At 36.4% G+C, this 144,179-nt stretch overlaps 10 protein-coding genes and 2 long non-coding RNA genes across 15 annotated transcripts; 8 read left to right on the top strand and 4 right to left on the bottom strand.

Moving 5' to 3' along the window:
- The first annotated feature begins 32,707 nt into the window (after positions 1–32,707).
- Positions 32,708–36,755, top strand: LOC132628271 (mitotic spindle checkpoint protein BUBR1). Its single transcript, XM_060344055.1, has 11 exons — positions 32,708–32,980; positions 33,054–33,113; positions 33,190–33,334; positions 33,406–33,563; positions 34,971–35,052; positions 35,138–35,204; positions 35,276–35,330; positions 35,684–35,852; positions 35,950–36,035; positions 36,224–36,301; positions 36,382–36,755. Exons 1-11 carry the CDS (start codon positions 32,796–32,798, stop codon positions 36,443–36,445), a joined length of 1,149 nt encoding a protein of 382 aa, XP_060200038.1. The 5' UTR covers positions 32,708–32,795; the 3' UTR covers positions 36,446–36,755.
- A 1,123-nt stretch (positions 36,756–37,878) lies between these two features.
- LOC132628270 (bZIP transcription factor 50) lies at positions 37,879–40,329 on the top strand. Its single transcript, XM_060344054.1, has 3 exons — positions 37,879–38,309; positions 39,233–39,456; positions 39,932–40,329. Exons 1-3 carry the CDS (start codon positions 38,005–38,007, stop codon positions 40,174–40,176), a joined length of 774 nt encoding a protein of 257 aa, XP_060200037.1. The 5' UTR covers positions 37,879–38,004; the 3' UTR covers positions 40,177–40,329.
- A 1,374-nt stretch (positions 40,330–41,703) lies between these two features.
- Positions 41,704–48,415, top strand: LOC132628269 (pyrophosphate--fructose 6-phosphate 1-phosphotransferase subunit alpha). The gene is made up of 19 exons (XM_060344053.1): positions 41,704–41,901; positions 42,811–42,983; positions 43,369–43,481; positions 43,814–43,888; positions 43,972–44,085; positions 44,180–44,247; positions 44,403–44,486; positions 45,203–45,256; positions 45,469–45,549; positions 45,643–45,736; positions 45,823–45,896; positions 46,079–46,189; positions 46,288–46,332; positions 46,425–46,481; positions 46,972–47,076; positions 47,159–47,275; positions 47,392–47,495; positions 47,703–47,868; positions 47,987–48,415. The coding sequence occupies exons 1-19, from the start codon at positions 41,812–41,814 to the stop codon at positions 48,110–48,112; spliced, it is 1,851 nt and encodes a 616-aa protein (XP_060200036.1). The 5' UTR covers positions 41,704–41,811; the 3' UTR covers positions 48,113–48,415.
- Positions 48,416–49,220: 805 nt separating this feature from the next.
- Positions 49,221–59,921, top strand: LOC132628268 (pentatricopeptide repeat-containing protein At1g25360). Of its 3 annotated transcripts, XR_009578092.1 has the most exons (4): positions 52,464–52,674; positions 53,085–53,971; positions 57,020–58,940; positions 59,501–59,921. XR_009578092.1 is itself a non-coding variant. In XM_060344051.1 (2 exons), exon 1 carries the CDS (start codon positions 49,780–49,782, stop codon positions 52,195–52,197), a length of 2,418 nt encoding a protein of 805 aa, XP_060200034.1. In that variant the 5' UTR covers positions 49,221–49,779; the 3' UTR covers positions 52,198–52,313; positions 53,085–53,809. The 3 variants fall into 3 exon arrangements, 2 of the variants coding, with proteins under 2 accessions (XP_060200034.1, XP_060200035.1); XM_060344051.1 differs by lacking the exons at positions 52,464–52,674; positions 57,020–58,940; positions 59,501–59,921 and adding an exon at positions 49,221–52,313 and having other exon boundaries at positions 53,085–53,809; XM_060344052.1 differs by lacking the exons at positions 52,464–52,674; positions 57,020–58,940; positions 59,501–59,921 and adding an exon at positions 49,221–52,457 and having other exon boundaries at positions 53,085–53,809.
- Positions 59,922–64,135: 4,214 nt separating this feature from the next.
- Positions 64,136–66,406, top strand: LOC132624084 (mogroside IE synthase-like). Its single transcript, XM_060338918.1, has 2 exons — positions 64,136–65,048; positions 65,396–66,406. The coding sequence occupies exons 1-2, from the start codon at positions 64,389–64,391 to the stop codon at positions 66,134–66,136; spliced, it is 1,401 nt and encodes a 466-aa protein (XP_060194901.1). The 5' UTR covers positions 64,136–64,388; the 3' UTR covers positions 66,137–66,406.
- An 8,548-nt stretch (positions 66,407–74,954) lies between these two features.
- On the top strand, positions 74,955–79,990 carry LOC132628265 (protein FAR1-RELATED SEQUENCE 5-like). Its single transcript, XM_060344047.1, has 2 exons — positions 74,955–77,232; positions 79,418–79,990. Exons 1-2 carry the CDS (start codon positions 75,163–75,165, stop codon positions 79,586–79,588), a joined length of 2,241 nt encoding a protein of 746 aa, XP_060200030.1. The 5' UTR covers positions 74,955–75,162; the 3' UTR covers positions 79,589–79,990.
- Positions 79,991–80,835: 845 nt separating this feature from the next.
- Positions 80,836–82,932, top strand: LOC132628267 (cell division control protein 2 homolog D). Its single transcript, XM_060344050.1, has 8 exons — positions 80,836–81,207; positions 81,425–81,566; positions 81,640–81,701; positions 81,809–81,920; positions 81,999–82,092; positions 82,216–82,285; positions 82,367–82,505; positions 82,598–82,932. The coding sequence occupies exons 1-8, from the start codon at positions 80,981–80,983 to the stop codon at positions 82,688–82,690; spliced, it is 939 nt and encodes a 312-aa protein (XP_060200033.1). The 5' UTR covers positions 80,836–80,980; the 3' UTR covers positions 82,691–82,932.
- Positions 82,933–83,187: 255 nt separating this feature from the next.
- On the bottom strand, positions 83,188–89,824 carry LOC132628266 (protein PIN-LIKES 3-like). The gene is made up of 9 exons (XM_060344048.1): positions 89,128–89,824; positions 87,681–87,760; positions 87,473–87,597; positions 86,065–86,186; positions 85,673–85,906; positions 84,927–85,019; positions 84,214–84,314; positions 83,686–83,924; positions 83,188–83,370 (listed from the first exon to the last, which is right to left on the bottom strand). The coding sequence occupies exons 1-9, from the start codon at positions 89,260–89,262 to the stop codon at positions 83,246–83,248; spliced, it is 1,254 nt and encodes a 417-aa protein (XP_060200031.1). The 5' UTR covers positions 89,263–89,824; the 3' UTR covers positions 83,188–83,245.
- An 18,505-nt stretch (positions 89,825–108,329) lies between these two features.
- Positions 108,330–110,949, bottom strand: LOC132624078 (uncharacterized). Its single transcript, XR_009576522.1, has 2 exons — positions 109,461–110,949; positions 108,330–108,543 (listed from the first exon to the last, which is right to left on the bottom strand). It is a non-coding gene; the product is annotated as an uncharacterized LOC132624078 (long non-coding RNA).
- A 2,096-nt stretch (positions 110,950–113,045) lies between these two features.
- On the bottom strand, positions 113,046–115,353 carry LOC132624073 (uncharacterized). The gene is made up of 2 exons (XR_009576521.1): positions 114,177–115,353; positions 113,046–113,259 (listed from the first exon to the last, which is right to left on the bottom strand). It is a non-coding gene; the product is annotated as an uncharacterized LOC132624073 (long non-coding RNA).
- A 5,983-nt stretch (positions 115,354–121,336) lies between these two features.
- Positions 121,337–134,858, top strand: LOC132628264 (AT-rich interactive domain-containing protein 5-like). 2 transcript variants are annotated; one of them, XM_060344045.1, is made up of 14 exons: positions 121,337–121,729; positions 122,103–122,985; positions 123,086–123,240; positions 123,326–123,365; positions 124,653–124,705; positions 126,312–126,357; positions 127,092–127,181; positions 128,951–129,073; positions 129,177–129,228; positions 129,454–129,526; positions 131,226–131,292; positions 131,374–131,424; positions 133,583–133,675; positions 134,415–134,858. In XM_060344045.1, the coding sequence occupies exons 2-14, from the start codon at positions 122,104–122,106 to the stop codon at positions 134,505–134,507; spliced, it is 1,818 nt and encodes a 605-aa protein (XP_060200028.1). In that variant the 5' UTR covers positions 121,337–121,729; position 122,103; the 3' UTR covers positions 134,508–134,858. The 2 variants fall into 2 exon arrangements, with proteins under 2 accessions (XP_060200028.1, XP_060200029.1); XM_060344046.1 differs by having other exon boundaries at positions 121,338–121,729; positions 128,951–129,052.
- A 1,704-nt stretch (positions 134,859–136,562) lies between these two features.
- On the bottom strand, positions 136,563–140,789 carry LOC132628263 (AT-hook motif nuclear-localized protein 27). Its single transcript, XM_060344044.1, has 2 exons — positions 139,290–140,789; positions 136,563–137,357 (listed from the first exon to the last, which is right to left on the bottom strand). Exons 1-2 carry the CDS (start codon positions 139,899–139,901, stop codon positions 137,172–137,174), a joined length of 798 nt encoding a protein of 265 aa, XP_060200027.1. The 5' UTR covers positions 139,902–140,789; the 3' UTR covers positions 136,563–137,171.
- Between the last annotated feature and the right edge of the window lie 3,390 nt (positions 140,790–144,179).

Raw genomic sequence — 144,179 nt, 5'->3', positions numbered from 1 at the left:
TCTTTGGTCATTTTGCAAGTTTTGGAGGCTAGGATTTTCACCTACACCATTGGAGGAGAAGATTGGAGCACTTTAATGAGATAATTCTTAAACCTTTCTTCAATTCCTTGTTTTGTATTGAATATTTTAGTGTGTAGTATTTCATTTCTAGACTTGAATCTTGTTTATGAAAATATTCTTGATTAAAGTTTTGATTGAAACTCTTGTTTTGCTTATGTATTGAATGATTCTTATTGCTATTGAAGTGGGTCTTTGTTGATTTAATTAATCTCGCTCTTGAATGTTTCCAAAGGGATTAGCTAACCCTAGGACTCACCCATTTACTTAGATTGAGCTTGGAAAAGGAAATCTAGGTTGGGAAAGATTAATTAACAAGAATTTGGGTCATTAAACTCATCTAATAACTTGAGCTCGGAAGAGGATAGTTACTTGAGGTTAAATTGATTGTGCCTAATATCACACTCTAAGTCTTGGAAAAGCTTAGAGTGAAATTCATTGATTTGGTTGGAAGACTTTCAATGAGATTTTAGAAATCATTATCTATTGACATAAACCCGCTCTTAGTTGTAAAATTGTAAAATACATTGGATCGTTACTAGAGAGTAATTTCCCTTGTATCCATGCTTGTGGCCATTGATCATTTTACTTGCTTTCTAGGTTAGTTTATATTTCCGCATTAGTCATAAATTTCTCAAAAAAACCAAAATACCATTTATCGTTTGGCTTTAGCTTAGTTGGTGAAAGTTCCTTACTTTCTTAATCGCCTAGCATATTGTTCCCTGTGGGATCGACCCCGACTCATAGTTGGGTAAATATATTGCATACGACCGTGTACACTTTCTCTTTGAGGAGTGTATTTTGGACGTTACCAATGTCCACCTTGGCCACCACATATATTACAAATACTCTCATCATAGGATTGAGACGGTGCACACATCTCTCTCCCGGGAGCATATTCACAATCTTGCCAAAAGTGGGGTCCTTCACAATATGGACATGGGTCATCAAAATATGGATTGAAACCATCAAACCCATTTTCATTCCAAGATGCCATTTTTTTTTAATTTATTTTAGCAAAAGCAAAAACTGGACAGTTTAGCAGTTTTGCAAAAACTGATCAGTTTTTTTTTTTTAAGATAAAATAAAGCAATGAAAATTTGAACCAAAGCAAGTTAGCTTAAATCCCAAACTAACTCAAATACGCCAAATTGTTCCCCGGCAGCGGCGCCATTTTTGATAGCGTTCAAATACACTCCTCAAAGAGAAAGTGTACACGGTCGTATGCAATATATTTACCCAACTATGAGTCGGGGTCGATTCCATAGGGAACAATATGCTAGGCGATTAAGAAAGTAAGGAACTTTCACCAACTAAGCTAAAGCCAAACGATAGATAATATTTTGGGTTTTTGAGAAAATTATAACTAATGCGGAAATATAAACTAACCTAGAAAGCGAGTAAAATGATCAATGGCCACAAGCATGGATAATAGGAGATTACACTCAAGTAACGATCCAACGTATTTTACGATTTTACAACTAAGAGCGGGTTTGTGTTGATAGATAATGATATCTAAAATCTCATTGAAAGTCTTCCAACTAAATCAATGAATTTCACTCTAAGCTTTTCCAAGCCTTAGAGTGTGATATTAGGCACAATCAATTTAACCTCAAGTAACTATCCTCTTCCGAGCTCAAGTTATTAGATGAGTTTAATGACCCAAATTCTTGTTAATTAATCTTTCCCAACCTAGATTTCCTCTTCCGAGCTCAATCTAAGTAAATGGGTGAGTCCAAGGGTTAGCTAATCCCTTTGGAAACATTCAAGAACGAGATTAATTAAATCAACAAAGACCCACTTCAATAGCAATAAGAATCATTCAATACATAAGCATAACAAGAGTTTCAAACCAAACTTTAATCAAGAATACTTTCATAAATGAGATTCAAGTTATGGAAATAAATACTACACACTTAGATATACGATACAAAGCAAGGGATTGAAGAAATGAATTAAAGGTTTAAGAAATACTCAACCAAATCTTCAAATCTTTAACCCCAAAGTGTGGTGTAAGAACTAGTCTCCAAACTTGATGAAAAACTGCCAAAGATCATCTATTACAAACCCTAAAAGAGTATTTATATTATTCCAAAAACGGGAACAAAATCTGGACCAAAATACCCTCTTGCACAACATGCTATTAGCATGTTCAACATGCTATTCGCATGTTGTGCCAAAACCGTAGCATGTGGTGACAATTTCTCGGTCACCACATGCTGCACCACATGCTGTTCGCATGTTGCACATGCTGCACCATATGCTACTCGCATATGGTGCCATTTTCACTGACAGCAGATGCTGTTGACACCTAATTTTGTCCCGCCTCTCCTCCGAAATACCTATTTGCGCTTCTAATATTTTTGGAAAATAAGGAAAATATATATTATGTTTTATTATAATTATTAGCCTTTTATCAATACCGGCATTGCATTATTCTATTACAGTTACTAACTATCCTCATCATCATTTACCATTTATCACTTATTATTATTATTATTATTATTATTATTATTTATTACTATTATTATAATTCACAATTTTCTATCATTTCGACATTTTACCAGCTTACGCACACGCATCGCATTTATCTTTGCATAATTAAATAATAGTGTTTATTTACTGTGGATTTTCGAAATATTATTGCACGGCTATTACAACGCCATTTTTTATCTTAGCACTAATAATTGCATATTTTATATTAAATAATATTTTAACACAAGTTATTTAAATAGGTCTTTTATTTAAATGTAATAGCCCAATCAACTCACACTATTTTTGGACCAATTCACAAAACCAGTCCACACTTTAATTCACCTGGCATCATTTTAATTTACCAGCCTATACCCGTTTAATTTTGACCCGGATCCGACCCATTTTCATGAAAAATAAGGGAAACCCTAAAAGGTTTCCCCTCATTTCCCTTCATTCTCCTTCACGCCGCACACCCTATTCCCTTTCCTCCTTCTTCGCTCCTCTTCTCTGTCGCCCTCTCTTCAGTCCCCATCGCCACCCCATCACTCTCTCTCCCACGCATCCACTACACCCCTGACACCCCACTTCCCTCTGCTCCCTTCGTCTCCCATCTCCCCCACGTTACCTTCTGTCACTCCACTTCACCACGTTACTCCCACGCTTTCCTGTTCCCCACACCACTGTTGCCCCCACTTCGACGCTGTCCCCGTTTCCTCTTTCTTTCTTTAATACAAAGGTCAAAAGACCTATAAATGGTGGGAGGGTTGAATCGAAAAGGGGGGATTTTTTTGGGATCGTTAAGAACCCCCAAGAACGAAATCTTTGATTCATAAAATTTCCCCAAACACAATTCGTTTTTAACCGCAGAAACCCCCAAGAAATATTACTCATCGCCGTTTCGAAATCTGTGAAAAATAAGAGTTATTTCAATCCCTTTGGAATACCCGAAAATACAGTCTTTAATCGTTCAAATTCTCTTTTGATAACAGTTTCAATTTCCTCCATATTACCTCAAAAAAAAATACTAAATCCATTCTATTTTGCTCGTTCGAGTATAAGTACCGAGATTTCGGAGTTTGTGTTATTTCGAGTGTAGATCGGAGATTCGAGGCCTCACTTCGCTGCACTCGAAGAAGGTAAAAAAGCTTCCTTAGTTGAATTTATAGTGTCTTGGTATGCTTATGTATGTTGGCGATTGTTAATGTTGGATTAACTGTTAGTGTGGCATATTAGTGAGTTTAGTATTAGAAGTTTGTTTAATTTCATATAAGATTCTTAAGTGTCTGCATGTTGGTTGGTGATTATTATGGTCTAAATTAAGTTAGTTTAGCATTTGTTTATATTAGTAAGTCTGATTAATTACTAGCTTTTTATTAGATTTATGTTTGGTTGCTAAGTAGCAATATTTGTATTTGGTCATGTTTAATGGTCATTCATACCGACAAGACAGTTGAGTAGCGGCAGCTTGAGTCATTGGCATCTCTATGAAACCCCTTTACCGTTAGCTATTCCCCATATGGATATGATTCCCCGTTAGTTCAACTAATCATGAGCCTGTCTAGCGGAATATTAATACAAGTCATAGTTAAATGATTTCATGTTAATATAAGTCATATATGGTTAGCTTGTTGGTTTTAGAATGATGTTTGCTTTAGTCTAAGGTCAGTAAACTTCATATTTTTATCTTCCAGTTCTAGTATGTAGCTTGTTTCTATGCTTAATTTGTTGTTTAGCTCAACATATCGTTAGGATGTGTTCAAATGCTTATATGACGTAGTTTGTTATCTCATTTGTTTGTTTGTTGGCAGTTTACTTTCGTTCTGTTTTAATTTAGTTTAAGATATATTTGGTATGCCCTCGATTAAGGTTTAATTTGCTTTATACTTATAGCAGGCCTGCTAGGTTTAAATCTTGCTCTTGCTTAATCTTAATAGTTTTTCTTTTTAACCAGTTTTGGCTTCCTGTTTGGACATCCGAATGAATAATTTGAAGTGCGATTGATTGGACATTGCTGTTGCTTATAAGCTCATTTTTTCTAATTTAGATTAGGCAGTTGCTATTTGGTTAAGTGTATGTTAGTTAAACATTGGTCTGGTTTCTTTGCCACTTAGCTTGATCTTTGATTAGTCGTATTTACACCCTTATAATTAAGCAAGCATGTATGTATATGTGTGTGTATATGCTACTTGAGTATATGGAGGCGTTGTTTTCCTTTGTTTAAAATGGTTCCTCTGGAAATTGAAGCATTTTGGTGCCCTGTTACTCTGCTCGATATATATATCTTTGCCATCAGATAAGTTTCTGGCCGTATGTGTTCATCTTTAGTGTGGTTTAACTTCCAATTGGATAGTTGGTTATGTGTTAGTTCATTTGACTTGAGAAACTGTGCCAACGTAAGGATTAATTGATGACTAATATGTGGTATCATGTTAATGGATCAGCTTGAGTACAATAGTTGAAGTCAAATGTTTAAATCCCAGCATGATTTGTTAAAGTTTGTCAGCATGAATTAATTCAGCTTCGTGGTTGTTCTAGCTGTACTATTGGCAGTCGCAAAGCATGCCTTGTTTATGGCTTATACATCTATATTGAGCTCAGTTTAAGCCTTTGTGCTGTTAAGATTGTGTTCCGCATGTCGAATGTGTTATTTTCCTTTATGACTACACTGCCTACAAAGGTAGGTGTTTAGGGTCAGAATGATGTTTGTTCTCAAGTGTTGCATACATCGAGTATTTTAATCATCTTCCCTCTGCTGTTTTCCATCTGTTTAAATTTAGTATGAGTTAGTAGTTTAATTCTATTTTGTATAAGTTTCAATCTTACTCAAATTAATGGGTTAGTTTCTTTAGTTCTTCATCCTTTTAACAAAGAGTCATGTTTGGCATCTGTTGCTATTGATATTTGCTATATATATATATATATATATATATATATACGTTCAAATGATTGTCAAGTATTTAAATATCTTGCCTATGAGTTTAACTTAATATGAGTATGAGGAGGAGTTTATTATTTATGGATAATGATATGTTAAAATTTTGTGCTAAGCTTTCTCTATTCTTTTCTCAAGTCGTTTTCCCTTCTAGTTTTATATTTAAGCATTAGCGTTTTTGAAGTTTTATGTGGCAGTGATCCCTTTCTCCATTTTTTGCTTGAATATATGCTTTTGAGTCGAGGTGTCGAAAGTGGCTTAGAGATTTAATTTTCCTTGTCAAAGGCGGTCTATTTTCCCAGAATGATTCCGAAGGGCTAGCATACTATTTAGTTATTAATGCTATTCGTAGACTCGCTTTTATACAATGGCATTTTTCTAAGTTGGCCTCTTCGAAAAAATGTATGTGACTGATGTGTGTTCAAAGGGTTGATTTCAAATTGAATACTAAATTATCTAGACTAGGCCTACTTTATTTTCCTTTTGTTGTTTTGATACGTTTTGGGGCTGCTCTCACCCCTGTGACTGTTGTCGTTTTAATTGAGCTTGCACCTATTTGACTGCTTTGCTTGGTATTTGGGATTTACGGCCCATTTCTTCATATGTCATTTAGTTTTCGGTTGCCAGTTCTCTGTTTTTCGGGTCGAATGTTTCGTTTGCACATGAATATTTTGTCTTTAAATTTTCTACATATGATGATTGCGTACTAATTCTTATCTTTCTTTTATGCATGAACCTCGCATATGAGTCCGAGGGACTTGTCTTCCTCCGCAGTCGATGTTGGGCTAAAAGCCCAACGTAATCAGCCCCATCAGCCTTTTATCCGCAGCAAAACAAAAGGGAACGGAAATTCAGGGCCAAGGCCCAATAGCGTGAACAGTTTCTCAACAGTCCAAAAATGGGCTGCGCCACTGTTCACAGCAGCCCAAAAATGGGCTAAGCCCATCTCACTACATTCTTTACACATTCTGTTTTATGTTGTTGCATTTAACTTGTATTATGTGACTAACTTTTTATTTTGTTTTATTTTCTTAATTTAAGTGCACCTTAGCGAATTTAGTGGGTTAGCTTTAGTAGAATAGGTAGTAAATTTAAAGAGAGGAACCAATAATTAATTCCGTAAGTTTTATTTTCTTCTCTCCACATTAAATTATTCATAGAATAGATGATATTTGCTTCTAGAATAATTGATGGCATAAATTCATATTTTTGATTCTCAAAACACCGCTATTACATAAATGTAAACTCAAGCATATTTTCGCAAATAACTCTTCAAATTTGGAATCAATCACACATCATTTTAGCTAAGTGTAATTAATAAAACTAATGAAAAGAAGGGAAATTTATGTCCCTTTTTAAAAAAAAAAAAAAAAAAAAAATTAAGTCTAAGCATTTCTATATCACCATATTGATACAATATAAGTTTATTTAAATTCACATTAGCTATTTTGTATTTTTCGTTTATATTCTTAAATCGCGAAAAAAGAATTATTAATATCTCGCCATTTAGTTATTTCAAATATTTATTAAAACATTGCACAAAATTCGTGTTTTCTTCTATTCATATATTCAGTGCCAAATCTTATTTTTCAAAAGCATTATTGCTTAGAGATTTAGCGATTTTTATAAGTTTTATTCGAAAATGGCATTTAAAATCTTCTTTCATACAAATCACTATCTTTTCTCTAAAGCATATTTTAATATATTCTTTAAGACTTTAGCAGTATCTATAAGCTATTTTCGTTAATTTTAAATATTATATTTGCATCTTTAGCCCTAATTAATTAACCTAAGTTTGGTCGGATAACCGTAAGTTAACGGATTCTAAAGGATGCCTAACCCCTTCCCTTTAGGATAATATAGAGCCCTTACCTAGAATCACATTGGTTAAGCAGACTATTAATTGAGGTTTAGTTTTTAACTTTGCCTTAGTTAACCTCTAGGTGTCCTAATTCACCATTAAACTAATTAGGTGGCGACTCCTTAAAACAAAAATAAACAGGAATCACCAATACGTCATACTCCTAAATCGAACCCGGTTAAAATGGGGTGTGACAGCTTGGCGACTCTGCTGGGGACTTTAGGCTCTAACCATAACAACTTAGGTTAATAAATAATTTGTGGGACATTTTGTTTGTTTTGCTTTATTTTCCCTATATTGTTGCTTTATATGCTTTTAAATGTTTATATTCCATTTCTCATGTGCATTTTTTGTATGTAATATGTATATTACTGCTTTTCTTAAACTGGCATTCCGTTCATATTTCTTCCACTTCTGGAAACTCACACTATCACACGTACACGCGAGGTGTGTTTTGCGCACCCGCAAATTTCTTTCGTAGAATCCAAATTTTAGGAGAGTTGGCGTATGCGCGGGGTGCCCGAGTAACGGGGACCGCGTAGCCTTCTCACTCGAGCAGTCCGCTTGGGAACTTTGCGTCTAGTAAACCCATTCTTAGTCTACTTAGGGTAGAGCGAAGCCAAAACCTTGTAAGGACATGCATCATTTTAAACCTAGGAGGCTTAATACCCTTGGTGTATTAAGTTCATTAGTCAACCTTACCAAATGTCCAAAAGAGTCAATGACTCTAAGTGACACTACTCACTATCTATGTACATTATTTGAAGGATAAATATGTGGATTATGTGGACCTAGTACTCTATAGATAAATATTTCAAGAAAAACTGACCTTTTGTTGCAGGTTGATGTGGAGCATCTAAAATTAATGCCGGAGGTTGAAGACAATTAAAAGAAATTAGTGGAGATAAAGCGTTAGATATCCTAGATCAACTTTAAATTGTATTATTAAACTGGCATGTAATAAATTTTATTTTCTTGTAAATTAGTGTAAGAAGAGTTATGGAATGATACATAAAAGACACGTTTGTCCTTCAATGTTCGTTAGGCCTACCTCTGGCATAAAGAGGTCCCTTGCATTATAAAACGCGATGTATTATGTGCAATAATGTGTTTATATGCAATAATACTCTCCTTACCGTATACTGACTCATTTTCCTTTTCTTTTTCTTGTTTTTATCTTTTTTCTTTTTAAACTTATTTTCAAAACAAAAAAGGTTGACTTGTGCTAAAGGGGAACTGGCGGAGCATCCATATTTCACACGGTCTAGAGCCAAGAAATCAGATTCTGACTCATCGCTAATCACCTGGTTAACTAAAAGGACTCGTTCTAAAATGGAGCAAAGTTTGATCAATGCAACCACTTCATCTGAGCCATCTCTTAGTTTACCAATCACAAGTGATCCCACATCCTCCAAAGAATCAGAAACACATTTGGAGACTATTGCTCGTCTGGAGCGACGAGTTGCCGAACTAAGTCATATGGTACTGCATAACCGGTCATTTTCTCAAACACCGCCACATATGACTCCGTCCCAGGGAGTTCGTCAGACTTTGCCTGTGCCACCCCCATTCCCAAATTTGGACGAATTTAACCAAGCAAATTATTTCACCACTTCTCAGCCAGTTCGTGCCGAACCCCTCACTCAAAATGCTCCCCTTTTATTTACAGCCACCTCTTCAAAAACTCAGTTCATACCGCCGGCACATGATGTTACCAATACACATCAAGTTCCGCCAGTATATACTTATACCACAGCTCCACCCATGACACAAATCCAGGGACAATGTCGCACAGATGTTGATCATTATGTCGAAGTTGAAAATGAGGCACGGTCAATTAATGATGAAATGATAAATAAAAAGCTCAAAAGTTTGGAGGATGCCATGAGAAGTTTGCGTGGACTTGGTAGTAACCAAAGCGTGAGATATGAAGAATTATGTGCATTTCCTGAGGTAGAATTGCCACCAGGTTACAAGATTCCAAAATTTGAGAAGTTTGATGGGTCGGGGAACCCTTTCTTCCATTTGAAGGTCTATTGTGAAAAGTTGATTGGTGTGGGGAAGAATGAAGGGATAAGAGTCAAACTATTCAACCAGAGTTTGAGTGGAAAAGCCTTGGAGTGGTATTCTAAGCAAGATACAACCAAATGGCGTACTTGGGATGATTTGGCAAATGCTTTTGTGGATCACTACAAGTTTCATGTTGAGATCGCTCCTGACAGAATCTCAATTACAAAGTTGAAGAAGAAGTTCACCGAATCATTTCGAGAATATGCTATACGGTGGAGGGAAGAAGCATCTAGAGTACACCCACCCATGGAGGAGACAGAAATGGTTACTTTCTTCATTCAAGCACTAGAATCGGAATACTATGAACGTTTGGTGACAATGGGCGGAAAAACTTTTGCAGAGGTGATCAAAGCCGGGGACATGATCGAAGATGGCATTAAGACAGGGAGAATAACAAGTCTTGCGGCTTTACAGTCTACTAGTAGGGCCATACAAACTGGTACTCTCGGAAACGGAAAGAAAAAATAAAAAGAAGCAGCATCGGTAATGGCTTTGGGAAACACATCATACCACCATCAACGACCCCCGCGATACCAGCCTAACGCTCACCACTCACAATATTTCCAATATTCTCCACATCCCTACGACCAAGCTTTGTCATCTTACCAACCTCAATCACCACAAATATCCTACCCTGTTTACAACACACAACCAGCATATCGAGCTCCACGACCACCAACATATCCAGCTCCCCCATCACAAACTCATCATCCAAACAATGCATCCGCACCTCGCCCAAATAAACCGTTTCGCAATTTCACACCATTAGGAGAGCCACTGAGCGTTGTTTTTGAAAGGCTGCAAGCTTCAGGCTTAGTATATCCTGTGGAAGGTAGAATTCCAGATCCATTACCCAGAAGCTTTGATCCCACTAAAACATGTGCATATCATTCGGGGGTAAAAGGCCATTCCACTTATCGTTGTTACGCATTGAAGCATAAGGTTGAGGATCTTATTGAAGCAAAACAGATCACGGTCAAACCACCAACACCAAATGTGGTTAACAATCCACTCCCGACCCATGATGGGGCCACGATAAATATGATTGGAATAGATGAAAATGTTGACGACCCAGCCGAATTTATAGTGCCTGTGGATCGTGTGGAGGATCATGATTTTGTAGCCGTTGCTTCTCCGGCTGTAGTGATAAGGGGTTGTGTGCCTGTCGAGATATTATGAGCTTCATCAACGCCTGTGGAAGTAGCTCAAGCACCAAATCAGTTACCAGTGCTCGATACAAAAGCCGTACCATGGAATTATCAACAAACTGTGATGGAATGTCGAGGAAAGGACACGATCACTGACAAGGTTAAGACATCAGGAATGACAAGGTCTGGAAGATGCTATTCTCCAGAAGAGCTAGTTAGATTGGGGCAAGTTAAGGAAACCAATGTACCTCCCAAAAGGGTCGTGGCTGAATTCGAAGCAGAAGAATTTCTGAGGAAGATTAAGGCTAGTGAGTATTCAGTTGTGGATCAGTTGAAAAAGACCAATGCTCAAATTCCTATTCTCTCTTTGCTTTTGAGTTCGGATATGCACAGAAATGCACTGTTGAAGATCTTGAATGAAGCATATGTCCCAAGCGAAACGACTAGTGAGGCGTTAGCTGGGATGATTGAGCGCGTACTTGACAGCCATCGAATCAGCTTCGATAATGAAGAACTGCCGCCAGAAGGATGTATGCATAACAAAGCGCTCTATATAACTGTCAAGTGTCGTAACATGTTTGTGGCTAAAGTATTGATTGATGGGGGTTCTGGACTCAACATCTGTCCATTAGCAAGACCAGTGATATGAATATTCGAGCATTGATGGGGCTCAAAGGCGCCCTATTGGGGAAATAGAGTTGAAAGTGTTGATTGGCCCTGTTGAATTCATTATGGATTTTCAAGTACTTGATATTTCCACGACATACAACATGTTGTTAGGTAGACCGTGGATCCATTTGGCTGGGGCCGTACCATCTACTTTGCACCAAACTGTCAAATTCGAGTGGGATCAGCAACAAATATGTATACATGGAGAAGGGGACACGTCTTTCTATCTAGAGCAATCCACCCCATTCATCGAGGCAGAAGGAGGGTTCGACGGAGCAGCTTACCACGCTTGGGAGGTTGTGAATGTCACTAAAGAGAGTGAAGTGTGTCAAACTCAAGAGTTCAAAAGATCATGCGCCGCAATTATGGTTGCAAAAGAAATGCTGAGAAATGGGTACCAACCTGGATTTGGGCTAGGGAAAACACTAAATGGGCGAGTTGAGCCAGTCGTTCTCTCTACGCAACAATTTACATTCGGTTTGGGATATGAGCCAACTGAGGAAGAAGTGAAGAAAGCACGAAAGAATAAAAGGAAGGAGATTGCATTGCCAAAACCCATTCCTACCATTGATCAAACTTTCTTAAAACCTTCAGATCTTATTGTTGAAGTTGCCTATGATGATATCGTGGAAGGAGTCAAGAACCTGTTCGTGGAAGATGAAGATGATCATGCTATGATAATCAAAGACTTTGCTGAAATATTGACTTTATAGGCTGGTGAGCCGGGACCTGAGTTGCAAAATTGGACTTCTATCTTAGCCCCGGTTCGCCGGGAGTTTCAGTATTTTAAGTTTAAATTTCCTTTTTGTAGTAGGCCGGAGGCATCAACTAGAACATTTAGTTCCTTTTGTCATGTTGCCTCTATGTTTTGTTACGGCCTTTTTAAATTAAGATTCTGTCATTTTGTTTGGAACGAACTACGTTTGGCCTGACTTCCTGTTGGATACGTAGGCAGCCCACATCGGGTTCGGCCACTTTTTCAAAATATTTCAGTGTTTTTGTTGTATGAGTGGAACTACGCATGGCCTGATTTCCTTTTGGATACGTAGGCAACCCACATAGGGTTCGGCCCCTTTATTAAAAAACAAAACAAACTCAAAAATCTTTATGTTCATCACGAACTACGTCTGGCCTGATTCCTTTGGGATACGTAGGCAACCCGAGGCGGGTTCGGCCCTTCTATTTTGAAATTTTTATCTTCGGTTTGGCCAAACATTTTTGGTTCGTATAAAATACATAAGGATTTTTAACAAGATTTTGGTCTTCCCACCATTTAAATTCATGTGTCTTAGTATCTTGAAACTGGGACAAAGTTTTGAAATCGGTCAAATCGCTTTCAAAAAATTTTCATTACAACTTTCTCACTTTTCGATTGTTTAGAACTAAGTGTTTCCAGGACTTGAAACTGGGACAAATTTTGAAGTCGGTCAAATCACTTTCAAAACTTTCATTATAAGTTTTTACTTTTCAATTGTACAGAATCAAGCATCTCTAGGACTGAAACTGGGACAAATTTTCAGAAGTAGCATAAAAGTGGTCTTAAATAAAAGTCTATTCATATTTCTAAAAATGTGAGTAAATTCAAAAATCGAGTCTTCTTAATCATGTTACATATTAGAGCCACTAAGTATTTCCTTTCAAAGTCATCTAAATCTCATTACTTTTATTTTCAAAATACATTTTTTTTATAACTGAAACTCCCCGGCGAAGCAAGATATGTGGTGAGACATCGAAGAACGTGGACACAACCGAGACAAAAGTCAATTCAAGGGCCAAGTTCCCCGACATGCACAAGTCAACCAATTTTCTTTTAAACTCACAATTTTTCTTTGTTGAGACAGGTCCAATTAACATGAACACGGTGCATGTATTAAATTATGGGCGTGATCAAAAGTTAACTTTCTTCAAAATGCAAATACTCTTCAGCGTGGATGCAAAGGTAGCTTATGCCGAACGGTGGGCGTCGTTCCACTCATCACGAAATTTCAATTGCAACAGTGGACACAAGTTCATCTTCTCAACCAAGGGCTGTAAGTATAATTCTTTTAGACCCAGCTATTGATTCTTATCACTAACAGTTGTTTTAGCTCGTGACATTCATCGATGGATCGAATACATATAATCATGGACACTGACCTTGATCACCTGTTATTGGTTAGAATTCCTCAATTTCGTCATCACTTCATACATGTTCAAATCATTATCAAATTCTTTTAGAATGAAGTATGTTAATAAGATAACAAGATCGAAATATTGCATCGTCTATCAAATTGTGGGGGTTAATTATATATTTAACTTCCGTCACAACGGGACATGGATTAAGATGTGGATATCTTTTTACAATACTATTTCTAAAGTGGACGTGGATTTACATTTACATTGTGGATGCGAGCATGGAAGTGGAAATAGAATTATATTACAAAAAAAAAAATATACATATAATTGTAGAAAGTGGATACAGATTTATGTTTTTGAAAGTAAAAGTGAATTTATTTTTGCGCCGTATAATGCAGACGTGAAAGTAGATGTAAATTTACTGTTGTACCGTATAATACGGACGTCAAAGTCGACGTGGATTTATATTTTGTACCGTGAAATGCGGACGTAGATTTATATTTTGAACTGTGAAAGTGAACTTGGATTTATTTTTCTGCACCCTGAAAGTGGATGTGGATTTACATTTTTTGCACCATGGGAAGTGGACATGATATAGGCACCCACCTTAAAATGCGGGTATTTCAAAGTTCAAATTAGGCACCCACCTTAGAATGTGGGTATTTCAATGTTCAAATTAGGCACCCACCTTAGAATGCGGGTATTTCAAAATTTAATTTAGGCACCCACCTTAGAATGCGGGTATGTCAATTTCAATCCAGGCACCCACCTTAGAATGCGGGTATTTCAATGTTCAATTTAGGCACCCACCTTAGAATGCGGGTATTTCAATGTTCAAATTAGGCACCCACCTTAGAATGCGGGTATTTCAAAATTTAATTTAGGCACCCACCTTAGAATGCGGGTATGTCAATTTCAATCCAGGCACCCACCTTAGAATGCGGGTATTTCAATGTTCAATTCAGGCACCCACCTTAGAATGCGGGTATTTCAATGTTCAAATTAGGCACCCACCTTAGAATGCGGGTATGCCAATTTTCAATTTAGGCGCCCACCTTAGAATGCGGGTATTTCAATGTTCAGTTCAGGCACCCACCTCCGAATGCGGGTATCTTATATTTCAAGTTCAGGCACCCACCTCCGAATGCGGGTATCTTATATTTCAAGTTCAGGCACCCACCTCCGAATGCGGGTATCTTATATTTCAAGTTCAGGCACCCACCTCCGAATGCGGGTATCTTATATTTCAAGTTCAGGCACCCACCTCCGAATGCGGGTATCTTATATTTCAGTTCAGGAACCCACCTCCGAATGCGGGTATCTTATATTTCAAGTTCAGGCACCCACCTCCGAATGCGGGTATCTTATATTTCAGTTCAGGCGCCCACCTCCGAATGCGGGTATCTTATATTTCAAGTTCAGGCACCCACCTCCGAATGCGGGTATCTTATATTTTATTTCAGGCACCCACCTCCGAATGCGGGTATCTTATATTTTATGTCAGGCACCCACCTCCGAATGCGGGTATCTTATATTTTATTTCAGGCACCCACCTCCGAATGCGGGTATTTTATATTCAAGTTCAGGCACCCACCTCCGAATGCGGGAATCTTATATTTCAGTTCGGGCATCCAACTCCGAATGCAGGTATTTTATATTCAAGTTCAGGCACCCACCTCCGAATGCGGGAATCTTATATTTCAGTTCGGGCATCCAACTCCGAATGTGGATTCAACTTTCGAAACAAGGGTTGCAAGTGTAACTTCTCCAACCCTGTGTTATTTACACATATATTTCTTTATTGCTAACAATTGTTTTTAGCTTGTGGATTTTGACAATATTAAAGTGGCATCACACATCAATTCGTGGAACTATTTCTTCGGCAGCGAACTGGGGCAATTTGTCAGGAAGGATAATCAGACTTCCCGACACGGGTCAAAGATCTACCTCGAACACTCGTCTCTAATCACGAGTATTCTTTTGCATTCCAGCAATTCCATTCAAGAATTCTCAAATTTCTATCATAATACCCAGTGTTATCACAATTCAACACTGGGACAATATTTTTCAAGTTTCGCGCCAATCGGGGTTCAAGTGCCGTAAGTATCCCAGAACTACACTCGACCTGATTCTCGTGCAACCCGAGATATGTAGGCAACTCAGAGGCCGGAGTTCGGTCATAATTTTCTCAAGTTTCCTTTAGCCGGGACAAAATAGGCTATTGAGTCAACGTCTTTGCCCGCCAACTCTTTTCATCATTACCGGGCAAAGAGGGACAAGTTGTTGACACCTAATTTTGTCCCGCCTCTCCTCCGAAATACCTATTTGCGCTTCTAATATTTTTGGAAAATAAGGAAAATATATATTATGTTTTATTATAATTATTAGCCTTTTATCAATACCGGCATTGCATTATTCTATTACAGTTACTAACTATCCTCATCATCATTTACCATTTATCACTTATTATTATTATTATTATTATTATTATTATTTATTACTATTATTATAATTCACAATTTTCTATCATTTCGACATTTTACCAGCTTACGCACACGCATCGCATTTATCTTTGCATAATTAAATAATAGTGTTTATTTACTGTGGATTTTCGAAATATTATTGCACGGCTATTACAACGCCATTTTTTATCTTAGCACTAATAATTGCATATTTTATATTAAATAATATTTTAACACAAGTTATTTAAATAGGTCTTTTATTTAAATGTAATAGCCCAATCAACTCACACTATTTTTGGACCAATTCACAAAACCAGTCCACACTTTAATTCACCTGGCATCATTTTAATTTACCAGCCTATACCCGTTTAATTTTGACCCGGATCCGACCCATTTTCATGAAAAATAAGGGAAACCCTAAAAGGTTTCCCCTCATTCTCCTTCACGCCGCACACCCTATTCCCTTTCCTCCTTCTTCGCTCCTCTTCTCTGTCGCCCTCTCTTCAGTCCCCATCGCCACCCCATCACTCTCTCTCCCACGCATCCACTACACCCCTGACACCCCACTTCCCTCTGCTCCCTTCGTCTCCCATCTCCCCCACGTTACCTTCTGTCACTCCACTTCACCACGTTACTCCCACGCCTTCCTGTTCCCCACGCCACTGTTGCCCCCACTTCGACGTTGTCCCCGTTTCCTCTTTCTTTCTTCAATACAAAGGTCAAAAGACCTATAAATGGTGGGAGGGTTGAATCGAAAAGCGGGATTTTTTTGGGATCGTTAAGAACCCCCAAGAACGAAATCTTTGATTCATAAAATTTCCCCAAACACAATTCGTTTTTAACCGCAGAAACCCCCAAGAAATATTACTCATCGCCGTTTCGAAATCTGTGAAAAATAAGAGTTATTTCAATCCCTTTGGAATACCCGAAAATACAGTCTTTAATCGTTCAAATTCTCTTTTGATAACAGTTTCAATTTCCTCCATATTACCTCAAAAAAAAATACTAAATCCATTCTATTTTGCTCGTTCGAGTATAAGTACCGAGATTTCGGAGTTTGTGTTATTTCGAGTGTAGATCGGAGATTCGAGGCCTCACTTCGCTGCACTCGAAGAAGGTAAAAAAGCTTCCTTAGTTGAATTTATAGTGTCTTGGTATGCTTATGTATGTTGGCGATTGTTAATGTTGGATTAACTGTTAGTGTGGCATATTAGTGAGTTTAGTATTAGAAGTTTGTTTAATTTCATATAAGATTCTTAAGTGTCTGCATGTTGGTTGGTGATTATTATGGTCTAAATTAAGTTAGTTTAGCATTTGTTTATATTAGTAAGTCTGATTAATTACTAGCTTTTTATTAGATTTATGTTTGGTTGCTAAGTAGCAATATTTGTATTTGGTCATGTTTAATGGTCATTCATACCGACAAGACAGTTGAGTAGCGGCAGCTTGAGTCATTGGCATCTCTATGAAACCCCTTTACCGTTAGCTATTCCCCATATGGATATGATTCCCCGTTAGTTCAACTAATCATGAGCCTGTCTAGCGGAATATTAATACAAGTCCATAGTTAAATGATTTCATGTTAATATAAGTCATATATGGTTAGCTTGTTGGTTTTAGAATGATGTTTGCTTTAGTCTAAGGTCAGTAAACTTCATATTTTTATCTTCCAGTTCTAGTATGTAGCTTGTTTCTATGCTTAATTTGTTGTTTAGCTCAACATATCGTTAGGATGTGTTCAAATGCTTATATGACGTAGTTTGTTATCTCATTTGTTTGTTTGTTGGCAGTTTACTTTCGTTCTGTTTTAATTTAGTTTAAGATATATTTGGTATGCCCTCGATTAAGGTTTAATTTGCTTTATACTTATAGCAGGCCTGCTAGGTTTAAATCTTGCTCTTGCTTAATCTTAATAGTTTTTCTTTTTAACCAGTTTTGGCTTCCTGTTTGGACATCCGAATGAATAATTTGAAGTGCGATTGATTGGACATTGTTGTTGCTTATAAGCTCATTTTTTCTAATTTAGATTAGGCAGTTGCTATTTGGTTAGGTGTATGTTAGTTAAACATTGGTCTGGTTTCTTTGCCACTTAGCTTGATCTTTGATTAGTCGTATTTACACCCTTATAATTAAGCAAGCATGTATGTATATGTGTGTGTATATGCTACTTGAGTATATGGAGGCGTTGTTTTCCTTTGTTTAAAATGGTTCCTCTGGAAATTGAAGCATTTTGGTGCCCTGTTACTCTGCTCGATATATATCTTTGCCATCAGATAAGTTTCTGGCCGTATGTGTTCATCTTTAGTGTGGTTTAACTTCCAATTGGATAGTTGGTTATGTGTTAGTTCATTTGACTTGAGAAACTGTGCCAACGTAAGGATTAATTGATGACTAATATGTGGTATCATGTTAATGGATCAGCTTGAGTACAATAGTTGAAGTCAAATGTTTAAATCCCAGCATGATTTGTTAAAGTTTGTCAGCATGAATTAATTCAGCTTCGTGGTTGTTCTAGCTGTACTATTGGCAGTCGCAAAGCATGCCTTGTTTATGGCTTATACATCTATATTGAGCTCAGTTTAAGCCTTTGTGCTGTTAAGATTGTGTTCCGCATGTCGAATGTGTTATTTTCCTTTATGACTACACTGCCTACAAAGGTAGGTGTTTAGGGTCAGAATGATGTTTGTTCTCAAGTGTTGCATACATCGAGTATTTTAATCATCTTCCCTCTGCTGTTTTCCATCTGTTTAAATTTAGTATGAGTTAGTAGTTTAATTCTATTTTGTATAAGTTTCAATCTTACTCAAATTAATGGGTTAGTTTCTTTAGTTCTTCATCCTTTTAACAAAGAGTCATGTTTGGCATCTGTTGCTATTGATATTTGCTATATATATATATATATATATATATATATATATATATATATATATATACGTTCAAATGATTGTCAAGTATTTAAATATCTTGCCTATGAGTTTAACTTAATATGAGTATGAGGAGGAGTTTATTATTTATGGATAATGATATGTTAAACTTTTGTGCTAAGCTTTCTCTATTCTTTTCTCAAGTCGTTTTCCCTTCTAGTTTTATATTTAAGCATTAGCGTTTTTGAAGTTTTATGTGGCAGTGATCCCTTTCTCCATTTTTTGCTTGAATATATGCTTTTGAGTCGAGGTGTCGAAAGTGGCTTAGAGATTTAATTTTCCTTGTCAAAGACGGTCTATTTTCCCAGAATGATTCCGAAGGGCTAGCATACTATTTAGTTATTAATGCTATTCGTAGACTCGCTTTTATACAATGGCATTTTTCTAAGTTGGCCTCTTCGAAAAAATGTATGTGACTGATGTGTGTTCAAAGGGTTGATTTCAAATTGAATACTAAATTATCTAGACTAGGCCTACTTTATTTTCCTTTTGTTGTTTTGATACGTTTTGGGGCTGCTCTCACCCCTGTGACTGTTGTCGTTTTAATTGAGCTTGCACCTATTTGACTGCTTTGCTTGGTATTTGGGCTTTACTGCCCATTTCTTCATATGTCATTTAGTTTTCGGTTGCCAGTTCTCTGTTTTTCGGGTCGAATGTTTCGTTTGCACATGAATATTTTGTCTTTAAATTTTCTACATATGATGATTGTGTACTAATTCTTATCTTTCTTTTATGCATGAACCTCGCATATGAGTCCGAGGGACTTGTCTTCCTCCGCAGTCGATGTTGGGCTAAAAGCCCAACGTAATCAGCCCCATCAGCCTTTTATCCGCAGCAAAACAAAAGGGAACGGAAATTCAGGGCCAAGGCCCAATAGCGTGAACAGTTTCTCAACAGTCCAAAAATGGGCTGCGCCACTGTTCACAGCAGCCCAAAAATGGGCTAAGCCCATCTCACTACATTCTTTACACATTCTGTTTTATGTTGTTGCATTTAACTTGTATTATGTGACTAACTTTTTATTTTGTTTTATTTTCTTAATTTAAGTGCACCTTAGCGAATTTAGTGGGTTAGCTTTAGTAGAATAGGTAGTAAATTTAAAGAGAGGAACCAATAATTAATTCCGTAAGTTTTATTTTCTTCTCTCCACATTAAATTATTCATAGAATAGATGATATTTGCTTCTAGAATAATTGATGGCATAAATTCATATTTTTGATTCTCAAAACACCGCTATTACATAAATGTAAACTCAAGCATATTTTCGCAAATAACTCTTCAAATTTGGAATCAATCACACATCATTTTAGCTAAGTGTAATTAATAAAACTAATGAAAAGAACGGAAATTTATGTCCCTTTTTTAAAAAAAAAAAAAAAAAAAAAATAAGTCTAAGCATTTCTATATCACCATATTGATACAATATAAGTTTATTTAAATTCACATTAGCTATTTTGTATTTTTCGTTTATATTCTTAAATCGCGAAAAAAGAATTATTAATATCTCGCCATTTAGTTATTTCAAATATTTATTAAAACATTGCACAAAATTCGTGTTTTCTTCTATTCATATATTCAGTGCCAAATCTTATTTTTCAAAAGCATTATTGCTTAGAGATTTAGCGATTTTTATAAGTTTTATTCGAAAATGGCATTTAAAATCTTCTTTCATACAAATCACTATCTTTTCTCTAAAGCATATTTTAATATATTCTTTAAGACTTTAGCAGTATCTATAAGCTATTTTCGTTAATTTTAAATATTATATTTGCATCTTTAGCCCTAATTAATTAACCTAAGTTTGGTCGGATAACCGTAAGTTAACGGATTCTAAAGGATGCCTAACCCCTTCCCTTTAGGATAATATAGAGCCCTTACCTAGAATCACATTGGTTAAGCAGACTATTAATTGAGGTTTAGTTTTTAACTTTGCCTTAGTTAACCTCTAGGTGTCCTAATTCACCATTAAACTAATTAGGTGGCGACTCCTTAAAACAAAAATAAACAGGAATCACCAATACGTCATACTCCTAAATCGAACCCGGTTAAAATGGGGTGTGACAGATGCTGCACCACATGCTATTAGCATGTGGTGCCAGAAACGTCGATTTGTTCTATTTTTGCTCTATTTTGCTCCGTTATGCTCTCCGGGCATCTTTTCCTACAAAACAACATAAAAACATAAAAAGTAACAACAAAAGTGCTTAAACAGTCACAAAAACTTAAGGAATTAACATCGAATATCGCGTAATTTCACGACTCATCACCACAAAGGATTTTCTTGCCCTTAAATAAAATAGTGAGACCGAACATGGACAACGATCTTGCCTCTATAAACCGGCTCTTCTATGTAGTAGTAAAGTAATATATATATATATATATATATATATATATATATATATATATATATTATATTCAAAACACGATTACTATAACATTGTAGTTTGTGCTCTGTATCCAAAACTTTATTATATTAGTGTTTGCTACGAATACAAAGTTGGCAAAAATTTATTAATACTTTTTAAAATAGAAGACTTATTTAAAAGGAAACTATTTTTCTCTCTTTGAGATAAAATAATAGCAATATTTAAGCATCAGTTGATACTTTGAATTTTGATTCGATTAATTTAAAGGTGTAAAATATTCTATTGTTAATGTATGTAGATTGGGCCTAAACAATACCTATTATTTTTTTATCAAATTTTGATTTGGATAATTCTAATTCAAATTATTATATTAATTTTACATGTTTAAAATGAAACAAAGTAGAAATTTGATATTCTATTTAAATGAAGAACTTCTATTTTTTAATTTTTCGTAAATATTTTTTGTTTAACTCATTTTACTTGTCATGTTATCTTTTGCACGGTTTTTTAAGGAAACGTCAATTAGAATTATAATTTCACTAATTTACCTTATTAATTATTTGATCTCCATTTAATATTATTTTTTCTTTTATGACATTAATCTCTTTTCACATTTATTAGAGTAAGGAAAAAATGAAAAAGTAATTAAATTCTATCTTATTTTAATATATAAGTATTTTAAGTATGTTGTTGTACAATACTTTTATTTGCTCCCACTAATGGGTTGAACCCATCATTATTGATTTAATGAGATACTTTGAAAATTACATGAAAATTGTTTGATTTTTTAATATGGATGCACTTTTTTTTTTACATTGTTTGTTTTTTTTAATATGGGATTCACTTTTTTTTAATATTGCTTGATTTTGTTAATATGGGGTCCACTTTTTTTTCCCGTGAATTTGGAGATAGTGGGTTTCACTTCTTTTTTTTTTAAATATTGGTTGGTGTTTAATATAGGGCCCACACTTTTTTTTTAATGGAACAGACGACGAAAAAGTTGAGCCAACCGGCTCTTCTATATAGTTAAAACTAGAAGGTGTATGCTCGTGCTGCACACGGGCCCAACATTTTAGATTATAGTGTATCTATGTGTATGTAGTTGTGTTTAGGTAGTGATATTTATATATATATATATATATATATACTATGTTCAAAACACGATTAATATAACATTGTAGTTTGTACTCCGTATTCAAAACTTTATTATATTAGTGTTTGTTACAAATACAAAGTTGACAGAAATTTATTAATACTTTTTAAAGGAGAAGACTTGTTTAAAAGGAAACTATTTTCCTCTCTTTGAGATAAAACAATAACAATATTTAAGCACCAGTTGATACTTTGAATTTTAGTTCGATTAATTTAAAGGTGTAAAATATTCTATTGTTAATGTATGTAGATTGGACCTAAACAATACTTATTATTTTTTATCAAATTTTGATTTGGATAATTCCAATTCAAATTATTAAATTAATTTTACATGTTTAAAACGAAACAAAGCAGAAATTTAATTTTTTATTTAAACGAAGAACTACTATTTTTTAATTTTTGGTAAATATTCTTGGTTTAGCTCATTTTACTTGTCATGTTATCTTTTGCACGCCTTTTTAAGGAAACGTTAATTAGAATTAGAATTAGAATTTGACTAATTTACCTTATTAATTATTTGATCTCCATTTAATATTATTTTTTCTTTTACGACATTAATCTCTTTTCACATTTATTAGAGTAAGGAAAAAAATGAAAAAATAATTAAATTCGATCTTATTTTAAAATATAAATATTTTAAGTATATTTATTTTAGTAAACATAACAAATAAATGACATGGCGGAATAGTAAATACAACAGTTAAATATCTAGATTAGATCTCAGGCTAATATAAGAAAAGAAAGGAAATTGTATGGTTTGGCTACTTAACCTTTTGAAGAAAAGTAATAATATGGGGTTCATGTTTTTTGTTGTATAATAATTTCATTTGCTCCCACTAATGGGTTGATACACATGTGGCAACGAATCCACCATTATTGACTTAATGGGGATACTTTGGAAATTACATGAATATTTTTGATTTTTTAATATGGGGTGCACGTTTTTTTTTTTTGATATTGTTTGTTTTTTTAATATGGGGTCCATTTTTTTTTTAAAATATTACTTGATTTTTTTTAATATGGGATACGTTGTTTTTTTTTTACATGAATTTGGAGATGGTGGGGTTCACTTTTATTTTTTTTTAATATTCTTGGTGTTTTTAGTATGGAGCCCACCTATTTTGTTTTAATATTTTTGGTGTTTTTAGTATGAGGCTCACCTTTTTTTTTTCAAATGATGACTGACGACGAAGCATGGGTTAAACCCATGCTTCTATATAGTACTAGATGGCCTATGCAGCACGGGCCCAACACTTCGGATTATAGTGTATCTATGTATATGTAGTTGTGTTTAGATAATGATAATATATATATATATATATATATATATATATATATATATATATATATATATACTATCTTCAAAATACGATTAATATAACATTGTAGTTTGTGCTCCGTATCTAGAACTTTATTTTATTCGTGTTTGCTACGAAAATTTATTAATACTTTTTAAAAGAGAAGACTTGTTTAAAAGAAACTATTTTCCTCTCTTTGAGATAAAATAATAGCAATATTTAAGCATCAGTTGATACTTTCAATTTTAATTCGATTAATTTAACGATGTAAAATACTTATTATTTTTTTATCAAATTTTCATTTAGATAATTCTAATTCAAATGTTGGGTCAAATGAGTTAGTAATAGTTTAATGTGATAATATTAAGGCTTAAACATGACTTGGCTCTGCTTGGTTAAACATGATAGTGCAATCAGCCAGCTTTTTATCTGGTTGCTTATCTGAGTTAAAATGGATGAGTCATGATTCGGTCCTTTATTAAATTAATTTTACATGTTTAAAACGAAACAAAGTAGAAATTGATTTTTTCCTTATTCTAAAGAATCCATCATTATTGATTTAATTGTTTGATTTTCTAAGCATTTGTTTTTTAACATTGTTTGTTTTATTAATATGAGATTCACATTTTTTTTAATATTGCTTGATTCTGTTAATATGGGGTCCACTTTTTTTTCCCGTGAGTTTGGATGTGGTCAGTTCCACTTTTTTTTCTTCCTTTTTTTTTTAAAGGGACAACGGACGATGAAGCATGGGTCTAAACCCATGCTTTATATAGTTTCTTCTTTTTTTATTTTTATTTTTTATATTGCTTGGTGTCGTTTAGTATGGGGCCCACCCTTTTGGACATTATTAGTTTGCATTATTGTTATGTATATAATATATATATATATATGTTCAAAACACGATTGATATAACATTGTAATTTGTGCTCCGTATCTAAAACTTTATTATATTAGTGTTTGCTAAGAATACAAAGTCTGCACTTTTTTTTTTGACATTGTTTATTTTTTTAAATATGGGATTCACTTTTTTTTTTATATATATTGCTTGATTTTATCAATATGGGATACTATGTTCAAAACACGATTAATATAACATTGTAATTTGTGCTCCGTATTTAAAATTTTATTATATTAGTGTTTGCTACAAATACGCATGTTGTTTAATATGGGGCCCACAATTATTTTCACATTTATTAGAGTAAGGAAAAAATGAAAAAGTAATTAAATTCTATCTTATTTTAATATATAAGTATTTTAAGTATGTTACTGTACAATAATTTCATTTGCTCCCACTAATAGATTGATACGCACACGGTAATGAATCCATCATTATTGACTTAATGAGATACTTTGGAAATTACATGAATATTGTTTGATTTTTTAATATGGGGTGCACTTTTTTTTTTGGACATTATTAATTTGCATTATTTTTATGCATATATATATAGATATACTATGTTCAAAACACGATTAATATAACATTGTAGTTTGTACTCCGTATCTAAAACTTTATTATATTAGTGTTTACTACGAATACAAAGTCTTTTTTGACATTATTTTTTTTTAATATGGGGTTCAATTTTTTTTTTTTGATATTGCTTGATTTTGTTAATATGGGGTATACTTTTTTTACCGTGAGTTTGGAGATGGTGGGTTCCACTTTTTTTTTATATATTGCTTGATGTTGTTTAGTATGGGGTCAATATATATGGGGCCCACAATTTTTTTTTTTATAATTTTGTTTTTTTTATGGGCCTGTTTAATATGAGGCCCAATTTCTTTTTTATTTGTTTTATATATACTATGTTCAAAACATGATTGATATAACATTGTAATTTGTGCTCCGTATCTAAAACTTTATTATATTAGTGTTTGCTAAGAATACAAAGTCTGCACTTTTTTTTTTTGACATTGTTTATTTTTTTAATATGGGATTCATTTTTTTTTATATATTGCTTGATTTTGTCAATATGTGATACTATGTGCAAAACACGATTAATATAACATTGTAGTTTGTGCTCCGTATTTAAAACTTTATTATATTAGTGTTTGATATGAATACGTATCGTGTTTAATATGGGGCCCACATTTTTTTTAACATTATTTATTTTTTAAATATGGGATCCACTTTTTTTTTAATACTGGATGTTGTTTAATATGGGGCCCATAATTTTTTTTTACAATTTTTTTTAATACTGGATGTTGTTGAATATGGGGCCCACAATTTTATTTTATTTTACAATTTTTTTTAGGGCCTGTTAATATGGGGCCCGATTTTTTATTTTTTTTTTATGTTGGTGGGGTGGGGGGGGGGGTGTTCCACACACGGATGACGAAAGAAGCACCAACCGGTGCTTCTAATATAGTAGAAATAGAAAAGTAACTAGACGGCGTATGCTCGTGCTGTGCACGGGCCCAACACTTTGGATTATAGTGTATCTATGCGTATGTAGTTGTGTTTGGATAGTGATAATATATATATATATATATATATATATATATATATATATATATATATATATATATATATATATATATATATATATATATATATATATGTATATAAGTATTTTAAGTATGTTGCTGTACAATAATTTCATTTGCTCCCACTAATGAGTTGATACGCATGTGACAATGAATCCATCATTATTGATTTAATGAGATACTTTGGAAATTACATGAATATTATTTGATTTTTTAATATGGGATGCACTTTTTTTTGACATTGTTTATTTTTTTTAATATGGGATTTACTTTTTTTTTATATTGCTTGATTTTGTTAATATGGGGTCCACTTTTTTTCGTGAGTTTAGAGATGGTGGATTCCACTTTTTTTTTTTTTTTTTTTAATATTGATTGGTGTTTAGTATGGAGCCCACACTTTTTTTTTAATGGAACGGATGACGAAGCATGGATCCAAGCCCATGCTTCTATATAGTTAAAATTAATACGTTTGCTTCAGTCATACATCGTGAAAGGTTAATGTTTTTGGAAGAAATGCTTTTGGTTTTCTCTTTTTTGTTTTCCTTTTTGCCCTATTAATGCATTATTACTTCAATGATCTATCTCCCCCTTCCCCTGTAATAATATTTATTACATTTAATGTTGATAATATCAATATATATTTGTTCCATTTTGCATCTCAGTTTTACATCCCCTCCCTCAATCTGCATATTACCATTTTGTTCTCTTTTTTATTAAGTTTGGTTATCTAATATTTTATTATTCAACTTCATATATGCCGGTAACAACTCATATTTATTTGATTGAAATATTTCTTTTTCTATCAAAGGATTTTCTATAAGACATGAAAGAATCATGAAGAGATAGTGGAATCATGAAATTATATTCAATTAGCAAAGAGTGATTTCTTTATAAAAATTATCATGTTTATATTATTTAGTATATTTGTGTTTTTTTTTATAACCGTGCGAACCGCAGACAAATACACTAATAGATACATACCTTGTACTCATTTGCACAATTGCACTACATCGTCAGTGTCTCCTACAGAAATTAAAGCTAACATATTTTGATTACCATTTTCACGAATGGTCAGATATAGTCCCAACAGTTGTTTGTGCAATACATTTCATTCAATACATATTCTAGTCCATCTACTTTTCCTGGGCAAGTGCACATATAGCCAAATTGAGGAGCGCTATTTAAGTATAACCGAAGTATATATATTTTTGTAAGTTTAACCGCTTCATAAATAATTTTACACTTACGTAATTGGAGTAAAACGTATTCGCATTTGAAGTCTGACATATTCACGTCAGAAATTGGGTTTGACAGTCTCAAACTTCAAAAAAATTCGTTTAAAATTAGGTTTAACGTTCCAAAAAATCAAACTCATATTTGAACTTTGATAATTAATTCATTTCATTTCACTCACGGAATCACGGTACCTCATTCATTTATCACCCGAAATTAATTTATTTATCTATTTCATAAAAATATATTTCTTTTTATGTAATTTTTTCCCGTCTTTTTTATGTGAGAAAACACATAAAATCTCCCTGAAACTTGTCACAAAACTCACTTTAGCACTGTAATTTTATTGGCATTTATGTACCCCTTATTTTGGTTTGAGTTAAATTTAATTACCCCTTAAAGATGACATGGCAATTTCCTATAAGCGCGTGAAAAGAAAGAAAAAAAAAGCACAAAACTAAATCAAACGAAGAGTATGGAGGAGAAGAAGAGGATGAGGAATCATGGAGAGATATAAATGAGAAAAGAAAGGAAGCGTTTGGGGAGATACACATTGTTGTCATGTACTTTTTGAAAACAAAAACGGATACGGATACCGATACGGATAGCTCGTTAGATGGAAGTTCACTGATCATTCGAAATTGGGACTCGCCAAACATGTGTGTTTCCGGGGGGACAAGAAAACCTTTGAATTTTGAAAAAAACAATTGAATTAAAATCAGTAGATTTCTGACGTGGCACTGACGTGGGCGCGCGCATGAAAACACCATCTACAACAAGATTGACTCTTTTTTTAAGGGGTATTAAATTCAACTCAAACAAAAATAGTAGTACATAAATGCCCCTAGTGGTAAGTGAGTTTTGTGGACAAGTTTGAGGAGGATTTTATGTATTTTTTCTTTTTATGTAATTTGATTTGATGAGGTAAAATGTACTAAGTTATATGTACACGGTAAAATTCCCATAACCTAGATGTGTAAATTCTAACGGACTAAATCTAAAGGCTTAATGCATATGCAACCCCCTAAACTTGTCATTTTGTTTTTCCCATTTTGACACCTTAACTAAGTGTCGTTCCTATTGAACCCTTGAACTTGACCTCAACTGTGTCTATCAAACACAATCCAACTTACATAGTAACATATATAGTGAGTTTCATTTTCTTTAGCCGTGCTCATGGATGTCAACCGCATTCTACGTGAAAAATTCAACCAATTAAAACAACACACCCATTTTAATTATACACATTAGATAGGAAGAAGTGTCCTACTGTGTTATACAAGTGAAGAAGCAACACTTAAACTAATTAAATAATAAAACTAGAAAATAAGAAATCGAAATTGGAAACTAAAATTGAAAACTGAAAAATAAGAAATTAAAACTGGAAAATAAGAAGTCAAAAATATTAAGCAACACCATATCCTATTATGTTATTTCAATTCCTGTTTGGCCGAATTGCTTGGTTCTTGAAAAAAGGTCGTTATACACATATTTTAATGATGTGTATAATTAAAATGCGGCGGGGGGGGGGGGGGGGGGGGGTTAATTGCTTGAATTTTTCACATAGGATGCGATTGACGTTTATGCTAAAGAAAATGAAACTCACCACGTAAGTTGAATTGTGTTTGATAAAAGAAAAGTAAATTGTGTACTGGCCCCACGCTGTTGTAGCTAAGCCCGTTAACCGGGTCAAACCGGACCGGACCGGTAACCGCTTCCGGTTTACCGGTTACAAAACCAAAACCGGAACCGGTCCGGTTCAAACAGTCCAAAACCCCTTTTTTTCGTATAGTATATATATATATATATTATAGTATTTATTAGTATATTGTATGTATATTTACATATGTTATATAAGTTTATAAGTAAAGTTTAAATATTTACTGACTAACAGGCTAACAGCAAGTCAGCAATACAGCATATACGTGTATATACTTGAAAAATAACTAAAATATATTAAGAATATACTTATAATATATAGTATATGCTTAAGTATACATATACTATACTTAAACATATAGTATATATATATATGTTTAAGTTATACTTATATGCTATATATTATAAGTATATTCCAAATATATTTTATGTATACTATATATTCTTAATATATATTATATGTATACTATACTTATATGTATAATATATGTATACTATATATTATAAGTATTCTTAATATATTTTAGTTATTTTTCAAGTATATAACTTTCTAGTTTTTAATTTAAGTTGATGTATATTATAAGTATATTCTTAGTATATTTTAGGTATATTCCTAACTTAATAAAAGTAAAAATATGAACACAAGTAAATAGAAGAAAGCTCAATGAGCCATATATTTTATTCATTCTTGGATAACATTTATTTGCAAGTTGTAGTTTTTTTTAACTTGCAAATAATACATGAGTTGTAATGAAATAGTAGAATAATAAAATCACCAATTCTGAATCATTTCGTTAATTTCCCCCATATCGTATTCGGCCATGGAAATATCTTCAAAGTCTTCCACTTGGTCCGGTCCACTTACTATCAAATCTTCAATTTCTTCCTCTTCGCCTTCCTCTGCTTCTGAGTTTTGGTTGCGTCGCTCCGATCTAATCCAATCGTGAATGCACACTAGTACTTGCAAGCTAAAGCCGGATAATGAATGTCTATGGTCTCCAATTTGCTGTCTTCCTTGGCTAAATGCGCTCTCCGAAGCCACGGTTGATACTTGAACCGTAAGGATATCTCGAGCCATTCTTGAAAGTATCGAATGACTTGCCTTGTACTTCTTCCACCATGCTAAGACGTCCAATTCATCCAGTTCCTTGATATCCACATTTGGCTGCATCAAATAAAAGTTATATTCATCAAAGTTTGCATTACAAGAAGAAGTTGGCTGTGAATGTAAAACTTTTAAATGCGACAAACCGGACAAGCCCTTTTTGCTACTTTGAGAAGTAGTAGGGCTTGGAGCAACGGGTGTAGCACGTTCTTCCAAATTAGAATAATGAGTAAAAACTTTTCTAACTCGTCATCAATAGCGAGTTCGGCTTCAGCTAAAGATGGTTGAACTCCCGGTTCAATTTCTAAAAATGTATAAATTTGACCAACCAATGATTTAGTATAAGACACTTTTAAACAAGGATTTAAAAGAGAACCCAAAATAAATAAAGTTGGGATGGGAAAAAAATACTTTTTAAATTTGATTATCATTTCAAAAATAGCCGCTTGATAACCGGGTTTATATTTATACTCTTGTAAAACTCTAGCTATTTTCGCTAAGTAGGCTAAATTTCCGGTTACCGTGAGATAGAATTGTCTAGAAAAAACAAGAGTTGCATTATAAAAATTTTCTAAGAGTTCAACACATTCTTTAATATCTTCCCAATGTGAAAAATTTAACCAATCATCACTATCAGTATTATATTTGTTGTGAACTTGTTGTATGGGAATCCTATACTCATATGCTTGTTGTAGCATAATGTAAGTGTAGTTCCACCTAGTCTGAATTTCTACTTGAATTTTCCTAGGTCTAAGGTTATTTTCCACACAAGCATTCTTAAAATCTCTAAGTCTTGCCCTATTAGCATTGCAAAAAAGAAATGCAACCGCATCTCTATCTTTTTGAATAGAATCGTCAAAACACACAAGACCATCTTTAACAATTAAATTTAAAATGTGACAACTACATCTTACAAGAAAAATATTTCTTAGCGGAGGGTTTATTTCTCTTTTTAAAAGACCAATTGCCTTTGTATTATTAGAAGCATTATCTAAAGCAATACAAAGTGTTTTTCTATAAATATTAAAAAATCTCATTATAGTAGACATTGAATCCGCTAAAAATTTTCCATCGTGACGACCTTTTCCTTCATCATATAAAAAAGCTATAATTCTTTTTTGCATAACCCAATTGTCATCAACCCAATGACATGTAATAACAAAAAAATCTAACTTGTTAAGACTAAGACCCAAATCAGCGGTAAGAGAAATATTACAATTTAAAGAATTAAATACATGGCGCAAATAAAATCTATATTTTTTTATACAAATCTATAACATCCGCTCTACAAGTACTTCTAGGAATACCCTCAAATAACGGATTATAACAACGTTGAATGTAAGTAACAAACCCCAAACCCGAGGGAAAGGAAAATGGTAAACAATCATAAGCTACCATTTTAGCTATTTCTACACACTCTTTTTTCTTGTCATACTTAAAATTTCTACTAGTTCGTGCGTCTATCGTCATTTGAATACCCCCCACATTTGAACCCGTTTGCTCTCCCCAAACATCTATATGTTTGCTTCTCATATGACCATTTAGTGTACCCGTTCCACCATCCTTACTAGTTCCTTGCTTAAAACTAAATACTTGTCCACATAGGGTACATGTAGCTGATTGGTTTTCTCTATTCTTAGTCATAAATTTTCAAATTTTAGCGGTTGGCTTACGAGTTCTAGGCGGTTTGTCTTGTGTATGTGATTGTGCAGGACATGTATCTCCTATGGGATTTTCAGGGGGTTGTGTTTCATCATCATCATCATCATCAATTTCATTAAAAGTGTCGGTAAAATGTTGTTGCATTGCCTCATGACCTAAAAGTGGATTATTTCCACCAACATCAATACCTAAATTAGGTGTTTCTTCCACAAATGTTTCCTCATTAAGCCCACCCCTAACAATACCACTACTACTACCGGCACCACGTCTAAATCTCTTTGCCATTATTAAATAGAATTAATTTAAATCACAATCAAATAAATCACAAGAAAATAAATTGCAACAAATTAAATTGCGAAAAATAAAGATAGAGTTGGAACGAAGGTACCAAATTGCCGGATTAATTTCTAACAAAGTGAAGGCAGCTAGAATTGCAAATCCACCAAAGCTACTTCGGATTGTTGCAAAATCACCAACTCCACCAACAATATTATAATTGCAAAATTAATAATTGAAACTAGAATAAGACTATTATATTTATTTGAGAGAAATTTAAAGTGGCTAATTATTGCAAAGTAACTATAATTGAGAGATTGAGATTTGAGAGAATGAGAAGAGTGAATTGGTGTGGATTAAAATGAAAATGAAGAAGGGTTTATATAGGGTTGAGGAATGGGTTAAAGTGTTAAAAAAAAAGTTTGGGGGGTTGGGGGGGGGGGGGGGGCAAAAAATGAATTTATGGCCGTTTGGCAACGACCATTTTTGCAAATGGACCGTTGCCAACGGTCCAATAACGGTCCATAAGCCCAGCAACGGCGGTTCCGGTTTCAAAAAAATCAGAACCGAACCGGTAAGAAATAAACGGTTAACCGGAACTAGTAGATCCGGTTCCGATTTTACCGGTCTGGTTACCGGTTTGAACCGGTTAAACCGGACCAGTTGACACGTTTAGTTGTAGCGCACTTGTCAAACATATTATAGTGAAAATGCGGCATTTAAGCGGTGGGCCCTAAACTCCAACGGCTATGAAAAGGGGTTTGGAGATTCACTAAACACAAATTTGAAATTTGAAATAAAGGGTCTTTGTTGCGCAAGGAAGCAGGAAGAAGAAGAAGAAGGAATGGAGAAGGTATTGGATCCAGAAACGGAGTTCCTAGCGTCGAAACAAGAGACAGGTCACGAGTGGGAACTCTTCAAGGAAAATGTCAGACCTTTGAAGAGAGGCCGCAACGTTAATCTCCTCAATAACGCTCTTAAGTCTAGTACTGATTATCAACTCAAGAAATCTCTTCTTGACAACCGAAGGTTCCTTCTTTTTCAATGAGATTTACAAGTTGCTGCATTTTCAAAATCCCTAATTAATTTCTTTCTGATTTAGGGCATTGATCCAAGCAATTGACCACTACAAAGGTGAAGATCCTCTTCAGCCATGGCTCCAGTGAGTCCAAAACACTTAAGCTATCCTTTTCTTTACCCTACCCTCTCACTATTTAATTTTCATTAAAATTGTGAAGGTGCATCAAGTGGGTGCAAGAGGCTTTCCCTCCCGGTGGGGACAGTTCTGGACTTGTAGTTATTTATGAACAATGTGTCCGCACCTTTTGGCATGATGACCGATATAAGGATGACCTCCGTTACTTGAAAGTGTGGCTGGAATATGTGCGTTTGCTTTCTTCACACCCATTCTCTTGCCCCTATCATGCACTTTGCTTAATGATGGCTCCTTGCAGGCTGAAAATTGCATGGATGCTCAAGTCATTTATGGCTTTTTGGAGGCTAACAAAATTGGGGTGACACATTCTCCCTTCTACATAGCCTATGCTTTGCACATGGAATCTCAAAATAAAATTAAAACAGCAAATGAGATCTTCAATCGGGGCCTATCTATGTAAGTACTGTTCCCATTGGGCCCTTGGTTTAATTTTAGCCGTAAAGTTATGTTCTTGCATAATTAATGTTGTGTCCACTTGGCGCTAGGCAGGTGAACATGGCTTGGTTACGGAGAATTTATGCATCGGATGTCGTCTGATATTTCTGTTTAAGTAGCTTGTGATATGTTAAGTCTAAAGACGTCTACGGTAGTTGCATTTGCATTAATTGTATGCTAGTGTTGTGTATTATGGGAGGGTTTGTTGGGGTGGGGGGAGATTTATGTCTTAAGCTTCCCCAAAGTGAGTTCAGTAGCAAGTTTGATGCTGCACGGATTAAATTTGTGTTGTCCCATTAATATTGACCAACTAATCTTCATACCTCAAATACTAAAACAAATTCATTTGATCTTATAACTGTGGTCGATTACATTGCCTATGGTCCCTTATTTTATGTTCTATCATTATTTGCTCGTGATCGAATAATTAACTGAAGACTAATCGTATGATATGACTAAGAAGAACTCCTTATATCTTTTTGAATTATGAAATGATTGGTTCCTATATCTTGGCATCGAAATATCGTTAGGATGTCACAGTGTAATTGAATCAGATAGTACCATGTCATATGATTACGTTAAGCATTTCTTCATGTAAGACATAGAAATCAGCATTTTCAACAATTTGCAAGTGTTTGAGATGTTAACATTGAGAAAGTTTTGTTCTGAAATTAATTGAACTTTGCCACAGCCACAGCCACAGTTCGTTGAACTTTGCTTGATTATACAACCTAATCATTTTAATAGTTTGTAAATTCTATAACACGATTTTCTACTACGAGCATTTCCCACCTTTGAACGGCAAGCCTCTATGTGTTTCTAATAAAATACTCTAGCTATCAATTGATGACATTCTTGATATATTGAAATCTTTATTTCTTGTTTGCATTTGCCTCATTATTGAGGGTGACCTTTTATATTCTCTCTCTACTTGTTTTAACTTCTATGATGCTTACCGAATTCGCTGGCAGAGTAAGGAGACAGCAAGGTTAAGATTCTATTACATTTGGCATGATATTATTGTGGATACTCATTGGTTTCAAAATTATCTTCTGCTAATACCATTAGGCATTAGTTGCCTCATCAAGATTGTGCGCGCTCCTTTTCGAGCTCCAACCTGCTTTTTTTCTTACCCATTAATGGGTCTTTTCTGTTATCAATTTCCGGTCTAAAACTTAAAAGTGTGCGTTGATATAATTTACCACGAGAGCCAATATTCATGAACATTTCTAAAGATACAGTTAATATAAGTACAAAAACCTGGTGACACCAAATAATGTTCCTGCTTGTTCTCATCCATTGATAAGCCTATTTACTGAATCTCTTAGCTGGTTTATGATTTAAATTTCCTTGTTTTCTATGAACCAGGAATGCAGAACCAGAAGAGAAATTGAAAGTATACTACAAGAAGTTTCTCAGCCGTTCAATGGGACGCCCTAAAGCAGCAGAGGTATCAACTGTCGGACTTATCCTCTTCTAAAGTCCATTGTCATTTGCTTTAATTTGAATTTGTGTGACTTACTTCGTATTTTCAGGAGGAGCTAGCAGAACACCAGCATCCCATGAGAAGCTTTGGAACACTGTTGGCTAGGGGTGAAGCTCGTAAGTGCATTTCTATGTCGAAGATTCAGGCTGTCTGCTGGATTTGCCTAACATTGTTCTTGCCTTTGCAGGAAACCAAACAACAGGAACTTCTGAATTGTCCAGGAAGAAAATGAAACAGGATAGGTAAGTGCAAGTCACCACTCACCACTGTTTTCTCCCAAGTTACTTTCTTGTGTCCCTGCATTTTTTCATAGTAACACTCTGCTTTAACCAAATTTACGTCGTTATTACTTATTATTATTATCACATGGTTCGTCTGCTATGTCAGGTAAGAGTTCAGATTTTGACAAGTTTTTGCTTTAAGTACCTTAAATCCTTTGCAATGTGGAAATGAACTTTTGGGTGTTATTGCTGCCTAATCCATATGTTAAAGGAAAAGGAGTGAAAGGATGCCAATAACAACATTGCAGGAAATATTTAATTTGTGCGTGCCTCGTTCTAGTAGAAACACTCGCTCATTCTTATCCATTTTGCAGAGCTCACGGGAGCCTATTTTCCATTTACAAAGATGCAAATGCCGGAATGTCATCAACTCTTCAATCAGAAATACCAAAGCTAGAGAACACATCATGGCACTGTCTTGGTGCTCGAGCAGATAGGAACAAGGAGAATCAGGCAATTCCTTCGAAGTGGACATCCAATAAGGTCTGTTTGAGTCCAGAGAGTTCTATCTGCAATATTTGAATTTTTAGTCCGGGCAGATAGGAACAAGAAAGCTCATTAACAAAAATATTTCTTACAGATTCCTCAAAGGCACGGGCTTAGAAATCGAGGAGCTACTACCACTACTCCATGCCTAGAAATATTTGTAGATGAGGAATGTGCCAAGTGAGTACATAGATATACAATGGTCTTTTCAGTATGAGTGTCTAGAACACATGGTCCCAGTGTGATGCATCAAGCATATATTCACAACTGAAATTACATCAAAGTTTCCAGCTACTGTATTCTAAGATTTTGGCAGAATAGCAGGAATCCTGGATTGACTTTCTATTTTGCCCCTTCATCTTTGACAGAACACAGGAGAAGGACTCTGCTGGTGTAAAGGTTTCTAGTCTGCAGCTTAGACGAGGAGATGACAGAGACATTAAAAAGTAAGCATCAACTTGGTATCATTGTAACTCCTCATTTCAATAGCAAGAATGCACCTTTTTGATAATTCACTTATTTGCAGGGAGACTGAGTTGCTCAGGGAGAATCCACTGCGTCATTTTCCACCAAGCTCATTACCTAGATGATCGGACAGAAGAAAGTTATCCTCGTGTGCTAGAATTTCTCTATCTCACAAGTTTCTCAACTTGTATCTTAAAAATGTATGGAGACAACTCCTCTTTGCCCAGAGCAAGCGCGTTACAAATGTTCTAGTATATTGAGGGGAGTGGAGTGGTTAAAGGAGACATTGTATCTTTGGTTTTGGCAGGCTTGAGCCAAATCTTTCAGTACTGTTGACGATTTAGAAGGAATGATTTTATATGATTGCAAGAGTTATGGATGTAGTTGACAATGTGCTTTATCATAATTTTTCTCTTGGTTGAAGAGTTCTGCTTCACTTTTTGTTTGTTTGTTTGTTTTTTTAGAAAAGTATGTTGATAAAGTTAAGAGGATTAATTGCGTTGTTAAAGACCAACAAAAAGAGCAAGGAAAAGACTGAGTTTTTCTGGAAACATGGTTTTCTTTAATTATAGAGGCCCGACCAACAATTTGAACTTAAGACTTTTTGTACCTGATTGAAAGGTGTGTTCACTATGAATTATTTCCTTTTATTGAAAGAGCAACTAAAGATTTTAATTTATATATTACAATAATACATACAGTAGTTCAAAGTTCAAGCATGAACATGATAAGTGCTAACTACTTTAAAAATCATATCCAAGTTCTAAATGTAAATTGTGAGCCTCTGAAATTTGTAGAAAAATGAGATCTTAGTCAATTACTATAAGCAATCGAGACAAGATACAAAAGAAAATACTCTGTAAGATCACTTAAGTTGAAACTTGAAAGAGGTTGTCACAAAGCAATTATTGCGAGGAAAAATTCATAAATAATACTCCCTCCATTCACTTTTACTTATCCACTTTTAATTTTACGCGCCCCTTAAGAATTAATAAATAAAGTATGTAATTTACTATAATATCCATATTAATTGGTGTATAATCTCATTGAACTTGGAGAATGATCTGGAAATGAGTAATTAATGTAAGAGTAATATAAGAAAAAAAGTTTATCTTTTCTTGATGTTAAAGTTGACAAGTAAAAATGAAAATTTATTTTTAGTATACTGAATAAATAAAAGTAACGGAGGAAGTAATATTCATTTGACCTAACAACACCAAGTAATGCGTTATTTATTTCTAAAGTAAAGCTTTCAGAGTTATTTTTAAAGAGCTTAAATATGGACAAAAAGGAGGTAATATTAATTACTATTATTCTTTATTCTTAACACGCAAAAGGAGAAAAGTAGAATACAAAATTTTACTAGTGGGTTACTTTTTTCTGTAAAGATAAATCAATTTTAGCAGGAGAAGGAATAGTTAATAATTACGGAAGTGGTGCAAAAAGTTAGTGAAATATGGAAAGTAGAAGGAAACTCGCATTCTTATTGGCTAGATGACGAAGTAATACATTAGCTGTAATTTCCTGGATTACATTACTTGTGTGTTGGAGTCTTAACCTGTAAGAAACATGGATTATTAATTGGCCCATCCATCGACAGGCTGAGGCAGGTCCGAAAAAGTGTAACCCCCAATTCTTTCAATCAATCATCCCGATCCCATCCGCGTAAATAATAGAATAGGCGATGGTGGATAACATCGATGATGTCGTAGCACAAATCAATTGGGACGATGTAGATCACATATTCCCCCCTCATGAGCCGACAATGGAGGATATCGAGCAGCTTCTCATGAACGACGACGATGTCTCGGCTGATCCTCAATTTGCTGCCGACTTTCTTTCCGACCTGCTGGTCGATCATTCTCCCGTTGTTTCTAGCGGCTCCGAGGACGACAAAGACAAGCACAAGGTTTCCCAGCCGCCGTCTGAAGGGGAGGAGGCTTCTGACGAACTGAACAACGATGTCCCCCTCGATAAGAAGCGAAAGAGGTATATTTTGGCCTTTCTTTTGTAATATTTGTTTCCTCTACTTTGACTGCTTATTCACATAATATTTCTCTTTGCTCAAAATTATTGTGTTTGAAAATGATTGCCTGAAATATTCCTAGTCTTCATAATGCAACTCATGCTTGCTATATTAAAACAATCCTCTTTGACTCATCTGATATTGCTTGATGTAAGTATTTGGAGTTATGGATGGTGACTCAAAATCCTTTGCCATGTTTTTCTCTCTTTCTCATCACTAGTAAGTGATTAATTATGCAGCAGCATTCCCACATTGTGCCTTCTCAGCCCAATCTTGAATCACTCCTCTCTTATAACATTGCAATAATTAGACATTACATATCGATTGTCGTAACTGCTGAGTCTGCATTAGCCAATTCAGTTTATAATTGAATTGTGCTGCATTAGAACATAACGTTCGTTGTCTATTGATTATGAAACAGCAATCTCATTCTTCTGTTACAAGTCAGATTTATTAAAATGGATTTTGTCAAAGCACACGATGGTTAAATATTTCTACTAATTTGCCACTTGTGAGGCGTGAAAGTATGCTGAACTGTGCGAATGTAAGCTACTCAGCCTTCCTGGGGTATTGTGAGGAGTTGAACCTGGGAAATACACATCACCAAGTGGGTAATTTTGCTGACATAGTAAACTGGTGAACTGTTAGACTTTTTCTTAGAAGAAGAGACCATGTTCCGAAAAGAGTGCACTTATATAGTGTGTGATGTATAGTATATTGAGGAAGAAAGTGCTGTTCATCATGCACCTGTAGTTCATCATGCTTATAATTTGATATCTTCATATGCACTTAGCTAGATGATGAGAGGATTGCATTTATATAATCTGTGATGTATATAGCAGCTTAGAGAAAATATTAGTGAAAAAATTAATTTTTGGTCTTCCAGGCAATTGAGGAACAGAGATGCAGCTGTGAGGTCACGAGAGAGGAAGAAGTTGTATGTCAGGGATCTTGAGTTAAAGAGTAGATACTTCGAATCGGAATGCAAGAGGCTGGGGTTTGTTCTCCAGTGTTGTCTTGCGGAAAATCAAGCTTTACGCTTCTCTTTGCAGAATAGCAGTGCTAATGGTGTTTCTATGACCAAGCAGGAGTCTGCCGTGCTCTTGTTGGGTAAGCATAAGAAATATTCATGTCATTTGGCTAAAATACATTCTTTGTACCACTTTTTGCTGCTAATATTTTCCGGACGTGGCTTTGGTTAATGTTTGAAGCAAGAAAAAGACCGACTGTCTTGACATTTTTCTAGCTTGCCATGGTTATGTTGAATAGGAAAGTTTATTATTTCCACCCGCAAGGGTGGCTCAGTTGGTTGAGCATGGGGCTTTCATAATAGAGGTCTCAAGTTCGAAACCCCCTGCCTACGACAGCAGGGGATTTGCCTTCTGGGTCGAGCTCGTCGCACCGGGCTTGCCTAGTGCGGGTTACCTCTCCTGTGTGGTTTGCGAGCTATTGCACAGAAGCTGGGTTTACCCTGTGCGCATCCAAATGGGTAGCGGCTGCGGGTTTTCATGTCATAAAAAAAAAAGGAAAGTTCATTATTTCCTTTCAAATGCCTATATTAATTGATGCAAATATGAATTTGCAGAATCCCTGCTGTTGGGTTCCCTGCTTTGGTTCCTGGGCATCACATGCCTGCTCATTCTACCCAGCCAAACCTGGTCAAGTCCAGAAGAAAATCTGGGAAGCAGAAACCACGGGCTTCTGGTTCCGATAAAGGAAGGAAATAAGACCAGTCAGATTTTGGTGTTCGTGTCCATGATGGGCAAAAGATGCAAAGCTTCAAGATCGAGGATGAAGTTCAACCCCCATTCTTTGGGAATTGTGGTGTGACTCGTTGTGATCAGATCCTTTCCCTTAGGTGGATCGATGGTTCTTTTGAGTTCTTTAGTTTGCATCAGAGATTTTCTGTATAAGTCTTGCTTTGACATCTGAAGGACGTGGTTCCCTGTTATTAATTAATGACTTATGAGCTGTATTTAGATTTATGCTTCTTTTTAACAGTTCCAGCCGAAATTTGCTCGTCGTTTGTTTTGCTTTTCCTTTTCTCCATGCTTTTTGCCCTATAGTGGTTGTTGGGGCATTGTGGTTGGGAGCGGGCCAGATCATCTCCTTCCTAAATTTCCAATACTGTGAAATCGATGTGAAGATGGGATCTCTATCAATCTGAAATAGCGTTTAGCATCTTGAAATATGTCCAACTTCAATGGTGGATCGAACCATCTTGTCTATAAGGTTGCAGACAGCAGTCTGTTTCTCTTATTTCCTTCTCTGAAGGGTTTGGGAAGGTGAAGTTGGACAGCATAGAAGTATATATTTATTAATGACGAGTTGAGGGCAATACAAAAAGTATGTTGAGAGGCAGGGTGGGATGCATTTTTCGTAATTGTATGCCCGCCTTTCCCCTTCCTGCTTTTGCATTGGAGAAGGAAGGAAATGTCTTTTGCAATGGGTAAGATTTTAAAAGCTGATAGTAAACTGGGGGCGCTGTTGGAAAATTGAGATGGAAACTGGCTCCTAATGCCATCAAAAAGACCAAACTCTCTTTTTGTCGTCAAATAAGAAAAAGCTCCTGAGAAAGTTTTGTCCACATCGAGAAGTTGGTAAAGGGCATTCTAGATGAATATCCGGATGCTGTGCCTGCCTGCGGGACTCTGAAGTTACGTAATTATCCTAAAAGCGCATATTCCTTTGCGGATTCCTAGCTGCATTTTATTTACATAAATCTCTTTCATTAGGGTGCAAAATTACTACACTAGAATTATTTTATTTCTTTTTCATTTTTGCAGCAGAATGGTGATTTTCATGTTTATATTTTTGTTTGTAAGTGTCAATTATAAAGGGATTAACAAATCATTATGAAAAGGAAAGAAAAAATCAAGTTTGACGTGGCAACAAATCTTAGAAGGTACGTTCTTCAAAAAGTTTCATAATTTGTTAATATCAATTGAGATAACTAAGAAACAAGATAAAATTGGTTTAACACAAAATGTAGCATACATTTTGTATGAATAACAAATTTATTTGACAGTATGTTTTGAGGATGGTGCAACCACATTCCCCCAATGAGAATTTTAACACAAATTATGCTTTGATCCTTTTTCTTTTGAACGGCATCGCGACATACAATTTGTGCTCTCAAGTCAGACGTATGGGATGATTTTTAGTGGGAAAAGTGGATTCCAAATGAGTGATTTGTATGCGCACTCAATTTGCTTAAAAGCATACAAGGGGGTGGTTTCGTCATTGCAGGAAAAAAGCGAATGGCTGTATCGTCATATTGGTGGGAAGGCAGGGGGCATTTTTGGAGATAGAAAAGCACGGAAGGTAAAACAGGTTGGTCGTATCGCCCCACTATATAAACGGAGTTTTCAGAGTTGCGAGAGACTGACAAACAGAGCACAGCAGTATAGAATAGAAAAACGCAATAAAAGGTGAGTGTAGTAGGTAGGTATTATTTGACGAACAATGGATGCAGATTACGGCATACCACGAGAACTGTCTGATTTGCAAAAGCTTCGATCTCAGTACCAGCCTGAACTTCCTCCTTGTCTTCAGGTTTCTTTCTCTCTTCATGTCGTGAACCTCTTTGTGCATGATACAACCAAAAATTCGTCCTTTTCTACTTGAATCCGATTGTTTGTATCGATTTAAAAAGAAGTCGTATATTTTCTTTGCCTTTTGGCAACCGTAAGTAGTTTAACGTAAAATGTTTTGGTTTCGTGGTATATCAGCGTCGTGAAGAATAGATCTAACGTGGTAGATCACACATATAATGCTGTTTTCTGGCGTCATAGTACCGTTTTGCTATCTGTTTTTCCTCGTGCTACGTTTGTTTTATTCATATCAGATGTATTCTCCATCAGTCTATTCTTTGTGGGAGTCCAATTCATCTGCGTTTGATTGAGTATTTGACAGAATAAAAAGTAACTTGAGAAAGTTTTGCGTCTTGTGTGTTTACGACTTTCGACATGCATTGTTTTTGGATTTTATTTTGAAAGATTTTACTAGACCTCACTCCGCTCCAGCATTATTTTTCACTGTCATATATCCTTTTCCTCTTATGACCAGCCAGCTGAAAAACCATGTCTTTACTTCAATTGAAGTAAACAACACATATAAACTGTCTTTTGTTGCCCTTTTGAAAACAAATTATCAGAAAAATGCTGGTAACCTTTTACAAAATTAACACTTAGAAGTTGCTCAGATGTTTGTCTGACTGCCCTGAGACATTTGTTCAAATCATCACACTTTGGATTAGTTACCAGCTTTCAGTCAATTGGTTCATTTATTGGTGTCCGATTCTTGTAGTTAAATGCATCACCACTTTGTTTTATTGTTTACATTTAGGTTATCCTGTTTAATTTTATCTATGATATTTAAGATCCTTGAGCAATTTTTCCTTTGATGTTATTGCTTTAACATCTTCAATCCTGACTTTTTTCGGAATTGCTCTGACTTATACAGGGTACTACTGTCCGGGTAGAGCTCCGTGATGCAACCACTGCAGCAGATCCCTCTGGTGAACACACAATCAAACGGTTCTTTCCACACACTTACGGTCAGCCATTAGCCCATTTTCTTAGGGCAACTGCCAAGGTCCCTGATGCTCAGATAATTACTGAACATCCTGCAATTAGGTACTGCACTTGATGATTGCTTCATAATTCTGCAGTTTACTCGCAAACTAGATCAGTATTGTAATCAGGAGATGTTTTCTAAGAAATTCTATTTTGAATTAATTTAGGTTTATGGATCTACTTCTGTTTTCTTGATAACATTCCTTTTGTTGTCAGTGATTGAATTTCTCTTCTATTTACATCCTCAAAATCTTAACCCAAGGGAACTAATAGAAAATATTGGTATCCATGTCGCCACATTTCATTAAGCATTAAAAGCTAATTCACATATAGGTTACAATAAAATGAACTTGGTTGCGTTTTTGTGCACAATATGCACCTTTATCCCTAATCTCTTTGACAGGACTGAAAACTGTGCTCACTGATTATCCTCTTCTTATGTTAGGGTTGGGGTGCTATTTTGTGGTAGACAATCTCCTGGAGGACACAATGTGATATGGGGTCTTCACGATGCTCTTAAAGTTCACAACCCCAAAAATATCTTGCTTGGGTTTTTAGGTAAGTATTTCCTTTATGGTGGTTCTGTAAGTTTTTTACGCATTTCTCATTGTTTATCATTTGAGAACTTCTTTTATGATTATTGGGACACTACAGTAATAGCTGATACAAGTGTCTATTTGCAAATCTATTTTACCATGATTACCAATTTGCAACTCTACTTCACCACGATTACCATGAGTGGCTCATTGCATGTGTCATGTTTAATATTTCGAGGTTAATTCCCTATTGTTGATCAAGTTTTATCATGTTCTAATGTTTCAGTTGTTAGAAACTTGATTCTCCTCAGAGAAGTCTAATGTGTTGAAGCTCTCTTTTTCAAATCTCAACAGGTGGTTCCGAAGGTTTATTTGCACAAAAAACTCTAGAGATCACCAATGATGTTCTTTCTACCTATAAGAATCAAGGTAATTTACATCTGGATGAAGTTTGAATTTATTTCTTATTTCGCCTTTTTTGGCTTATTTTTGTTGCCTTCTTTCCTATAAAGGTGGATATGACATGCTGGGACGGACAAAAGATCAAATTAGAACAACTGAGCAAGTAAATGCTGCAATGGCTGCATGCAAAGCTTTGAAATTGGATGGCCTCGTCATCATTGGAGGTATTGATGCTGCTACTGTTAATGGTATATGATGAATCTTCAAGTATACACTATTCCACCCATCTAAAGTCTAAAAATATATATTCGCTTGAAGGAGTGACATCAAACACCGATGCTGCGAATCTGGCAGAAAAATTTGCAGAAACAAAATGCCTTACGAAAGTATGTATTATTTCCATTGTATCATGTAAAGTGATGAATATCCTATTCTATTTTCTCCAACTTTTCATGCTTTATTCCAAACTTTGGATCTTTTAGCCAGCATATTATCTTATTGTGTCAGCATTGCCACTAATTTGATGTCTTTCTATCTTTAGGTGGTTGGTGTTCCTGTTACATTAAATGGGGATCTCAAGAATCAGTTTGTTGAAGCAAATGTTGGTTTTGACACAATATGCAAGGTATTAATACAATCACCATGCAGTATTAGCTCGTAACTAGCTTTCTTTTTTCCTTTAAAATGCATTTTCCTGCAGATTCTTCTTAATGCTTCCCATCCCTTGCTAGAGGGTGGTTCTTTTTGTTTTTAGGTGGGTTGAGGGTTTCATCTGACTTACTGCGTCTGTTCTTTTTTCTTCTTCTTGTTCTTTTTACTGGAATTTCTGCTGGCAGCTTTCCTCTTTGGTGGTGTATTCCATTGAGTAGATGTACGGTTTTGCAGTGATAATAGCGTTACATTGCAGGTTAATGGAGTTTTAGATGGGGAATAGTCTTTCTTTCTCACCCGCAAGGGTGGCTCAGTTGGTTGAGCATGGGGCTTTCATAATGGAGGTCTCAAGTTCGAAACCCCCTGCCTATGACAGTAGGGGATTTGCCTTCTGGGTCGAGCTCGTCGCACGGGGCATGCCTAGTGCGGGTTATCTCTCCTGTGTGGTTTGCTAGCTATTGCACAGGAGCTGGGTTTACCCTGTGCGCACAAGAAGGGTAGCAGCTGCGGGTTCCCATGTCATCAAAAAAAAAAGTCTTTCTTTCTGTTTGTGATGTTGCGCATGTTAATTGAGTAATACAAGCTTTGGACTTCTTAATTGAGTTGTGTCTTTGACGTCTTAATTTCTGGAATTCTACCCAATTGTGATGTAGATCAGGGAAATGCTCATTATTTGTGGTTTCATGTCAGGTTAACTCCCAACTCATTAGCAATGTGTGCACTGATGCACTCTCAGCAGAGAAGGTGCCAACTCTATTTATATCCTGAAATGTTTTTCGTTGCTGCTTCCGAAATAGTTGGGTGTTGTATATACAACCTAATATACTTATCTAGTCTTATGCAATCTTTATGGAGGGTTGTTCTCGTTGTTGATTGTGACTTACCGTACATGTTTCACGTTACACCTTTATTTTTGTCTTTCTATTAACATACCGTGGGGATATTTCCTTTTTCAGTATTACTATTTCATCAGACTCATGGGGCGAAAGGCATCACATGTTGCATTAGAGTGCACTTTGCAGTCACATCCTAATATGGTTAGTTTTATCTCTGAAATGATAAGCCGATGGACCTGGTGCTTCTTGTATATTGTAAGTGTTCTTGTTTAAGAAGCATAAGCAATCTTGCAGGTCATTCTTGGTGAGGAGGTATCTGCATCAAAGCTTACTATTTTTGACATCACGCAGCAAATTTGTGATGCAGTTCAGGCTAGGGCTGAACATGGTAGAAACTACTAGGTCCTCGTTTGTCTGTAGAGTGTAGAGTCATTTTTGAGCTTTGCAGTCAGCTGACTATGGTTTTGCATTCAGATAAAAATCATGGTGTTATCCTGTTGCCTGAAGGGCTTATAGAAAGTATTCCTGAAGTATATGCTCTATTGCAGGTATGATGTAAAAATAAATTGTTTAATATCTTAGCTGCATTCTAGGGCTCCTTCTTTGCCCAGATGCAAGATGACTGCCAAGATGATGCACTTCCCATGTTAAGTTTTATTGCTACAGAGCTTTGTTGGGATGTGGATTTGGTTATGACGTTGCCTTTTCTGATTGACTGTATGAATTCCAGGAAATTCATGGTTTACTTAGGCAAGGTGTTTCTGCTGATACGATTTCCTCTCAACTATCACCATGGGCTTCTGCACTTTTTGATTTTTTGCCTCATTTTATCAGAAAGCAGGTGAAGTTTCTGTGTGTGTTTGAATTGACTGTTAAGAATTGGCAATAGCTCAGGTTTCATTAGGACAGCGCTAACACCCAAGACTTGTGATTTTGCAGCTTCTCCTGTACCCGGAATCAGATGACTCCGCTCAGCTATCACAGGTAACTACATTTTCTGTTTGGAATTTGGATGGGGCTGCTTGATGATACATGAACTATCTGTTAGTTGATTGTCTTTAATGCTTTCCTTACAGATTGAGACTGAGAAACTTATAGCTCATCTTGTGGAAACAGAAATGAACAAGCGATTGGTAAGTTAATGAAATTCAATATGTTGCATCGAATGATTCTTTGGGATCTCTAACAAGTGATTGGAGAGTAAGTTAGAAGTACAATGTCCTGCAAGGATTGAGGATGATATTTTGGAAATAAAGATATTTTGTAATATCTTGAGAGTTCTAAGAAGTTACCTCAAATTATCTATTCCTCCTAGATATTACTTTCCTCCGTTCTGCTTGTTAACTTCCACGGGATGATGTCAAGGGCTCAAACATCAGGTGGATAAAGTTTCCTCATAGCACAAAATTTTCATTTTCAGCCATTCTTTATGTTTTCCTCGGATGGAAATCAGTCCCTGATTATCAATTATTCTTTTCTAGTTTTATTTTCTTCAAGATGCTTCTTGTTACTTCACGTTAACTGGCTATTTGTAGGTGAGAGTTTAAAGAAAAAGAGTGCAGCTACATACTCTAACGATACTTGCTTCTGATCTTTTATGTATGACTGTCCTTTTTCTTACAGAAAGAAGGTACTTACAAAGGAAAGAAATTTAATGCTATTTGTCATTTCTTTGGTTATCAAGCACGAGGATCACTGCCATCAAAATTTGATTGTGACTATGCCTATGTAAGGTTTTTTCTCTGCAGTTGCTATATCTTCTTTCTAATTTCGATTTTCAGATACATAATTCCAACAAAACCAAATGCAGGTACTTGGTCACATTTGCTACCATATATTAGCTGCTGGTCTTAATGGTTACATGGCTACTGTGACCAACCTGAAGAATCCTGCCAACCATTGGCATTGTGGTGCTGCCCCTATATCTGTAAGCTTCTTCCTTGAACTTTTTCGGAGATGCACCCTAAACTTCCACTTTTTTGAAGTTGAGACTATCCACATCCCCCAAAATGGTTTACTCTGTTCATTGTTTCGTAACTGCAGGCAATGATGACTGTTAAGCGTTATGGTCGTGGTCCCGGCAAAGTGTCAATTGGAGTACCTGCTCTGCATCCTGCTACTGTGGATTTGAGGGGCAAATCATATGAGTATGTCAAATTTCTGACTTGTTGCTTATATATATTTTCAGCTTAAATGAATGGAACTGTTGAAGTTCAAAAGGTAGGAAGTAGACATCAAATAAAAAGGAGATACTTCTTAGGAACTGGCATTCTAAACCAGCTTTTTGCATATAAACTACTGGAGCAATACTTATCCTCTTGCCGTACCTAATTTCTTTCTTCATTTTGGTGCAGGCTGTTGAGTCAAAATGCAACAAAGTTTTTGTTGGATGATGTTTACAGAAACCCAGGTCCCCTCCAGTTTGATGGCCCTGGTGCAGATGCCAAGGCCGTTACCCTTTGTGTTGAAGACCAGGATTACATGGGTCGTATTAAGAAATTGCAGGAGTACCTGGACAAGGTGCTGAATTTTGAAACAACTTCTCTTTTTACCGACTTCTGTTGGTTATTCATTTAACACCTCAATTTTCTGAAAGTCTTATAGCATGCTTATTATTTTATTTTCAATTTATTTTCAGGTGCGTACAATTGTGAAGCCTGGATGCTCACGAGACGTCCTGAAGGCTGCATTAAGTGCCATGGCTTCTGTGACTGACGTTCTTTCAGTGATATCGTCACCCTCAAGTGTGAGCACGCCATTTTAGATGAGAACTTATCATCTTTTAACACAGAAGAAGATCTGGAGGAACTCTTCTTTTCTTTTATTCCCCTCCAATGATCTCTTCTTGGATTCTGAGGAAACTTGATCTAGGTGCAGAGCAGTCAGTTGATTGTGATAATATGATTTCCATCTTTGGCGGCTGTTTGCTTAGTTGTTTTTTCTGCCTTTTCTTTTCCAATTTTGTAAAAACCAAATAATGTTGAGAAGATTTTACTTTTAAGAGTTTGTTGAGGGATCCAAATAGTCCTGCGTGCTAAATAAGATATACTATAAAGTTACATGTTGAGGAGATAGGTATCTCGAGCCTCATGTTGACTGCCAGCCGGAGGTGAAGAATTATACTAGTAGTAGTTGAAGTTCTAGCTGGAAAACTATTACGGCGATCATTTCATTATATATACATCAATTTCTTTAAATGACTAAATCGCGGTTAGGCAATATTTGATCGACTTGACATTAAGAAAGAGTGCTCATGTTTGGACATGAATTTTATTTATAAAGTAAACGTTCAGTATTTAGAAAACAATAATAGTGTTTGCATATGAATTTTGTTTATTAAGTAAAGTTGGAAATTTGTGAGTGCAATCATTATTTCACTTAAAATACTCTTTATATATTTCATCAATATAAAAGTACTGATGTTTGAATGCATAATAAAAAACAATATATATAGACGGCCATTCTATTATTTAAAAGTATCTTACATCAATAATTTACGACGTCGTTACAGTGAATCTTGTCAGCATGGGATGAGTAATTTTGGAAGCCTTTGACTAGACTAGTACCGCTCTTCGTGAATTGAATTTGAGTTTAGTCAAATTTACCCTCCGAATTATTCAAAATAGAGCTCATTTACTCTTTGTTTGATTTTGTTATCAAATATATCCTTGCCGTCTAACAGAGGGACCACAAACATTCACACATTTAACGGTTCACCACTAGAGCTGACTTGGCACTCAGCTAGCTAAAATTGCAGACACGGCTATCCACCTAGGCAGTCTAATATGGCAAAAAAAAATACATGGATCAGGAGCCAAATTTTAAAACATTAAATGACAAGTTGTAAATTAAAGAATGTGCATAATTTAGCAGATAAATTGTTAAAAGAAGGATAAAGCATTAGTTAAAAGGAGCAAAAGTGCCACAAAATTCTGTTTATTTGGCCTTTCCAACAGACAAGATGGTAGAAACAACCGTTTGTAAAACCCGTAGTCTATCCGAACCCTAACACGAGTGCAAACAATTGTGCAGTGGTCTCACTCTCAAGACCAGCAATTAGGCTGCTCAAATGAACAAACAGTCAAGCACTGCATACCTACCATTTCCAACACACTCAAGGTATTTTGATAATTGATTTTGATGTTTCAGGCCATTGCCTAGGTGGAAAGTATCATTTGATTGGACAAGAATTTTTTTGCGTAGCAATTTTAGCCAGCTAACCAAACTGACCCTTTTCCGTTATCACTGAAGTATTTGAGTATGAACTTGGACAGAAGAAAGTGCATTTGGGATACATTGACTAGAAAAATGGTTGTTGGGAGCAAGATGAGATGAGGCTGGCTACCTTTTCTTCAAGTCTTTGAATTCTTGTTTGAGCTCTCATCCTAGCATTGTCCTCTTCTCAAATCCATTGCCTATACCTTTTCAGTCATGAAAAATGTGGTCAAAACATCTTTGCAAAACCAACCAGATACTGTTGCTACCATTGCTAACTTTTACGCAGTCCAGCTCCAACTTCTTTGCCGACAGAAAAAGCATGCCACCTCAGCTTTTGCTCTTGTCCGATCAATCCATGCCAACATGATCACCTCCGGATTCAGGCCGCGTGGCCACGTCCTTAATCGCTTAATTGATATTTACTGCAAAAACTCCGGCCTTGTTTATGCAAAGCGCCTGTTTGATAAAATTCCCCAACCAGATGTCGTCGTAAGAACAACTATGATTGCTGCATACTCTGCCTCCGCAGAACCCAAGCTTGCGAGAGACGTCTTTGACAAAACCCCATTAAGCATCCGTGACACTATTTGTTACAACGCTATGATTACAGGCTATTCACACAACAATGATGGCCATGCTGCTATTAAATTGTTTCTTGATATGAGGTGGAAAAGTTTTCAGCCTGATGAGTATACCTACACCTCGGTGCTTGCAGCTTTAGCCCTTATAGCTGATCATGAAATGCACTGCCGGCAGCTGCATTGCGCTGTTGTGAAGTCAGGCATGGCTGAAATTAAGTGTGTTGTCAATGCACTTATATCAGTTTATGTCAGATGTGCTTCGTCACCCCTAGTATCATCCTTGCTGTTGATGGACTCAGCAAGCAAGTTATTCTATGAGATGCCAGAACGGGATGACTTGTCCTGGACTACGATTATCACAGGGTATGTGAAGAATGATGACCTTGATGCTGCTCGAAAGGTTTTTGACGGTATGGATGAAAAATTGCTTGTGGCATGGAATGCAATGATCTCTGGATATGTGCATAAAGGTTTCATCTTTGAAGCATTAGACATGTTAAGGAAAATGTATCTAGCGGGGATGAAGCCCGATGAGTTTACCTGCACCAGTATCCTCAGTGCTTGTGCGGATGCTGGATTGTTTCTTCTTGGAAAGCAGGTGCATGCTTATGTTAGACGAACAGAAGAGGAAATTCATGTTTCTGTACAGAATGCTTTAATAACATTATATTGGAAATGTGGTAGAGTCGATGAGGCAAGAAAAGTTTTTGATAATCTAGTCTTTAAGGACCTTGTTTCGTGGAATGCAGTTCTATCAGCATATGTGAGTGCAGGACGGATTAATGAAGCTAAACTATTTTTCGATGAGATGCCAGAGAAGAATTCCCTGGCATGGACTGTAATGATATCAGGATTTGCACAAAATGGACAGGGGGAAGAAAGTCTCAAACTGTTCAACCAAATGAGAGTAAATGGGACCGAGCTGTGCGACTATGCATTTGTAGGAGCTATTACATCTTGTGCAGTGCTTGCAACACTAGAAACTGGATGCCAGCTCCATGCTCAGCTTATCCAGCGTGGTTTTGATTCAAGCCTTTCAGCTGGAAATGCATTGATAACATTTTATGGAAGATCTGGGGTCATTGAAGCTGCACGCACTGTGTTTCTCACAATGCCTTGTGTAGATTTGGTATCCTGGAATGCATTAATTGCTGCCTTGGGACAACATGGATATGGTGCTCAAGCTGTAGAACTTTTTGATCAGATGTTATGTGAACATATAACGCCTGACAGAATAAGCTTTCTCACAGTTATATCTGCTTGTAGTCATGCAGGATTGGTTGAAAAGGGACGAGAATACTTTAATATAATGCAAAGTGTTTATAAGATAAATCCAGGAGAAGATCACTATGCCCGTTTAGTTGATTTGTTGTCTCGAGCTGGAATGTTATCAGAAGCAAAAGATGTGATCCAGAGTATGCCTAATAAACCTGGGGCACCCATTTGGGAAGCTCTTCTTGCTGGTTCCCGAACTCATAGGAACGTTGATTTGGGGGTTGAAGCAGCAGAAAAACTCTTTGAGTTGACGCCACAACATGATGGAACGTACATACTTCTGGCTAACACATTCGCTGCTGCAGGCCGATGGGATGACGCTGCTAAGGTGCGAAAACTGATGAGAGACCAAGGGGTGAAAAAAGAGCCTGGATGTAGTTGGATTAAGGTTGAGAATACCATTCATGTCTTTTTGGTGGATGATACTGCACATCCTGAAATTCAAGCAGTGTACAATTACCTGGAGGAATTAAGACTGAAGATGAGGAAAATGGGATACGTTCCAGACACGCAATATGTGTTGCATGATATGGAGACTGAGCAAAAGGAGTATGCTCTATCAACTCATAGTGAAAAGCTGGCGGTTGTATTTGGGCTCTTGAAGCTTCCTCGTGGAGCCACAATTAGGGTCTTCAAGAACCTTCGGATTTGTGGTGACTGCCACAATGCGTTCAAGTTCATGTCGAAGGTTGAGGCAAGAGAAATCATCGTCAGGGATGGGAATCGGTTTCATCATTTCAGGGATGGTGGATGCTCATGTGGGAATTACTGGTGAATATGGATAACGATTAGTGTCACCTAACGAGTGTCTTGGCTTTGGAGATTTGAAGATGTCATTCTGGAACAGGTTGTGTTGCCAGGGAAAAGTTACAGCACCTTCGGACATTAAATGTAAGACTTCAAAGCTAGAAGTAGGAATATGCTGCTACAACTTGTTTGTCTGTGGCATTTTGAATACGGATGTGCATGGTGAATGTTTCTGGTTTGTGGTTTCCTGGTGGTGAATGCTCATTGTGTTCCTTCTAGTTTCTTAAGGTATAATAAACTAATGAAATCAAGATTGTGTATACCTTATAGTTATACATGACTGAGTAATTATCAAGGAAAAGAAATCGCAGCTCCAGTGCTCCCACTGAATATAAGGATTTGCCTTGATTAAGAACTTTGAGTGCCAAAGGGTGGAGCTACTCTCTGCTTGTTTAGTGGTAGGGGAATGATACAGTTGCAATTTCTAGAATCCTCAAGCCTAAAGGTACTAATATCAAAGAACTATGTTCCCATGAAACAAGTTTCTTCTTTTCCCGAAAGACTATTTGAGCACTATATATTGAACTAAATTAGCTCTGTTCCGGGGAAAATCCACTCCACTTTTCTTACCTTAGGATTTAGTTTGTAACTAGCTATATTGTGCACTTTATTAAGTGGAATGGATTTGATTGAATGCGATTCTCTTTAGGTATCAAGTTGTTACTGGTTTCGACTTTGATGAATTCATTGTATTGCATTCTTTTTGTTGTCTGGTCTTTGATTATAACCACTCATCCCTTTTAGCTAGAGCTTTCATTTTTCTAATGGGTTCGTCACATTCCTGTATGTAAATGCTGAAAGTTACCTTATTTGTCTGTTTTCTCTGAGAGATATGATGCTTTTGTTTTATTGCAGGAGTACAGCTTACAACGCAGGCAAAGATGAGCACCTTCATGTCCTACACTATGTACACCCCATTTGTCCTGATGATTTCTGCTAGTGTAGGGCTGAAGGCAGACTAGTTTGCTGCAATTTTCCTTGGTTGGCACATTTGTCTCTTTAGCAAGTGAACTGCTTTTTCACGTGCCCTTATTGGACTCGTTGAACTTGAGGGTTGCTCTTCGTTTGTGACCGTTCTGATCAGCTGTATGCTTTTTTGGGATGCTCTGTGCAGCAGATATACTTGTATTTCAAGGAGTTTCCCCCTAATATCTGGTGCAGAGTGGCTGATCTTGTTGCTTTACTCAACTAGAACAGCCACTCTCTAATAGAGTGCTTTGAAGTGGCTTTAACTAGGCTTGATCCCAGCCACTGAAAATTATTGTTTTTGGGATCACTGAAGTTTTCTTGAAGAACAATTGATCTTAGACAATTGATCTTAGCAAACTCTGGTGTCAAGCTCGCATTCAAATTCATTCTTGAGAAGAACCAAAGGATTTGACAGAGGTTATAGACACTTACAGTTATATCACTTTAGTATAGATTCATTTGTCATCATTTTTCTTATCTTTGTGGGATGGACACAAAAAATTGTTTACATATTTGTTGTGCTCATCTCTCCTGGGATCATACATTTGAATGCAAGCACATGTTGTAATTCGACAATATGTTTTAGAATGGCTTCGCCAACCTTCATGCTACTGATTGTTCTTCCGAACAAAGCAGAATTGTTACCTTTTCCATTACGTTCTAGAGTGATATTTACTACTATATAGAACCACCGTCGTCTCTGTTTCCCGCCGGAGCAACCAATTCATGCATATCTCCATTGATGCCGCCGTGAATCACCACTTCTGTTTCAGGTCTGCTTTCCTTTATTTTTGCCCAAATCTCTTTCCACTTCTATTTAGACTTCCTAGTATCATTTTAAAATTCATTGTAGTTATTATTTTTCTTCAGATGTTCAAAGACTGCTCTTTCGATTTCCTTCACAGCTTGCTTATACAATTTCAGGATGCTTTCCTTTTAACATTAGCCCAAATTTCTTCCAGTTTTCCTTATCTTCATTTTTTTTCCAAAAATCTCGGCGTTAATTTGAGTTTTGTTGTATCAGCGTACTGATATTGGAAAGATTGATGGGTATTTGTTTGTTTTCTTCTTCTAATTATTTCTTACTCAATTAAGGAGTTAAATTCTTCATGTAAATTGGGTGTATGGGTGAATTTCTACACCTTACACTTGCACAGGTAAAAAGGGTTACTTATAAGTTAAAGCATCTAGAAAACCAAAAGAACCTTTCATAGTAACCAAAAATGGCGTCGATATCATGAAGAGTTAAATTCTTCCAGTAAATTGGGTGTGTCTGAATTTGTATACCTCAAGAATCGTACCAGTGATTTTTTTTTTTTACTTACAGCATCTTCTAAAAGTTGAATCTTTTTCATATTCATCAAAAAGTAATTCATGCTTATGATCAGAGTTGAGGTGATAATCACAGACATTCAGCTTTAGTCGGTGCATTTATGTAGAAATGTTTGCTGCTATTGTTAACTTTGAAGGTTTCTAGCTAAATCACTTGTGATTCTGGCACTTCCCTTTTCTATGTTTTTTCTTTACCTTTTTCAATATTTAAAGGTGTACCTGGTATATTAAATTTCTCATAGGATCTTTAACTGTAATTCATAGTTTTTTGGAGAAATGATGATTCAGTTTTCAGTTTCAGTGATTCTAACTAAATCCCTTTTGACTCTTGTACTTATTTTGATCTTGTTTTCTTGAATTCCTGTTGGACCATTTCAGTCTTGAAGTTTTAGGTTACTCTGGGCACATGAGTAATTTGTATACTCTTCCACACTTAAAGCAGTAAAAAGATTACTCATAGCATCTCCATCTTTTCATATAAACCAGTAAAAAGATAACTCATTGTAGTAGCGTTTTAATTTTAGTTCAGAGAACTATTCACCAGAGAGAATTGTAGTAGTTCTGATAGTTAGAATTCTTAAGACTGAACTAAAACTAAAAGATAAAAGTCTGTCAAATTAGGCAATGTGACTCGATTTAAAAGCGAAGCATATTTAAACTGCTACCCGTATTTTTACTAAGGTCAATTATTACCTAATTTGAGTTCTCCAATCTATGAATTGTAGTAGAACATGTAGTACTTGCTTTTCTAACTTTCTACCCTAGGCATTATGTTGGTACTAATCAATTGAAGCCGGTAGTCAAAATGGCAAATTGTTCAAAGTTTCTGACAAGCTAGACCTTCTTAATCTCCTAGCACCATCATCAGCAGAATCAATACTCTTTTCAAAGTTCACAGCAAGATTATTAGGAATGAGCTACATCTTCTCTAGCCTTGGCATTGGAACTTTCACAAAATGCATGCTGATCGATTTTCATGAAACTCATCCCTGCCAGGCTTTACCTCCATTAAGTCTCCCATAAAATATAGTTGATATGTTTGCACATACTGAACAAACTTTTCCCATAAAACCTGTTTGATATGTTTTAATAGCAAGAGAATACCTTCAACCGGAAATTCATTCTTGCCTTATTGCCGTTTTTATTTGATAAAAGAAACATTACTCTAATTACAATTACAATGAAATCTAAAGCAGCCTTTTTGGAAGAGAAGGAAAACAGTGGTGCCAGTTCATCCTTGCTGGCAAGTGTCTCTTCGGTATAAAAATTTGGAAAGCCAACCTTGGGAGGAGCCCACATCGCTTTAACCCAAATATTTCCCCTGACGTTATATAAATATGAACGCTATTCCAAAACCAAGTGCTCTGAGCATAAGGCGAACATCCTCAAGAGTTAGTGGACATATTTTACATTCCTTCTTTCTTTGAAGCAACAGCATGTTTAATGTAAGTAGTAGGAGCAACCTCAGTATTGATATCTCATGTTGCAGTCCATTCTAGCGTTTATCCTATACAACTATGTGGAATATTTTGTGGTTTACACATGATAACATTGAAGGGGAGCCTTGGCGTAACTGGTAAAGTTGCTGCCATGTGACCAGGAGGTCATGGGTTCGAGCCGTGGAAACAGCCTCTTGCAGAAATGCAAGGTAAGGCTGCGTACAATAGACCCTTGTGGTCCGGCCCTTCCCCGGACCCCGCGCATAGCGGGAGCTTAGTGCACCGGGCTGCCCTTTTTTACACATGATAACATTGCAGGAGTTTTTTTCAGCACCCCCTCACTTTTTACTTTTGTTTAATTGTTCAACATGCAAACAATATTTAAAGTCACATTTCCCATTAAGCTTTAGAAAAAAACTAAAAAAAGGAAAAACTCGATTTGATAATCAAATTTTCGAAACTTTGACCATTAAAAGGTTTTTAAAATTCTCTGAATTTAAGTAGTTGCTATAGCCTTAGTCCAGTCCTTTATTTTTTAAGTGCATTCTCTTGTGCTCTATTCACTGATCTGTATACATGTCTCCTTAGCTGCAAGGATATGAGGATCATTTCATTTGAATAATTTTAGTGAAATTCTTGTATGACTGCTCTATGTGTGCCTGCTTTTCTTATTTTGGTAAATATGCAATTGGTGGAACTGATATCTTGGATGTGGAAGTTAGCTCATATTATCATATGTTTTAAATGTGGAAAGGATTAAAATTTAAATACAAGGAAGAAGGAGTCATTCTGATGATAATAAATGGAACAGAAAGGAAATGAGACTTTTCTAATTACTTACATTGACTGTAGTTTTCCTAACTCTACACTCCAGTATTCACATGATTGCTTCATGGACTTCCATGCATTTCTTTCTCATTTTAATATAAAAAATTCTGCATTACTCTTTCTTAAATCTCTCGGTTCACTCTTTTTAATATATATGTGTCCTTTGATGATTGAGCATTTACATTCCTGTCCATGGCATTGATTTGTGCATATGCCATGCAGCGGTTCATTACACTGCTGGCGACTTCATTCAGACCATTCAAGCTCTTCATATGGGGCTTATCATGGGAGGAATGACTCTTAGAGATGAGTCGAACCTCGCAATCCAAAAGGCATAAAAAGAGAGCAGGAAGTGCTCTCTTAGTTTCTATGGCAAATTGAGGAGAACAGGTGAATCCAAGTTTAAATTTGTTTCTCAAGAAATGACGTAGCGAAGGTGAGTTCGTCACTCGCGATCTACTTTTGCTTAATTGTTCAGCTCGCAGTCGATATTCAAATCACATTTTCTCTAGCTTTATGAAAAAAACTTGAAAAGGAAAAGGTGACTTTAATAATTGAAATATAGAAATTTTGACCTGGGTGATGAGTGTATCTGACCTGGGATAGCTTTCACCGGATTAGCCTGCAATCCTTGTTTGAGTAGTTTTGTTAGTCATTGACTGAAAGTGCCATGATGTGGGACACAACAGACAAAGAAGAGAACACTTATCTTTATATGGATGAGACTTTGAGGCACGTTTGAATAGTATAATCAAACCATTCCCCCCCCCCCCCCCCCAAAAAAAAAACACACGCACAAAAAAAAAAAAAAAAAAAAAAAAGAAGAAGAAAAGAAAGAAAGAACAGAAGAAATAACTGAACTTAATAGTTCAAAGTTCAGTTATCCTCATTAGTCTTTGTGCACCTGAATATACTGGAGACATTGCACGAAAACAGTATATTCTACTTTCCAATCAAAACTGGGATATTGAGTTAAAACATCTCTCAGATTCGAAAGAAATATTTGCGCCTAATATGGAGGCAAGAGACAATTATATTCTCTGAGTTACTTGGAAGAATCCAGCTGAATTATAGTGTGTCTGAGGAACTACATAGTTATGTCGGTTAATTCATTAGGTATTGTTTTGCTCTATATATATTTTCTATATTATTTTTATCTAGAACTTATCGTTTTGGAATCAGCGGCTTACCGCGGTAGCTAAATGATAGGTATGAGAGGTACGACAAGATAATGTTATTCCTAATTATTGTTTTGCTGGATATGGAGATATCAGGTTGCTTAATGCTTGATTTGGTCCTGCCGGGACTGTGGCACCTCTGTGTCATGATCGTCTACTTACTCAAGTATAGCCTTATTACAGATCACATTTTTACAATGAGGTAGACCTGAGCCAACTATTTCTTAAGGTGTCTTTCCCCTCTTTAGCTTTATTGGCAAGTTTCCCATTGATGTGTTGCTCATTTGATTTTTCGTCTTCTGGATCTGCTTGTGGCTTTATGTTAGATGCTTTACCACTTTACGTAGCTGATTCTTTCATCGTTCACAATAGTTCTGTTAATTGTGGCATCTATGATGAGAAAGTATGAGTTGAAATATGACCATTAACGAAATATGACCAGTAACAGTCATTAGTGCTACATACCTCTGCATACCCAGATATTAGGAGAGTCATATCTGTCTTTAGTTAATTTAAGTTGGTAGCAGATTTTGTTGGTTGTCCTTTAACTAGTTGAACCTTTTCAATTTTAACTGTTATTAATTTGCTTTTTATGTCCAACTAGAGAATGACATTGGAATGTAAGATAAGTTTAGAAGATAAAGAAGGGGTACCGATTGCTTCCAACTATTAGACTTGAGTATTTTATTTTCTGTTTCTTGGGTTTGTAAATGTGTGAGCAAGCACCAACAAGCAGCCAGCATTAATTGTATATTGTATCTTGATTTGGATGAGGATTTGATTAATTGGTAGAAGAATCAGTTGGTGTTATACAGTGGAGATGATAGAAAGAAAGATGCAGGAAAGGAAAATGAAAGAAGAAATTCAAATTTGCTTTAGTAGTGTGAGATAGGCCGAGCAAGAAAGCAAGGCAAGGGTTAAAGGAGAAGTGCCCGGCCCAGCTAAGAAGGGTCTCCCAGTAACAGGTTCGTACCACGTAATCCTTTTTTCCTTTGAATCAAAAGTCCAGCAAAATCAAGTAGAGCGAATCACATGTTAAAGCTAACTTTTTGCATGCTTACATCTTGACTAAGTTTTGTGTCTAATTTACACCCTACTTTCATATATTTGTAACGACTGGCAAACTGTCTTCCCCGAGTTGTGGAATTCACTTGACTGATAAAACTTCTAGCTCTTCTTGCTGGTTGTCCTTCTGATTGAATTAGTTATATGTACATTTATTCCTTAAAATCCTTCAAAACCATGAATGGTCTGAAGTTATGCATATTTTTTCACAGCTACTCAACCAGTTCAATGTTATGAGGCCTAAAATAACAAAAGGAACAATTACAACATAAAATCAGGACAATCATAAATGATTTTAAACATTATTCTTGTTTGCTGATTCTTACCCATGACTTATTATGTTCTCTGTTTCAAATCAATTCATATGTGAACAATTGGTACTTATTCTAAAAGAACTTTTGCTAATGAGTACACTTGAATGTAAAAGTGCATAATCTTAAACTATTTATCTTTCTTGCAGATGTAACTTCTCTATAATAGTGCACGTGAACAAGCATGCCAGCAATGTCATATTGCCTGATTATCAACTTTGACGTAATTCGCAGAAGGGAGCAAAGTTTACTATGCTTGATTGCACAGTTTCTGAAATTGTTCTCGTGTTTAAAACTAATATTAATGGAACAGGGCTTCACTGCTATCTTTGTAAAATCATAGCTTTCTGCCAAAGATTTGTTGTTGTTTAGGAGTTCCAATTATACATCATAGCTATATGTTATGGTACTGTTTTAACACACATATACAGGCAAACCCAAATTGTTGGTCTACTCAATATTCATTGTTATTTAGGAGTTCCAATTACACATCACAGTTGTATCATATATGTATCGTGTAGTTTTAAGGGAAAATTTCATAAATGACTACCTTTTAAGGGTTATTGGATCTGCATAGCTACATTTATGCTATTTACATCTCGTAGCAAAGTTTTAGCAAATTCCAGGTTTTGATTTCGGTGAATTCAATTTTCTGCGTCGCTGTATTCGTTAATACAGTAAGTACAAATCTGCTGAAATCTTGGGATGAAATCTCCTAAACATGGCAAACAAAGTAAAAACTTCCTACAATCACTCTCAACGACCTGACTTCCTAATTCTACACGGTTCTTTGCTAATCCATCAACTCAAATTCGAATTCAAAAAATTGAAATAAAAAACATTAAAAAACAAAGCACTTCACCAAAACGATTCAAAAAAATCAATTCAAATATACAAATTACATTCAGAATCTATTTCGTTCCGATGATTCCATTTTGCTGTTGTTCATATTGGTTTCTACAGAGTTGTATACAGAATTCGTTGATTCGGCGGCATTAGATGCGTATATTGATTCTGCATTTTTAAGGTAAAAAATAAGTTCAATTGATTTTCATGATCAAACTTGTAGTTTTACGTTGAATTTGTGATATTCACTTGCGTTCCTGAATTCAAAAAAAATGTCAAACATAACAACAGTAATGCGACATTCCGGTTTTTGGAACGATGAAAATTGTTTTGTGAATTACACAATCGATGCAATAGTGTTCAAGGATTATGCTTCTTATGAGGAGTTGATTGATGTAATTACGAAACATTTGAAAATAGTTACGAGTAGCAAAACAATTAAGATCAAATACATGATCGAAGGTGATTCTATGCCTCTTGAAATACACAATGACATGAGTGTCAGGGTGTATGTTGAACTAAAGAAAGATAGTAGGCAGTTCATGATGTATCCTCTGTGTATCACTATAGCTGATAATGTGAGTGAATACACTGTGTCGGGTGAAAATGTTGCTGAAGGTGAAATACCGCAAATAGAATACAATCGTCAATTACAGATTATGAATACAGATGATTCGGTAGCACTGGCAGCATCAACTTCTGGTCAGCCAATAGTTTTGTACAATGATTTCATCATTTCAAATCGTAATCAAAAAGAGATAATGGTAAATCAAGTATACGGTGATAAGGATACTTTGAAGGCTGTGATGACGAAATATGCAATTGACAATAGGTTTCAATTCTGTACAGAGAGGTCAAATTCTATAAGGTCAATTCATTAATAGTTTTTGATGTATTTGTACAATTCCTTACATGTATCCTAATATCTATTATTGATTGGTGTATGAATTCTAAATTCCATTTTTTGCATAATCATTTGATATTGGCTAGTGACTGAATGTATACATCTGCAATTGCGGATTTGCAGCTATACAATTGTATGTTAATCGGAAAAATGTGTGTGGAAATTGAAAGCTTCGAGCATTAACAAATCAGCAATGTTCAAAGTGAGAGAGTTTGTGGACAAACATACATGTCCGTTGAAAGATAAGGTGTATTCTTGTAATTAAGCAAGTAGCAGTTTTATAGCAGGCATTATTAAACCAAAAATAACAAATTATAAGAGTAAGTATACACCAAAGGATATAGCAGATGATGTGAAAAAGAATTTGATGGGGATGTGAACTACATGAAGGCATATCGTGCTAACGAAAAGGCTATGACTGAGTTGAGGGGAGAGCCAGCAGATTCATACAAGAAGTTACCTGCATATGTATATATTTTGGATAAAACGTACCCAGGTTCTCATATAAGAATGCACAAATCGACTGAAAACGAGTTTTTGTATTTGTTCGTAGCACTGTATGCGTTTATAAAAGGATTCGACTGGTGTCGACCCATCGAATCCTTTAGTTGTTTGTCCTTTAGTTGTTTAAATACTTCTGTATTGGTGTAACAACTCATGTGCACCGGGTGAGTAGGAGCATCTTTCACAAAGAAGTTACTCTACATAATTTCATTAAATTCAGCTATTATATCATATACATCAACACATCTGCTGGTACACTGTATTTATAAATATAATCAAGTATACAGTGTATCAAAAAAATAATATGTATGTGTATACATATATGCTATTGTGAATAACAAAAGTTAGATCTTCTAAGTGTATCCAAAACAAATCATTCTAGTCACATTGTTTCAACTATTAAAAACATATATAGGTAACCAAGTGCAGTGTATTCAAATAAAATAATCAAGTATTCAGTGTAAGTTATTCTAAGTGTATCCAAAACAAAGCATTCTAGTCGCATTGTATTCACTATTAAAAAACATATACAGAGAATTTTGTAGGCTCAGTTCAAATACAATAACAAAGTATACAGTGTATCCAAAACTTTTGTAGGCTCAGTTCAAATACAATAACCAAGTGCAGTGTATTCAAATAAAATAATCAAGTATTCAGTGTAAGCTATTCTAAGTGTATCCAAAACAAAAAATTCTAGTCGCATTGTATTCACTATTAAGAAAGATATACAGAGAATTTTGTAGGCTCAGTTCAAATACAATAACAAAGTATACAGTGTATCCAAAACATTTGTAGGCTCAGTTCAAATACAATAACCAAGTGCAGTGTATTCAAATAAAATAGTCAAGTATTCAGTGTAAGCTATTCTAAGTGTATCCAAAACAAAGAATTCTAGTCGCATTGTATTCACTATTAAGAAACATATACAAAGAATTTTGTAGGCTCAGTTCAAATACAATAACAAAGTATACAGTGTATCCAAAACTTTTGTAGGCTCAGTTCAAATACAATAACCAAGTGCAGTGTATTCAAATAAAATAATCAAGTATTCAGTGTAAGCTATTCTAAGTGTATCCAAAACAAAGCATTCTAGTCGCATTGTATTCACTATTAAAAAATATATACAGAGAATTTTGTAGGCTCATATCAATTACAATAGCTAAGTATACAGTGTATCCAAAATGTAACTGTATGTGTATATATATACACTGTTGTCAAAACAAAAATTAAGTTATTCTGGGTGTATCCAGAACAAATCATTCTACTTACATTGTATTCAATATTAAAAACATATACAAGATTCTTAGAGAAAAACTGAAATACAGTACCTCCAATTCTTTGGAAGGTCCATCTTCAACAACATTTTTGCCCTTGCTAACTGAACTGCCATCGATGACTTTTCTTCGCTTTTCAGTACTTGGTGCGGGGGATTTGGAATTCGATGGATGAACGACCTCTTTTCGTTTGATAGATTTTGAACCTTCTTCATCCATTGTTTCTATACTTACAGGGTCATGTCGCATCTTAACACTACTCTCTGCAACCATTCTAGCACTGAGCCTGCAAAATCTTTTTCATCTTGTGTTATACACAAATCAAAAGATGGAGCATTAACAAAATTTTGTACAAAATTGGGTATAACTCTAGAGACTCTGCATGAAGTGCTTCCGTCCGCCATTAAAACCGAAAATTCAAAATTGAAGTTTGTTCAAAAACCCTAGCAATGGCGGAAACCCTTTTGCTTAATATCACAAAAAATGGAAGAAGATATTTAACAAAATAACCGTATAAAACAACTCAAAAACTTACCTATTAGGGCGCAACTAGTATTTAGGTAAAAGAAATCTGATGGAGAATCGTGGGGAATGAAAATGGAGGAAAACACGGAAGAGATTGGGGTCAATGAGAGAGAAATTGGTTTGAATGGGGGTGATTTGTGCATACAGACCTTGAGTTACGGTTAGTTTTACTAATATCCTTATTTTTACTGTATTAGTTATGTATTGTTATTGAGATACACTACTTTGCTATGAGATGTAATTTAGGCAAAGTATAGCTACTAAACATAAATAGAACCTAATGTTCTCTATGCCACGTAGATTTCCCTAGTTTTAATACATGTAAAGATAAGCCCAAATTGTTGGGCCGTGCTGTGCACGGGCATCAAACTTCTTGTTGCTGAGAAGAAGCTCCTTGCAATGTTTGGCATATTTAATTGGATAAATTATTATCGTTAATATTTTAATGGGAGAAAGTAGAAGGAAGAAGAAGAAAAATAACATTGGACAAACGTATGATGTTCTACTTAAATAGACAACAAATATAACAAATGTCCTGTAGATCACATCTTTAATATGAAAAGAAAGGGACGATTTCTTATTATTACAATTTTATGAAGAAAAGACATGGACGGTTGCATTTTGGTGGAATCCATCTTAGTCACCAAAGTACTACAGACAGTTTCATTTCATCTAGAATAGAAGTCTCTTTCTTTAGTGCGATGGATAATTGCATAGGAGGTCCTAGTCGATGTTATCAATGCGAAAGCATTGGTTTGACTCTGTCAACGTAGTTGGCTATGTTGCTGTCATATCAAAGATTATAAACAATAGGAAATGCGATACGTACTACCAATAATTTCTTGTTAGAGAAGAAAGGGAGGAGAGACTTGTGGACAGTTTTGAGTCTTTTGACAGTTTTCCTTATGTTCTGGTAGCGTGTTTAGTGAAAAGTGGTTGTTCATCACATAAATTTTCTGGCAAATCGGTTTGTGTTTCACAGACATGGAGCAAGAAAGAGTTGAGAAAGCACGTCATATTGTGGTGCTGGCAGATCAGGGACAGGGCCATATTAACCCAATGCTCCAATTCTCAAAACGCCTGGCTTCCAAAGGAATCAAAATTACTGTAGCCACCACGGTCTCTAATGCCAAGGCCATGAAAGCTGCTTTATCGGACTCCATGATCTCTTTGGAATCCATTTACGATGATTGCTCTGAGGGCGGGGTGGTTGGTCCTGGAGGTTTCAGAGGATTTCTAGACAGATTCCAGACCCGTGGCTCAACAAACCTCACTAAATTCATCTTGGATCAAGAACAAACTGAACACCCTGTTAAGTGCCTTGTTTATGATGCTAACATTCCCTGGGCTTCCAAGATAACAACTCAATCGGGCATAGCTGGCGCTGCCTTTTTCACTCAGTCATGTGCTAGTGCTGCTACCTACTATCCCATGTATTGTGAGGTGTTTGAAAAGACTCCTCTTTTCATGCCTAGTTTTCCATTCATGACAGGATTGCCAAAACTCAGGTTTCCGAATCTGCCATCTCTCGGTTCCAGCACTGGTCGGTATCCCCCAATAATCATGCACATGCTTGGCCAGTTTGACAACTTTGAAAAGGCAGACTGGGTCCTCTTTAACTCCTTCGATAAGTTGGAAGAAGAGGTAGGTACACCATATTTCCTTTGCTCTTTCAATCCGTTCTAGCTAGTTTTGATTATGTTTGCACGCCAAACTTGAGGAAAGAAGTTAATATTACTTCACGCTGCTAAGGTATTGTTTTCATTGTTGAAGAACATTAACTTAAAGACCTTATAACGCACATTTGATTTTTTACTATGCACATCAAAGTATATAGAAACAAAGAGGACAATTTTCTTGTCTATTCCTGTAACTTACTGGAAATTTTTAGAGTCAAGTTTAACCCCGTTGGACAGTACACGTTTGCTACATACCTGATTTTAAAGATGATGAATTGTTTGCCTCACCCCAGCTAGTTCATCTGAATTTAGGTTGTCAATTGGATGAAGAAGCTTTGGAATGCAGTAACGATAGGTCCAACTTTGCCATCATTTTATCTTGACAAACGAGTTGAAAATGATAGTGAGTACGGCTTCAATATTCATCAGCCAAATTCTAGCAACTGTATGGAGTGGCTTGACAATAAGAAGACTGGTTCAGTCGTCTACATCTCTTTTGGCAGTGCAGCAAATTTGAGTGCAGACCAAATAACAGAAGTAGCTGATTCTCTCAGGCAAAGCAACATTATGTTCTTATGGGTGGTGAAACCTTATGAACAGAGTAAGCTTTCAAGTGATTTCATCAAAGAGACATCAGAAAAGGGATTGATTGTGACATGGTGCTCGCAGTTAGCAGTACTAGCACATCATGCAGTGGGATGCTTCGTATCACACTGTGGATGGAACTCAACCTTAGAAGCAATAAGCTTTGGTGTGCCTATAGTTGCAATGCCTCAAATTTTAGACCAAACAATCAATGCGCATTTTCTGGAGAAAGTTTGGGGGGTGGGTTTGATAGCTAAAGCAAATGATGGTGTTACTGCGAGTGAGGAGATACACAGGTGCATCAGGGAAGTTTTAGAAGGAGAGAGAGGACAAGAAATTAGAAAGTGTATTACTAGCTTGAAGGAGCTGGCTAAGGAGGCAATTGACACGAGTGGAAGTTCAGACAAACATATTGATGAGTTCATTTCACAGCTTGATCCAGCCTACTTGAGACATAGATCAAACTAATACTGAAATCGTATAATTTATCTGACTTGTGTTGTGAAGTATACTCTATTTTTGCTTAAACGGTCCTCAGAAGGTCACCATATTTCACCAGAATTTCAACTTTTTGTTTGTATGGTGAAACAGTGAAAAGGTTACCAGATTCTTGTTCCCTCCATATGACCAATGTCCGTAATCAATTCACCGAAACGTTTGGAGATGGTATTTTAGGTAATATTGACATTACCAAAAAAAAAAAAAAAATGATTTAAGGATAAATCTAATTTTGTTGCATGATGCGTTTTGGAATGGACGAATTACAATTTCTTTATAGGAAATAACACTGTATGACAATTAGGGTAAAATAATTACCCGGTTTAGCCCACTTTTAATTTTTTACGCGCGTTAGCCGTAATTTAGCCGACGAGCACTACTGTCTTTACTTTCCTAATTTAGGCTTTCACCTGATTTCTTAGCTGTGTTGGCACTGTTGGACTTTTTTGTTCCTATATTTGTTTTGAATTTTTGTTTTTTGCTTTTGTTTATTATTAATAACTATCCCGCTAAGTTTTTTAGTGGTTACCAAAAAAAAAAAAGGTAAAATGTGTATAAACACCTCTTATACATTATTATACACTTTTATACGGTCTAAAAGTGTGTTTATACACCTCTTATACATTATGTATAAACCTCTCTTATGTATAAACACCTCTTATATAAGTTTGTATAATATTGTATACTAGTTTAAAAGTGTTTTACACCTCTTGTATAAATTTGTATAATCTTGTATACCCAGTATAAAAGTGTGTATAAACACCTCTTATACATTATCATACACTTTATACAAGGTTGATACATTGTCTACTCCAGGTGTACACTATTATTGTATAATGTTGTATACCGTAAAAAAGTGGCTATGCTGGTGTAATTTAAAAATATGGCTATGCAAATGTAATTTTGTATGCTAGATTGTATATTATTGAAATTTATATTAATATGAGAATAATTACCGCTTGTAGTAAATTTTTTGAATATTTTAAACTTTAATTATAAATATTAATTTAATTTAATTTTGAAATTAACCAAACAGACCTAGTTACAAATGTGGCAACTATTTTGGGAAAGTATCATGGGGCATTTAACTATAGGTGACTCTTAAGTCTTTTTATTGAGTGGAGGTGACTCAAGTTTTAATTATTGAGTGGAGGTGATGTTTTTTATTAGTGATTAGGAGGTTTTGACCTTGCCCAAAAGTTTTCATTTTGACACTTTGACCCTTTAACTTTATTTTTAACACTTTGTCCTCAAGTTTTATTTTTAACACTTTGACCCAACCAATATAAATCCTAAAATACCAAAATGGGTCCAAAAAAAAAAAGGGCGCCAATAGTCGCACCCGTTTTTGCTCTTTTCGCTCCACTGTTCTTCTTCTCCTTCTTCGGTTTGTTCTTCCTCCTTCTTCTTCTTCTTTTCCATCTGCCTGTTCTCATTCTTTTTCTCCCTCCATTCTTCTTCCTCATCTTCTATTGCTGCTTCCCCTGCTTCTTCTTCATCCATTGTTGTGCCATTTTGAAGAATCTGCTCAACAAAAGAAAAAACTAAACCACCAGATTTGCAATTTTTTTGGTTGGATTTCGTTAGTGTCTACATGGGCATTACTTCATAAGTATTGTTGCTTCCCCTGCTTCTTCTTCTTCCATTGGTGCGGCATTTTGAAGAATTTGTCAACAAAGAAAAAAACAAAACCAGCAGATTTTGCAACAATTTACAGTAGCAATTGTACTTGTTGCAACAAGTGCTAAAGCTGCTGTATAAGAGCTTCTAAATTTTTGCAACAACTGTTGTAGTTTCTGCAGAAGCTGCTGGAGTTTATGCAACAGCTATTGTAGTTGCTGCCACAATTACAACAGATTATGTAGTTGTTGCAACTTCTATACTAATTGTTGTTAAATACGTAGTATGAATAAGTTGCAACAGATTTGTAAGTTGTTGCAAGTAGTGTACTACCTGTTGCAACAAGTATCTTACTTGTTGCAACAACTCACTGATCCGTTGGATTCAGCTTCAGTCCAACAGAACCCAAAAACTGGACCCAAAAAACTATAGCTGACTCCAACAGATGAATCAGGTGTTGCAACAAGTGGATTACCTGTTGCAACAAGTACTATCCTTGTTGCAACAACTCACTAATCTGTTGGACATCTTGAACTGTCTTTGGATTAAACAGAACTCAAAAAACTGAAGCTGACTCCAACAGATTAGTTAGTTGTTGCAACAAGGATAGTACTTGTTGCAATAGGTAATCCACTTGTTGCAACACCTGATTCACCTGTTCCAACAAGTCATTAAGTTATTATATTTTGTTACTCTACTGTCATGACCTTTTTTAAAAAAAAAAAATATATATATATATATATATATATATATATATATATATATATATATATATTCAGGTAGCATTAATGGGGGACTCAATAACAATAGGTGTTGATTGCCATGGCGAATGGATCGAAAAGAACAATCGATATATTTGGCGATGGAAGGGTAGTCACATGTTAGAGACGATAGATATAAGTGTCCAAAGAGATGTTGTGTTTGATGATTTTGTGAACTTAATCATCATCTATTGTGAATTAACTTGTGAACCGAAAGATCTTGCCATCACTTACATGCATAGCTCTTTTGAAAACCAGAGGGTCTTGCCTTTTAAGATAACCGATCAGGATCGTTTGCGTACTTATTTGAATGATGTAGCTAGGCCCATTTTAAGGGTATACGTGGTTGGAAGCCCGGCAGAGAACCATAATTTAGGTCAAGACCAACAAGATGTGTTAAATGATAAATTGGATGGGGTGGATATGGATATGGATATTCCAGATAATGGAAGTGGAGTGAGTCGATTCCTACACCCAAAGTTGCATGTAATACACCGTGTTCTACACAATCTTCACAGTGCAGCCATGTTCAAGATGATGAAACAAGCTTTTATAAAGGAATGTCATTCAAGAACAAGGAACAACTAGCAACTATGTTGAAACTTGCTTGCGTGAAGAAAGATTTTACACTCAAGAAGGTGATTAATTAGTGCACTGTGTATTGCTTTAGATGTGTACATCCGGAATGCAAGTGGTGGCTGAGGGATATGAAGCTTTTAAGTTCTGACAGATTTTGTATTACAACCTACGTAAAGTATCACACATGTGGTTCTGAGCATATTACTAGCCATAATCCACACGCCACAACGAAAGTCATTGGTGAATACTTCAAAGATAGGTTTCCCGATGATAAAGGCCCATCTACAAAAGATATGAGCCAATCATTCCGCACAGAATTGGGTTGTAAGGTAAGTTATTGGAAGGGCATGGAGATTGCAAAATCATTGACAAGGGGGACACATGAGCACGGATATGCAGTGCTTGATGCGTACCGTTATATGCTTCGTTCCGCAAATCCAGGAAGTAAGACGGCATTGAAGGTTGATGCTAATGGGAAGTTCAAGTACTTTTTTGTAGCCTACAAGGCTTGGATGCTTGGTTTTGCGCAAATGAAAAAAGTCATAGCTGTCGATGGGACATTCTTGAAGAGCAAGTACGAAGGAGTGTTGTTGTCAGCCGTGGCACAAGATGCGGAGAATCATGTTTTTCCTGTGGCATTTTGTGTAGTGGACAAGGAGTGTGATGCCGCATACAAATATTTTTTTGAACAAATGAGAAGCTTTGTAGATAATACCAAAGAGTTGTGCATAATTTCTGATAGGCATCCAAGTATCAAAAAGGCAGTTTCAATTGTCTTCCCTTTGTCTCATTATGGTTGTTGCATGAAGTACCTTGGCGAAAATCTTCGAACCACCTTTCACAATACGAAGGTCGTATCTCAGTTTTATAAAGCAGCAAAATCGTACAATATAGATGAGTTCAATGACCATTTCAATCAAATCAGAGATACAGTCCCTAGGGCCGCCGAACATCTTGAACGTGTTGGATTCCACAGATGGAGCAGGGTATTCTTCCCCGGAAATAGGTATTCATACATTACTTTTCCAACAAATAACACATCTGTTGGAACAAATAACACATCTGTTGGAACAACTAACTCACTTGTTGCAACAGGTAAGTTAGTTGTTCCAACAACTCACTTAGTTGTTGCATTTTGGTATGACACAGAGACAATAACTGAAGCTCTCTCCAACAAGTAACACATCTGTTGGAACAACTAACTCACTTGTTGCAACAGGTAAGTTAGTTGTTCCAACAACTCACTTAGTTGTTGCATTTTGGTATGACACAGAGACAATAACATTACTTTTCCAACAAGTAATACATCTGTTGGAACAACTAACTCACTTGTTGCAACAGGTAAGTTAGTTGTTCCAACAACTCACTTAGTTGTTGCATTTTGGTATGAGACAGAGATAATAACTTAAGCTCTCTCCAACAAGTAACACATCTGTTGGAACAACTAACTCACTTGTTGCAACATGTAAGTTAGTTGTTCCAACAAATGTGTTACTTGTTGGAAAAGTAATGTTATTGTCTCTGTGTCATACCAAAATGCAACAACTAAGTGAGGAGTTTACACGCTTGAAAATATCAACTTTTTTCAACTTTTTTTAGGGGGGTTTACACGCTTGAAAATATCAACTTTTTTCAGCACTTGTGGCACAACTTCAGCAGGAGGAGTAGCAATACACTTCTGTGGAGTACTTGTTTTCCTTGCTCTACAATCAACAAGTGTCTTGGAAATTATTTTTGCCCTCTTGCGAATCCCAATAGGAGTATAGGGTGAGCTGAGCTTTTTGGATAGCCGGACACCCCTCTTGGACATCAAACTCTTTATAGCTGAATTTGTATCTTTTTGTGCCTGAAGCAACTCTTCAACCTTGTTTATCAAACCCTCCATTTTCAGCCTGCAAGTACTGCATTCACAAGCACAAGAATACACCTTGGAGGAACCGGCACCAACTACCCAACCTATAAGGGATATCTGTGGTCTACCCACCACCACCACTTTGGGGAGTATATCCACCAACTCCATTACCACCACCATCATCATATCTTCTTTTATCAGCAAGACATTCCACTACTTGTCTTGCAACATCAACAACAGCATTAATATCAACAGTATTAATATCAACAGCATCACCAACATCATCACCATCACCAACAACATTAACATCAACATCACCATCAACATCACCACCACCACCATCAACAACACCAGCCCTTATAATGATTGTGGCTCCAGCCAATTCTTCTTTTATCTGATCAATCAATTCATCATGCACAGATTCCCTATGCCCTAAAATAACAAGACATGGCATCTACACCCCTCGTTTTGTCAGGATAAGCCTTGGGTGCACAACCTACAATAAACAAACAGATATATTCAACCAATAAGTGTGTAATCTGTTGGAACAACCTCCACATATGTTCCAACAACCTCCTAGGTTATTGCAGCATATTCTTTAGCTGTTGGAAAAACCAAAACAGCTGCTACAGCTTCTTCTACAACTGTTGTGATATTTTTCAACAAATTGTAAACCTGTTGCAACAACTGAGTAAGTTGTTCCAACATCTTAGGAGTTGTTGCAACATATTCACTATCTGTTGGAAAATATCAGAACAGTTGCTGCAACTTCCTCAGCAACTATTTTGATTTTTCCAACATATTCTGAGGTTGTTGCAGCAGATAAATGTATCTGTTGAAACAAGTAGTTACTTGTTATAAAACTATTCAGGGATATTTTCCAACAGATTCTGACTTACTGCTTCCTTGGAGGGGTTAAAAGGATCAAGATTCATTTTTTTGTTGCTGTTTTTGTTAGTCAACCATCTGAGGATCCTTAGAAAACAAACTTCTTCCGAGTAGTCACTGACTTGACTCCGTAGGTGAGGAATGGCTTCAAATTCCCAAGCCTAGAAAAAATTATGCCACCAAAAATCAGAATAATCAATGAAGGAAAAGAATTAAAAAGATAAAACATTGAAGAAAAAAGTTTACCATGAAGGCCCAAGAGAAGCCATAGATGTTGGAAGTCTTCACATTAGGGTTCAAAGCTTTGGACAAATATTCAACAGTCAACTTAAAACTTTTATGACCCCATGGATAGTTATTGAATGCCTCATGATCCTCCGAGAGTTTAACCAAACAAGTTCTATATTATTCTTTACATCCTTTGCCCAAAGAATAGAATTCACAAACCAAACTAAGCACAATGACTCCTTGTGCTTTCTTGACATAGTTTCTAACTCCAAGTCTGCTAGCAAATCCACTACCTTGTAGCTCTTTCCAACAACATCCACTAAATCCAAATCATCATCAACCGTGGCTTTGCCTTTCTTGCCTTTCTTGGCTGCCTTGGATGACTTGGGTGTCTTGGCTCCCTTGGATGACTTTGGTGTCTTGGCTCCCTTCTTTAATGTAACTGTATGAAGAGGCTGAGAAGGAGCATGACACCTCAGTCCGGTGATTATGGCAAACTCCTTGATGCCAAAACAAACTGGCATGCCGCAGTAGTTTATCCATATCTCATCAGTTTTGCTGCAAATAATTCTTCGTTTGAGAAGACCATACATAATGGTCATTTGAAACCTTGCATTGTTGTCCTCAGGAAAATCTAGATACATCCCAAAACATGTGGTCCTGAAGAAATCCTCCAAGTCCTCCTCTTGAAGTATCTTCCTAAAGTAATCAAAGGGCTTGCCCATGACTGATTTTACAACAAGATCACCATTCAAATCACCTAGTTTATCCATCAGCATCTGCACACGGAACTTCTCAATACTGAAAGCTTTGACAACTTCATCAGTGGAAGGTCTGTCAATATCAGTCCCAATAGAAGAATCAACAGCCCCGGTCGTCGACCTTTCAAAAGATGCAGTTTTATCCTCTTCATTGTCATCATTATTTACATCATATTTTTCTTCTTCTTCATTTTCATCATTGTTTTCTTCTTTTTCATTTTCATCATTGTTTTCTTCTTCTTCTTCTTCTTCTTCTTCTTCTTCTTCTTCTTCTCTTTCTTCTTCTTCTTTATCTTCTTCTTTTTCTTCGGCTTCTTCTTCTTCTTCTTTATTTTCTTCTTGTTCATCTACTTGATCTTCTTTACTTTCTTAGCCAGAAACTCCTACTTGAGAGGTTTCCTGTTCAGCAGTTTGTTCAGAAAGAATATTTACCTGTTCAGCAAGATCATCTAATGATGCCCCTTTAGCTCTTTTACTAACTGTAGATGATTCCTCCCTTTTTTTTTTTTTCGTGAAGACATTTTATCTGCACACAGAAGATAAGCAAAAACACTTTCAATTGAAGCATATGTTGCAACAAGTGTGTAATATATTGGAATAACTCCATCATATGTTCCAACAACTTCATAAGTTGTTGCAACAGATTATACATCTATTGGAAAATATCAATACAGTTGCTGCAGCTTCCTCAGCAACTGTATTGATTATTTTCAACAGATGGATAATCTGTTGCAACAACTGGTAAAGTTGTTGGAACATATGATTGAGTTGTTCTAACATACTAATCTGTTGGAAACCATCAGAACGGTTGCTACAGCTTCCTCAGCAACTGTTTTAACAATTTTCAACAGATTTTAAATCCGTTGCAACAACATATTCATTTGCTGTAACAACCTCAGCAACTGTTTGGGTTTTTACCAACAGATTAGAAATCTGTTGCAACAGATTACTCAGTTGTTGGATAAAAATAAAAAAAGGCAAGGCCCTTTTTCCTAAGCCTTACAAGGACAACGACATCTATTTCACTATCAGGGGGCAATATCAGTGTATTACAAACACACAACAGTCAAAAATTGAACAAAAGACACAGCATTGCATAGACACCTACCCATGTTCTTCCTCTTCATCTTTAACCAAAATTCATCATTTTCGTACTTTTATTTCAAAACCCTAACTTTTGAACCAGAAAAAACATCTGTTTCAATACAAACACACACCATCACAAGTTAAACAAAATAAACCAACCTCAACTGTCAAACAAGTGCTGAAGTTGCTGCAACAACTTACTCAGCTGTTGGAAAAAATCCAAAAAAAATGCAAACCCTTTTTTCGAAACCCCAAGGAGAACAAGAACACAAACAGTACTAAAAATCATAATTTCACAACCACATACACTATTTAACAACACAGAAACCCCAACAAGTGGAACAAATAGAGCAAATACGGGTTTTGTCAAGCCCAACAAGCCCTTTTTTCGAACTCCTAAGGAGAACGAGAACATAAACAACACCAAAAACTAGAATTTCACACCCACATACACTATTTACAAACACACAAACCCCAACAACTCGAACAAATACAACAAATAAGGGTTTCTCAAGCATTGAATAACAAAATAAACAACATTGTAGACAAACCCATGTTATTCTTCTTCTTCTCTGACCAAAATCATCGTTTTCTCACTTTGATTTCAAAACCCTAACTTTAAAAGAAGAAAAAGTTGAGCGATTTTACCTGAGAGAAATGGAGAGTAGCAGTTCGTTTCTGAGTCGGCTTTTGAAAAGGTTGACAACGGTTTCAAGAAGCACATTTAGCAGTTGAGATCAGTTCGTGGGTTTGAACGTTGAAAGTTTGAAGGAGCAGTTGAGATCAGTTCGTGTTTTGAATGAAGTTCGTGTGTTTTGATATGAACCGATGTTGAGTTTGAAATAAATGGGGGGTTGGATTAAATAGTTTGGGGTCTTTTTTATATTTTATAAAAAATTAACAAATTTGACAAAATACATTTTCAACCTCAATTTTCTTAATCCCAAATTTAATTGTGTTTTGACTTGAGGTGGCCCAACAAGTCACCGCTACTAATTTCCAAACTTAAAAGTCACATTCAGTTAAATTTTCGAAGTATCATCCTGTAATAATGAAAAAAGCTCAAAATTTTGAGAGAAAGGAGGAGGTCGCCATTTTGTAAGATCAGTGAAGCTCAGAGCTAGGAGGTTGGCTGCGCTTTCTTCTGCGGTTCAGTCCATAATTTTATGTTGTGTAATCCCAATCTAACATACTGCTCGAATCTCTAACTTTTCGGCTATTATGGAATCTGAACCCTTAAATTTGGAAAATGATGGATTGGAGTTCGATGTGGGTTCTGCCGAAGAAGAAGAAGATGATTGTGGGTTGGATTTAGGACCTTGTTCGGACAAGAGTGAACCCTACGAGGGCATGGAATTCGAATCTGAGCAGGCTGCTCGCATCTTCTACAATTCCTATGCTCGCAGAGTTGGCTTTGGCACTCGTGTCAGCGCTTATCGCCGTTCACGTCGTGATAACTCTATTAGTAGCCGTCAATTGGTCTGTTCCAAAGAGGGTTTTAACCCTAGGCCTGATCAACACAAACCCAAGCGACACCGTATTGTCTCTAGGGTCGGCTGTAAAGCTCACTTGACTGTCAAGAAACAGTCTTCTGGTAAGTGGGCTATTACTAAATTCGTCAAAGACCACAATCATGAGCTTGTCCCCCCTGATCAGGTCCACTTGCTTCGATCACATAGGCATGTTTCTGGTCCTGCCCGCAGCTTGATTGACACCCTCCAAGCTGCTGGTTTGGGCGCTACTCGCGTAATGTCTGTACTAATTAAGCAATCCGGTGGGGTTAATAATGTTGGTTTCACTAAATCTGATTGCCAGAATTATATGAACCAAACCAGGCAGAGGACTCTAGGGAGTGGTGCTCACTATATCTTTGAGTATTTGAAGCAGAAGCAGGCTGAGGATTCCAATTTCTTTTATGCTGTTCAAGGTGGTCCATCCGGGAACATCTTTTGGGCCGACTCAACCTCCAGAAGGAATTATGCTTATTTTGGAGATACGGTTACATTTGACACCACTTATAGGACTCACCGATACCGGGTGCCCTTTGCCCCATTTGTAGGAGTAAACCATCATTGCCAACCAGTTCTATTTGGCTGTGCCCTGCTTCTCAATGAATCGGAGTCATCATTCATCTGGCTATTCCAAAATTGGCTTGCTGCAATGTCTAGTCGCCATCCTGTTTCTATAACTACAGATCATGATAGGATCATCAGATCAGCCATTGCAGATGTATTTCCACGCGCTCGTCACCGCTTCTGCAAATCCAATATTTTTAGACAAGTACAGGAGAGGCTCTCACATTCACTCCACTCATTTCCCACCTTTGAAGCAGAATTCCAGAAATGTGTCAATTTGACTGAGATAATTGAGGAGTTTGAAGTATGCTGGGGATCCCTACTTGGAAGATACAATCTCAAAGATGATGAATGGCTCCAGTCAATGTACGATGCTCGACAACATTGGGTTCCAGTTTACCTTCGAGATACATTCTTTGGGGAGACATCTATTGCTAAAACTAGTGATAGTACAAATTCATTCTTCGATGGATATATAGATGCGTCGACTAACATTCACGTCCTAATGAGTCAGTATGAAAAAGCTACTGCAAGCAGGCATGAGAAGGAGGTGAAGGCAGAGTATGATACCATAAATATTGCTCCTATTTTGAAGACCCCATCTCCCATGGAAAAACAAGCAGCTCACATTTATACTTCGGAAATATTTTTGATGTTCCAACAAGAACTAATCGAGACTCTGGCTTATCCTGCAACTGTAATTAATGATACAGGATCAGATGTAATGTATCAAGTGGCAAAGTTTGGAGAGGACCATAAAGTTTATTATGTCAAATATAATGTCATTGAGAAGAAAGCTAGCTGTAGTTGCCAATTGTTTGACTTTTCAGGTATTCTTTGTAGGCACATTTTAGCTGTTTTTAGAGTGAAAAATGTTCTGAGGTTTCCATCTCATTATGTACTGAAACGTTGGACCAGAAAAGCCAAGAGCGATGTTGTTTTAGATGAAGACGAACTTGGGTTGCCAAGTAGTCATAATGAGTCCTTCACTGATCGCTTTGAAAAGTTAAGCCTAGAAGCAACTAAATATGTCAAAGAAGGAGTGGATTCGAAAAATGTGTACCAAGTTGCTATGGACGCTCTACATGAAGCTTCCAAGAAGGTTGCAGCTGCAACGTGCGGTACTCCATCACTACCACAGAGCTTAGACATGAACAAAGCAAAGGAATTCAACTTGAATGGAAATCAAGCTGATTGTGATGATCCCTGCTTGGTGGTAATTTCTTTTTCCTTGAAATGTTTGAGCTCCGCCCAGAAATTATTGGGATGTTCTTTCTGCTGGTGAATATTGTGCACTCTGTTTTCACTGCAAGTTCGTATTAACCTTTCTTTGCTTCCTTCTGATGATTAAGCATGGGTAATTGTTTGACCTTTTGGCAGCGTGCTATCTTTGTTGTGGATAACCCAATCCCCCACATCCCGAAAGATAAAAAGGAAAAGGAAAATGAGAAAGGGATGTTATAAATTGTTAAGCTCCTTGAAAAACATTATTTGTGCTTCAATTCCAGGCTTGTACGCTCAGTAATGGCTGAACAACCTAATTACTTAATTTCACTAGTTCTTTGTTGTTGGTTCTACGTTCTTTCCTTTCTATTAGGATAGCCAAGTTTTGCTGTTGCTCAACGTAACCATTCAGCTCTCAAGTCTCACGGCTCCTGATAAGGTTCTGTTCATAAGTCATCTGGTTGCATTTGGTCTCAAATCTTTCATTGTTTGTGTTATTTATCTGTTTGGTTATTTTTTTTTAAGAAAAGAACTCCATAGTTTCAACTAAGAGATGTTGAATCTGTCATAGCTGCTAAACAAGGGACTCTAAGCGATTTGTTTCTTTTTTGTCTCCGGAAGCCCACACCAAATGATTAATGAATATTGCTACTTGCATCTTGGTACCTTGTAGATATTCACTGGTCACATCTTCACATGCATTACTTTAGTTGGTGTTAGTTGACCTTGGATTACTATTACATCTATATTTCCTAGATTGTGATTAGTCTAATGAATCAGCATCGTGACTGTTTCCAGGTCAGATGAAGTTTGCTAGCTATTTCTTTGTCCTCTCCTATATACTATTGTAGAATTTTATCGTCTCATATTTACGTGGGAGGATAGCTATGTTAAGATGCTTTTGTGATTATTGTTCTTCTGATGATGACGACGACGACGACAACAACAACAAAAAACAAAAAAACAAAAAAAAAAAATAAGAGAGAGAGAGATGCTTTTGTGGGTAAGTTGATTTCATTTGAATGCCGCTAGGACTCTGATGCTCTCACAAGAAACCACTTCTCCTAAATGTTTTAAAAAAACAAACTTGTTTTTTCTGAAACCAAGAGCAGCTGGGTATTACTTTTGTCTATACACCTGAAACAAATGAATACAATTGTCTTATCTCTCATAGCTTAATCTTTTTAAATGAGGCGTTTACCAGAGCCAATATTTGGTCAGTTTGTACTCACTCATATATCCACATTAAAGTCCGAATTGCCTTGGCTCTTCAAGCCATCTAATGCTACCCACCCCTTTCGCTTTACTCCAACATATCTCCCTTGTAATTTTAACCATTGCCGTCCTCTCCTTGCTCACGATGTATGGTCATATCCATCTTCGTTCTCTCCTTTTAGCAGTTCTATAAACCACTCTTCCATCATGTCCCAACAAAAACCATTAAGACAAAGGAGGGGAGAGAGAGAGAGAGAGAGAGAGGGGATGAAAGAGTGACGTAATTGGGGGCAAGTATGGCTGTATGGCCCTTTCTTTTCTTTTTTAAGTTAATTTCTTCTTTTCATTTCTTTACAGTCTTACTCTTATCTATTATAAATGTACTCTAGTCTCTTGTATTACTACCAAGGAGGAACTCTAATAAGGTTTTGTCTGAAACTATTGCTAGCATTAGCACCGAAGTTTTGTCCAGTTAGACGCCCAAATCACTCCTATGATTTTATGAGTTGACTAACAAACATTGACATTCACACTAGCCTTAGCAATTGTAGGACATGATTTTGGGGACTGGGTCTGACCTATGGTTTTAGAAACGAAATCCTGCCTGCCCCTTTACCATAAATCAAGAAGCAGTCCTATCATGGATGTGACCCATGAATATCTTGGGGAGATTTCTTCTAACTCACTGTCATGGTTGGAAGGGCTTCATCTTCAGCACCATGGCCTGTTGCCCTGTTGTTGAAGAAGTATGATGAATCATAAATTCAGTGGTCAAACGGGGAGATTATTTCACTAGTAAATCATCTTGAGACTGGGGGCTCTAGTATTCATTCATATTGTCAGGCGACTAGGTTTCCTAATAGAAGTTCAATAATTAGTTCTCTGATGCTCTTTTTTGCAATTCATGCATCAATGATTTGAGTGTGCAACTGACACAATGTGCATTTTTTTACCTTTTGTAGAATCAAGACGAGAAAATTCAGGAATTAACAAATGCTGTGGTAAATGCAACTGAGATCTGTGAAGCTTATCGAGCAAAATTGTTGAGTATTTTGAGAGACATGGAGGAGCAGAAGCTGAGAATATCTTTGAAGGTACAGAGTATGAGGCTTAATCGAATGACTGAGCTATAGAAGGGCACTTCAAAATCTTTGTATATACACTACTAGCGGAGAAAGTTGTGACTCCCAAGTAATCTCGAGCACTTTTTGCCTCTCCGGATTGCATGTGTTATCATCTTGCTATGGAGGATTTTAATGTAACAGTTTCTGTGTATATGGTTGAGTTAGATCTGACCTGAGAGCTGTGTTTAGGTAAAGGGGGTAGTAACTAGGTGTTGTTTGTGTCTGAACTGCTATTGCATCTGCTTCGCAGCCTTTTGTTCACTTTTGCTCTACTAGTGTAAATACGGGTTGCTCTTCATAACCAGTAGGAATGGGGAAAAACTTACCGCACCAAATGTTTTGATTAACTCAAATATTTACATGGTATGCGCCCTTTATATACACTTTTATGGAGTACTATTAATTATGTTCGATTAATTGCCAAATATATCATCTAATCATGGTATATTTAATGTAGTTTTGGTAAAAACATTGAGTGTACGTAAGTTTTTTCTGGTAGGATTCTTTTTTTGTTTTTTTTTTCAATTTAGGAGAAATAACAATGTTTTCAGTTGATCTTCACATAAACTGAAAAATAACAATGTTTTCAGTTGATCTTCACATAACTCAAAAATAACAATGTTTTCACTTGATCTTCACATAACTCAAACCCTCAATGTACATTGTTGGAATAATAGCTGAGAAAAAGGGGTTTCTATCTTTACAAGTAAGAGAAAATGACCAAAATGGTCCTTAATTTATGAGCTTTGGTTTCATTTACTTGTTAATGTATAAATATCATAAAATAGTCCTTAATGTATTCCAAAAAGTGATGAATTTGGTCACACACATAATCACTATTTGTCTTTTGAAATAAACTAAGGTGCTCGACATCTTCCTCCATACACAACCTAGTTGAAGATATTTTAGGCTTCTTTTCATACTCCAGTGAATAAATTCACTATAGAATTGCAATTTTCTTCAAGACTTACCCTGCAAGTTGTATCAAGTTAGGATTAGAAATTATGGTGTAGGTTCTGAAATTGAATTGAATGATACAATGAAGTAACCTTTGTAATACAATTTGATATCTTTACTTAGGTTCAAACTGACCACTTTTGAGAATACAGTGAGGACCATTTGTATCATATTTATACATTAGGGACCTAATGAAACCAAACTCCATAAAATTAAGGACCATTTTGATAATTTCTGTAACGCGGAAAAGAAAATAAATGAATAAGAGTAAATGAAGGCCGTTGTAGCAATGAAAACTAAAAAGTGGGAGCGAATTCGAAAAAAGGGGCAACAGTGGAATTAGGAAAACAGAGTTTGAAATTCAAAAATGGGGCCGTTAGTTATTTATGTATATAAAAGGGGTTACTGAGACGCTCCATCAGAGAGAGAGATAGAGAAGAAAAGATGGATGTTGGTAAAAAGAGTTCATCGGCGATGGAGGCATTTGAGAAGCTTGAGAAGGTGGGTGAGGGTACTTATGGGAAGGTGTACAGAGCGAGAGATAGGGTTACTGGTAAGATTGTAGCGCTGAAGAAGACGAGGCTTCATGAGGACGAAGAAGGTGTTCCTCCAACTACTCTCCGTGAGATCTCACTCCTCCGAATGCTCTCTAGAGATCCTCACATTGTCAGGTCTCTTCTCTCCCTTTCTCTCTTATTAGGCCTTATATCTATTTCTCAATTAATTTCATTCTTTAGATTCCGTTACTATTTGTCATTATTTTTATAAAAATTTGTTTTGTTATGACTTACTTGAGCCAAAGGGTAAGGTCTGCGTACACCCTACCCTGGATTACACTGAGTATGTTGTTGTTGTTATTGATACGATGTCCTATAATTGTACAATCAGACTGATGGATGTTAAACAAGGGCTCAACAAAGAAGGGAAGACCGTTCTTTATTTGGTGTTTGAGTACATGGATACTGATGTCAAGAAATTTATTCGTACTTTCCGCGCAAAGGCTGAAACCATTCCCCCTAAAATTGTTAAGGTTTGTTTGTAGTCTATATGCTCAATAATTAATTTACTCCTTTGCAGTTTAACATCGGTTCTCTTTGAAACAGAGCTTGATGTACCAGCTCTGCAAAGGGGTTGCTTTCTGTCATGGCCATGGTGTCTTACACAGGTAAAACCACTGCTGTGCCATTTGGTTACACACAAAAAGTCATACGAATGGGTTTTTCATGGGTTGTCTGGCCACTTGTTTAATTTCTCGACATTTGTTTGCTGCAGGGATCTGAAACCACACAATCTTCTGATGGACCGTAAGACGAATGTGCTCAAATTAGCAGATTTTGGGCTTGGCAGAGCTTATACTCTGCCCATCAAGAAGTATACCCATGAGGTACTTTTACCATTCTACAGCAGCAGCTATCATCTTTAGACCCACTGTTCTTGAATAATGAAATTCCTTTTTCTTCAGATATTAACCCTGTGGTATAGAGCCCCTGAGGTTCTTCTTGGAGCTACTCATTACTCCACAGCAGTTGACATGTGGTCCGTTGGTTGTATATTTGGTAAAACTCCTTTTCATCCTTCTTCTTCCGAATGATCGTTTCCTCCCTTTAGATTGTGTAGTGTAATATACTAGACATGGAGTTATAATGGTTCTCTCATTTGTGGTTCGTTTTCAACCTCAGCTGAACTTGTCACAAACCAAGCCCTCTTCCCAGGAGACTCTGAGCTGCAACAGCTGCTACACATTTTCAGGTTTGGAGCTAAAAGTCACCTGCTTTGAGCTTGGTTCCTCACCTGTTCCACTATTTTCATATTAACAGAACTGCTGCACAGGTTGCTAGGTACTCCTAACGAAGAACTCTGGCCCGGGGTGAGCAAGTTAGTTAACTGGCATGAATACCCCCAGTGGAAACCACAGCCACTCTCAACTGTTGTACCTGGTCTAGATGACGATGGGATTCACCTTCTCAATGTACGTTTCTAAACTTTGAGATGACTGTCTGATTTGATTAGCCTGTTAGAGTAAGTGTATGGTTTATTGTTGTCAACAATTTGTGATTGCAGGAGATGCTGCACTATGAGCCGTCTAAGAGGATTTCAGCAAAGAAAGCTATGGAGCATCCCTATTTTGATGATCTCGACAAGACTCCTCTCTGAAGTCTGCACATGACCCCCATCTGTTGAAGTTCAACTTGATAACTGATTTCCACAAATCCATCTAACCCCCCTCATCGCAAGCTTTTATTGCTTTTCTCAAGCATCTTTTAGTAGTATCAATTAGTATGATGGTGATGCATTTCACCTTAAAACCTTGTCTTTTGATATTAATCGGATCAATGTAAGCACAATTATGTGCAATGATACATTTTGCTATGGCATACTTGAAGTTCTCAGCTGCATATTGTCTCCAAAATTTAAGAATCTTTGTGCCTACTTTTATTTTGTTTTTTTCTTTTCTAAGTGTCATGTTCAGCTGAACACAACTGCAATATTAGAGCCAGAACACAAGATGTCTTCTCCACTCCAAGAATGTCTGCTTTAGAGCAGGCAATCTATGTTTGCGGGGGTCTTGTTATTAATGACCACATCAAAGAGGGTTAAACTTTTAATTCCAGTTTTTGCAGATTTTCGTTTGTTATGAGACTGAAGACTGATTTTAGCAAAATAGAACACTGCACATGTCAGCTTTTACGTCTGATTAAAAATATGAAGTCAAGCTACAAGCCACATGAAGAACGTTGTCCACAGAGTAAGCGATATTGAAGCCAATGCATAAGCCCAAAACATAATCACTGAACACTCACTCTCACCAGCTCCAAATAACTGTGTTATGGTACCTGCCAAGTGAAACAAGACATTGTGTCATCTCATCTAAGACTTTGTATTGCAACAGTCACATTTGCATTAATGCCACAAGTGGTTACTTTGTATCCCTACATTTCCATTCCCCATCATAAAATTTTAAGTGTTAATGGGGAGAAGGAGAATCACGATAGTGGGAAGCTTTGAAATAACATTTTGTCAACAGTTATTGTCATTGACATCTAATGCAGAGCCAACAGAGAGATCTCTAAGTTTCTGAAAATGTGGTCAGACATAAAAAGAAAAAGAAACACGAAAAGAGTAGGACAGGCAACTAGTTGAATACATACCAATGTTCATTGCTGGTGGAAGTGCAAATTGAAGTAAAAGCACAAATTGATATAACGGATCATGTTGCACCAAACCCAAGTGGATAGCTCCTTTGACTACAATGATACCAATCAGGGGTAGGGCAATATATCTGACAACAATAATGCCAACAAGTAGCGATTTCTGAATCCCTGAGCCCGTCAAACCCTTCAAAAGGTTACCTCCCATGATTAGTGTTAGAAGTGGGATGGCTCCATCCCTGCAATCATTTCAACGAGTCAGCACAAGTTTTGACGACTTGGTGGGACACAAATACTATTAGATAATTAGCAACTGCAGACAACTCCAGTCTAATGTCTCCATGCGTTAAAAAAGATTGTGACATTATATCCAGTATACTATCTGCATGTACGGCTGCATGATGACATTCTAAAGCCATTGCACTTTATGCAGGCACTTTTAAGGTATAGCAGATTATTTCTTGATTGAGTTTCGAAAATGAACCAGTGGTTTAAGTCTATTCACACAGACTAGTAGATGTGTCATACCCAAGTAAAATAGCTGAACTTTCGATCACACGTAGAGGAGCTACCTCACCAATCATCAACTTCCTTATCTGAGGTATAAGTCCAACTATAAAACCTGCAATCTGTAGAAAACTGACCACTTGTCAGTGCAATCGGTGCAAGGTTGAACAAGGAGCCCTCAAATTTGCGTATTTATTCAGCAAGTAGATACTGATGAGTGGTGACTGCTAAAGTCTAGAGCACCTATAAGATGCTAACATAAAATAGTCCTTTCTTATCCCAACCTACGTCATGCGTCTCATTGTTTTTGGAACCATTTATTGACAGATGATATCAATGAACTACTCCAATGAGGTGTATGTGTGCTCATGCTGCTACAGATGCCAATAACAATTAAAAAAAATTAGAATTTTGACACATTGAAAACCAACCTACAGATAACGAGCTAGGTGCTTGTACATTAATAGTTGCCAAAATACTTCTTCTCATAAGAATTCTTGAAGGACAGAAAATATAAGAAAGCCATTTTTCATGGATAGTTTTAAAACATGTCTTGCTATTACTCCTTAAAAATAGGTTTGAGGTTTCATGTCATTGATCAGTAGCAACTGCATGACTGAAGAGCTTCAATGTGTCTTCCTTTTACACCTAACATATTAGAAACACTAAAGTAGAATTAGCGAAATTTTGCAATATAAACGAGTTCCGAAAAAGGAACACCAATAGAACATTACCGCTCCAGTGGTAGAAGGGGCCAATAAACTCTTCAGGTTGATCTTCCTTGAAAGAGTTTCCATGTACTGCTTTAGTTTAGTCCAAAGGTGTTCCTGTTACAAAAATTCAAACATCAATATCCAAAATTGATGCATAATTGTGTTTATTATGATGCGTAAATAACTTATGGAAAGAAAAATAAACATATGCTATAGAGAGCATCTTCATATATTGTGAAGATCCACCCTTGAGCAAATTAATTGATATGAAACTTCTAAACAAAATAAGTGAAATTTGTATGGATGTGTGAAAGTGAAATCCTGTTGGAATCAGATTCTTAGAACACTCAACCAATCAAAAAAGAGACCAGAGTGCATCATTTAAACTTAAAACCGGAGTGCACCATCTCAACCACCTACTACGGCGTAATCAGCAGAAATGCAGAACGTTAATGTTGCATAGCATAATGTGTGATAGCTCATTTGATGACTCCTATACAAAAACTTCTGGCTATAAGTTTAACCCTATTTCGCCATCTCCATTTAGTCATTTCCCAGTCCTAGAGAGCCTCTCTTCATTTTAATCGTATGCATCAGCTCAGTTTTCCTATCTAGGATATTCTCCTCACTTTTGCTAATAAGTTTTTGTTTTTTGTTTTTTTTTTTGTTTTTTTTTTTTCCTGTCTGTAGGGTAAGAGGTGGGAGAGGACTCTGATTGTTGCATGGCCTGGACTATCCAAAGATTGAGATATGGAGCAAAAACTGACCTGATTTTTGTGATTAAATCTAGTGGAAGGAAGCCCAAGTTGTTCTGGTGGCTCGGATCCATGGAAGGCCTTCGATGGAAGTAGTGATTCTGATGATGTCCCAAGTTGTGATATAGAGCCATCTCTCGAAGATCTACTGGCGGAGGAATCATTAATCTCAACTTCCTTTGAGCCCTTGCTTGAAGATATTCTCACGATATTATAAACATAAGACCATAGATAAATCGCCCCTACCTGAGGTAGAACAGTCACCGGGAAAGCATTAGATTTCCTTTGCATCAAAAAATGGTCATGTTTGTACAAGTAATATGGTCATAATTTTAATGTTGGAGACCCTTCTAATCATGCAATAAAATCCTTGAAACTAACTAAAGTAGTTAAGAGCCACATACTGCCATCGAAAGTGAAGCATAGCCCATTCCATACGTGTGACAAACACCAGGATCCCCAAAAGGGCTCCCTTTCTCTTTACAAACGGCTGGAATGATAATGAGAAGCATGTTGCCCAAGTTTCCTGTCCATTCAAAGGAAAAATATTAATTTAGATAACTTGGACACTACAGAAGCAACTCATTGTACGAGAGCGCTCTTTTGCATTCTTGTTCATCATATTCCTACATGAATTACTTGAAATAAGCAAGTTGATTTATTCCCATCTGTATAAGGATGGGTGGACAAAGTTACCCAGTACATCCACCGCTGCTAGGCGGTACAGTTATGAGGTGAATTAGTCGCGAGGTGCGTGTTGTATAAAAAGAAAGAGATAGGGTCTTTTTCCTTTGGTTCAATTTTGTGTCCTGGATACTGGAAATTTGTTATGCGTGTCTTAAAAATCCATAAACAACATTTCCCAGACCTCCGTGGTTGTTTCCTTTTTTGGTTAATACTCACAATGTGATTTGACCAGAAGAAAGCAGATATGCACCAAAAGATCAACACTGTGACCAGGAACACTTCTTCAGACATCCAGAGGAATTGTTTTGTTGAATTTTTCTCATTTCCAGGACCCAAAATGTACTTGTATATAAAGAGGGAAATTACCTACATTACAGATTTCATGTACGTCTACAATCTACTGACTGTCTCATTCCAAGGTAAAGTTATTTTGCCTATCACATTGGTTCTAAAAGTATCTGAAAAATAATCGATTTGCTTGGCCTTCCATCACCAGCACCTTTATGGTGAAATTTGAATGATCTCACATTTCCTTTCTCTGCTTAATTAAAGTAAAGTAGTATCACATCTGGAGCAAATACTCCAACCAACACACATTTTAAACTGAGCAATTCATATAAAATCTCGAGAGACACATCCTCATCTGAGTTGCAGAGTAGCAGAATCATAGGCTAGTCATACTATGTTGTATATCTACTTTAACCTTGATGAGGAAATTGATATCAATTGAGTTGATAAGGTGCAAAAATATTCTCATAACTTGGAATGGATTTGAAATCTCAAGATTTTATTTTAGCAGAATATGAAAGGGTAGCTAGTAAAACAGTCTGTATCTCCCATTTTGTCTACCTAATTAAATACACAGAGTCAATAGGAAGCTTCTCTGATCACGACCTTTCTTGGATTTTCAATTACATTTAGTCCAAAACTCCGTTGTTACTAGTGTTTTCCACATAGTTCCTGAGTTTATAAATTCTATTTCAGGACAGAACAACGTGTGCTATGCTGGTCTAGAAATTAGCTGGGTTCCTCATAAACTAAAACAGGTCATATAAAATGCGCTCAGACTTAATCACCAGAGGTGCATTTATCTTCATCACTAAGGTTTTCGCTGGCTTTACATACCTGCAGCACAACAGCCAATGACTAGTCCACGTAGATCTTTGGGAGGCCTTGTAATTTGAATGACTGCCCAACCAAGAATCGAACCAATAATAAAAGTGAAGAGGATATTGAAAGGCATGAACCACCTACAATTGCAATTGTGTGAATAGGAGAGACATATTTTTAAAGCACAGAGTTTTAAGTGAATTAAATGGACATTCAAACTCACACTTTTTTCAGGCTTTCATATGTGATTGTTTTGGCTAAGTTGCTGGAGACAAGGGCTGGATTGAATACAAAAAATACAATCTGTCCACAGAAGAAGTATCAGCATTAAACAACAAATTAGCACCACACTACCTCTTTTAAGAAAATAAAAAAATAAAAAATAAAAAATAATAAAAGACACTCACCATCTAGGCTAAGGTTTCACTTAGGAGAGTAGATTGAGAAAAGCTAAAAGGTAGTTTAGATAGTCTATGATAACAAATAACACAAGACTCCCTTTTTTTTTTTTTTTTTTTTTGGATCAAGTAAATGTATTTTCATTCATAAATAAGGCCACCATTGCCGTATGCAAGGGGTATACCATAAGGTAAAGACTTGCAGATATTGATGTAGTTGGTGCAATCAGTGAAATACATTTGAAAACTCTGTAACAAAAACTATAGTTGGTAATTAGGCATTTAGGCTTGAGAATGACGTTCCATTTTCGCTTGTTATGTGGCTATATGGAACAACACTATGCTTTTGTTAGAAACATTGCGTATTGTCAGAGTACAATAATAATTTGTAATTACTTCTGGAATTATTTTAGCCAAGGATGAGATGACAAAAGTCTCTGGTCTTTCCAATACTGAAGATGCTTTATGTTAAATACTGAAACGTTATGGAGGTTTGTGGCATAGAGTAATTTGGGATACACTTAGTAATAGGTATGGGCTCAAAGGGATCGAGGATGAAGCTTCTATTTCAACATCACGAGTGTAAGATCAGTTGTCTGATTATCTGAATATCCTGATCAGCTGTCAACTCTTAAAAATGATTGTTCCATTAGTTAAATACTGCCAATTCCAAACCTTGTATACTCTTCTCCTAAGCAAAGTCCTTGGAATCCTCATCAACATGCCAATGCTACTAGTCTAGATTAATCAAAATGATATGTTCCAGACTAATTGTAGGCGGTGCTAATTCTCCAAATGTCAGCCCAAATTAAACAAAATTTAGCTTGGCTTTAGTCCAACAAATTAGACTTTCTCTGTCTATTTGATGCGGGACAGGTTATCAGAAGTTAACATGAAAATATGAGCAACAACATAAAGTTATTAACCAACTGCAGTTTGAGCGAGTTATAATTTCGAAAGCAGTTTCTCTATCTACTTTAGAACACCGTGAACGAATACGTTACCCGTAATTGTTTCCTTATGGTGCTAGAGGGAGTGAACCCCAAGTTTATTAAGGTTTAAGACAAACCATAAAAGTAACTAGAACGATCATACTAAAGTAAGCAAGTCAGCTAAGAAACATTAGCAGTCATGTTTTTACCTTGAACTGGGGAAAATAATACTAGTTGAATTGCTCAATTCATTTAGTAAAATTCGATTGAACTGACCGGAGATTCTATGGTAAAGAGGAATGAAGGAGTAGGGAAAGGCAAAAAAGGAATAGAAGCTCACATTATTCAAATGCTTTCTTGCATCCTCTCCCAACAAGTCAATGCGATCGAGAGCAAGTAGTAATCCAAGTCCCGTAACCAAAAGAACTTTGAGCACAGGCATTGATGCAGCGATGAAGAGATCCAATAGCCCCATCTCCCCAATCTCTTCTTGAAATTGCGATATTCCACAGAAGCAAATTCTATCCTCAGCAAATTTTACACAGAAAGCGCATGTGAAGATGAATAGAATCTACAGAGAGGACGTTGCAATCAAACAGTAAAGTTGCCGTCTTTCCGTAGTTATTTACTCCATATTAAAAGATAAAGGCAACCACCTAGGCACTAGGTGTAGAAAAGATTATGAAAAGCAAAACCTCGAGAATCTTTCGTGAATAAAAAACATAAGGAGTACTCCTTTATGGTTTTTTCGTTTCTTTAACAAATTGGTATGAATAGATATGGAAGAGGAGAAGAAATAGATAAAAAGACAAGTGGGAAGGAGGTGCAACGACAAATAAGGGAAATCAGTTGCACAAACGCATGCATTAAGCATCCGTGTATGTATGTTATCAATTATGGTACTGCACTTATAATTTAATCAGCTTACGACTTGTAGGAAAGAGCTATTGGCAGGACCGGTAGCTGGGTGCACTGATGCTGAATTGGCAACACAATGCATGAGAAATGAGATTAATATATATTAGTGTTTTCTGTTAAAACCTTCATTTGCCAGCTTTATTTTATTGACATTAGAATCGGAAGCAGCCAACTGCCACATCTAACCAAATAGTCGTGTTCTATTTTGCTTCAACAACCTTCCCTTACTTTCCAAGAAAGTAATTACTCCTTCCACCCAATATATGTGACACTGTTTAATTAGCTATCAAATTTTATACAAAAAAAATTAAAATTTAAAATCATTTGTGAAGCTATGACTATCCCATTAATGATAAAATAAAACTGTTTTAATATAAAAAATTACAGTCTTTACTAGTAGTTTCTAAAAAAGAAACTGGCACATTACTCACGTTACGTAGGAGGACCCCATGCCATGGGCTGTGTCCCTCGTTGTTCCGACCCATTGGCTGACGCCAGCGCTGTCGTCGCACAATTTGTTACTCATCCAGTCATCAATTATGACAGAGAGAGGCGTGCTCCTTTTTTTTTCCCATGACTCATACAGATAATTACTCCTATGTTCTTTTCTGTCAATAGAAAATAAGAGGGAACTTTCAACTTCAACAATGCCGAAACAGTACAACGTACATAGAGATAATATTATTTTTTTTTGTCGCACAATTTGGTCATGACTTTCATTATCTCCTTGCATTTCGGATTGGGACGCTGGTGGAGGTGTTAACTACTTTTTTTCTTTTTCCAAAAGTGTTAACCAGTTGCATTAAACTACTCTTTTTGGCGGTCTATTGGGCTGGAGTGATTTGATGATGATAAAACAAAAGGGGGCAAGTGCACATATAACCGTTTGGAGGACATACTAAAAAAAATTATTAAGCATTTAATATTTAATAGTCTTAGAATTAACTTTGTACCTACATGACTGAAATTGTAAGTTTCAAACTTTAAATAAGGGGTCTAGAGTTTTGCTTGTCAAAGCCTATTTCAAATATGTATGTCTGATTTTGAACTTCAAATTAATTGAAAATCCAACTTCAGACATGAATGTTTATCATAATGTCTGGAGCTTGCATAACTTCATCATAAGGAAGCGAATTGTGAGAAGTAAATAAATAAAATTAACTATGACTGACAAACTTTGATCGCCATTGTGGAAGGCGTACAAAAATGTAGCCATCATTGTATTATGTGAAATAGCTACAATATTAATTCCGGCCAAGTGAATCAGTATTCTCTTGAATTGTTCTGTTTCAACATTGGGCTTTTAAATTTTCATGACGGAAGGAGATCCCAATTTTTGTAGAACTAGAAATAATAAGTCTTGCAACGAAACCACTCGTCTCTTCTCACATTGCAGTGCTGTCTGTCAATCACTTGACTAAAGGCACAACATTGCTATGCCATACTTGATTTCTCACCACTAAACGAAGTCTGCTCAAACTAACCAAAGTTAAATAATTTGGACAATTTAGATATAAACTTAAAATTGACTAGCCCATGCAAATCCTACAAATAGAAAGGAGACATAAGTACCAATCTGTTTTCTGCTGGGCCATTCGCAGTAATGCCCTATTTTGGGGTGGTCTTTAATTTTTGGCATGCCCTATTTTGGGGTGGTCTTTAATTTTTGGCCATCACAATAAAAGTATTTAACTTTTGCCCTTCGCCTAAAACCTCAAAATTTCGGGTTCGAATCCCTGCTCAGGAAAAAATTAAAAAAAAAAAAAAATCACTAGGCAGAGGTTGCCTACATCGGACATAGGTTGCCTGCAAAACTCTACCTGAAGGTAGAGTTTGCAGGCAAATTATGCCAGATGGGACAGAATTTGCTTGCAAATTATGCCTTAAGATAGAGTTTTGGGAAAAACTGTGCAAGCAAAATTCTGCCTTGCAAATTCAAACCTCTGCCCTGCAAAATTCCTTTTTTTTTTTTTTTTACTGAGCTGGAATTCGAACCCAAAACCTCAGGGCATTAGGCGAAGGCCAAAAATTAAAAAACACCCCAAAACCCCAAAAGAAGGTCAATCAGCGCAAAAAAAAAAATGTTTTCTTCTTGCTTAGTATTCGACCCATGACTTTAGCCCATACTTTTCTCAAGCCTTGAAGGTGAGTTTTCTCTTTATTTTCATTTTCTCCTGTCAAAATTCATAAAAAGGGAAAATATTGGTAGAAGATTTGGAAGAGAGAATATGTCTTATGCTCATCAGTCTAACTTTATAAGGCATATTTCGATTGAATACTAAGGTGGATATTCCATATTAAATTTGAGATAATTTCATACTACTTTATTTGGTTAAAAGTATAAATTTATCCCGGATAATCCAAATTAATCATGGATTTCTCACCTTATTCCATCAAGCTTGGTGTTATTTTATCACAACTCCCATGTGAGATAAATTAGTCCAAAGATTATAATCACAGGAGTATACTACAACGGCAACATACCAGTGTAATCTCACAAGTGGGGTCCGAGGAGGGTAGGATGCGCGCATACTTTATCTCTACTTTTGCGATGTACAAAAGTTGTTCTGATAGATCCTCGGCTCAAAAGGAATGTAAGTAATGCATGAAAGTAGAAAAGGAAAAAGACAACAAAATAACAATTGTACAAAATAAATGTAGTAACAGATATCAATACACATTAGCAAAAAAAAAAAAAACGAAGCAACTACCTAAATCATACGACAACACTATGTTACCTACTAACCTTCTACCTAATCCTCAATCTACATACCTTTCTATTCAAGGTCATTCTCAGTCAACTGGAGTTGCGTCATATCCTGTCTAATTACCTCTCCTATTCTTTTTTGATCTACCTCTATCTCTCCTAACTCCTGCTATAACTGTTACACCTCGCACTTTCAGAGCATGAGCACACCACATATTTCACCGTATTAATGGAGTATCAGAGATGTCCTGTGAAGTTTGTTACACCCCATTTTAACCGGGTTAATTTAAGAGTACAACATATTGGTGATTCCTATTTATTTTGTTTTAAGGAGTCGCCACCTAATTAATTTAACGGTGAATTAGGACACCTAGAGATTACCTAAGGCAAAGTTAAAACTAAACCTCAATTAATAGTCTACTTAACCAATGTGATTCTAGGTAATGGCTCTATATTATCCTAAAGGGAAGGGGTTAGGCATCCTTTAGAATCCGTTAACTTACGGTTATCCAACCAAACTTAGGTTAATTAATTTAGAGTAAATATAATGCTTAAATTTTAAAATGGTTCACAAATGTTGCTAAAGTTTTAAAAGGAAAATAATATTAGTGAAAATAAGGTTTACAGAAAATATAATATAAAAGAAAACTTTAAATGCCATTTTTAGAATAGGACTTATGAATGTCGCTTAGATTTTAAATGAAAATATAGTAAATGCTATTCGTAGACGAGACTTGATGAAAATATGATACTTTGCCCATAAATAATAGCTTTTGAGAAAAGATTTAGCAATTTTGAACTTTGGATTATGTTATGTGAATGTAGCACTGTGGAAGAAATCTAGGCTTATAAATAGAATTCAAAAGGAAGTGAGTTTTCTTTCTCCTTTTATTATTTCTTATTAATTATGCCTAGCTAAAAATATGCATGATTGATTCAAACTTGAAGAGTTATCTATGAAATATACTTGAGTTTATACTGTGTATTAGTGACGTTTTGAAATGTATATGATAGTAAGAATAAATATGATTCCATTAACTCAAAATACATAGTTACGCTATTTGCGAATTAATAAATAAAATAAATGTTAGATGCTATAAATAGTTTTGACATAAAAGAAAAATGAAGCTTATGGAATTAATTAGTCTTTCTCAAATTAACTACCCTTTAACTAAAACTAAATTCTACACTAATCTACTAAGGTTCATTTAGCTAAGAAAACAAACAAGTAATGTTAGTTGCACAAATACAAATCAAATGCATAAAAATGAAATAAGTGAGCAGGTGATATCAAAATGGGCTCAGCCACTTTCGGACTGCTGATCGTGCTGCTAGTGGAAGTGGGCTCAGCCCATTTTTTTTAAAAAAAATGTTACGTTCAAGGGCTGCTATTGGGCTTCGGCCCAATATTTCATTTCGCTGCGGATGGGTTGAATGAGGGATGATTCGAGAAAGATTATGTTGGGCTTTCAGCCCAACACCGAATGCGGAAGAAGAACAAGTCGCTCGGACTCGTATGCGATGTTCATGCATAAAAAGACGAAGGAAAAAGAATTAGTATATTATCAATGAAGAAGGTTAAACATATAAGATGTAAACATCAAAAACAGATCAGTAGATTGTATATATTATGTATATCCTATGTATATCACATAGCAGTAGCATAATAGCAAAGAGGAAGAGGGAGAGTAGAAGGGTTTCACATCAGTTCAATGTCAATATACCGGATATACACACATATATTGTCTTATAAACATTTATTGGACAAGAGACTCCTCTACAGTTCAAGAGTAACACTCAGTAAAATAGCTAGTCCTACACATATAAATCGCTGGTCACTTTCAAAACAGGATGGTCTTAAATTAAATATGAATGCGGCTCAATGAGAGTATCATGTTTAAGCATTCTAGTGGTTTGTATTTAAAGAAATCTATACACACAGAACAATGACCAAAGAAGGACGAAATGGGATCACGCTTCATGATGTACAGGGGCCATTTGACACTCAAACCAATTTGTGCAAAATCCAAGAAAAGTTAAGATTCAATAAATACTCTACTCCAGGTCTAAATGGGAGATAGAAGGAAAACCCTCATATATGCATTTGGGGAAGCAGTACTCATGGAGATCGCATTCTGAGAACCTAGATCTATTTAGACGATGTACATCAAAACACATAGAGGAGCAAACAGGAACAACATTTAACCCATTATTGTCTAGACATTCAAAAGCGTGACCATCTTCCTTTTTACAATATCAAAACATATCATAGAAGGTACAGGACCAAAACAGAACCAAAAGATGACTCCAACAGTGAATCATATGGTTACCACTACTCATGCTTTGACTCATTGAAGGACGAACCAGCTTCGGACCAAACTATGATTGCAGTTCCTATTCTAGAAGAGGTACATAGGTCATTTGCCTTCCCTTTTAATTTTATTTAATTATCCAACTTATCCTGTTAGCTAATCTCAATCGTTAGTCTCATATTCATGCTAAATCAACACTCATATTAGTTACTATGTTAGGAATGATTCTAAATGTCTTAAAGGGCATCAAATCAGGCAAAGCCATCATATAATATTCACTAAATTGTTGTTAACTTACACCAGTGATCCCAATATTACAACATTTCGAGAGAATATCAACTACTTTCTATATTTTCATACTGGCTCTCCCCTTTTTAGAACAACAATGAGCATTTGACTTGGTTAAGCTATTTTTAACGTTAGGAATCTCATCCACAAACTATTCCACAATCAAGATTACTGATGTTCAAAATTACAGACAGATCATGGTCTTAATCATATTACACTAATCATAGCTAGTGGGATACACTGGGTATAGCTGACCATTTACATACAGAGAAATGTCTTATACTCAAACGACTTAGGAGCTATCCTAGAAGATGCGAGACAGTTTGAGCAAAATACACATGAACAACTTAAATTTCACGGACCAGCACTGATCAGTTAATATTCAAACTAACCACTTTATGGACATGCTAATGACTAGATAAACTCCCTCAACCCACGTTTAACAGTTACTAACTAGATTTAAGACCATATTAACACATAGAACAAGTTGACAAATGAATAAATCTAACATGTATGATTCTTAAGCTAAATACATGATTAATTGATGTTATGCCATATTAACAAAGACTAAACTCAACTAAACTGAACAAACACCAGCACAGATGTTAGCCAACACACAAACACAAATTAAACTAAAACACGCAAAATACTAAAAATAAATAAAATGAAGAGGGTTCACCGACCTTCTTCGGGTTCAGCGAAGTGGGGCGAAGGTTTCGATATCTATTCGAACACTGTTATACCCAGTTTTAACCGGGTGGATTTAGGGAGTATGACGTATTGGTGATTCCTATTTATTTTGTTTTAAGGAGTCGCCACCGAATTAATTTAACGGTGAATTAGGACACCTAGAGGTTAACTAAGGCAGAGTTAAAAAAAAAAAAACTAAACCTCAATTAATAGTCTGCTTAACCAGTATGATTCTAGGTAAGGGCTCTATATTATCCTAAAGGGAAGGGGTTAGGCATCCTTTAGAATCCGTTAACTTACGGTTATCCGACCAAACTTAGGTTAATTTATTAAGATTAAATATAATGCTTAACTCTTAAGAAAAATAGGTTATAAATATTATTGAGGTTTTAAAGGAAAAAACATAATGAGGCTATTTAAACTGACTTGAAGAAATGCATAGTAGTCCACTTAAAAAATAAAACTTATAAATGTTGTTGAGTTTAAAATAATAATTTTTTTTGTAAATAATAAGACTTGCAAAATATAATGATTTGTATATAAGTAGAAGCTTTTAAGAGAAAACCTAGCCAATTTAACTTGGAATAAAATGACATTATATCAATATAGTAGTGTAGAAAATCTAGGCTTGTAAATAGGATTCAAAAGGGAGGGAGACATTTCTTATTAATTATGCTTAGCTAAAAATATGCATGATTGATTCAAACTTGAAGGATTATTTATAAATTATACTTATAAATGCATATTAGCGACGTTTTGAAACGTTTATGATAAAAAATGTGATGGAAAGGGTATGAGTTTTCTTTCTTTTATGTTAACTATACTTGGCTAAAAGACGCATAGTTAGGTAACCCTTGAAAAAAATCGTTTGTAGAGCATACTTGAACTCGTATTTTGCAATATTAGTGACGTTTTAAATTTTAAGATAGCAAGAACAAATCATGATTCTTTTAGCTCAAAAATATGTAGTCATTCTATTTTTTGAAAATCAATTATTCTAATAAAAATAAATACTATAAATAATTTTAACATAAAAAGGGAATGAAACTTATAGAACTAGTGTTAGCTTCCCCCTTTTTTTTTATTGACTACCATCATATTAAAAACTAAACCACTAATTTTACTAGGGTTCATTTAAGTTAAGAAAATAAAACGAGATAAGGTGTTAGTCATACAAAGGAAATATGAATACACAACAATAAAAATAAGGTAGATGGGGAGAAAATTGGATGGATCTAGCCCATTTTAGGGCCCAACTGTTGCGGACTGTTTTGCCATTGGGCTTTAGCCCAGAATTCTTTTCTTTTTGTGTACAGGCTGCGGATGGGATGGACACGAGAGGATTTCGTTGGGATTTAGCCCAACACCGAATGCGGAAAGAGACGAATCCCTCGGACTCGCAGCAGTGGTCATGCATAAAATGAGAAGGAAAAGGATTAGTACCTGACCGGGGAATAAGTTAAACATGTGAATATGAATTCAAAAGAAGTTAATAAGTCGTGTATATTCTGGGAGTATTTGGGTATATCTCGATTTTATACAGCATTCAAGCATTATATACTTATGGTATAAAAAAAAATAGGGCCACCCTCCTACATAGGCAAACTCCACAATGTGATGTTTGTCGTACATAAAAATATGCAAGACTCAGACAGATATAGTAGCGCATAATACTCAGAATATACTTGGTATAGTGGAAAGGTATACACCGATATACGACCTTTGTGTATGCTGGGCGTACACTAAAGTTTTGTATACCCTGTATACTTGGACGTATGCTATACTAGAAAGAAAATCAGAGAGGATGAACCCACAAGAGCAAATAAAATGCAGAAAGAGAGGAGGAAATTTGCGAACACCTCATGTAATCTAGACCAGAACAAACATTCCAAGCAAGCATAAGATGCAGTTAGATATTCAACCAGAAAATTAACTAGAACTATCCAGATCGCAACAGAACTGGGAACAGACATGAAATGCCAAACACTGCGTTCGAATAAGGCTGAACAGCGAGGGAATAGGGGAAAAACTATGCAGGGATTGAAAATCTGCAACAATTAACCATATGTAAAACAACATGATTGAAGAACTGTTTGACTTATAATATCATCTGAACACTTATACATGGTTGTTCATTTAAGACAAAATTCAGCAATAGAGCATTTATATGCTGGAAACCAACAAACCTTTGAAGCAAACCGTGCTCATGCTCATACCATCATTAATCTATCACTTACACTTTCAAAGCTATTGGCTTTAAACTCAATCAAATGCAAGAACTAAGATATACTAATGATCACCTCAACAGTAATCTAATCAAAATGATATCCTCTTTAAGACAGTCCACATACTCATTTTGGACAACAGTTTTAGAATGGATGACACAAGGCAGATGAACCTTAGACAAATCCAGCATGAATCAAGACCATAGAAACCCTTTTTGCATTCAAAATTTAAACCAGATACCATTTCTTCGTTTGCAAAAATCAGTTTTAAAAGGAAAAATAAAAAGTTGTGAGGCAAGACTAGTGAACAAAGAATGAACCAACTCAAATAAAATTGAAAGTCACACTGACCTTTTGTCAAAATGAGATGCATTCTCCACTACTTGTTAGTAAAAATAAGAATTTATCAAGCATAATCGTTTTTTTTTTTAAAGGAAGGCCAAACAGTTTTTAAATTATTCTCTGGACTTATCATGCAAAATGAAGAAAACCAGGGCCCTTAAGCACACACAGAGGACCAAATTTGACTCCACATAATCATTTCAAACTATTTACCTTTACTGGACCAAAAATGGCACTTCAGTTATTCAATTTGTTAAAAAAATAAGTGTTGCTAGTAACAGTACTAACACTCAGAACTAAAATAACTTGCGAAATGACCACCTTAGCCCATTTAGTAATCCATTTCTTCTCTTAAAACCATTTTTTAGGCAATCTTAAAGACTTTCATAAGTTAAACCCAAATGATAACTCATTCAAGTGAAGCCAAACCAATGCAATACAAGTCAGTGTAAAGTCATACAAGGCATCGATAAGGCCAACTCAATACAACAGACACAAGAAAATTTGAGAGAATGAACCTGGAACCCAAAACATCAACGCATAGCACTCGGAATCAAATTGTTTCAGGAGAATGACAGATGACAGCACTCAAGAGCCAAAAAAAAAAAAAAACTTTTCCAAACACAGGAAATTTGATCCACAAAGTGATACACACACACACACAACTGGTATGTTTTATCAATAGGGAGCCTCAAATATCATTTTCAGAATTCAGCAAAGCCCAACATATATTAAAAGATATCAAAGCCGAATCCCAAATGTTGTTCAGCCTTATTTAGAGAAAAGAAACAGACATAGAAGGCATATGAACTGGGAAAATCATACATCGTATCCTAATCTAAGCACGAAATTGATTTTAACTCAGTCACGGAACTGGACATAATTTAATTTTAGCACTGAATCAGTCCATTACAGCAATAGGGAAATAAACTAGACCTCGATATTTTAGTAATTACTTGAAAACAAATAAACAATGCATACTCCCAAAATTACTTGAACTAGAGTAAGATTTGGAGAGCTAATGTTGAACCATTTTGGACCATAACCACAGAGAATACACCTCGCGACACTGAAGACTGAAGAAGAGAATAAATTCAAACTGAAAACTGGAATGTAAAACTAAAACACATACGCATTAAATCACATTATCCAATAGCCCATACTTTAATCATTCGTCAAATTGTCCAAACATGAAACCAAAACAAGTTCAAAAAAATAGGATTAAGCATGAATAGACTTAACTAAACAGTCATACTAGAAGTATAATACAAATTAAGCACTAATCAGAAACATTTGACACGTTCTAAACTGAACTAAAACAGAACGAAAGTAAACTAACAATACACAACCAGATGAAACAGCAAACCACATCACATCAGCATTTTAAGCATACCCTAACGACGACTAAACTAAACAGCATACTAATCGCATAAACACATTATATGCAAGAACTAAAAAATAAATGAAAGGAATGAAGTTCACTGACCTTCTTCGGATGCAGCGAAGTGAGGCAGGATCTTCGATCTACCCTCGAACACTATCAAATCCGAGCTTGTGATACTCGGATTCACAGCAACAACAAGGCAAACGAATATAAATTGGGATCTAGTATTTTGACCCGAATAAAATAAGATTACGATTTGCTAAAGAAACTAATTTTTTATGGAGATTTTGAGGCGGCTGATGAACTAGTATTGCTTAGGTGATTTTGCCACTGAAAAAAAACTTGTTTCTTGCTTTAGGGGGTTTTGGGGGTTCAAGAACTCATTTTTTGTAAGGGGATTCTTGCGATTCTCGAACCTGTCCTAAACGATTTCAAGCCGCGACCATTTATAGGGTTTTGGGTCGTTTGAATCGAAGAAAAAAGAGAGGAGCGGGAAACAGAGGGAAGTGGGGGACAGAGGGAAGTGGGAGCGGGGTGTAGGCGGCGGTGGTGGGGTTGGGAGATGATGAAGAGAAGCGGCGGTGGTGGGGAAACGAGAGAGAGGAGGGAGCGAAGAGAGAGAGAAAGAGGAGAAAAAGGAAAAAGGGGGGGGGGTGTCGGCTGAAGGAAAAAATATGAAACCCTAAGGTTTCATATTTTGTTAAAAGGGTATTTGGGCCGGGTCGGGTACAAATCAAACGGGTATGGGCTGGTCTGTTTCAATGAATAGTGGGCTGAAAAATGTTGGGCTGGGTATTAAAAATGTGGATTGGTCCGAAAATTGGGTTGGTTTCACAAATTAGGCTTTAGCCCAAAATAGTTTTAGAATTTAATTATGGACTGAATTAATATGGATTAAAATGTTACTTAATATAAAATATGAAATTATTAGTGCTCAGATAATAAAAAAATGGCGTTGTAATAGCCGTGCAATAATATTTCGAAAATTCACAGTAAATAAACACTATTATTTAATCATGCAAAGATAAATGCGATGCGTGTGCGTAAGCTGGTAAAATGCCGAAATGATAAAAATTGTGAATAATAATAATAATAATACTAATAATAATAATGATGCTAATAATAATAATGATGGCTAGTAACTGTAATGGATCAATGAAACGCCGGTATTGATAAGAGGCTAATTATAGAAAAAAATATAAATATATATATATTTTATTTTTCAAAAAATATTAGAAGCATAAATAGGTATTTCAGAGGAGAGGCGGGACAAAATTGGGTGTCAACAAACACTACCAACTCCGAGCTTGCGATGCTCAGATTCGAATCAATTGTAGGAACCAAAAGGGAACCAGAATAATTTTTCTCTTTTCGAATGAATATCGAAACAAAATCAAAACTGATGAAGACTTAGTAATTTTCCACGGGAATTTGAAGCAATCAAAAGAACTTAAAATTTTTAGGGGATTTCTGCTACTGAAAAGAATACCTAGTTCTTGGGGAATTTCGTGAATCGAAAAATCCTCCCTGTTCTTGAGGGGGTTTCACTAATCAAAAAATCCTCTCCCAAACCATTCAAAATGCCCTTCTTTTATAGGGCTTTGTTTTTTGCGTTGTGTTGAATGAAAAGAGAGACGCGTGGGGAACAAGGGTAGTGGAAACGTGGAAGTTGGCAGTGCGTGGGGTGGGCGACACGGTGTAGTGGGGCGGCAGTGACAGAGGAGTGGTAGAGGGGTGTGGGATAAGATGGGCGAAAAGGGGAACGATGAGGGAGTGGGGGTAACGTGGTGAAGTGGAGTGACAGAAGGTAACGTGGGGGGAACAGACGCGTGGGGGGGGACAAGGCGGAGTGAGGGTGGCAGAGGTAACGTGGGGAGCAGAGGGAGGAAGGAGGAGGGGGAGGCGCGACGCAGGTGAAGAAGGAGAAAGAAAAGAAAAGAAAAGGGGGGAGATTTTAGTTTTTTTGGGAAAAGAATGGGCCGTCCGGGTCGGGTCGGGTAGGTGGTGTGGGCTGGATATTGGGTTAAAATAGTGGGTTGGGGCGGCTAAAGCATGGGTTGGGTCTGAAAATGTGGGTTGGGATAAAATGTAGGTTGATTTTATGAATTGATCCGAAAATAATATGAGTTGATTGGGCTACTATATTTAAATAAAAGACCTATTTAAATAACTTGTGTTAAAATATTACTTAATATAAAATATGTAATTATTAGTGCTCAGATAAAAAATGGCGTTGTAATAGCCGTGCAATAATATTTCAAAAATCCACAGTAAATAAACACTATTATTTAATTATGCAAAGATAAATGCGATGTGTATGCGTAAGCTGGTAAAATGCCGAAATGATAAAAATTGTGAATTATAATAATAATAATAATAATTATTATAATAATAATAATAATAGTAATAATAATAATAATAATAATAATAATAATAATAAATGATGATGATGATGATGGCTAGTAACTATAATAGAATAATGAAACGCCGGTATTGATAAAAGGCTAATAATTATAGTAAAATATAAATATATATGTTTTTAATTTTTTCAAAAATATTAGAAGCATAAATAGGTATTTCGGAGGAGAGGCGGGACAAAATTGGGTGTCAACAAAGTTTTGAAAGGTACAAACCATAGGGAGTATGTAACAATGAAGTAAATGATGAATTACGATCTCGTAAGTCGTAACCGGGAAGGACAACCTTGGAACCAAAGGACATGACCATTATCAAGTATGATTAATGATAAATATCATGTATGGAGAGTTTTGGAAGATTACGGGATCAAGCAAATCGAAGAAAATAAGTTTGTCAAAAATTTAGAAAAAATTGGCAGAATTTTAGACAGAAATTTTGGGTCAACTTTAGAGGGGTATATCTCTTAGTATATCAAGAGTTTTGAAGTGAAACAAAAGCCTAAATTGAAGTTCAGGAAGTATAGTTTCCAACGCAACGAACCGTTCATCAAAACGACATCGGATTAGGGAGTTATGGGCATTATAAGATAAGCCTCCAAGCTGCCAAATGGCTCCCTGTGGGCCCCACTTGGAAAGTCGGTGGAACCGACTCTTAAGGGGTATAAATACCCTATTATTCCACTTTTTTTTTTTTTTTATCATTTACACTTCTTGGGAGTTATAGACACGTCCATACACTTCTCTTAAACACTTATAACCCCTTAAATCTAGAATTCAATAAGATTACACCAAACTAGTTCATCAAAAGTGATTATTCTTGTTTCTACTTGATGTTGTGGTGAGCTTGGTCTTGAAGAAAGTTGGTGTGGCTAAAGTTCTTCAAATATAAGGTATGTTCTTCATCCTATCTCTTATGTTGAGTTGATTTGAAGGTTTAACAAGTCTTAAAAGCGAAAATAGTTATGGAGGAAAGGTCATAAAGTGTTGTGTTGTAGTTGTTGAGTTTATGGACTGTTTTGAGTATCTTGTGGCTATATTGTTGGGCTAATTTCCATGTATACGGATGGTATCTAATGTTGTTGGTATGTTGATGAGATTATGCTCCTTGATTGGGAAGAAAGGAAGTGTATATTGTTATTGTATGTTGACAAACATCGTGTGGGATATTTTATTGAGCATATTGATGTTGTTGCTATTGTTGTTGTTTTGTTGGTATTGTGATTTCGGGCTAAGGATATAAATAGGGAGATACTGCCCGAATTTCGGCAGCTTTTAAAAGGATTTAATTTGAAGACTTAAGATAAGCATATAACGATAAGCCTAACAACAGTATCAATTCTCTTGAATGTAGATTTACGAGCTTGGAAGGATAAACGTTAAGTAGTAGGAGACCAAAAAGGTATGTTAAGGCTAAACTATTTCTTTCTAAAGGCATGATTCTCTTCTTATAAACCTATACATGACTTCCATAATATCCTTATTCCCAAAAAGCTAGAAGTCTACGATTCTCAAAGTTCTTATGATGCCAAAGATAGATGTTGTCTATGATGATAATGATGATGATCCCATTCTAGAGATTCCAATGTCACGACCCAACCTGAGGGCCGTGACGGGTACCCAGAGCTAGACTACCGAGCACCAACTATCATTCTTCTTCCCATCTATCTTCGTGGACCACATATCTAACTCTCAATTATCACAACCTGAACGGATATAAATTCTCCAAATGAAACTCATTTACACGATAATCATCAACTTCATCTCATAAACATATAATATGTACAAGCCTACAAAGCTACAAAAATGATATACACTAGTAAGGTCATGAAACTTCTAACTATCCACACATGTTTACGAGCCTCTATCTGGAGTACTGGAAATCATAAGGACGGGACAGGACCCCGCCATGCCGCAAATATCCACAAAAGAAGTATACCAACAAAGTGCAGCTCCGAAATAAGTGGAGTGCTCCTGAATCTCCGCTGATGAAGCTCCTAAGGATTAGACCCGTCCCCCTGTCTACTTGCGGGCATAAACGCAACGTCCACAAAAGAAAGGACGTCAGTACGAATAATGTACTGAGTATGCAAGGCATAAATAGTAACACGATAAAGGCATAATGAATAACATATGATAAAAGGAGCGTTTATACCTCATAATACCTCTTGAGACATTCCTCATGCTTACTTACCCCTTTTCTAGAAGAAGCATTGCATATGTTCACACACATACTTATACAATATTGTACCTGACCATATAGACTCGGTATTATCCGTACCCGACCATAATAAGGTTTAGTCACATCCGTACCCGGCCATAGCGATGCTCGGTAATATCCGTACCCAACTGCAGTGGTATGCATACACTAGATATCGTACCCGGTCATATAAGCTCGGTATCAGTCACATCATATCCTTACCCGACCATAATAAGGTTCAGTCACATCCGTACCCGGCCATAGCGATGCTCGGTAATATCCATACCCAACTGCAGTGGTATGCATACACTAGATATCGTACTCGGTCATATGAGCTCGGTATCAGTCACATCATATCCTTACCCGGCCATAACAAGGCTCGGTAGTATCATATGCATCACATTCGTACCCGGCCATAGCAATGCTCGGTATATTCCATCATCGTCACTATCATCACTACGGGGATCTTTTATCAATATCATCTTAAGAGTCTTGAAAGCCATAAGTTCTAGCATTTCTAGGAATGGATATTTTAGACACCTTAAATGAATTCGCAATAAGGGAGTTATGCCTTTATCTCACCTTGAAGGAACAATTATATAAGATGAGATCAAAAGTAATGAATACGATTATAAATCTTATCATAAGCTCACTGGTTTCATGAGAACATTAAAAACTTAAGTTTGGCATTTTTAGAGTTGAAATCATTATCATAATCATCATATTTCACTTGGAGGGAACAATAACATAAGATGAGGACAATTGCCATAAATGGAATCAAGAATCATCCAGTACGCTCAATCATATCGTGAAAACATCTATAACTTTAGGCTTTGGTACCACCAAACATGGAATGATCATAAGAGTCTTGAGAATAGTGGAATCATGAATATCTTAAAATAAGCTCAATAGTCATATAATAGCATCAAATCATAAAATTTGGGATCTCTAGAATAGGATCATCATCATAGGAAACATCTATCCTTAGCATCATAAAAACATTGAGAATCATGAACTTCTAGCTCTTTGGGGAATAAGGATGATATGGATAGCATATATGGAAACATAACATAGGAATCATGCCTTTTTGAAATAACGGGTTAGCCTTACATATCTTCAAGTCTTCTTAACGACTAAATGTTTTCCTCTAAAGCTTGCAAACTCTACATTCAAGAGAATTCGTAACAACATTAGTCTTGAAAGCATGCTTAATTTCAAACTAGAGCAACTAAAAAGTTAACGGAATTTGGGCAGCACTTCCCCTCTTTCATCAACTTCCACCATAACAGTTCCCAAACAACAATTATAACATCCATAATATCATAGTCAAGGAATTATATTCAATTCCATCTCAAATTCATCCAAAATTCTCTTTTCAAATTCACCCATAGCCATCTTCTTCACCTCAACTCTTATGGCTTCTCTACTTTAGATTTCCTCCTCAATAAGAGTTACTAAACCTTTATTTCACTTAGACATATGAATAGGATGAAGAACATGACTTAAAATAGAGTAACTTCACTTCACCAACTTCACCACAACTTTAAAAGGAAACAAGGATCATCACCTTCCATGGATTTACCTTGAGATTTGGTGTTGATTCTCTCTTTAGATGGTGTAGAAGGGTGTAGAGTGGTAGAGAACCTTCAAGAACTCTTTTTAAGACTCTAGAGAAGTAGGGAAATAAGTGTGGAAAGTTAGAAATAAGGTTGGGGTTGTTTGGGATTTAAAAAGGTGGCAAAATCACCCCTGACCCTAATGTGCGATGAGTATGCGGCCTTGCACACTCAGTGTGTGGCTGCACACTCTTCCTCCGCCCTAAAATGATGTTGGGTTGTCAACTCACCCAAAATGGGGAGTTGGAAACCAGTGTGCGGCTCAGCACACTCAATGTGCGACCGCACACTGCCCCTGCATCTCCCGGTTTCGCGAAATCGCATTCTTTTCGACTCGTTTAACCTCCAATCCTTATGGAACCTTCTTGGCACTTGTATAAAACTTCATTAACCATTCAAGGGGCTCTATATATCTTTCTCAAGGTGAGTCTAAGCAATGTATAGCTCAAATGTTATGAATGTTTCCCAAACATGACTCAACCTTAACTTTCTTCGACGAACTTACTTCCTTTGCCTCATATGCCTTTGGAACCTTAAGGTATACTCTTAAAATTATAAAATATCCTTCTTAAACTTATAGGGACTTCATGTACACCCTAGACTTACGTTAGTCTATTCATGATGCGAATAACACGAAATTTCCAAGGTGTAATATCCAAAGCTTATGGATTTGATGCTATTATGAGATTACTCATCTTATTTCATAATTTTCTTGATTTTATTCATTGTTGTTGATCTCACCTTATGTTACTTGTTCCTTCAAAGTGAGATATAGCGATGATGATTGTTCCGTGATATAAATCGGAGGTTTACCAATCTTACACCACTTCGTTGAGCTTAGGAATGTGTACTTAAGCAATGTTTTGTAGGACATGAATAGAGAGACTTATGGTGTATCTCAGGATTTAATTAATGTTTAGTTAAGCGAGAAGAAGTTCTAACGGCCCAGAACTATGCTTATAAGTCTTATGTGATCATGAGAAGTGCATAGAGATTACTCGTGGAGGCTGGGTCATGATGTTGATTATATTTACCACTGGTCTAGGACCAGTTGGGCAGTTATGTATTACCACCGAGCTACCGCCGGTTGGGCAGATCTGTATTTACCACCATGCTACGGCTGGTTGGGCAGTTATTACCTCCGAGCTATGGCTGGTTGGGCAGACATGTATTTACCACCATGCTACGGCTGGTTGGGCAGTTACCAACGTGCTACGGCCGGTCGGGCAGTTACCACTGATCAATTGGGTAGTTAGCACCAGGACGATAAGTAAGTTAGAGACACAATATCGTATATAGATGTAGTTAAATATATGAGAATATAGAGAGATATGCATACTAGATTCTCATTGGTAAGTTAGAAGTGCCAGGTTGATTCTTATCTTTCTTCTTGCAGTATGTTTATTATGTTACATTTCCGCCTTACATACTTGGTACACCATTCGTACTGACGTCATTTTGCTTGGGGACACTGCGTTCATGCCCGCAGGTATAGACAGGCGAGACAAGGATCTTCCACAGTAGGCTGCCTCCAGGTACTAGTCTTGATTGGTGGGCTCCACTTCTTCCTGGAGCATTACCGAGTCTGGGTCCGTGTATGTATTCTTGTGTGTTACTGGTATGTCGGGGGCCCTGTCCCGACTTGTATACTTCAGGATGTTCATAGAGGCTTTGCAAACAGTTTCTTGTATACAACTTAGTTATGTCTTGTCAGTGGTTACGTCGGCATCGTGGGCCCATTATACATATACATATGCATGAAATTATATTCATAGTTAGCCTCCTTGGCCTTAGTATGTTCGAGACATAGAGGATGCAAGTTGTCACACCCCATTTTAACCGGGGTTCGGATTTAAGGGGTATGACGTATTGGTGATTCCTATTTATTTGTTTTATTTAAGGAGTCGCCACCTAATTGATTTAACGGTGAATTAGGACACCTAAATGTTAACTAAGGCAAAGTTAAAACTAAACCTCAATTAGTAGTCTGCTTAACCAGTGTGATTCTAGGTAAGGGCTCTATATTATCCTAAAGGGGAGGGGTTAGGCATCCTTTAGAATCCGTTAACTTACGGTTATCCGACCAAACTTAGGTTAATTAATTTCAGATTAAATATAATGTTTAAATCTGTCACGACCCAACCCCGTAGGCCGTGACTAGTGCCCGATCTGGGCACCCGAACCCATCTATCAAATATTATCTCAAATTCTATCAACCCATCCTAGTATATGGCGGAAGCCGACAAGGCTTTATTTCAAATTTAGGTAATTTCCAGAAAAATTTCGGCAGAGTTTCCTTTATTTTACGGACTATCCAATATACCCTGCACCCAGAAAATACCAACAAAAGCCACACAGGGCTAACCAAGCAATATATAAACATATGCGGACCGGCCGCCTCGGCGTATGGGATCGCCCAAACGACATGTACATACATCCATACAGAAAGACCCTAACCCACAAACATGTCCACAGACCTCTAAACAGACCGACAGAATCATATGACGGGACAGGGCCCCCGCCGTACCCATGAACGAATATATACAAATGCACTAATAAAAATATATATACCAAAAGTATAAGCTCCGGAAAGAGAGGAGCACTCCGAATAGCAGAAAGGGTGTCCTAAACAGGTGGATCACCAGGCTGTGCGTCTGTACCTGCGGGCATGAAACGCAGCCCCCGGAGAAGGGGGTCAGTACGAAATATGTACTGAGTATGCAAAACAGAAGGTACAGAAATAAATCTGAATAATAATCGAATCAGATATATAGAAAATAATACATATCAAAATGTTTATTTCCAAAGTATAAATTATGCATAGGGCACTGGAAAATGTGGTCGCCCGCCTGTCGATGGCGCCACAACACAGCATAACACCAGAAAGTTTCAAATCTCCGAATCCCCGTCACACATCACAACACAGCATAACGCCAAACACAGCATAACGCCAAACATAAGTGGAACCCGGCCCTCGAGCGAGGAGCACGGTGAACCATAAACACAGCATAACACCGGAATGTATCAAAAAGCGCACGACAACAGAACCGGCCCGGGAACCGGCGAACGATATCATAGTAGGCACGAGCGGAGTAGTGAGGAATCATATGCATAAAATCATTATTATAAATCCGAAGGATAAGTAAAATAGTCATATTCGAAATCGGAGTAATAATTATCACTTTTTGATTCAAAGTTGTCGAATTTACATAAAGGGCGTCGTGGGACCCACGGACGAGTATAGACCCGAACTGAGCCCGCCTATGAAAAACATACCCATTATACATCAAGCAAACTCCTATAAAAATTATTGGAGCGATCCGAGCCTCTATGCGAAAAATATGGCATTCAGAGATTACAAAATTTCTTAAAGTGAACATTTTCTATGCGAATTTCGGAAAGCGATTACTTCAAATACATCATGGTTCATATTTCATAAAAACATACATAAGAGTGTCAAAGAATATATATATGGATCATAACATGCTCGGATCTCGAATTTGGAATTCCCTTAAAGCTCTAATCTAGCCTATGTGAAACTAAGGCATGCCAAAAGAAGGAAGGTTGCTTTACATACCTCTTACGCACTTCCAAAATAGCCAATCTAAAGTAAATTTCCAATCTACGCCTCGGGCTCCCCAAGGTCTACAAATACGCCAACGAATACCAAACATTAGTTAAGGACACTTGAGCCATTCTTTCCAACTAATCATTAAATTCTACAGAAAATTCGGCAGCACTTCCCCTATAAATAGGCCATCCCGAGAATTTATCTCGCTCAAAATCAACAACAACCACAATAACCAACCTAGCAACATCAATAATCAATTCGAAAGGCAAAACAACATTAATAGCTCTCTTTTACATCTTTCAACAACTTTCCAAATATTCGTTTCAACGGCTTACTTTCAAGCCACAATATCGTTCGTACATTCGATTATTAACCCAAATCCATACTAACAACATTAGAGGACTTCTAAACCATTCACATAATTTTTTTCCAACAATCCAAAAATTTTCCCAAAGCTGGCCGAAACCAGTCCCCTAAACTGTGAGCAGCCCTCTCGTTGCTTTCCTTATTTTTAAGTCATGTTTTGTATCACAATCCACAATATAACGATATGATTTTCATAAAATATACAATTTACGTCAAACGCACAACTAGCCTCAAAACAGCCCCCTACACGGCTTCAACACAACTACGACAACTTCATGATTTTTTTTTATCCATTTATCCACACCACAACACATTCAATTTACTCCCAATACATGTACAAGAAGATTAAGCATGATTCCATCTAAACCTATCACTCACGGCTCACTTCAACTTCAACAACAACAATCCAATACCGACATGCAAAAAAAATTATATACATTCAATTCATCATCTATACATGTTCATAATGTATCCAAACTCATTATAAATGTAAAAGAAATAACCAATTCTTACCTTGAATACTTGGCTCCAATTTGTGTCTTAAATTCTTATACTTATTCTTGCTTCTCCACCTCCCTCTCCTTGTCTTCTCCTTAGAATTTTATTAAATCACAAAACTGATTTTTTTTTTTCTCCACTCTAGCCGTGACCTCCTTCTCTTTCAACTCTTCTTTTTCTTGGTTTGTTTAGTTCTTGAAAGCTGATTTTTCAACAAGTGGAGTTGGAAAGTGTCATTTGCACTATGACTTATTTTATATATTATTCCCCATATTGCTACACGTATTCCCTCTTTTGAGGACTCACTTTTGCACCTTGTTTCTTTAATTTTCAGATTTGATTCCCCCCTTTTTTTTTCTTTTTTTTTATTCGGGTGGGGCCCACATGGCCCCTTAGGCTTAATTAATTAATGAAGTGATTAAATTTTAATCCCACTTAATAATCTAATCATAGTTAATTTACCCCTAATCTCCAATAATATCTTTATACCAATAAAATTTATAAACAATTTATGTTTTAATTAAAATTAAAAAAAATTAAAGATTTCTATTTCGTGTCCGAAAATAATTCCGCCTTTAACTTGATTCGACTTGCTTGCGAATAATTTGACGTATAAATATACGGGGTATAACATTCTCCCCCCTTTTAGAACATTCGTCCTCGAATGTTACATTAGTCTTATAGGGTCTCACAACATTCCGGGTTAGTTTCCTTTTGAGTAGCATATATCAATTTCTTACCAATCAATGTAACGAATTTAGAAATTCAAATCACCTGTAAACACACCTGGTGGCGCCTCCTGGTCCTGTCGGCTGGCCAACGCATATATGCGGTTCGAAGGACTGCTAGAACCTGAAGCACCGCCACGGCCTCGACCGCGACCCGCCTGTACCGGCATACCTCGTCCCGCAGGGCGCATGGCTGAGGGAGTAGAAGATGAACCCGCGGCTGATCCCGTCGGCTGAACTGTACTACCAGAACCACTTGCCATTGGACAATCACGCATCATATGGCCCTGACGGCCGCAAGAAAAACAGGCTCCCGTAGCTCGGTAGCACTCTCCTGGATGAGATCTCCCACAATACGAACACCGAGGCATAGGTGGCCTCGCCTGGCTGGAACCTCGGCTCACCTGTGAACCTGGAACCCTGGAGCTCTGGCCTGCTCCTAAGTATCTGGCACTATCAAATCCCTCTCCGGTAGACTGCGGGGGCGCACTCTGCCCTGGCTGAGAAGACTGTCTAACATACTGTTGAGGCTGCCCGCCTTGAGGCTCCCCAGAATACCCAGCGGACCTGGCCCTCTTGGGCGGCCTCCTGTCTCGATCTCTACCAGCATAATCGGCTCTATGTCGGTCCTCCATACCCAGAGCATAAGCCTGTAGTCGGGCAATATCCATGTCTGTCTGCAATGCCACCGCCATACAGCCATCAATCAAGTAGCGGTCTAACCCCATCACGTATCTGTGCATCCGATCGGCCATATCTGCTACTATGGCAGGTGCGTACCGGGCCAGAGAATCAAACTCCATATTATACTCACGAACACTCCGACCCCTCTGCTGCAGATGTAAAAATCGGTCAACCCGCGCCCGCCGTAACTCTGGGGGCAAAAAGTGGCGGGTAAAAGCAGCCACGAACTCGTCCCAAGTAGCTGGGGAAGCACCCTCACCCCTAGATAGCTCCCAGGACTCATACCAGTGAGCAGCGACATCCCGTAGTCTATGCGAAGCCAACTCAACAGACTCAGTCTCTGAAGCCCTGACCAAATCTAGTGAGCGCCGCATCCCCCGAATAAAGTCATGGGGGTCCTCATCGGGCTTAGACCCGTAAAACTCTGGAGGGCCACATAATAGAAACTCTCGAACCCTCAGGCTGTCACGTCTATCGTCATCATCATCATCTCTCCGCCCGCGTCTGCGAGCCTGTCCCGCTACCAGAGTGGTCAATAACTGCACAGCCTCTCTCAGTGTCCTGTCCTCCGCCCCTGGCTGAGGAGCTGGAGGCGCGGGAGCTGAAGCCCCTGGAGCTAATGGAGAAGCTGCTCCAGACTCCTCTGACGATGAAGACGTAGCAGAGTCGGCTGGCCGGGACGTAATATCACGCATCATCTGAGCAAGGGTCCGAGTACCCTTCTGAGCCCGGCTGGTCTCTCCTACTACGCCCTTTTTCTTCTGGGCGGCCGTCGCCTTTTTCAGAGGCATCACTGAAAGAAAAACAACAACAGATCAAAACAGAATCATCCTAATACCACAGTTCTATCGCACGATCTAAGATCAGAAGAAAAGACAACATCCTAAATGTCCTGTAGCCTCCTGTTTATAGATGTGGTGCACAACACACCGATAAACAAGACTCTACTAGACACGATCTGTGGACACTCCGAGGACAAACCGCTCTGATACCACTTCTGTCACGACCCAACCCCGTAGGCCGTGACTAGTGCCCGATCTGGGCACCCGAACCCATCTATCAAATATTATCTCAAATTCTATCAACCCATCCTAGTATATGGCGGAAGCCGACAAGGCTTTATTTCAAATTTAGGTAATTTCCAGAAAAATTTCGGCAGAGTTTCCTTTATTTTACGGACTATCCAATATACCCTGCACCCAGAAAATACCAACAAAAGCCACACAGGGCTAACCAAGCAATATATAAACATATGCGGACCGGCCGCCTCGGCGTATGGGATCGCCCAAACGACATGTACATACATCCATACAGAAAGACCCTAACCCACAAACATGTCCACAGACCTCTAAACAGACCGACAGAATCATATGACGGGACAGGGCCCCCGCCGTACCCATGAACGAATATATACAAATGCACTAATAAAAATATATATACCAAAAGTATAAGCTCCGGAAAGAGAGGAGCACTCCGAATAGCAGAAAGGGTGTCCTAAACAGGTGGATCACCAGGCTGTGCGTCTGTACCTGCGGGCATGAAACGCAGCCCCCGGAGAAGGGGGTCAGTACGAAATATGTACTGAGTATGCAAAACAGAAGGTACAGAAATAAATCTGAATAATAATCGAATCAGATATATAGAAAATAATACATATCAAAATGTTTATTTCCAAAGTATAAATTATGCATAGGGCACTGGAAAATGTGGTCGCCCGCCTGTCGATGGCGCCACAACACAGCATAACACCAGAAAGTTTCAAATCTCCGAATCCCCGTCACACATCACAACACAGCATAACGCCAAACACAGCATAACGCCAAACATAAGTGGAACCCGGCCCTCGAGCGAGGAGCACGGTGAACCATAAACACAGCATAACACCGGAATGTATCAAAAAGCGCACGACAACAGAACCGGCCCGGGAACCGGCGAACGATATCATAGTAGGCACGAGCGGAGTAGTGAGGAATCATATGCATAAAATCATTATTATAAATCCGAAGGATAAGTAAAATAGTCATATTCGAAATCGGAGTAATAATTATCACTTTTTGATTCAAAGTTGTCGAATTTACATAAAGGGCGTCGTGGGACCCACGGACGAGTATAGACCCGAACTGAGCCCGCCTATGAAAAACATACCCATTATACATCAAGCAAACTCCTATAAAAATTATTGGAGCGATCCGAGCCTCTATGCGAAAAATATGGCATTCAGAGATTACAAAATTTCTTAAAGTGAACATTTTCTATGCGAATTTCGGAAAGCGATTACTTCAAATACATCATGGTTCATATTTCATAAAAACATACATAAGAGTGTCAAAGAATATATATATGGATCATAACATGCTCGGATCTCGAATTTGGAATTCCCTTAAAGCTCTAATCTAGCCTATGTGAAACTAAGGCATGCCAAAAGAAGGAAGGTTGCTTTACATACCTCTTACGCACTTCCAAAATAGCCAATCTAAAGTAAATTTCCAATCTACGCCTCGGGCTCCCCAAGGTCTACAAATACGCCAACGAATACCAAACATTAGTTAAGGACACTTGAGCCATTCTTTCCAACTAATCATTAAATTCTACAGAAAATTCGGCAGCACTTCCCCTATAAATAGGCCATCCCGAGAATTTATCTCGCTCAAAATCAACAACAACCACAATAACCAACCTAGCAACATCAATAATCAATTCGAAAGGCAAAACAACATTAATAGCTCTCTTTTACATCTTTCAACAACTTTCCAAATATTCGTTTCAACGGCTTACTTTCAAGCCACAATATCGTTCGTACATTCGATTATTAACCCAAATCCATACTAACAACATTAGAGGACTTCTAAACCATTCACATAATTTTTTTCCAACAATCCAAAAATTTTCCCAAAGCTGGCCGAAACCAGTCCCCTAAACTGTGAGCAGCCCTCTCGTTGCTTTCCTTATTTTTAAGTCATGTTTTGTATCACAATCCACAATATAACGATATGATTTTCATAAAATATACAATTTACGTCAAACGCACAACTAGCCTCAAAACAGCCCCCTACACGGCTTCAACACAACTACGACAACTTCATGATTTTTTTTTATCCATTTATCCACACCACAACACATTCAATTTACTCCCAATACATGTACAAGAAGATTAAGCATGATTCCATCTAAACCTATCACTCACGGCTCACTTCAACTTCAACAACAACAATCCAATACCGACATGCAAAAAAAATTATATACATTCAATTCATCATCTATACATGTTCATAATGTATCCAAACTCATTATAAATGTAAAAGAAATAACCAATTCTTACCTTGAATACTTGGCTCCAATTTGTGTCTTAAATTCTTATACTTATTCTTGCTTCTCCACCTCCCTCTCCTTGTCTTCTCCTTAGAATTTTATTAAATCACAAAACTGATTTTTTTTTTTCTCCACTCTAGCCGTGACCTCCTTCTCTTTCAACTCTTCTTTTTCTTGGTTTGTTTAGTTCTTGAAAGCTGATTTTTCAACAAGTGGAGTTGGAAAGTGTCATTTGCACTATGCCTTATTTTATATATTATTCCCCATATTGCTACACGTATTCCCTCTTTTGAGGACTCACTTTTGCACCTTGTTTCTTTAATTTTCAGATTTGATTCCCCCCTTTTTTTTTCTTTTTTTTTATTCGGGTGGGGCCCACATGGCCCCTTAGGCTTAATTAATTAATGAAGTGATTAAATTTTAATCCCACTTAATAATCTAATCATAGTTAATTTACCCCTAATCTCCAATAATATCTTTATACCAATAAAATTTATAAACAATTTATGTTTTAATTAAAATTAAAAAAAATTAAAGATTTCTATTTCGTGTCCGAAAATAATTCCGCCTTTAACTTGATTCGACTTGCTTGCGAATAATTTGACGTATAAATATACGGGGTATAACAAAATCTTAAGAAAATAGGTTGTAAATGTTATTGAGATTTTAAAGGAAAAAACATATTGATGCTATTTAAACTGACTTGAAAAAATGCATAGTAGTCCACTTAAAAATAAAACTTATAAATGTTATTAAGCTTAAAATAATAATTTTTATTGTAAAAATGAGACTGGCAAAATATAACGATTTGTATATAAATAGAAGCTTTTAAAAGAAAACCTAACCAATATGACATTATATCAGTATAATAGTGTAAAACATCTAGACTTGTCTTAAAAATAGAATGCGAAGATGATGAGTTTCTTTCTCTTTTTTTACTGATTTATTTAATTATGCTCAGCTAAAAATAGACGTGATTGATTCAAACTTGAAGAGTTATTTATAAAATATACTTGAGTTTATACTTGCGTATTAGTGACGTTTTAAAAATGTATATGATAATAAGAATAAAATATGATTCCCTTTACTTAAAATATATAGTCATGTTATTTTGCAAATCGATTTTTTTAAATAAAATAAATATTAGACATTGTAAATGGTTTTAACATGAAAAGAAAGGAGTGAAACTTATGAAATTAATTGTTAGCTCCTCTTAAGCTAACTACCCACTACTAAAACTAAACCCTACTAGTTTGCTAAGGTTCATCTAATTTAAGAAAAACAAAATGTTAGTCATGCAATACAATTAAATGCTTAAAGGAATAAAACGGAGGAATAAATAAGATTGAATGGGTCTGGCCCATTTTCCAGGCCCAACTGCTGCGATCTATTCATGCTGTTTGGCTTTGGCCCGATAAATTTATATGTTGCTGCTACGAGCTGTTCCCGTTCATTGGGCTTTGGCCCAGGATTTTTATGCTTCTTATTTTGGCTGCGAACGGGACTGATGGAGGATGACCCGAGAAGATTGTGTTGGGTTTTAGCCCAACACCGAATGCGGAAGAAGAACGAGTCCCTCGGACTCGTATGCGATGGTCATGCAAAAAAAAAGCGAAAGAAAAAAGGATTAGTATGCAATCAATAGATAAGGTTAAACGTGTAGAATATGAACTCAGAACAGATCTAAACTTAATGAACAAATTAATAAAGGATTTAAGTAATAAATGCAAACATGCATAAATTATGTATTCCTATATCTATGCTAAGTGTATGTACTGCATAAAGTGGAATGGAAACTAACTGAACACAGGCCCAAAAAGACAGAAATCAGAAAAGCAGACCCAAAATACAAGTTTATAAAGTAATAGGCCCGAATCTAGGATCAGACAAAGATAACAAACCCAATAAAAAGAAACATAAAAATAGGCCCAAAGCCCTGCCACAAAGTATGCAGGATAAGAAAAATCCCCAGTTCAACTTAATGATATACAAAATATACTCTCTTATACACAACGAGGTGTATATAGACTGTATATACCTTGTATATTGCATGTATACTACTGAAGCAAACAAAGGGCAGTCTTTTCACCAAACTTAGGCCAGTACCAAGTTATATATCAACTCATACTTGGGATGTTCTGAGTTCTATTGAGGCCTATACATGTTATATTGACATTCAATACGTAAATGCGCAAATTCCCGATTCTAAATTAGGCAAAAAGGCAGTAATCAAAGGACATGGAAAAAAAGAAACTATATAAGAATACCAATAAGTTCGAACTCAGGGGACTTAATGGCGATAAGAATCTTCGAGCAAACACTGAAGTATTGTGGACATGGCAGAGATGGAGCAAAGTAGATAAACAAACCCATAACAGAGCATAATATTGATATAGTAAAAGAAGGACACCCGCATGCTTTTGACTCAACAAAAGGTTTATCTCATATGGCTACTAATGGGGAAACAGTCCTAATGATAAAATGTTCATCAATCTTAATCAACATATTTCATAGTTGTAACTGATTGCAGACAGGGTAAAAAATTCACCACAGAACCACATCAAACAAGATCACTGCGTAGAGGGTTCAATTTTAGACTCACACACATTGCAAATTCAACCGATTGAGACCAAAGCTAAACACACAGAGTAATAGCACAAGTTTGGACTCTTATACTAGTATACAGGGACTCAAACAGATCTGTAAACAAATGAACATTTAAACTAAGTAATTTAGCCTTAATGAAAGTCTCAACATAAGTAGGAAAGACAAAGTAGACATAAATCCCCTATGATGAAGTAACCAGAGACTTAAAACTCATCTTTAGTTCCTCAAATCAAACACTTACTAATCCAGGCTATGATACAAGCTTCTCATTCAAACCAGATTTAAAGAAAAAGAAAGAAACAGTGCTTCTCCTAGGATCCTATAGAGTATTTAAAGCAACATATGAGTTAACAGAATAAGGAAGCATGAGCAAAGGTAGGGGAAGGCAACCTTGGACATACTAATTGATCTAAAGGGACCTAAGTGAGATCATAAACAGATCAGAAAATATACTCAATAAGAATAAGAAGAGGTTATTGAACCAAAAGGGTATGATTATACTAAAGAGATAAGCTATTAATCAGTAACTTACGTTTAATGACAGATTAAGACTAGACCAAACATTAAAAAAAAAAAAACTCAAATCAGGCATCTCGCCCATATAGCAACATACATAATTTAAAAGAAGGTGTACTGCCAACCTATAATACATGCCAAGTCTAAACAGGGCAGATTTGTGATTTACAAAGCACCCACTGAATTCAAGAAATATTTTAGCATGCAGGCATATTCCAATTTACATTCTTTATATTAACAAGGCAAGATACCAATAGTTATAGCGAAATCATCTCTGCCAGTGGCTTAGAAAGGTTTGGACCTGTCCTCGAAATGGAAAGGGAAAGAAGGTAAGCATAGCTTATACAGAATCGCGAAGTTGAAAGGTGGTGATCATACTAAGACTAAAGTAAAAATCCTTTCCCTTGTTTCTTCTTTAAAGAAAAAAAACAACAGGATTCATGACCATTCTCTTTGCTTTCCCGGAACAGATTTTAATACTTGAAACAGTTATATATTTTTTCACATTTTTTCATATTAATAAAAAGAAGTAGAAATTATATATATTCCTCATGTATCCTAACAAACAATGACCCCAAGAATTGTATTAACCAACACGTAAACTCTCTATATAACTGTTAATTCGAATTCAATCGCAACAAGATTAAACAACTAACTCAACAATACTTCAAGTTAAGGTAAGCCATTATTAATCCTTAAATTACTCCCTTATGTGTAGAACCAGGAAAGCTGAAAAATGACTACTTGCGCAGCTTTACTTAACAGCAAATATTTTGAATTTAAACACCTAATTTATAACTACGTTTCACATCCATATTTACCCAATCATATCAGAACCGAAGCTAAATCATTTTAACAGTTAGCCAACAAACCAACACACACATAACCTTCATCATACAACAAAGTGGTTTCGATACTTCACACTAATCAAACAACATCACACTAATCAAACAACATCGCAAACAAGTACTGAACACACTAATCATCCTTCAAAAAAAACATAAATTAGGATTGAAACTAAGGGAAAGGGAACTAAGGATTACATATTAAAGCAGGAACTAAACTAAAACATAGCTAATCTCAAGAAGTCGAAAATAGACAGAACTGAAAGACAATAAAACTAGAATGAGGAAGAAGATTACTTTTTTCGGGTGCAGCGAAGTGAGGCGAAGGTTTCGATCTAACCTCGAACACTTCAAATTCTCCGAATTAATATCCACTCGGATTCGAAGCAGCGAAAAAAAAGAATGAAAACATGTAATATTTTCTAAATCGATATTTGAACTATATTGCGACTGCTAAAAATTATTTTGTATGGATTTTTGGGGGTTTTCTCAAAACTCATTCGAAAAGATTTCGTTTTTTTTTCCGATCTGATTTTTCAGGGATCCTCAGGTTCCGGAGTTCGTTTTTGCAAGGCGATTTTGGGGGTTCTCCCGATTCGAAAGCTTCAATTCTTGGGGGGATTTTCTGAATCCAAAAATCCTCCGGTTCTCGGGGAATTTCATGAATCCAAAAAAACCTCCCCTTTTAATGGATGATGAAACGAATACTTATAGACTGATTTCGGGTTTGAGTTTGAGAGGAGCGGGGACAAAGATGAGTGGAGAGAGGGAGATGAGGCGCGGTAGGGACGAGGAGCGTGGTGGGGTAGCGGTGTGGGGGTCGTCGGCGAGGTGGGGACGAGGAGCGTGGGAGTGGGGTAGCGGTGTGGTGGCGGGGAACAGGGAATAGTGGGTGACAGCGCAGGCGGCGGTGGTGGGGTTGGGAGAGGCGAAGAAGGAGAAGGGAAAGGGGAAGGGGGTTTGAGCGGCGGAAGGAGTAAAAGAATAAAGGGAAACCCTAGGGTTTCCCTTATGTTGGAGCTGATGCGGGTCGGACCCGGTATTTTTTGGACTGGGTCCATTTTTGGACTGAGTATTGAGAATGGGCTAAAATTAAAAACATAGACTGGGTTTAAAAATTGAGATAAAAGATATGGGCTAGTCCAAAAGATATTAGGAGTTAATCGGACTTTAATTTGGGATTCGGTAAGTCGAAATACGGACTGCGTGTAAGGAACAATTTGTCTTCCAATATTTAAATAAGAGACTCATTTTGATTAACGATGTACTGAGAATGACATAATATCACATAATACCAAAATGTGTAATTATTAGAACTCGGGTAATAAAATTATATGATGTTATAATAGTCGTGCAATAATATTTTTTAAAAATTCACAGTAAAATAAAATACTATTATTTAATTATGCAAAGATAAATGCGATGCGTGTGCGTAAGCTGCTAAAATACTGAAATGATAAAAATTGTGAATAATAATAATAATAATAATAATAATAATAATAATAATAATAATAATAATAATAATAATAAGTAACTGAAATATAATAATGAAGCCCCGATTTTGATAAAAGGCTAATAATCATAGTAAATACAATATATATATTTTTTAATTTTCCACAAAAATGTTAGGAGCATAAATAGGTATTTTGGAAGAGAGGCGGGACAAAATTGGGTGTCAACACAAGTTACAGTTTGGTTCGCTCGGCCCTAGTAAGGTGCCGGGTACCAATCACGCCTTACCAAGGTTGGGGCGTGACAATAACCAACCTTTCACACCTTCTTATTGGCGCATCTTTACACATCTTTTTCACATGTTCGAATCATCTCAACCTAGTTTTCCTTATATTGTCCTCCACTGAGGTCACTCCCATCTTGTCCCATATAACTTTGTTCTTAATCATGATATCTCTCCTAGTATACCTATACATTCATCTAAGCATCCTTATCTCTGCTACATTCATCTTCTCAACTGGCCAACACTCTACCCATACAATAGGGCTAGTCTAACCACCACTCTAGTCTGATTGCACAATACACCAAAGCGAGCCTTCATTTCGCCCACTCCGCCCCAATACGGTGTGTGATATCATCAGTTTCCCCATCTCTTTGGATATAATCACAAAACTGTAATTCTGGATAACTTAGTTAGTCCGCGCACCAAACGACCCCCCAGGTTTTTAACGTTTAACTTAAATATCTTTAAAGCACCAAAATGATCATTGATCTTTCTATATATATCTCGTCTTTATTGGAAAATAATGTTAAACCTTAAAATGAGAATATGGAAATAAAAGAGTTTTGAAACGATTGGAGGGCTACATATATTACAAAAAATTAGTGAAAGCAATAATAACGGGAATGAGATAAAATGGTGATTGTCGAGGTGTTAAAACGGTTGAGCGAATGCCGTTGGTTTTAATCTACTAGATCGCACAAGCAAAGGTAACCGTGGGCTCTCTCTCTCAGAGCCCGGAAGTGTGACGTAATAGAGTTCAGAGGAGATAAGCATGCAGTGCAGTGTGTGTACCAATCAACAACACAGCTCTTCTACTTTCCTTGTTTAACTTCACTTCCTTCTTAAATACTCCCCTCCCCACTTTATTATTCGCCCGTTAACTCTTTTCTTTTTTTGCCCATTCCGATTTATTCGCCATAATACACTTCTCCTTAATCTCCCAACTGAAACCAAACCCTAAACGCCGATTTCGACCCTTTTTCCCAGGTATGTATGTCTTCTCCCCCCTGCATTTACGCCCTTATGTAACATGATCTCTTTTTCTGTTTATTTACTCGTTATATGCAACAAGTTCTCACCTTTTCCTTTTCTGTTGATCGGTCGTGCTTGATTTTGCTGCGATCAAAATCTGTTTCCCCCTTTAAGTTTTTTTTTTTTTGGTATTTTTTCTCGCAAATCTTATTTGACGAAACTAGGGTTCTGTTAATGTGGTTCTTGAGTTCTCTTTTATTTATTTTTTCGTTTTTGTTGGGGTTTACGCTTGCGTGCATTCTAAAGAATATTTAGTTTCAGCTTGTGTTTAGAGCTGTATGCTTGAATTTTGATACACATGATGTGCTGCATGTGGATTCATTTTCAGAATGGATAAGAGTGACGTAGAGATGGAGGATGCCAAAAAGAAGGTTCATGATACTGTCGTAGAGTCACAAACTAATAAGCTTGATTCCAGTTTGAAACCTGAAGGGACTGCTGTTGATGGCCAACAGTCCACCGCGTCGCCGGTGGACTGCCAAGACAGTGCTAAAACCGAGGCGGAACAAAATAACCACTCTGAGAGTGGGGCTAAGACTCCGATGCCTGCTAAAAATGGGAATGGACAGCAGAAAAGTGATGCGGTGGAAGGTGAAAGCAATGTTAATGATGAGACAATGGACCAGACTGATTCAAAGGGTGCGGTAGAGGACCAGAGGACTGCTGCAAGCGAGACAGCAAACCAAAGTGACACTACAAGCCATCCAGAGACTCAAGGCATTACAGTAGGTGATGACCAAAACAATGCTACAGGTGGAACACAAGGAGAAGCCAAAATTGAGAAAAAAGAAGGGGATCTTGATGCAGATGCGGCCATGAAGAAGGAAGAACCTATTGGAAATGTTGCAGACCATGATACTGGAGGTGTAAACATGCAGGTACATGAGGAGCTACCTGCTAATGAAGTAGGTAAGAGTGGCAACGAGGTGAAGGATCAGGCTGAGGACTTGACCAAAGAGGTTCATCAAAATGGGGATGATATGATGGTTGATGAACAGAAGGAACTGGAACATAAAACTAATGCCACAAGTGTTATCGCTGATCATGATGCTAGATCGAATGAGTTGTCAGAGACAAAAGATGATGTTAAGAATACTGCTATTGCAAAGATGCCAGAGCCAACCACTCCAAATTTGTCGGTGAAATCTGCCGCTGGAAAAGCTGGACCGCATACTGGGGAAGCATCAAATAAAATCTTCGATGAAGCAAAGGTACTTAAGCTGATACACTCCCTGTTGAAGCGATTTATTTGTAGATGTTGTGGCAATTACTTTGTGTTTCAAATTGATCAATTATCTTCTCAAATTGTAGATGGCTGATGATGAGGATGAAGATGAGGATTGGAATGATGATGGGTCACCAGACGATCTAGCAGCATTTATGAGAGAACTTGAAAGTTTTTACAGGGAGAGGGCGATGGAATTTAAACCACCTAAGTTTTACGGGCATCCTCTTAATTGCCTGAAGTAAGTGTCCGATATTCTTAATTGCTCATATCTTTCATTTTGCTTAAGGTACATATAAGATTCTTACCATGAAATTGCCTGATAGGTTATGGAGATCTGTGATCAGATTGGGTGGCTATGATCGGGTAGGTCTTTGTCTTCTTGACTCGTATGTCACACTATTTTATTTATGTTCTAGGTCTTAATAGAGTCCCACATGTATGTTGCACAGTAGATGGGACTCAAAACTTCCTTGCAACTTGGCCATCTTGTAAGGTGAAGATTTTAGAATGACATGATTGATCTCTCATTTTTTTGGATAAGTAGAATAACATTATTGATGGTCTTGGTCACTACCCAGTGTAATCCCACAATAGTGGGGTCTGGGGAGGGTAAGATGTACGCAGCCTTACCCCTACCTGGGTAGGGAGGCTGTTTCCGATTGACCCTCGGCAACCCTCCTCCTTTATCCGGGCTTGGGACCGGCAATGTGAGCGAGCTCACACAGGCGGAGTTTAGAATAACATTATTGATATTCTTATAAATTTGAAACTTTTATACCTTCTACCTTTTAGTTTAGTTTAAATAAAAATGTCCATCTGACAGAGGATTGCAATTTGGAAGTCTTCCCTCCCGGTTTAAACTTTAGAAAATGGAACCTCCGTGAAAAAAAGAGCTCAAACGGCATTTGGAGATAAATTTCTTTTTCTTACCCTGTCTTATATTCTGCACTGGAACTTTTCCCTTGAGAATTGTTTGGTTCGTGTCCATTCAAAGTGCAGAAATTTTTTCTGATTCATTTTTTCTTCTCCTATTCCAGATTTTTCCGTTCTCTAATTCCTGCTTAATTACTTAAGTTGAGGACTATCTTCTAAGGTGGAGGGACCTTCTATGCCAGTCCTCCACTAACCAGGGGTATTGAGTCAACATTTAGGTCTAGCAAGCCTACGAAGGGTTTGTAGTTTTAGCTTTAGTAGGGGGCTGTTGCAGACCTATATTCAATACTTGCCTTGTTCTGATAGCTTTTACATGAGGTGGTTCGCACGATTTTACATGGTACCGGAGTTGGTTTGAGTGTTAAGGCCTCGCCGGCCCCTACCTATCACAAAAGTATTTCAACATTTTAGTCCATGATAAAGAATCAGGATGCATGGCAGTGCTGTAGACCTAAAATAAATGAACAAAAGGTGTCCCCTTTGTAGCAGTTTAAGTTCTTACATGAGGTGGTTCACACAATCTTAAAGAATACACTTTTCATACTTTAGTTTGTTTCAATGTTAAGGTTCCGGTTTTGTATTTTTTCTTCTGCTGCTAGATTAACTAATTCATGATTTGTGTGCATATCTTGTACTGCTGAGAGATGAATTTCTTGTTATTGACTCAATGTCATGCTATTTATGATGGTCTAGTATTAAATTGTTTTGATTATTTAGGTGACTGGAGCCAAGTTGTGGCGGCAAGTAGGGGAGTCGTTTAATCCCCCCAAGTAAGCATCTAAATCTAATAAATCCTATTTCTTTATGAGCGTTGAACTTAAAGCTTGAATCTTCCACCCATACAATGAAAAATGTTGCTCTACCTTCTCAAATGTCAAGTTCTCCCGTGTATGAAATGGAGACAAGGCATTGATGATCGCAGACATTAGATTTTTTTTTGCAAGGATTATTTATGAGAATAATATAGGAAGCAGACATTCATCCCTGGTATGGAAATAGAGGCTAAATTTAATAATCAAGAATAATGATTTACAATATATAAAGACAGGTCATATAAGCAAGGACATAGAACTCAGGTCAAGAATTGGGACCAGTGCAACACAGAGTAATGCTGGAACAAAGCACCCTTTTGTTTATTTTGGAGAGCTGGGTGGTGCAGTTCACACAGAATTGTGTACCGTTACCATTGATGCTGCTTTTGTAGTGTCAGTGTAGCTGAAGTTCTCTAGCGATCTATTGAGGTGGCTGAGTCATAGTTAGGTCTAACTTTAGGTAGCTTTTTTTGTTATGTTTTTGTTAGGACTTATTCTATTTTATTTATTCCCTTTTAACTTAATAGACAAGAATTAGGAGTCACAGATTATTTAAATCAGAGTTTAGATTCTTTTTCTTATAAATAGAACTACAACAACAACAACAACAACCACCCAGTGAAATCCCACAACGTGGGGTCTGGGGAGGGTAGAGTATACGCAGACCTTACTCCTACCAAGGTAGGACGGCTGTTTCCGAAAGACCCTTGGCTCAATATAAATAGAACTAGCCATTTTTTAAATTATTCAACCTTTATTTTCTTTGATAAGTAATGATGTTTTATAATTGATATAACAACACTAAGTGGACTGACAATGAAGTAAACTCTTACTTTATTCGTATTGACACTTTTCCAGCTAACAAGACAAAAGAACTTTGATTGTTTGTTCCCATGCCAAAGAAATGTAAGAAATGTCTTCTCAGTTTACCATTAGCTTTGGACTGAAGCTGACAGAAAAAAGAGACATAGTGTTCCTTCTCTAAAAAATAAATATGAAAACTTTTGAAACTTGTGGTACATGAGGATACCACACAAACACGTATAAATATAATATACCAAAAGGGAGAAGCCCTCAGAAAACCCAAAATACAACACTACTTGTTCCTTTTTTAATAAAATACAGCACTACTTGTTCTAACTAGACAACAAAAGACATGGTCTAATTAAGAGAATAATAGCTCTATATACGTGCTTCCTGAGTGGTATGTGATTGGTATCAGTGCTGGACTCCTGTGGCACTTGAAGCCTAATATTTGGTAAGCATGTGGTATTTCTCAACTTTTAGAGATGCTGGGACATTATTATGTATAAACGCGATGTAGTTAGACCTTGTAAAAGACCATAGACGTCTGATGTCTTCAAAAAGATGACTGAGAGTTAATAAGGATAAAATGAGAGGTGCCAATGACCAGAACTCACTCTGATACTCAAATAAGATATGCAGTTACTTGATTGACAGTGAACTTAAAGAGAGGACAAACCAGAAGCTTCTATCAGTTCTTATTGTAATGTCTCTAATTTTGATTTTTTCTCTTTTTGAATATGTTTATCTTCTCTTTCAGGACTTGCACAACTGTGTCCTGGACATTCCGCATTTTTTATGAGAAGGTAATAAACCCAAGATCCCTTTGGTAGCTATTGGTATAGTTTTGCCAGTGTTTTCCATTATATGTAGCTTGTAACAAGTGATTTTCTTGACCTTAAATAATCTTTCTAATGTGATTTGTTTGTGAAACCTGAGCTTAGTAAAACTATGCTGTGGCAGTAATGCTAATTTTTTTTTGCTGAGGTTTCTTCGGTCAACAATATTGTTTTTCTTCTCAGGCCTTAATATATTTAATATTGTCCTGCATCAAGAGTTAGATAGAATCCAATTTCATTCTTATAAATTAAACTTATTAATAAACTTTCCATCCCCTTTTGGACCCAATTATCTTTAGTCTGTTATACAAACTTAAAACTACTGATTAGATGCATGCTTACTCAAAGTAAGACCGCGAAAATGGAGAAATAATTTGGTATTATCCCTTTGCTTCTTAAATACATTTGATATTCTTGCTTTTTTGATGTGGCATTAGGGGCATGGTTGTGAAAAGGCAGCTAAACATCCTTTGCTTCCTTGGAATTTGATCACTAGCTAGCATATCACCATTCTGCTTTGTCTTGCCATCTTAAACCGAAATTAGATTTTTAAGTCTAATTTAATAATGTATTTGCTGGTCTCTGCATATTTGATATTTCTTCTTTTTATAAATTTGTTAATTTTATTATCTGGAATAACTATTAATTTCTGACTCTCCTTCTATATCTTCTTTTGTTATCCAATGCTTTCTGCATTATAGGCCCTTTTAGAATATGAAAGGCACAAGACACAAAGCGGAAAGCTTCGACTTCCTGTTGCTGCTCTTCCTGAAGCAGGTGGCGACAATGAGGTGAGCTTGTGCTTACATTTCTCCTCCTCATTTGTACTGGCTGTGCATCTTCTAATTGATCTACCTTCTAACTAAATCACTAGTCAAGTCAATTAGCAATGGCTCTATCGCAAAAGGCAGCACCACTTTGAAATCTGTACAAGATTGAATGACAAGAGCTTCAATCTATTGCAAGGACATGCAGTTCAACCGTGTACTAAAATGATACATTTTTCATAGTACACCAGAAATCCAAAAACTCTAGCCATTTGAAGTATATACAAGAAATGGGACTGCTTTTCCTTCAAAACTTCTAGAATTTGCTTTTCTCACACTATCGCTTTTTAATTCTTTTTCCTCACGAACTGCTGCTAATGGCCTCTTAAGTTGCTTGGCGATACCCCTTTTACTGCAAAAGGGCAAATGAATATGCACCAAGTCATAGGGGATGCAAAATTTCAAAGTTAGGCATATTGGGACCTCTTCCCTTGAAGATTCACGCATGTAACATTTACTGCAGACTGCTAACCGAACCCTTTTTTGTCTCTTTTAACTTTGAGATATTACAACAACAACATACCCAGTATAATCTCGCCAGGTGGGGTCTGGGATGGTAGAGTGTACGCAGACCTTACCCCTACGTTTTAACTTTGAGATATGACTTTTTTAATTGATAGCTGAGAATAATAGATTGCAGTATCAAAGTGAATAAGTGGTGGCTTGTGTTCAAGAAGGGAAGTAGAGAACACATTCATTGGAGTGGCATTAATGTCTTGGAATCAGATAAATATACATTTATTTCTTTTATATCTTGTTTTAAATGATCCAAATAGAAAATGCAATATCTTGGAATGTGCATCATTGTCTAAGCTTCAATTATGTCATAGATAGTTGGATGATAGATTGTTCGTATTAGATTATTCAACATATAGTTAGTACTCTCTCTGTTTCAATTTGTTTGTCTTACTTTCTTTTTTAATCTCTTTCAAGAAGAATGCCCCTTTCCTAATTTGGCAACTCTTTAATTTTAACATCCCACATGGCATGTTTAAGACCACAAGATTAAAGGGTATTTTGGTATATTATACATATCTTTAGTTTAAGACCAAAAGATTCAAAAGTCTTCTTTACTTTCTTAAACTCCATGTCCAGTCAAGCTAAGACAAACACATTGAACCGGAGGGAGTATAATTTATAAGTTGTTAAGATATAAATTCCTTTGCCCCAACAACATCATGCCCCGCAGCTTTATGTCAAACTCACAAGAAAGATTGTGTAACCTTTATGAAAATAAATCTTTTTCCTTTTATTTTCCTAACTTAAATATTACTCCTTGTTTTCCAATTTCCTAGAAAGAGCATCTCGCCCAATCTACTCTTTATTCCCAGTCATGCTAAAAAAGCTTCGATACAAAAAAACATGCCCACTGTAATCGCACAAGCTAAAAAAGGTTCGATGAATCTTATAAATAGATTTGTGTCAGCTTTGTTTTCCTTTTATTTTCCTAACTTAAATATTACTCCTTGTTTTCCAATTTCCTAGAAATAGCATCTTGCCCAATCTACTCTTTATTCCCAGTCATGCTAAAAAAGCTTCGATACAAACAACATACCCAGTGTAATCGCACAAGCTAAAAAAGCTTCGATGAATCTTATAAATAGATTTGTGTCTGCTTTGTTTTGATAGAGACAGGTTTGATGTATATTATCTTTCTTCATATTAATCAACCAATGGGTTCTCCTAGGCATATTTAGATGTATAAAATGAACCATCTTGAAGTAATTATGCAGGGAAATGGTCATCAAACTCCTGGATCAGGCAGGGCGAGAAGAGATGCTGCTGCCCGTGCTATGCAAGGATGGCATGAGCAACGTCTTCTTGGTTGTGGCGAGGTTGGGGAACCAATTGTAAAGGTCTTTTGAAATTATAGAACTCTAGAAACATTTATTAGCCGTGTTTACCTTTGACCACATCTCTTGACATGTATTACTAATTTTGTTATGAATCTCTTGATAGGAAAAGAATGCTAACATTATGCCAAAGCGTGAGAAGAATCTCAAAAGCATTGGTAATGTTCTATCTGGTTTCTTTTCCAACCTTAACCCTTCATATTTCTTTAGATATAACTCGTTTCTTTTTATGATGTCTCAATTTGAAGAATCATATTCAGCAAATCGCTGGCTGGTAATGGCTATCAAGGATATAATATTACTTGTATCTGTAAGATACAGGGACTAAGACAGAGATGATGATATCTTTTTCTCTTAACATAATCAATTGTACTTGCATTCAGGTTCTATAAAACACAAGAGACCAGATGAAGTGGAACGCCCTTCAAAAGTGGCAAGAACTGAAACATTTAAGCAGTTAAGTTGTCCTTTGTGTTGATCCTCTCATGTAACTTTTTTCTTAGACAAAATTAGTACAATGTAACTACTCGAACTCCACAATTTGCAATTTGCTATATGTTGGTTTCATCTCCATGCATGGCCTTTTATTATTTCTTCAGTTGTAAAAGTTACAATTTTCATCTTTGTCCTTGCAGCATCCAGACTTGTCTGATCCCACATAGTTCTTTTTCTGGCAAAATTAATTTATCATATTCTTCTGAGATTTGATCTTGTAGTTTGATGTATTTATAAGAAGCCTTTACTGTTACCTTTCTCAAAAAATATTTATAAGAAGCCTTTGTCATATTGTATTATGTTGTGGACTGCAGTTATGTCATGGGTGACATACCTCTTTTCCTAAGTTGTACAACCAATAGCTGTTCTAATTTAATCTTAAAGGATGATGTATTTATAAGAAGCCTTTACTGTTACCTTTCTCATAAAATATTTATAAGAAGCCTTTGTCATATTGTATTATGTTGTGGACTGCAGTTATGTCATGGGTGACATACCTTTTTTCCTAAGTTGTACAACCAATAGCTGTTCTAATTTAATCTTAAAGGATAGGCAAATTCTCTGCTTCAGCGGGTTAAGACACATGACGAAGGCGTGAGAACATGGTAAATCATAGATGTATATAGGGAAGAGAACTATCAAGATGGAGAAAATTATAGAAAAATGTTGTCGTACCATCTCAAAGGAGTCACCCTCTTTAAATTGCTTGCTAGCACACTATCTCTAGAGTTAGCAAAGTCGTAAATGTATAATTCTTCATTGTATATACCAGACACCTACTAATTTCCACGCCTGCTTTCTACCGACTCTACCAATGGTACATATCTAACTTTTGCACCATGATGGTTCAGCCACATTCTAGGTATTCCCCCGAGAGTTACCATGTTAGTTATCAACTTTTAGCTTTCTCCAAAAGCTCTGAGTTTTTAGTTAACCATTAGACTTTAGAAGCTGTTGGCTGCGACTTGCTTAAGAAAATGCTTAAAAGTTGGTCCACTAATCTAATATGGTACTGCAAAACTGTCCCTTCATTGACTTTCACACCCTAATAAGAGCATATCCTCTTTTTTCTCTTTACGGGCATGACAGAGATCTTATCTATCGATGGAGTTGAAATGCCTGACTGATGATATGGCTTAGTTTATTTTTGAAAAAAAGGAAAAGCACTAATGGAAGGTGCCTTGGTTTGAGTTATTTTCAGTATTGACTGAATGAATAATTAAGAAATGGTGTAGTGAGTGAATAATTCTTGAACATAGCAGCATTCTTTTCAAGGCTTAAGTTAAATCCTTGTCTACCCTGTGTCTGTTTCCTCCTGAGATGTTGTCTAGCTGAAGTGATATCATGTTAGCACTAGCCATCTGCATGTTTTCTCACACATTGTAATCCAAGCAGTTTTTTTTCTATTGATCACGATGTTAGGGAGCTTAATCATCATTGATGATGTGGTATGTTGTTAAGGTTGTATTAAACAATGTGTACTTGACATTAGGCTTGACTTACTATAAAGACCATCTCAACCTTACAAGCTGCATGGCAGAGTCTCAAAATTGATTACAATTTTTTTTCCTTTGGAAAGTGATTGAGCAGTATTACTCTGCCAATTCTTTTCCTCTTTCCTCTTGTTCAGATGTGAAAATAAATTACTTTTGTTTGCCAGGTTGGTTACAACAGTTGTTGATTTGGGACCTCCAGCTGATTGGGTAAAAATCAATGTGCGAGAAACAGTAAGTTCCTCTCAGATTCTAAGTATTTCTAGTTTGTATTTACTCTCTCTTCATAGACTTGTAATGTTCTTTCACAAACAGAAAGATTGCTTTGAGGTCTACGCTCTGGTGCCTGGGCTTTTGAGAGAGGAGGTATGTACCTCTTGTGCCATGTGTTATCTTCAAGGCCATTTCACTTTGTTCTCTTGATTTATTGTGTACAAATGTCATTTCTTTCTTCATTCTTTTTCTTCCTTTTTTGATCATGTAAAGAGGAAGTGCACAAACGTCATTTTTATGATAGTTTTCAAAACATATGGATCTCAGAATTAGGGTAGATACCGTCTCTTTGATGTAAACCCCATATCATTTGGAATCAGTTGAAAGGAATGCCTGCTTTGTAAGGAATGCATGCGAGACTTGTGCTTCTGATTCATATGGGTGCTAGGCCTTCACCGCAAGCTTCGTCTAGTTAAAAGGACAAAGCGACCTGCTTAAACTGATAAAACTCAGGGGAAGAGAATTGTCTATTTTTGGAAAGGAATGAGGTCCTGAACAAGTCGGTAGCCTATGTACTTCGACCCTATGCTACACAAAATGAGGACTTATTGGTGACGAAATCTTTTCGCATCCTCCGCACATCATGCTCAAGCCCCTCACACAATCCCATTAGTGTCTTATTTGTTGTTGCTATATATGGGCATAGAGCTTTTTCCATTTTATCCGATCGCTTCAAGGGATGGATTGAGTAAAGGAGCGGGGGAGATACTTGCGTATTATCGCTTGATAAAATCCTCATCTTCACGTTTTACAGTTTTTAAGCAGTGAAAGAAATTAAAGAGATATTCTCAAGGTTCATAGATCTTGGTGATTTTTCTAGAAGAATTTTTTCATATGGCACCAGTAAATTTGTTGAATATAATAGGCAAAAGTCATAGATAGCCCCCTAAACTTTGCCACATTTTCCTCTGGGCTACCTAAAACGAGGGTTGTACCTATTGGGTACCTAAATCAGTCTAAATTTGATCCTATTGGGTACCTTTTTCACAATAATCAGCAAAATTAAGAGAGTGTATTACACTCTCCATGACGTGGCAACTTTGTCCAATGAAAACGTGACACGTGGCGGTGGGGGGGGGGTCCATCATAATGATTAAAAAATAAATTATACACCCCCCAAAATTTTCATCTCCTTCGCCCCCCCCCCCCTCCTACTGCAAAAGAAACCGGCCGCCGCACCACCACCCCCAACCGCCGTCCCCCCACTCCACCAATAATTTATTCCTCTTTTCTTCTCTTCAATGTCTTTACAAGACCCACCAACCTTTAATGAAAGGTGAGATAAAAAAAGAGTCATAGTAATGGTGAATCCCCATTTTTTCCGGTGAACAAGTCATAATAATGGTGAATCCCCATTTTTTCCGGTGAACAAGATAGTAATGCTACTTTTCAGATCTAAAAAGGACAAAAAAAATGGTGGTAAAAAATAATATCCAATTCAAAAATTAATTTTATATAAATAATTAAAAGAAATGAAGTGTTATAATGAAGAAGAAGAAGAGAAAAAAAAAAAAAAGGAAGAAGAAGAAGAAGAAAGGAAGAGAGCGTACAGTGGATTAAAAAAAAAGGAAGAAGAAGGAGAAGAGAAGAGAACTACAGTGAAGAAGAGAAAAAAAAAGGAACGTACGGTGGGGTGGGGTCAGGGGACAGACAGGCGGTTGGGGGGGGGAGGTGGGTTAGTTTTTTATTTATTTATCTATTAAATTTTATTTAAAAGAGGTAAAATTTTAACCAAAAAAAAAAAAAAAAATTAAGGATGAAAGGGCTGTCCACGCGCCCAACAAAAAGTGGACTCAATTGCTGTGCCACGTAGGCGCCACATAGGCAAAAGGTACCACATAGGATCAAATTTAGACTGGTTTAGGTACCCAATAGGTACAACTCTCGGTTTAGGTAGCCCAGTGGAAATGTGGCAAAGTTTAGGGGGCTATCTATGACTTTTGCCAATATAATATATATGCCGACTGCAATTTTTTGCATCAATTTCACCAAACTATTCAAACTTTGACAAGTTTAAGATGTTGATTGGGATATGGCCATTTACTATTGCTACCTTTCATCACTTTAGAATTTGGCTGAATAATCTTCTTACCGTGTTTCATTTTCCCTCTGTTTAACCGTCCATGTTACATTCCAGAGGACCAACATATAGGGGCTAGTGATTGATAGGAGTCATTATTAGCATATGCTTGCAGTGAATTATAGTTGATAATGGTCTAAAAGTCTCCATTCCTTATTTCTTGGTGACCAGGTGCGGGTTCAATCTGATCCTGCTGGTCGTCTGGTCATAACTGGTCAGCCGGAGCAACTTGACAACCCTTGGGGTATTACCGGCTTCAAAAAGGTAAGTTTTGCTTCTTTTTCTATTTTGACTTTGATAGCGGAACTCAAATGATCCTCGTGCCATATCTATCATGCTGTTGCATCATCTGTTGCATGTCTAGGGACTGATGATATCTTGGAAAAAAGAAATTAGTGTGTTTAAGCAATGAGAATACATAAAAAAATTCTGTGTTCAATTTCCTCTATTAATATTTCTTTGAATGGAGTCTCAAAATTTTGAATGAATACGAGAGCTATTTATTTTTCTCTGAGAGTGCAAATAAGCTAAATGCAATTCCAATTCATAAACTGAAAATTGGCTTCTCATCTTCCTTACTGGTGTGAGTGTCATGTTCACTGCAAGAGTAATCTTTGTTTATTTCAGTAATCCTTTTTATTGGCACGGGAGTAATGTTAACCGTAGGTATAGCCAACATGTGTTTTATCATAGAAGATTCTGTTGTGAGACTGTCTTCATGTTCTTATATTTATATCGTGTACTCTCAGTTTTATCTTTTGAAGTAAATGGGTATCAATCTCCGGGTGGATAAAGTATGATTTGTCATCTATGTATTAGCACTTCTGATCTCTATTTTCCTGATAATATTCTGGTTGTTCAGTTGCTATATGTTGATCAGACCAATTAAAATAATCTTGATCTTGCAAACTCTGAATTATATATTGAGATGTAAATACTTTTGTCTTCTAATTCTGATGAAACAAGGAGTAGTCCCATTTATGACGTGCGTTGGTTTTCTCAGGTAGTAAGCCTGCCTGCTAGAATCGATCCACTACAGACTTCTGCTGTTGTAAGCCTCCATGGACGGCTCTTTGTTCGTGTACCATTTGCATAGGGAAATTGGCTTGAGGGAGTTTTGAACATATAGCTGAACTTGATTGACAAAGCAGGGATTCTGGTAGTTAACCAACGTCGGTGAGCGTCACGTTGTGGATGCTAGGCCTTAGATTGTTGGACTTGTGTATGATTAGTTTGATCAGATTAGTTGGTAACGTTCTGTGGGTCAAAACGTGAAGCTAGGGACCTGACAGCAAAGGAGGCATGTCCGGCTACAGCCGCCCTGTGACACATTTTTTAACTTTGGGATTGAGGGGATTTATGAGTAGAATAGCTAGAACCTTTTTGTTGTTCTGATGGTAATATTGATACTAATTTATTTTTAGTTAGCATTTGACTGTCCATCTGATATCCGACCTGAGGTTACTTATTTGTCATTGTGCGTGTATGTAAGAGAGAGAGAGAGAGAGAGAGAGAGAAGACTTAAATGAATCCTGGATAAAATCCAATTCAACTCTTCCTCTTTCCCTGTATTTCACCAAGGAAAGGAAGGGCATAACTTGAAAATGACTTTCACCTAGTTTTTTTGTTGGAAAAATCAGTTCATCATATGTAACATGAGTTAATGGGGGAGGGGACCAAATGGGTTAACAATGGTCCAAATCACGCTTGGATCTCTAAGTTAGTGGTTGATTGTGGATTCTCACGTGTCCTGTCAGATTTGTAATACAAAATGGACTGGAGATATAGCAAGTTGAATTCCTTTAAATTCCCATTGCAGAGCAAGTCATAGCATCTTATCAGCGCACCGGTCACATCCGTTGGGCCAAAGGAAATTGGTCCTAGGCTAGATACAAATACCTACTCTCTCTCTCTCAATAATATCAAAGGTAGACAAGGTTTCGTTTCTTTTTTGTTTTCCCTCGGTATTCTATTCAAAGGTCCGCGGTTCAATACTATGGGACTATCCACACATGGAATATCGGAATGAATATACTCCCTCCGTCTTATGCAATGTAAAGTTTATTAAATTATCCCTATGTAATAAAAATAAATTATTTTCTCCTCTTAAGTAGAGCATGCACAAGTAGTAATTCTTTTGACATTGAAAATCCAACATACCAAATTAGTACTATGTGGCTTGTCCAATTATCATTTAGATGTTACTTTAACTTGTCCTTTTTTATTTAAGGGTAAAATTGAAAAAAACTAATCAATTTATGTCTTGATTTCTTAAGGTGATACTTATTATGGGACAAAATATTTTAGCTAAGGTAACACTTATTATGGGACGGGGGAGTACTAAACAAGGAATCCCATAACTATAGTATAAAACTACTTGTCTCCCAATTCATATACCGATACCCTTTTCATCGCACATATTGGAATATTTGATATGATTTCACGATGTTATTATTCCATGTAACTTTTGTAAACTTCAAAACACCAAACGTATATGCATTTCTTTAAATATAACTTCATTATACAAAAAGGATGCTCAAAACTTTTAGACCTGGAATTTAATGGTAAACTAATTAACACGATACGAAGCTCCAAAATTACTTTTAACACTACATACTTATTCATGATGAAATGGAAGCTACTATTTCTGTAGCTCACCGTGCAATTCTCTATGCTTGTGTCATAATAAGTAGATGATACACGCATGCAGTCATTGAATCCTCGATGCCAGTTTGACGAGTCTTCTTTACTTGATTTCTTTGTGAACTCAATAATGATCTCAGTTTGAGTAATTCAGTTTCTCAAACATATCAGAGAACTCTCATTAATATCACAAGAGTAGATCTACTCTTATGCTCGCCAGCCCTTAGCTCCCACTTACAATACGATATTACGATACATATCATAATTCACCTATCCATGCCTAAAATCAATCATACAAAACTTAACCAACGTAACCTCTACAATCACACTCGCATATTGATCATTCTTCAAAAGTTTTACTTATTGTTTGGTGTTTACTGTATCTCAGTTAAACCGAGACCAAAAGGTACCCAACATAATAGCTAACTTATTGCCATTATAAATGTAATGGTGCACATACCAAACTCTAGTGACAAAGGAAAAGGGAGGAGGCAATAAACACCACATATGACCAAGATTTTCTTCAAGTAAAAAGAGGTGTGATCTCACATATGATAAATGTCAGTTTTGAAACACAATATGTAAAAGAAGTATAGCTCAGGCCAAAACAAGAGATCAATATCAGATCGAAACTCTCAAAGCCCTAGTCAATCTTGTACTAGTAATTTGCACCATCGTGTACTTACCTAGTACTAAGATTACAGCAAAATGATCTAATAATAAACGAAGTGATAATAGAATGGCACAAGATTAGACAGCCAAGATGAGATCGTTACGTGTGATAGTACTTGTACAAACACTATGTACATGAAATGCAAGCTAGCTCCTCACCTTTGGAATATGCTCTCAGGTTCTAATAGAAAGTTACCGCCCTTGTATTGCAAATTTCTTCCTTCTCATGTCCTCAATTTCTCCAAGGTAATTATAATTGCTCTTGCTATTGATGCTTCACGGTTAGTGGAATTGAACAAAATCTACTGTTTGTGAACCACAACTGGCTATGCAATTCAACACCTTCCTACTTCGCGCACCAGCAATACCATCTACTCTCCAACCATTTTGAGATAATCATATGAAAGTTAAGTATTTATTAACACTCGTGAAAATCATCTGGATACTAAAAGGGGGGTCTTTCACTTGCAGTATTGCCACCCCATCCAAGCAACTCAGCTGAGAATGAGTAATTACTATGTGGTGCATTCCCAAAAGCCATACTTCCACTACCTTCGCCTGTTCCAACAGGATGCCCAGTACCTTCTCCACCACCCGTTACACCTGATGACTGTGAGGCAGCAGGCTGTACCTATTGAAATTCAAACTAGGACTCTTTGGTAAAATATTATAAGGCACAAAGAGAATATTGAAAAAGAAGGAAAAACAGTAAGCACACTAATCATTTCGAAAGCTCCCCTCTTACATAACAACATTATAAGAGGCGTTGGGGGAAGGATACTTATGAAGTCACAGCTATTGAATATTTTTACACGCATTTTGAATTTATTGAAAGCATCAAAATGCATGTTGAGAATAATAACCCACAAAAATGATGTTCACAGTAAATAAGAATAACAAGAGAGCAGGACACCGAAACTTTTAACATGGAGGATATAATATTGAAGATGAGCAATATATCTATGACTGCTAGTGGCGGAGCCAGGATTTTCATTAGGGGGTTTCAAATATAAAAAAAGTAATCATAAGAAGAGGCTGAAGGGGGTTCAACATTTATTATGTATACATAAAAAATAATTTTAACCATGTATAAATAGTGTTTTTTCCGCCGAAGGGGGTTCGGACCGTCGGCCCTATGTGGTTCCGCCCCTGATGACTGCCTGTAAACTGCTCTCAACTCTCTATTACTTGCACTTATCTGCGTTGGAGTCATAAATGAGAGAATTGAGCTCATATTTGTAGGAGCCAGGATTTTCATTAGGGGGTTTCAAATATAAAAAAAGTAAAGAAGAGGTTAAAGGGGGTTCAACATTTATTATGTATACATAAAAAATAATTTTAACCATGTATAAATAGTGTTTTTTCCGCCGAAGGGGGTTCGAACCGTCGGCCCTATGTGGTTCCGCCCCTGATGACTGCCTGTAAACTGCTCTCAACTCTCTATTACTTGCACTTATCCGCGTTGGAGTCATAAATGAGAGAATTGAGCTCATATTTATAGGAGAACTTGCCAACAACAAAAACCAATCAAATTGGACTTGAAAGTATGTCGCACCATGAAATAGTTATGATATTATCTTCTTCTTTTTCTTGTTACTGGACAAGTTCTTCCAAAACATGTGTTACATGTTGAGAAAATATTATATCTCAAAAAGTATAATGGTCATTCTTTAATATCTCTAATGTCTACAATTAATTTTGGTCAAAAGTGACTGTTGCCCAATGTATTTGCTAATTCAATTTGATCAAATTAAGTGTCTTAATGGCCAATTGTCTTTATGGTTTTTTTACTACCCTTAAATTTTTGGACGTTGTCATATGATTATTATGTTAGACATAATCTCTGTACTACTGCTACTACAATATATATATATATATATATATATATATATATATATATATATATATATATATATATATATATCATGTTGGATATAGAAATATTGAGAGACATATACAAAAATATATTTTTCTTATAGATTGTAGTGTGCTTGCTGGCTTTTACTTTGTGAAATCTTTGTTAGATTCTGGCTCCTAATTTTGTACTAGAAGAGCTTGTTGAATCCTGGAAATACACCTATACTGGGTGAAATATCCTTAAGGACAGTATCTTAATTGACATGCCTCAAGCTTTCAAAAATTTCTTCTTGCAAGGTTCGTAACCAAGTATTTTCCGTAAGATTTCCAACATTACGCCCAAAAACATGTTGTAGCATTATCTCTCTATCTTGTTGTTATGGACAAGTTCCCACAATGCACCTAGATAGTACTAGAAGATATATCTAGATAACATTAAATCCATGCAGCTAGATATCTTAAAAGTCACATGAATAACCCCAAACATGGCCTAATAACTAGAAGAGTAACTTCAATTATTAGGTCACCTAAAAGATACTCATACTCATCTATAATAAGTGAAATTAGTTACTCACTAGTATATGAAAAATAAGGTATACAACATATTAAATTATCAGTAATAAAAATTACTGTACTTAAAGAGTGTCAGAATGTATATGTTAGATCCTAATTAATTACAACATTCAGATTACATAACCAGAAATACCTGTGTAGGAGCGGCACTTGCACCAACAGCACCAGCAGTAGCTCCCTCCTCTTCCTCCAAGGGAAGCCGTTCAAATACAGCATTAGCAAACGACGCAGCCATTAACACAACCGGACCTGATGCCATCAAAGGGCCAACAACTGAGCCTCCAACAACCTGACCTTGTCCGCCTGACAAAAATATAGATATCCCACTCGAGCCTGGCGGTGCGGGGGGAGGAAGCACTGTCCCAGAGAGCGAAAGAATCTCAAAACGTCCGTGAAGAGTAACCACACTTCCATCAGGGGAAGCAGGCTGACGTATGTTGACGTTAGAAACTGTGCCGCTACCACTTAGAATGCAAACACCTCTTCCCCTTCGCCTAGCGTAACTGGACACACTTTCCATGATATCTGCATCTGTGGAGACTTCAAGCACGTGAGATCGGAGTGCGTTAGGTGTATCTCTCGTCACGATTATTGGAGGCTTCGGCTTGTTTTTAGATCCAGCTGGACGGCCACGTGGCCGGCGGTTTGAAGTTCCCGGAGCTCCGCCGGAACTTGCACCCGCATCACTGTCAGATGCCTCTTTTGATTCACCACGGCTTAATCCCAAACTATAATTAAAATCCATATACTAATAATCCTATAATATATATATATATATGGAACTAAAGAAATACTATCTCGAAGTTGTTTTCCCTAGACAGTGTAACCACAGAAATGGCACTAAAAATACTTGTACATTGACTATCTGTGAGCTATTGACTATGGATGAATCGTCATCAATATTGTCATAAATCAATCCACATATGGATGCTGATCGGATCCAGTAAGTTGCAGATAGTACTCCAGCATTTGTGCAGATTTACTTAATCTTGGGTCGATTCAAAAACCTGCAAATAGTTATACCGATCGGAAAAAACAACCTTTCAAGACTTAGTCTCGCTAATTCTGCTTCATATATATGAAAAAAGCATTAACGAGGAGGGACCCAATCAGCAGCACCAGTGCTTGATCTTAATAAATAGAAAATTAGACCACGGGTCTGATAGCTCACAACTGTAGAAGCTGCCTAAAACATCCAATCAGGATTTACAAAAAAAAAAAAAAAAAAAGCACCACTAGGAGTACTGCTCTTTTGCCGTTTAAAACTTGCCAATTTAAAGGGGTAAAAATAACTCTAGTACTGGTGCTAAATGTGGAAGAAAACAAACAAAAGGGCAAGTTGCAAAAGAAAAACGCAGGAGCAGCAAAGACAAAGGAGAAGACAGTTGCTGCAGGCAAATAGGGCAAGTGGGGGTATATTGGAATTGGATCTGCTGCCTCTTTTTGAATAATATCATAATACAGACCAGCTGAGAGTATTTATTATTTCCCCAACATGAGAGCTTTGTAGAAAGCATCTTCTCCATTACGACTAACTTTCTTCTTTTTTGTTTTTCATTTTCCCAGTGTCTTATTTATTCCTAATCGTTTTTCATTAATTTTTCCTTACACTTTCTTTTGCGTATTCGTGTGTATCTCGACTAGTAAGAGGCACTAGTATTAATATTAATCTTAAACTTTTTCATTTTATTTTTAATGATTGGTTTTATAGTCATAAAAATATCATAAATGTATAGCCATAATCTTTTTCTCCTTAACATTTACTATTGCTTAGTCTAATGCTTTCATATAAAATGAACTAGGAAGTATGTGGTGTCATACTTTTCATTCTAAAGTTTGTTAATTTATACACTGCCAAGGGAGAATTTATATTATTTTAGTAGTCGTAGTAATATATAATTTTATCTGGCATCTATTTTTTGATGTTATAAAATGATTAAACGTGTTCCTGTGAATAAGTTTAAATATTCTCCTTAGTTATTACTTATGTCGTTTGAAATTGTCTTTTCAACGGGTTAGTCTTTTTTAATTAATTAAACTATGCCACCTAATATTTCCACAAAGGAGAGACGCTGTCAAATCCTCTTCCGTCAATCGATAGAGAACGACTTGGTTCATATATATTCTTTTTAGTAGAGGACAATATAACAAGACAATTCATGTGTTTCTCATACTCGCTCAATTCTGGCTTTTATGTGTTCCTTTTCACCAGTCAATCTTACCATTTACTTTGTTAAAATAACAATTACCCCAATAGTCAATCCCCATTTTAATCACGGATGTGTTAGCTAAATGGATAATCAATTGCTATACACTTGTTTGGCTAAGTTGTTCAGAAAGGACTGTTTGCTAAATATAGGACCGTATTGTGCATTTATTGTTTCAGAAGTTTTCTAATAGTACTCTTGAAAGAATTTAATAAGTAATAACTAGAGGCGGAGTCAGGATTCGAAGCTTGTGGATTCGGGGTTCTAATTCTTTAAAGTTACTGGGTTCTTAATTAATAATTTGTACATATTTGACAAAAATTTTAATACAAATATATGATTCGGACAAAAGCTACTGGGTTCGGCCGAACCCCCATCCGAAGGGCTGGCTCCGCCCCTGGTAATAACCACTCCATCCCACTATCAATGAAAATACAGGATAATAGTTTATTCACTTAAAGATAAAGATAAGGCAAGCGTAGCCGAACGTCTTGATTTGTATTTTCTACCATATATAGGCGATTATTAGCTATCACGAAATAGAAGTCTTTATGGAACTAGATATTTTTTATCACTATATATATGTAGGTGTATCTTTTTTTTTTTTTTCCTCCCTTTTTTTAGAAGCATTACTTTATATGTACGTGTCATTTTAGGTGAAACATATTTTGATCTTCAATCCTTTTGGGATGTCTAACTAGGTTAATCAGTGGTGGGGTCTGGGTGAAGGGTTATATTCTCTCTCTTGTCCCCACACTCAAAGTAGCCTCTCGTGTTGTGCCACCATGCATTGCAAATAGAGAAGTTGCAGAAGATGGGGTGGACACGTATGCACCAGAAGCCATGTGCGGTCAAAGGGTCTAACAAAGCAAGCAGGAAGGCGACCGTATGACGTGGTATCAGCTATCAGACCACGTGGACTCTGTCGGCACATCGGAACTTGGTCTATACTCGATAGTATACACCGCACCGTTTTATAGAAAAAAAAAGAATACTAGTTTCAAGGGGAAAAAGTGAGCAAAACAGCTTAGCTTAATTATCTGTGTGTTGGAAAATTTCTTGAATTGTAGATGAGTGCAAGTTATATAATTACAGTATTAACAAAGATACTGAAGCAGTTAGAGGGTTTTGACACTGCGTCAGTGTAACTGAACCCCTAACACATTCGTACAAAAACACAAGAAAATGGTTTCATATTTAAATTGCAAATGCACCAAGAATGATCTTCAAAGAAAGCTAGATTATATATGTCTCCATCTTTGTAATGGAGTTATCTTTTATAGTAGTAACTGAATGGACATGCATTGTGTATTCTTCACTTAATGAAGAAAAAGATTTAACCTAAGTACTCATCAGAAAAAGGAAATACGCCTTAATTCTCTTTCAAGCATTTAATTTTTAATTTGACTATTAGAAATTAAGTACAATGGTTGAATGGAAGACGGCGGCTATCTCAAACGGCTTGTCCAAAAAAATAAGCAAACGTGTAGTGTTAAAAGGCAACCAAATGTCCTGGACGAAAATGAATGGATAGGGGTTTCTCTTACATCTCCCAAATAAGGAAAGGAATATAGACCCTATGTATGAGAAAAAAAAGTTATTGAGGGGTGTAGGGTGGGGTCCTAAATGTGACATGAAATGGGAATGATTCATGCATGTACTAGAAGATATATACAATTGTCATGAAGGTGGGGCAGCATCCATATTTAGCTGTCAATGTTGAATATTCTTATACCCCTACGTACGCATACCTATCTTCAATCACAAACAAACACGGCCACTCCAGATGCATATGCCGGTTCACACTTAATAAAGCATATGGCACTCTTTACAAGTGATGACGGGGTTGGGGCATCACCCCAACGGCCAATAATCGTAATTAGCCAGAGAAGACATTCATATACTTGTTGAAGTGCGACCATCGTAAGTGTCGGTAAGACTCAAACCTAATTAAAGCGTAAATATTTCATCTAAGGATTTAAACTATTACATAAAATCCACTTCTAATTTGCTTAATTATATCTTCAGCTTAACATTCATCTCAATTGTCACTATTTTAAAACATGTACCGGGTCTCTCATGGTTTGTAAACGAACTTGAGACCTCGACAACGTCACTATGTGACTATTTATTGGCTTGGTAGTAAGGTTCTCAAATTATCAAAAACTTTAAATGTGTTTGGACCGTTCGAGTTGAAGTGAGAGAAATATTTAACGTCAAAATTGTATTTGGAACTTCAACTAAAAAGAAAAAGAACGACATCTGTATAAATGAAAAATGGAAGTTGGAGATATATAGCAATTTTCACAAAATAGGCCTACAAACAATTGTTAATATTTCACGTGAAGTTCAAATGATATTTCACGACCAAATTACATGTTCTTTATCTCCTCAAACAAATATACGGTTTATCTATTGTTTTTCAGAAGAACAAGGATAATGATAAAGAATAAGCCACAAGTTGCAAGTACATATTAATGCACCGGAAGACAACAGGTAGTACTCTTTTAATAAATATATACTAATTTAATAACAATATCGCTTAGGATGTTTGGTATCCACTTTAGTTTATTTTAAACAAAAGTTGGAGTACGATCTGTTTATGTCTAGTGCCTCATGTTGATTGAAAAACTGACAGATACTTTGAGTTCCAAACCAATCACGAAAAGTCCAGACCTACCATTCCTTTGTTTTTCACTTGGATATGTACGTTTATTCCTAAAAATAAACTAATATCACTAACGCAAAAGGTTCAAAAATACCCCTGAACTATTGAAAAAGGCTTATAAATACCCTCATTCCACCTTTTGGTCTAA

This window comes from Lycium barbarum, chromosome 2 (genome assembly GCF_019175385.1).
Source record: "Lycium barbarum isolate Lr01 chromosome 2, ASM1917538v2, whole genome shotgun sequence".
Taxonomy (NCBI): domain Eukaryota; kingdom Viridiplantae; phylum Streptophyta; class Magnoliopsida; order Solanales; family Solanaceae; genus Lycium; species Lycium barbarum.
This window is presented reverse-complemented; position numbering and strand designations above follow the sequence as displayed.

Bases quoted from the DNA above. Each gene is read 5' to 3' on its own strand.
- LOC132628268 (XM_060344051.1), top strand. From the start codon at position 49,780: ATGAAAAATGTGGTCAAAACATCTTTGCAAAACCAACCAGATACTGTT.
- LOC132624084 (XM_060338918.1), top strand. From the start codon at position 64,389: ATGGAGCAAGAAAGAGTTGAGAAAGCACGTCATATTGTGGTGCTGGCA. The intron at 65,049-65,395 runs GTAGGTACACCA...ATCTGAATTTAG, and splicing joins TCGATAAGTTGGAAGAAGAG to GTTGTCAATTGGATGAAGAA.
- LOC132628263 (XM_060344044.1), bottom strand. From the start codon at position 139,901: ATGGATTTTAATTATAGTTTGGGATTAAGCCGTGGTGAATCAAAAGAG. The intron at 137,358-139,289 runs GTATTTCTGGTT...GAATTTCAATAG, and splicing joins CAAGTGCCGCTCCTACACAG to GTACAGCCTGCTGCCTCACA.
- LOC132628265 (XM_060344047.1), top strand. From the start codon at position 75,163: ATGGAATCTGAACCCTTAAATTTGGAAAATGATGGATTGGAGTTCGAT. The intron at 77,233-79,417 runs GTAATTTCTTTT...TACCTTTTGTAG, and splicing joins GTGATGATCCCTGCTTGGTG to AATCAAGACGAGAAAATTCA.
- LOC132628266 (XM_060344048.1), bottom strand. From the start codon at position 89,262: ATGGGGCTATTGGATCTCTTCATCGCTGCATCAATGCCTGTGCTCAAA. The intron at 86,187-87,472 runs GTATGTAAAGCC...TTGAATGGACAG, and splicing joins CATTGGCTGTTGTGCTGCAG to GAAACTTGGGCAACATGCTT. The intron at 83,371-83,685 runs GTATGTATTCAA...TTCACTTGGCAG, and splicing joins TCCACCAGCAATGAACATTG to GTACCATAACACAGTTATTT.
- LOC132628267 (XM_060344050.1), top strand. From the start codon at position 80,981: ATGGATGTTGGTAAAAAGAGTTCATCGGCGATGGAGGCATTTGAGAAG. The intron at 81,567-81,639 runs GTTTGTTTGTAG...TCTTTGAAACAG, and splicing joins TTCCCCCTAAAATTGTTAAG to AGCTTGATGTACCAGCTCTG. The intron at 82,506-82,597 runs GTACGTTTCTAA...TTGTGATTGCAG, and splicing joins ATGGGATTCACCTTCTCAAT to GAGATGCTGCACTATGAGCC.
- LOC132628270 (XM_060344054.1), top strand. From the start codon at position 38,005: ATGGTGGATAACATCGATGATGTCGTAGCACAAATCAATTGGGACGAT. The intron at 38,310-39,232 runs GTATATTTTGGC...TTGGTCTTCCAG, and splicing joins CTCGATAAGAAGCGAAAGAG to GCAATTGAGGAACAGAGATG. The intron at 39,457-39,931 runs GTAAGCATAAGA...ATGAATTTGCAG, and splicing joins GTCTGCCGTGCTCTTGTTGG to AATCCCTGCTGTTGGGTTCC.
- LOC132628269 (XM_060344053.1), top strand. From the start codon at position 41,812: ATGGATGCAGATTACGGCATACCACGAGAACTGTCTGATTTGCAAAAG. The intron at 42,984-43,368 runs GTACTGCACTTG...TTCTTATGTTAG, and splicing joins ACTGAACATCCTGCAATTAG to GGTTGGGGTGCTATTTTGTG. The intron at 47,496-47,702 runs GTATGTCAAATT...ATTTTGGTGCAG, and splicing joins TTGAGGGGCAAATCATATGA to GCTGTTGAGTCAAAATGCAA.
- LOC132628271 (XM_060344055.1), top strand. From the start codon at position 32,796: ATGGAGAAGGTATTGGATCCAGAAACGGAGTTCCTAGCGTCGAAACAA. The intron at 33,564-34,970 runs GTAAGTACTGTT...TCTATGAACCAG, and splicing joins TTCAATCGGGGCCTATCTAT to GAATGCAGAACCAGAAGAGA. The intron at 36,036-36,223 runs GTGAGTACATAG...CATCTTTGACAG, and splicing joins GTAGATGAGGAATGTGCCAA to AACACAGGAGAAGGACTCTG.
- LOC132628264 (XM_060344045.1), top strand. From the start codon at position 122,104: ATGGATAAGAGTGACGTAGAGATGGAGGATGCCAAAAAGAAGGTTCAT. The intron at 129,229-129,453 runs GTAATGTTCTAT...ACTTGCATTCAG, and splicing joins GAAGAATCTCAAAAGCATTG to GTTCTATAAAACACAAGAGA. The intron at 133,676-134,414 runs GTAAGTTTTGCT...TGGTTTTCTCAG, and splicing joins GTATTACCGGCTTCAAAAAG to GTAGTAAGCCTGCCTGCTAG.